Here is a 144,179-nt window from a genome sequence, read left to right on the forward strand (position 1 = left end):
ACCATGGTTTCCATAGCTGTGACGAACATCAAATCTTCTTCTCATGGGAGTAGATACTTGGGTCCTACTGGAGTAATGTTAAGAATTGAGTACTCAATTTTTTTTAATGGAAATGAGTCGAGTGATTCCCCATTCCCCATTCCCCATTCTTTGCTGCTTCACTTGTGAATTCAGTCTACTCCTTCAGAAGAAATGAAGCTTTGAAATGGAAACAATAGAAACACACTGTACCAATCTGATTATTGAAGATAACATATAAACTAAAACAATATACTAAATTAAGGTATAAATATAATTTTATAAATGTTACCTATCGAACAAATAACATCGTTGACGGTTGACAGCATCAAGAGTAAGTGGTCATAAATGACGGAAAGTTTGTCAAACTTCAATTTTCATGACATCATCAGATCTAATCCTAAAACAACTGAATTTCCTTCGAAAATTACCTTTTCGTTACTTTTCGTGAATAGGGGATGCACTGGCTGAGTTTGGGTAGTGATACACTCTGAATATATATTTTACTACTCAATCAAGTCAAACTGTAAATAAATAAAAAAGTAGTATCTTTTTATCTTTTTTTTTACGTTGGCAACCCGTGTACATTCCGTTATATTTTCTTTTTGATAATATTTGTCAAATATTAATGTTGCCCATCCATTTTTGTGTGCATATGGTTCATCTCCATACAAACAAATATAGGAAACGTCCAATTATCATGAGTGAACGATCGATATAAAATGTTAACTAATTATTTAATGTGAGTTTCTCGGATGAGTATAATTTTGATTCACATAAATATGAAATGTGGTATGAACTAACAAGATAACCCCTCTCCCAGCTTGTTGATTTTTAAATCAACCCTATTGATACATCACTTTTTTTTTAATTTCAACTTGCCTGAATCATCTTCTCCAGATGTGTCATCACCTTCGAAAATGAAAGAAAAATAACCCGCTTTTCGTTACAACGACGTCCAATACATCCAACTCATTCACGAATATATTGAAATAGATATGTGAAGTTTTTTCCATGAAGTTTCAGAAGGGCAACATCCTTTGTTTTGTTTTTCTAGACTTTTTTCTAGAGATCTCGTTTTTTTTCAAAATCTAGATTTTCTGCCAAGTCCAACTGAAATCTCAAGAGAGGAATGAAGATTTCGGGTAAATAAAAAATAAACTATGAATTTTTACGCATTCATAATTTTCGTTTCGTGGTTTGAATATTAAAAAAATTACACATAGAATGTTTTCGATTCGAAAAGTAAAGAAAAACAAAATAGTAAATAAAATATTCTTCTCTAATACTGATCACTCCGATATACGTACGAGAAAGTGATTGTTTGAGATAGATTATTTTTCGAATTGTATTTAAAAAAAACATATTTTTGAACGTTTCCATTGATATTTGTTATTATTTGAGGAAATTCTATAATTCTGGTGATGATATAATTGTTATCTACTTAAATTTTGACTGATTATTTCATGTTGTATTATTATCTTGCTTTTTAAGAAATATAAAACTTCAATATGGTTGATAATGACAGGAAACAAACAAATGATTCGTGTATTTCATGTCGTTCTGTGTTGGTGTTGTTTCGAAAATATGATTGTTGTAATGTTTTTTATTTTTTTTTAATAATCTAATATGTCTAATGGTTTTTGAAATAGTAATATTAACATGGAGAAACAACTTTTCGAGCCCTAAAGAAGAACTTAATCAAAATCGAAATATTGGCAAGAAAAAAATTGTTTTTTTAAGAAAAAATTGATTGTTACCCAACATTTCTTTAAAAAAATTATTGGATCACTAAACTAATCAACCAATAATTTTAAAAGAATGAAAACATCAACAGAAGGAGTGTATTTCCGAGTGATTCCTAATTTTTTTTCTGCATCTCTCAGAAATACTCGAGGTACTGTGGCATTCACGGAAACTGCAGGTATAAAGTCAGCTACTTGTTTCATCAGGATGACCTCAAACTGTATAGAAGAGATGTAGATAATGGGGATCACCTAAGCGAGAATGAAAAAAAAGCAAATCTATCAATCAACTATTTATAGATCTGTTCTTATCATAAACTTAACTTTCTTAACTATCAATTGAGATCAAGTTCCATAACTTTGGTTAATTGATATTGGAACAATAAAAAAACTAAAAACAATAACAAAAAAAGTAACACCATTGCCAACCGATGTTGGCAACCCATGTTGGTAATCGTGATCAGCATGTGGGCAATGGTAATCAACACATATCGCACAAATAATTGTGTTCAGAGTCCCATCCAGTACAGTCGGCATGAGCCCAAAGCCCACAAAGAAGTGCACCGGTACCATTGTCTCGTTCGAATTAACCATATATAAGACAGAAGTTATTTGCATCTTCTGCATCGTCGTTATCGTCATCCTGGCATAATTCGTCCGTTTTCACGTCTGACATCAAAGTATCATTGGAGTCCTGCAGAATTTTCTACTTAACCTTCTCACGACTGACCTTCTGTGGCATGCTCTACTCTCCTACTCCTTTTCTTTTGTTTTTCACAGCTTTTATCATTCTTTTTTTCTCAACTAGGGCATCTTTGCTTGATATTGATGTTGAATTTGTTGCGAGCTGTTTTTTTCTTGCTTGTCTTGCTGAATACTTGACAGATTCTTAGACGTTGATAGCATTTCTAATTGGGACAAAGATGCAGTCGCTGCTTCAGAAGTAGTGGGACAAAATGTGGACGTACTTAGAGTAGGAATATTTCGTTCTGGATCAATTGTAGTTATTAGAGATGATACAAAATCAACAGCACCAGCAGAAGTCGATTTTGAAATATAATCAGCAAAATCTTGAACAACAATAGGCTCTAATCGAAGGACTGCAACTGCCATGAAGTCTTCGTCTGAAAAAACATTAGGATTTGCAGGTAACAAATCCATCAAATCAAACTCGGCCAGCCAATCTTGTGTTTCAGCATAAGAGCTTCAATGTATTCGGATGTCGCTCTTTTTATATGGTTTGGGGTGCACCCGTAGAATATTTTATCCATTTTCTTGATTATATGCGCCAGGTCTTTCTCCATCTCAAGAGTGAAGACGGAGACGAGGTGTCTTAATTCTATTTTTTTGTACATCTTGTCCAGACTGATAAATGGAATGTTCATGATCTTCGCGGATTTACTTATTAAATAATTCTGTCCATCAATGAACTTTATAGCCTTTTCCTGATGTTGGTTTTTTCAAGCTGAAGTAGTTAATCAGAACTTTACAAAATCCACAATTCCACCACACAAGCGGAGGGTTCAATTGCAACAACAGCCATAGAAAAAGCAAATCTACTGGCTGAAAAATTTGCTTCCCACTTCATAGTAGATTTTCTGGGAAAGACACCACCTACTATTCCCACACTAGAATCCGCAATGCTGGAAATTACTTTTCAACAGCGTCTAGTCAGGCGAATTTTGAAACAGCTCAATATCAACAAGGCACCTGGTCCTGATGAAGTGCCCGTCATCGTACTTAAAAAGTGCGCAAATGAACTCCAGTATTTTGCAAACTTTTCAGCCTGTCTTACAAGGAAGGGGTTTTTCCTTCTTCTTGGAAGATTGCTCGCATTTAGTCTATTCCCAAAAAGGGCAAATAACTATAGACCAGTCGCTTTGCTATCAGTGATATCAAAAATCATGGACAAAGTCGTAAACCACCATATCCTCAAATATTTGGAAGGATTCAACATCTTAAGCGATCATCAATATGGCTTTCTATCGTATGTTACCCATATTTGCAATAACGCAATCGAGAAACATGCGTTTGATATTTTTCAGACCTTTGACCGTGCGTAGCATGAGGGTTTACTGGTCAAACTTCGATGCTAAGGCTTGTCGGATCATTTTTGTATATGGCTCTTCAGTATCCTGAAAGAACGTTCCCTGCTACAGTTCAATGCTACAGAAACCCTGGCATCGGTTTTCAACATGAAGATGAATGTCTCCGAACCGGATATAATAATGGCAGGTCAGACAAATCATCTTTCTGCTTCGATAAGTTTTTTGGGAGTTAAAATGGACACTCATATTGCTTGGCACAACCATGTCACTGGAATTGCAAAGGCTGCTTCTCAAAAGCTTGAAATACTGTTCTGAACCAGAAAACTGTACACACCTCAGCAACTTTTGATGCTTCATAAAGCTCAGACCATGTATGGAGCTCCTCCCCCAAATATACCCTGAAGCTGCTGGATTCCATCCAGAAAAGAGCCATCCGCCTGATTGGAGACGCGAACAACACTTGCAACCTTGATAGTTGAAGATTTATCTCTTTCTTATAGACACTTTCACGGGAAGTGTTCAAGTGACTTGGCACCTTTTATTCCACCAAGAGCGGAACATATCAGATACACGCGACAGACCGTAGCTGAGGTTCAACTCAGTACACCTCGAACTTCACTGCTTAAGACCTCTTTCATTTAGAGTAAACTTCCTAAGAAAGTTTTTCCAAATGGATTTAATCTCCAGCGATTCAAATCCAATATAAATCACTACTTTCGCACATGCATCGCTTTAAGAGCTCCTTTAAGATGTTCCTGTAGTGCTTGTGTTTTGTCCTCGAAAATGTGTTTTCAAACCATTTCTCGAAAATATTAGCTTCCATGTTCTTATGATAGTCAACATTGCAGTCATCAAGTTTCTCAAGTTTTTTCCACATAATTTTAAAGAATTCGGAACCCATCCTTTACTTCCTCCGCAATGCACAATGATTAGATTATTTGTTTGCAGGCATGTTAGGCATACATATTTTCGAACCATCAGTCCACCCTTTCGTTATTGTGTCCTGAGTGTCATACCGAATTTTTTCCAAATTTGGCGTTGTTCTTGTCTATATTTAGTTATTTGTTCTAAGTATTTGTTACGCAATTCCACTATTCTTCTGCTTTCTGCTTCTGCTCTCCATGATTGTTTATTATTTTAAATAATAGTTTCTTTGTCCAATTCTGAAGAGTTTTGTCATATCAGCTCACGTTATGGCCGGAAGTATTCAATTTCTTCCTTATGATTTCAGTTGTAGAAATCTCATTGCTTTTGTAACAGTCGTATATTGTTTTTTCAATGATTTTATTAGATGAACATCTGAAGGTTTTGGTAATCCTGTATAACATCGCGTCTTGCGTTTATAAGATTTGTTTTTGACTATTTTACGTACAGTTGAGAAAGGAATTTCGGTTAAATCTGATGTTGCTTGTAATAGTTAGTTTCCCTCGAAACCAAACTTGAGATATATATTCTTATATACATTGAAAAATACTCTTTGTGCTTCAATATTAAAATGCATCTGAATCTTATTTACTAGTATCTCTTTTTTGCATTATTCACCATAGATTGGAATCACTACACTGGAAAAAGTCAGCGTTGTTATCACACTCGTTATAACTATTAGTACTTGTTCAAGGACGCCACATTTCAAACAGATAAAAAAAAATTAAGTGATTATAACTGCACCAATATTTTCAACACTCAAATCGCGATCAGCTCCTGAACTGAACATTGACGACACGACGGCGATAACCATCCCCGATTTCTATTCGTCACCGTAACATGACTTCAAATTTAATTTTATGAATCTTCAGCCAATCATAAAACTTGGTTAGTAAAAATTATCCAATTCGAACCACCAATTCTTCAGTCCGCGTGGACTATTTTGCAGCTATTTCATTTTTATGTATTGATTTTATTGGCCTTTCAGAGTGCCGCTAACTTTAAGTGTACACAATATCGTTTACTTCGAGTATACTCTCGAGCGCGTCGCGCGAACTGAGCCAGACACCGGTGGCGCACGGAATTGACTTACCTAACGCTAGCGTGTAGGTATATAATAGCATCTCTTAGTCACGTTCGGTTTTTGTTATTTTGAGGTGATCATCAATGCTAACTGACTCCCATTGCCTACATCTTCCCTACCTCTGGAAGAAAAAATCACCATCAGTCCTTAACGATTTTTGAAGAGTACACACAAGGATATAGAATTCTGGATGTATAAATGAGCAATGGTTTATCTCACAAGAGGACGACGTTGGGATTACGGAGTGGACGTACAGCTCATACATCCTGCATCATCTGGATGTCGAAGAGACGTATACTTACTTTGGAGTAGAACAACGCCTCCCACAAGAGGTAACATCTCTCCACGATCTTCCTCTACTCCTTTGGAGTAGTGAAGTGGACTATGGAAGATCTCTATCAGCTCGACATAAAAACGCGAAAAATGATGCGTCTGCATAGAAATTTGAATCCCAAATCGTCCATTCCACGGTTATGCTGCTCTTGATAACAGGAAGGCCGTGAACTCTTGATTATATGGATTGTGACAGTCTTGTATAGAGCGAGACCATGCAGCATCTAATTCATTCTCCACATTTAGAACCAAAACAGAAATAAGCGACTGCGACTGCAGACTTCTCGGTCTGTCCCAACCGACAACTCCACTTGTGCTCGATTAGGCACAAGCTAATACCATACTAGCGTGGCATTAGTCGGGAAATTAGTTGTTTTTCGGCAGGCATTCACCTGAACCTAATATGTAGGTAGTTGGGAAAGATGAATGTTTCCAAATTTCATGTCTCAATACTAATTCTCTTATACGTATGTATCTCTCCTCGATACAGTCTTCAGACACGTTTTGATCTCAATTCCGTAAAAAAGATCATCTGATAAAATTAAAGTTTTTATTTATTTACAGTTCAATCGAGTTGAAATTACTACCCGGCCTATGTTTGGTCAAAGAATTCATATAAATTATAACCAATAAGTTTTTTCAGTTGAAAGCATCACTATCCGATACATGTCTAGTCGAAGTATTTACTTATGACAATCTATTATTTTTTCAGGTGTGAAGAGTCTGGCTGTTGCAAGACACAAAACGTGTGTTTTCCATTGGAGATACAAACGATAACAATAAAATATTACGACCATACGAATAGAGATGATACGGTGAAATTTAAAAATGTTACAAATCACACGAACTGTTCCTGTCAAATACCAAAACGTTAACCGACACGTCCGAGCGATGAATGTACCCGAATCAGTATTATTTTGCTTTTTCAAAGGGGAGATTGGCCATAAGACAGAAGAGTGTTCCTGTAAGAACACACCGTGCCGTGTGTCTTATGTGAAACGGTTTCCTGCGCTGAAATAAATGAATTGAAAGTGATATGTGAATGAAAAAGTAAATGGATATTTCAGAATAACTGTAAGGAATCTGCCTATGACAGTAAATATAAATAACTTTGTAGTTATTATGTATGGTAATAATCAGTAAAAACGCGAGAATACTTGAAATTTTATTCCTAGCTGTTTTCTCAGCTTATACCCTTTTTTAATGAGCCTTATTGGACATATTACCAACAAGGGTTCCTAAAATACCCAGAATTTGTTATGTTGGGTCCCAATTTTGGTTTTTGGGCTTGCTTGTCCCCTTCAAGTGGACTGTATACTATTAAATAATGCGACGTAGGTAATTAAGTAACACACTTTATTCTGTCACACCTAGTTTACAGATTTCACAGAATGTCGAATAGGACATTCTGTGAAATCTGGCTGGATATTCTCCCCAGTTAACTAACACTTCGTACTTAAACTAGACCCCCCCATGCCCCCTCCCGGGTTGTGTGCCCAGGTCGCAAGCTCCCTCCTTACGGAATCATTTCCGCAGGTTTGGACCTGGCGACCCTTTCCTTCCACCCCCGTTTCTTAAGGAAACGGTCCTCAAGGCACTTCAGCAAGATTGAAATCTAACCTCTTTTAGGTTGGAAACCAGCCTTTAGGTGCTTTTATTTCCCTATCTAACTTCGTGTTTTAATTATTATTTGGCTCTTGTTTGTCGCGGTATTCCTAACTGAATTTTTGCATGGGGGCCCCCAAAACTAACGGCGGCCAGATTTATGGTAGACGGGCGTTTCTCAGTGAAGCTGAGAGAATGTGAGCTGAAAAGTGAAATCGCGGTTTTGCTGAAAGAGAATATATGGTTAGTACACTCTGGAATATTATACTTGCCGGAGCCGCCTGACGGCGACTCGTGGGGGCGGTCTCTGGGTTTGTTTCGTCGGCCTTGGATGTTTGTCCCTTTCTCGGAACCTGGGGTCTTAAACTAGACCTTTCTTACGTTATATTAAAACCATACTGTGGAACGAAGGTAATCTTTCAGCGAGAGGTAAAGAAAACAGGAAACAGGACCCACCAGTCATAGACAATTACACAGTAGCCTAACAGTATTTAGGAAACTCAATTCAAATTTTATTTATATTCCCAATATGATATTAATATGACCAGTACTAAATGTCATATTGATAATTGTTACAGATTATATATTTTTAATTTGTTAATTTCTGATTGATGTTTGACATGTGTCCTTCAGTATAATTTTTGTTACTATTAGTTAGCTGGGAATGAGATATGTTAACAAAAAAAATTGTTGATTGTCAGAAAAAGTTAAAAGACGTCAAAAAAGCGAGATTTTTTTGAAAAATACTCAGATACAAAAATGTCGTATAGGGTCTTCCAACAGAGACTTTCGAACTTTGACAATTGATAACGGCAATCATGTTGAAGCTACAACGGTCAAATTAGTTGTCATTTATCCAGTCTATTTTGCTACATCACAATGGGCGGATATAGCATTCAACAACACGTGCAAATAATAAATTTGTTTTATCAAAATGAGTGTTCTATTCGGGCAACGTACCGCGCGCTTCACCCATTTTACGGTCGCCATAATCATCCTATCGAGAGGAATATTCGCAATGTGGTGGATGAATTTGAATCCGCTGATTGAGTAAACGATCGGCCAACACCCATACGTCGGCGAAACGCGATAGTTGCCGAAAACATCGCCGCTGTCTATGATTCAACTGACCCAGGAACTGAATTTGATGTGTGTTCGAATGGGTTCTGAAGCAGTTGGCAACTGACCTTAATTTTCATCGAGAAATCATCCTCAGCGACGAAGCCCATTTCTAGTCGAATTTGGGACGATACCAATCCACATGAGATCCAAGAGCGTCTAATGCATCCTGAAAAAGTCACTGTTTGGTATCGATTCTGGGCTAGCGGCCCATATTTCTTTGAAAATGTCGTTGGCCAGGCTATCACTGTCACCAGTGAGCACTATAAGTTGATGCTTACCAAATTCTTTAGGTCTAAATTTGATGATCTGGACACCAACGACATGTAGTTTCAACAGGACGGCGCTACGTGCTACAAGGCTCATGCCACATTGGTGGCATGATCATCTCACGAGGAGATGTGAACTGGCCACCGAGATCGAGCGATTGACTCCGTTAGACCTTTTCTTGCGGAGTTTTTTTGAGTCGTATGTGTATGCAAATAAGCCACAAACCACAGCGGTCCTTTAAACCAATGTCATAGGTCAAATTCAGCCTGAATTATGCGCCAGTCATGGAAAATTTGACGATTTGGATGCGCTTCATCCAGAGAATCTGTGGTGGACATTTGACCAATGTTATATTCCACACATAATAAGTCAATAGGTCTTTCTAATGAATAAAACATTTCGATGATGTATAACGCATTTTGTTTTACAAAATATACACAGTTCACAATTGAGTACAAAGAAGGAAACATGTCTGAATATCTAAGAAAATCTTGGAGAAAAAATGTTAGCAAGACTAATAATCAATAAGATTGATCTGATATTTGGTAGACATATTTAGTTTTGATGACAATACAGTTTAATACATTTTGAATCATTGGAAATCCAATCTAATGAAAGGTCCCATTTTCATTGTTCATGTGTATAGTTCAAGTAAACGATATAGTGCAACCTACCTTCCAACAGCTCCCTTTTATTAATATAGTTAGGGAGCTAACTAAATTCATTATTCAATAATAATTTCTGATCATATACGAATCACAGTATATATAATGAGTATTTCGTTTATATAGGTGAGTGGGAATGTAGGGATTCAAATAACAGGGTGATAATTGAAAATACTTCTGAATACTACTTACCTCACATATATATATATATATATATATATATATATATATATATATATATATATATATATTTTATATATATATATATATATATATATATATCGGTCTTACCTTTTAACGTGTGATTCCTAACATATAAATCGAAAGTTAAACATCAATGGATTTTTTTGGTTTAACAAAAGTCATACCTCTCAAGGGCATACACTTTTTCAAAGGTTTTTGTCTGTAAAACTTCAAGTAATTGGTTTTTGGTATAGTAATCTTCAAACTACAAATTGTTATCCATTAAAAAACTTTGTATTTTATCTTTCCTCGAATTTCTATTCGGTACTTTAATGAGCTGTCGCGAATGATAGGAAGTGTTGTCAAGAACTATTACACTATTCGCATTTATATTTGTGATCAATGTGTTTTCAAACCATTCCTCGAAAATATTAGCTTCCGTGTTCTTATGTCCACCCTTACGTAACTGTGTCCTGAGTGTCATACCGAGTTTCGTCCAAATTTGGCGTTGTTCTTGTCTATATTTAGTTATTTGTTCTAAGTATTTGTTACGCAATTCCACTATTCTTTATTTTATTGTTTGTTTATTATTTTAAATCTAAATCCTAGTTTATCCAATTCTGAAGAGTTGTCACAGCAGCTCACGATATGGCCGGAAGTATTCAATTTCTTCCTTATGATTTCAGTTGTAGGAATCTCACTGGTTTTGTAACAGACGTATATTGTTTTTTTCAATGATTTTATTAGATGAACATCTAAAGGTTTCGGTACTCCTGTATCACATCGCGTCTTGCGTTCATAAGGTTTGTTTTTGACTATTTTACAATTGAGAAAGGAATTTCGGTCAAATCGGATGTTTAAATCTGTCTGTTCCTTGTAATAGTTTGTTTTCCTCGAAACCAAACTTGAGATTTAGATTTCTATATACATTGAAACATACTCTCTACTCTCTGTTTCAATATTCAAATGCATCCGAATATTATTCACTGGTATCTCTTTTTTGCATTGTTCACCATCGTTATGGGAATCACTACACTGGAAAAAGCTTGCGTTGTTATCACACTCGTTATTACTATAAGTACTTGTCCAAGGACGCCACATTTTAAACAGATAACAAACATTCTAGGTAATTATATCACAATTATTATAAGACTATATGTAACATACTAAAATAAATATTTTTATATAACTATGGTGCATACTAAAATAAATATTTTTTATATAACTATATGGTGCATAGATTGAAGTGTTTCAGAACAATCTATATAAGAATTAGGTACCGTAAAGGTATTCAAATAATTAAGTCTCAAATTTTACGATAATAAGCTTGAAATGTTGTCAAACTCAAAGCAATAAATGTACGCAGATATTAACAAAAACAGATGAATTCCTAAACGAAATGGGATAATTGATGATCCCCGTTTATAAACTTGAATTTAGGAAAGTACCAAATAGTTTGTGTGGGTTATCAAGCAAGAACAAATATATGATTTAATCTATTAAAAAAATCTGTTTTTCCGTTCACCTTAACGATCCTTTATTTTCGAACTTGACAACATGGAAATCCCTAATTGAATGTGTATCTTCTTCGATATCAAGTGATTTGTCTCTAAAATTGGTTATAAACTAATATTTCCGTGTGCAGATTATCGAAAGAAGCAACGTTCAAAAAATATTTATGCTCAGCGACTAATTTTCATTTTGGAAGTTATAAATGATTTCGACGTAACTGGTTGAAGTGTCTGACCTTCAGAAAATATTTAATGTATTCAATTCGGAGTGATAACTTATTCCTTAGGTCAGGTCATGTAAATGGAATGGCTTCCCAAAGAAAAAAATAAGGAAATGGATCTCTTATAAAAACACGTTTTCGGGGTGACAGACCTGAAATTCCATTTTTTTCAACATTTTTTAAAATTTGTTGCATCACATATTAAATGAAAAGGGGGCTTGGATCAAACTTTTGTAATTTGTTTTATGTAGTAGTGATCTATTAAACCTCTCGCTAACACCGTTTAGTTGAGGGTTATAGAGTAGGTATACTTAATTCCATCTCAATTCCAAATGAACTACAAAAGTTCTTGAATTCATTTGACGTATATTCCCCTCCATTATCTGTACGTAATCGTGATATTCTGCTCTGGAATTGTACTTCCACTTCAGCTTCATATGGTTGAAAGCATGAAAATACTTTTGTTCTTCAACAAATAAACAACAACAAAATGGGTATGATCATCAATAAAAGTTGTGAAGTATTTAAAGCCTTCTATGGTTTCTGGCTTTAAAGGTCCACATACATCAGAGTGGATCAGTTCTATGGGTCTACTTGATTTTGGTTTATCAATAGTTGAATAAGGTAAACGAGACAATTTTCCTTGTACACAAGGTTCACATAATTGAAAATCTTGTTTCTTAAAACTTGGGATTCCTTCCACAATTTTTTTGTCTGATATCTGTTTCAAAAGGTGTTTCTGTGCATGTCTATATCTTCTATGACATAATAATAAATGTGACATGTTGGCAATGTCTACAGTGCTTGCTAAAACAGGATTCCTAGGTGTGAACGGCAAGTCGATTTCAAATAATTTGCCATAGCGGTGAGCTTTTAAACACAATTTGTTATTTTTTGATATAACAGCTTTACCTTGACTGAAGGTTACTGTGAAACATTTTCCTTCAAGTTTTGATACACTCATTAGGTTAAATTTCAAGTTTGGTACATATAACACGTTGTTAACATTAATAACTGAATTGTTAAAGATTGTTTTAATAGTTTGTAGCAGTAATTGTGTGTTTCCACTTGATTAGTGGTTCCTCAAGAGTTAGCGAATTGGTGAGTGTGTCTTTCATCCCTTTGTTCATATTCGTACTGGTTCTTTGTAGCCTTTGATTTACTACGACATTCATCCCGTTTGTGACCAATGTTTCCACAGTTATAACATTTGTGAGGAAAGTTTTGCTTCTGGGTTCCAAAAGCTAAAGATTGATTGTGGTATATTTGCACAACATTCTTCCTGTTATCATTCTCATCCAGTAAACGTGCCTTGACAAAGTGCAGCAACTACTGCTTCAAATGATTTGGGTAAGCTCAACAATAAATGTCAAAAACAATCAGTATTCTCCACTTGTGCACCTGAATCTTTGAGTTCCCTGATGATTTTATCAAAGCTCAATAAAATCATCCGATTCTTTGTACTTCATTGTTAGTAATTTTTGCGGATAAATAATTGACTGGATATAGTTTTTCTCTCAAAAATAGACTTCAATGAATCAAATATTCCCTTTGCAATGGACTCATCTTTAATGTATTCCAGTTGTCCATCAGCAATGTGGTTGATGATGATTGCTTTGCCTTTCTTTTCTTCCTTATTCATGGATTGTATAACCGCAGCATCTTTTCCTAGGGTCAAAGTACTTAGTTCTACTTCAATGTACTTGTTAAGATCATGTTGATCCAAAATCGCCTCCAATCTGAATATCCAGCTTCCAAAGTTTGTACCATTGAACAAACAAACGCGAAATTTTTCTTCCTCCATTTTGAAAAAAACAGTGACAACTTTCAGCTAATCAATCTCTTAATATGTTCAAAATATACTTTCCAGAGATTTGGTTACGTATTCTGGGCCCATAACCTGTTATTTGCTGGTAATGAAATGGAGTCTAGTATTAATTATTCAATAATACCTTTTAACATTCGTAATAATCGTAACACAGTAATAGCGGCGTCTTCGTTATAGAGTTACCTTATATATTATATTATATTATATTATATTATATTATATCATATTATATTATATTATATTATATTATAATTATATTATATTATATTATATTATATTATATTATATTATATTATATTATATTATATTATATTATATTATATTATATTATATTATATTATATTATATTATATTATATTATATTATATTATATTATATTATATTATATTATATTATATTATATTATATTATATATATTATATATGACGAATGTTAAAAGGTAGGTATTATTAAATAATCAATACTAGACTCCATTTCATTAAGAGCAAATAACAACTTCTTCCCCCAATTTGTGTGTGTGTCCTATTCTGAATTTTCCACATATGGAAATTTTCCCTATCCGCTGTTTTGTCACTTTGGGAACTTCAAGTGATACTCATTTGAAAAACTGAGGTTCAGACTCTGATTGTCTGAGAAACTGATAGGGGATTTGAAGCCAAAAAAAATAATATTAATACCATACCAGAAATGATTCTGCAACGTTACATGGCTGACGGACTGCGAATAGTCATGATATTCCCTAGGGGGCTCAGGGAGTTAGTAACATTGCCTACCCAGGACACGAGGCTAATGACCATTGTAGTCGATGCCGATGACACCAAGAAAAAAAAAACATACCGGAAGAAATAAACAATGAATATGAAAAATAAAAAAGTATTAAATCTAATTTGTTAATGAAACAAATTATTATTGTCACTTCAAAAGAGAATGAATAAATGTGATGTGTTAGAATATAACAAATTTAATAAAAATTAGCACGCACCGGTAGCGGAATATATAAACCTACTTTTTTTCTGTCACAGTGACATCAGCTCATAATTATAATAATGACCTTACATAAAATTCACTTGAACAAATGTAGTTTCACAATTATCGATTTAAATTTTTAAAAAGGTATAAATCTACCTGAAGAGAACACAACAGAAAAATGCTCCTTTCTTCGTCACAAGCAGAGGCGGCGTAAGGTGTGAGCGGTGTGGGCCACCGCCCACTGCGTCGCGGTGCCAAGGGCTTCGCGCCTCAAAGCCGAAAATATTTTTTTTAAAAGTATGGAAAATCCAAAAGTACACGGCATGATTTTTTTTATAAATAGTACATTAGAAAATTCTCAGCCGAACGAAATTCCACTCTTCGGCGCACGAATGCATATGAAAATATATATATTATATTTATTATAAAATGAAATAACAGAAATATTATCAACTTTGTAAATTCTGATCATTTGTTTTTTTTTATTTCGCAACATTACTTGGCGCTAAGCCGCTATCGCGGGGAATCCCTGGTGCGGGGAATCCCCGGTCAGAGACCTCGAGACTTCCCCTTTATAGAAAGCCAATCAAAGTATCACATGCAGACACAGTCCGCTTCTTATTTCTATATTATAATTTCTAAAAGTATATGATGTGAGAACGAATAACCAATAGTATTACATAGATCAAAACGATAATACATTTTTAATAAGTATACCTATGTTTATTTTACTTATCAAGAATAAGGTAAGAAGTATTTATTATACTTACACTTATATTTTTTACAGTTTTCTTTATAAAATATCACATGATATGAAATTACTTTTATTATTTGTTTCATTTGAATGTGTTAGGAATCATACGTTAAAGGTAAGACCTCGTTAGTCCTTAGCTCGCACAAGTTTCGACTTCTGAGTGTTGTTGTTCGTAGAGGTGCGATAGCTGGTTAACGGAAAAAACAACACAACATATTTGTTTGTTGCGCTAGAATTCATCGTCTTTTTTTATTACATGTATTATATTATATAAAACATATATTACGTTAGTGAAATATAAAAGTAGGTAATATACAAAGTAATATCATTAATATTCACCCAATTTTCATCCAAACGAATTAGTCCACTTCTTATAAGTTAATTAAACTTCAGGAAAGAAACAAATACCTACAAATGTTATTATTATTATTTCTGTTCCTTCAATTAAAGTGAGTAAATAATCGCAGGGTTAGTGACTTTGACTGTGGTTTCAATACGGCGACCTAAACATGATGTTTTTTATTACTTTTGAGTCGTTTTTTTATTTTTTATTTTTTTGTTTAATGTTCCAAAAAAGTACATACCTAAGTAAACATTTCGGTAAGAGTTTCCTAATGAATAAAAAATTGTTCAATTTCAAGTTTTTTTCATTTTATAAACCCTTGTTATTGCTCCATCAGAGGGCCTCTCGAAATGTATATGGCCCACATTGAATTTAGATCTTGCCTCGCCACTGGTCACAAGTAGTATCATTCGGTTTGTGAGACCCAATAAATTAATTTTCTCGACGATTGTTTAATTTTTGAGATAACTCCTAAGATAATAATTTGAAGCGTATAAGGTCCCTAAAGAGAAAATTATAATTTACCTTTTTTTTAATATATTTAATATATTGTCAACCAACATATTTATTCGATTAGGAATAATGTCATATATAATATATTAATACTATTTCATAATTAAAATGAATATAATGAGCTGTCCTTAATAGTTATGCATATACCATCGCGAATTTTTTTGTAGACCTACAGAAAAAAGAATTCTACAACCCCTAACATTCTACAAAAACATTGTTCATTACTGTCAAAAATTAATTCTTATTTTCATTCATTGATGTTTAATTGATATGAACGTACTCCTATTAGACTTTTCAGACCACAGCGAACCCCTAAGAAACTGGCTATTGATAGGCATTTTATTGAAGAATGATAAAAATAATAATAGAAACAGCAATGGATACTGTAACGAATTAAAGAATTACCTGTCTTAAACAAATTTATTTTTAACAATATTTCACTATCGCAACTAATTTATATTCAACACTTAGCAACTAACGCTCAATTTATCTTCACTGTTCAAATGCTTCGTCTTTCTCTTGGTCTTCCTTGATCCTATCGTCCTCCCAGTTGTCGTCTACAGCTGTAGTTCTACAAATAGCTGTTTCCTTCTCTTCTGTTCTTCGGTAATGTGAGCAGCCATCGGGACATGGTCTCCGTGACAGGGCATCTGCGGTTGTTACGGGGGCTTGCTAAACCCCCCGGAACCCTGTCCATCTTCCTCCATAGTTTGAACTTTGCTCTGGCCCTTGCAGGATTGTTTTACAGCCTTAAACTCCAGAGCTCTTGCCAGTGCGTCCACGAGATGTTTGGGACGAGCTGGGGTCAAGGCCTGCCTTGTTTCTTGGTCGCGAAGTCCGTCCAAGAATGGCTGAACTGCTAACCGCTCCATTACATTTTCCGGTGTAGCAGGATATGCCAGACAAACCAATCGAGCTATATCGGCTTCAAACTCCTGTAGGGATTCTCCTGATTTCTGGCAGCGGTTCTTCAGCTGTGAATGTTAAACATGCTTTACAAGTTGGTCATAGTCTTCCTGTTCCTGGGACGTGAGGGTTTGATGAATATTCGTTGCTTCTCCACGCAACGCCAGTGTTAATGCTACCGTCTTTTCTCCTGAATTCCATCCATTCGCTCTGGCTGCAGCTTCGAATTGTCGGCGGTAATTTTCCCAGGGAGTTTCTCCGTCGAACTGGGGCGGCTTCATGGAAAGCTTTCCTGGTCCAGAACTGCTTTTGACATCTTTCAGTTCCGGAATTGAGTTTTCGGTAAGAGATTCTGTGGTGTGGGCAGAATTAACGATTTGGTTTTGCAACGTGTTAATTGTTTCCTTCATCTTGCTGATTTTTGCCTCAAATCCGCCTTTGATTTCATCGCCTAACTTTTTTTTCATCTTTTTCATTTCTGCTCCGATTTCATCTTTAATCTCCCTTTTGATTTTCTCCACTTCCGTGTTCATTTCCTTTCTGATTTTGTCTCTGTCTAGATGGTACCCATTCTTTCTTCGAGTAGACTCGCCACACCACAAAGTTCTTTCTTCAAGCCTTCTGCATTTCGTTGAAGTTCATCTTTCAGCGATTTGGTATTCTCATCGAGTTTGCTCATTGTTGAACTCAACTCACCTCCAGAAACTTTAAATAAATATGTTTCGGGATCTTCTCCTGATTCAATCAAGTTATCCCACAGTACCTTCTGGAGTACTGATTTCTTTCCAGAACAGTCTAGCTCCCTCTCCTCCAATTCTTGCTTCAATTCGGCAACTTTCAAGTTCACTAGGCGCACTTTCCTTGAACACATTTTGTGTTTTACTGTCTATTTTCCACAAAGAAAAATATGTCCACTCAACTTAATCGAGTCCGAAAAACTTATTTTTTTTATCAAAATTTAAACGGACGACTATTCGTTGATTTTCTGGAAAATGCATTTTCCGATGTGTTGGAAGAACTACCTTTGGATGTAAGACACAGCATGATTTTTCAGTTAGATGGTTCACCAGTTCACAATAGTGGCATAACAAGGGTTTGGTTGAATAGGAATCTACCTATGAAATGGATAGGACCCAATAGCCCTCTCGTAGTATGGCCACCACGATCCCCAGATGTAACTCCACTGGATTTTTATTTATGGAGAAACTTAAAAAATAAAGTTTATAAGGATAGGCCAACAAATAAGGAAGATCTCCGTGCAAGAATTCTACAAGCGTGTAGAGAAATCACACCTAGAGAACTGAGAAGAGTTGGAGGAAATAATAGAAGGCGCATAGAAAAATGTGTTCGATTCGAGGGAAATTTCATAGAAGACACGAAAATATAAAATTGTCAATAGTTGAATCATTTGAAATTGATTGTTTTGTTTTTTAATTGAAAATGTGATTTTGAAAGTAGTACTTCGAAAAAATGTTGAACTACATAACATTTTTCGCCACAAAATATCCTTGTTTTTTTTAAATAATGAAAAAATGAGAATATGAACTAACATTAACCATTCTGAAACCTCACTGATTACATGTTTCCGTTCCTCTTACAAAATTACCATTTTCTCTCTTATTGAGAAGGAATAACTTTCCTGTCAACAAAATAAAAAATAAATTATTTATGTGAAAACAAAAGTCGAATTTCTCTTAAACAATTTTGTTCATGTTTTGATGTCAAAACCAAAAATAAATCTACTTCAATTATTACGGAAGATACGGGGGTGTTTCCATGAGAAGTGAAACAAATTCGTATTTTTTCAGGACTGAAATTTTTTCAGGACTGAATTTTTTTCAGGAAAAAAGTGTAATCGTAGTAAGGTGGTAGTCCTGATCACGAATGTGAAGGAATTTTGATCCTATTTTGCCCCCTAATATGTTTTACCATAAAAATGGGGTGTTCTCGCGAGTGGCGGATAGTGTATATCACTTTGGCCAACCCCATTCAGGTGGTTGTTGCATTTTGAGCATTTCCATCAGTCCTGAGAGTTTCATCGTTCCAACTCGAATATTACGGTAGATAAGGGGGTGTTTCCATAAGAAGTGAGACAAATTCGGATTTTTCAAGACTGAAATTTTTTCAGGAAAAAAGTGTCATCGCAGTAAGTTGATGGTCCTGATCACGAATTTGAAGGAACTTTGAACCTATTCTACCTACGGAAGATACGGGGGTGTTTCCATGAGAAGTGAGACACACTGTATATATATAGAGAGAGAGAGAGAAAAATCCACCACGTTCGGTTTAATAGTTTCATCGCACTATTTGCGAGTACTGAATATATCATACACTGTGGCTCGGAATATTGACCTTCTTCTTTGCGCATAAATCCAATTTTCAAATAGATGAAATGTGTTTTTATGATTCGCTAGTTTTCGCAAAATTATTGTATGAAATTGAGTTTTTATCTGAGGTAGACGGCAATAGAACTCGACGTAGTTTCTACATTTTGTAAACTGGTGGACAAATATTGATTTTTGAGATATTTTCCGCGTAAAGAGCTCGTTTATAACCACTGATTCATTTTTAAAACGATTTCCAATTAAAATCACGAGATAACCCCCTTCAATCAAGCTCGTCGCGCGTACCATGCTTTTTAGTCGCCGCCATTGCGTAAACTTTATTGTGGCGCTGCGACTGCGCCAGACTGCCCACGAAAAGCACACTTACACAGGCGACCCTAAATACTTCTTACTGGCAACCGAAGAGTCAATAGAATGTATAATAAACTGGACATCTGTTTATAACTCAAATAATTTGTATAATAAATGAATCGCTAAACGAAATAAATTAATATGAGTCAACATCAGACCGCACCAGACGCCATCTATGGAATCTAGCGATGTGCCAAGTACGGTCTGACTCGAATCAGAGTCGATTCCTACTTTATAATTCGCCTACTCGAATACCAATTTATTTTTATTCGAATAGGCCGGACTCGATTCCGGTACTCGAGTCAGGAAGAATCGATTCGTACTCGCTAACTTGATTATATTTATGCTAGTCAAACTGACTCGAGTCTCGTATCCGAATTTGGTTAACTCGTTCGTACAAACGTTGCCAACCGTACCTATACTATTTAAATCGTATTTATACGACTTTTTTGGCTTTGGTAAGATGTACAGTTGTCAGCACGTCAAGCTATACAAACCTGTCAAATTTCTGTAATCGATTTTGAACTTTATAGCGAAATAGTAAGGTTGGTTTCCATTTGGGAAAGTTTGATAGTTTATGGTAACTTGATGGGCTGCCCACCGTACGATGGTATATTCCTAATCGTACGTAAATGTACGATATTTTCAAATATTAGAAAAAAATGAGGAAAACAAATATCCGATTAATTTTATTTGTCGATATAAAAAATCAATAACAATCTACAGCTGTTTTTTTTTATTCATAATGCACTCATCCAATCATTTTCAAACTTAAACATGCTTTAAACTTTTTTTCGTATTTTTAAGAACGCATCGAATTATTTTTAAAACTCCATAGCTTATCGATGATACCGGGGTTCCCCACAGAATTTAACTCTTACTAAGAGGTTATGTTACGTCATTATAATACAAACGATATTAGATCGCTCTAGGATCATGTATCGATTTTCAGCAATCACAACTAGATACCAAAGACAAATTTAAAACGAAACTAATGATGAAAATGGCATATGATGCGGACTTTACCGGGCACACTGTATATTTCCTATAATGACTTCATTCCGTACTCCAAAATTCAATCTAATATCTTCTCAATATTTATTCAATCATTCTATGGAAAACGAACTCATCAATATGAGTAACTTTATAATTATGTATTCTCTTCAAAAACTTTTTTCTTCTGAACTTTCCAAATCTCAACCAAAGAAAACTTTTATTCATACCCTATCATCGATTACCGAGCTACTTCAAAAGTCGTTTATGAATCTCGAGTAATTGAATTCATAAAATACAAAAAAACAGTTTCCGTGTCAAAGTTATGTTGTGGGTTTAAACAGTTACTTATTTGGATTAGAGATAATCCATAGTTTACGCTGTCAATTGTTGACTCTTTGGGGAGTCCACTTTGTGCATCCTCCTCGCTGCTCATTTCACCTCGTTCAAACTAAGCAAACCACTTCTCAACGGTTGATTTTCCTGGTGCAAAGTCAGAATAACGTTTATCAAGCCAAGCCTTGGTTTCGCAATAGCTTTTTTTTTCGACAAAAAGCAATGCTTTAACACACGAAATTACTTTTTATCCATTTTTTTCAAACTAACAGAAGTTGCTTCATTTAAAATGTTGTATTTCGCAAACTCATAGTCCGACAGCTGTGACATTTGTTCACGTGTCTTTTGAAGGTTAGGGTTAACTGAAAATTATATGTATTTAATACTAGTAGCGCCATCTGTGTGTTAGCTTACGAACTTTTCAGTCTGTCTGATAATTTTTATTAAAAATAAATTACAAAAATGTGTACATCATGCTTAGAAGTCACTTTCAGATACAAACTGAAAAAAAAAAAGTGTGTATTCCCAATTGATTCGAAATTGAGCTTTCTAAAACATTTCACTGTATCTTGAGAATTGAACTGAGTATTCTCGGATGGGTATCGAAATCGCTCATTTCATCCATTGCGTCGATACGGGTAGCATTTCATTATTTCACTTTAATGCTTTTTCGAAGGAAACCTCCAATCGCCTTTCTATAGAAGGACAATTTTGGTCTTCATATATCAATTATAGACACATTAAACCGACAAACTGTTCAAAGCGGAAATTTGAAATGTTTTTCAATTTCCTGCTTTTGGGAATATGTTCTTTGTCTTGCGCCGATGATGGATATGGATGACCCTTTATATCATATAGAATCCAATTTCGATTCCATATTTCAGAACCACGCGTGTCACTCCAAACGCTTTTCACTTTGATTGATGGATAAATTCTTGTTCATTCCTGGTTGACAGTGTTTTTACCTGTCATATAATATTTTTCCGTAGAAGTATTGTCATCTAGGAAAGAATCCATATACATATAACTTATTGTTAGAAATTGGTTGGATTTATCTTCTAACTAGCCGACTTTTGAATCGTGGTTGTGTTTAAAAAAATATCAGTTTGAATGTATTTGTATCTATTTATTCAAAAAGAAGGAGATTCGACGGAAAAACACTCTAGATAATGAGTGATATATAATGAATGAAATGAGAGTAAAATATTTTCTTCATTAACAAATGACAGCAGGAAATTGCGGTAGTAATTTTGTCACTTCAACAAATTGTTTATTAACAAATAGTTGGTAACTTTTTTTGCCAATCTGAAAAAAAGTTAATTTGTTCCCAATTGTTAAAAATGTTTTTTTAATTTACATACTTTAAATAAATAATAAAAAAATATTTCTTCTAAAATTCATTCAGTGTTTGAAGCTATTCCACCCTATAAAACCCGAATTTATGCGTCGATGTGACAATGGATGAAACATGGCTCCATCATTTCACACCAGGATCAAAACGATTATCATCTGAGTGGACTGCACGTGGTGAACCGACTCGTAAGGTTATGGTATCAGCATTTTGAGATGCGTATGGTATAGTTATTTATCGACTATCTTGAAAAGGGAAAACCATCAACAGCAACTATGGCGGAATAACGGCCCCATTTGAATAAAGAGAAAGTGCTGTTTCATCAAGACAATGCAACGTGTCACAAATCCGCATCTACCGGTCTAAAAAATAATTGAGCGGCAATGAAAAGGTAATCAAAGAAACTGAGACCTATTTTGAGGCTGAAGACAAATCGTATTATAAGAATGGTATCGAAAAGTCGTTGTATCGTTCTCGAAGGCAACTATATCGAATAATGAAATCAAATTTCATAAAAAACATTCCTGTGTTAGCCAAACCTTTCTTTTTCCTATCTTCCTTTCAGATTTTCTTGTATAAATATGGAGAAGTAGAACTGATACATAATGTACCAGATTATTATGTATGAGCTTTGTATGAGTAATTGTTTGTGCAATGTTTCAATCCCATGAAGACTGTAGTCTCACATTATAAACGAATTCTCACGAAGGCCAGCAAATAATCCACAAATTAACTGTCAACAACAACTGACAACGTAAACTTTCAACAACAACTGACTGTGGATTATGTCTAACGCGAATAAATAAGTGTTTCATACCCACAACACGGAAACTGTGTTTTGAAATTCTTTTGAATTTATTTACTGTAAAGACTTTACAGTAAACACATGTCCGAAGAAGCCATTGTATGGCGAAACACGTGTTGCGTTTTTGTAAAACGGTTTAGTGAAAATCTCACAATAAAGTGTTTTTGAATACGTAAGCTTTGGAACATTTAAAAATATCAAAAAATTAAAATTGTTAGCATGTGTTAAAAGCAAAAAAATATACGTTTTTGAGACAGTAAAAACATAAAATTTGAACAACACTTTCTTTTTCTTCGAAATATTTCATTTTTTCGTATTCAAACAATTTTACACGCATTCATACCGCCAAAATTATCAACTTCACACTTGCAGAGACCAACGTTTTCTAGCTCCTCCTCTCCGCTGATAGATACGTTATATGAGATATTTGTGATTCCAGTACCAGTACCAACCATAAGATTAAAAAAAGGAGTTTATCGAACCCATTCGCAATGCAGCAAAATCGTTCGAAAATTTGGGAGTATCAAAATGTTATTTGAGTTGCTTTAAGAATGAAAACAACCACATTCAAACATTTCACTATATTACTGGAGTTTTTTCCCAACACCAAACCGTATTTTAAACCTCGACACCTTCAAGAGGAAGATCTTCCTCTTGAAGATGATCACTTGGTTTGGTGTTGGGAAAAAAACTTCAGTAATAATCATAACTACAGCAAAGGTTCCAAACAGTGCATCACAATTTCACTATAGTTACTCGACCCTATTTGATGATAAAAAAAACATCAAGGGTAAATTTATAAACTCCTTGTGAAATCTTCATCGTTTAGGTTTGATTTGTCAACTCGGTATATTTCTGAAAACACTAATGACGAGAATCGATATCACTATATCACTATCAAGTCTCTAAAAGGTCGTCAGTGGTCGATCCCTTTCAACAATCACGACTTCAAATAACCCGATAGTCGAGAGCCGATTACAGTTACTCCGACCTAGTATTTTTCTCATCCTGTTTCGCCAGAAAAATATCCCACCACGAATAATAACGAAGAGAATGAATACGAGTCATTATTATCCAAGTTTTTTAGATGATCTGTTCGTTTCGCTTCAATAATTTCCATATTTCCTCCTGGAAAATTCGCCATTCTCCATTTGGATTTTGGAGGAGTAACATACTCCCTGGAAAAATTTGTACCGGAGAAACAAAAAATGTCAGAGGGGCAATTGTGACGGCATAAAACCTGAAAATATTCCTTGATTTTGTCAAAATGACTTTTTTCATAGGCGAAAGATAATGATTTTTGAAACAAGAAGAGTATTTTTGTAGATACAAGCTATAGTTATTTGCATATAGTGTTCTGTGTAAACATTGTTGATAACTCCCAGAGCCACCTAGGGAGCATCATGGATATTATTCACAGTCCCGTCAGCCAAATGATGTAGCAAAATCAATCTATCTTCAACTGAAAAACTTTTCTTAGAAAAAAAATCTTGCCAAGTCGATTTTTGGATCGTGGATTCTTAGAGCTCAGTAAATTAATATGTCAAACTAGTTCTTTATAGTGATTTCATTGCTCAGTAATCAACTAGATACGTGCTTTGAGGCTTGCGCAGGTAAAAAAATGAAAAAACAGTTTCTGATTAACTTATCTTGAAATAACAAAATATATTTTTTCAAATGATCGCTTAACTTATGGTGATTTTGACAAGCGTTTCAAACCCAGAGCGACCAGACATAACCTATTTCCACATAGATGAAACCTCAAGTTCTCAGTAGCAGCTCGATCATGTTCTTTGAATACTTGCGTGTTTGTGTTACTTAACTTAAATTCATATGGCTGATTTTTATATATGTTTTGTAGAATAGTATTCTAAAATAGAATCATATAAGTGAAGTGTCATACTTTCCAGGGACCGGAACTTTTGTCAGACCCTTTAAAGCTCCACAAAATATAAATGAACTTCAACTCATTTTTACATGTCTGATTTTTGAATATGTTATTGAGGTAACTATCACAAAGTTATATTTCATTAGTCAGACAAATTGTAGTGACCAAAATCCCATAAACACAAAAATTATTCAGCCGAGAGAATGAGCGCGAAAGCACTCATGCTGACACCGGAAATAATCAAAGATACATTAATTTAACAAAAGTTTACGAGCACTTGTGACCATCTTTGTGTAGGAGTTTGTCAGGATTTCATGCATTGATGCATGTACGGTCCTCAGAAATCTGCAAGTTTTTCATAACTATTTTTTTCTTTGAACACCGTTTGACTTCGAATTTGAATAACTTCTTCCAAACGCTAACACCATTCGTAGTTATCCTATAAGCACTTTGAAAAACTCGGCAACACTAATTAATTACTATCTCCTCTACAATGCAATACTCCTTTGTGGTGAATTATTGATAGTAATAGAAAAATTACTTCCAATTTCTACATGTTGATTATAAAAACCGCATAAAATTTGAACATAGACTGGAAAGCATCGAGTATTTCTATTTTTGACAACTGACAGGCCCTTCGTGCAAAAATTGGAACTGAGAAAAGTAAAGGTCCATTTTTCTATCAGTTACCACCAGAAGTACGTTATTCGGCATGTCTAGAAATTTTAGCATTTTCAGTTTTGTACAATTGAAAAATTAAAATTTTGTTTGTAATTTTAAGCAATTATCACAGCCTGTGTGTATATATATATATATATATATATATATATATATATATATATATATATACTATATACTGTAATTTCTATGATAATAATACTCAATATCCAGGAAGGCTGAACTTGGTTAGAAGGTTTAGCTTTAGCCTCATTGGCCAAGATCATATGTTTAGAACACAGAAGAAGATAGGAGGTTATGTAATTTATTTATCTTTTTGTATTGAGGTTATGAGCTATTCTTGAGAAATTTTCATCTTTTATGTTGTATGTAACGACTAAACATGGAATTTGGTGACTTGAAAGACGATAAAGTTATACAAGAAAAACTAACTAGTTTTCATGAGAGTGTAGAAAAAATTGGAGACCTCATTAATACACTTTTGAACGCTGATATTTATGACAAACTTTCTCTTAAAGAAAAAGTTGATTATGATTTGTTTTTAGCATACAGTCTGAACACATTGTATTGGTTATACCTCCGGACAAAAAATGAAGATCCATCTAAAAGTGATGTGAAAAACCAATTGGGTAGAATAAAAGAATATATGAAAAAAGCCAAACAGGTAAACTTTCTTTCATTCACTAAAAAAAAGGAAAGTTGTGTAATAAAGTCTTTGTTTAAGGCCCATGAACGACAAACCATCAGACCAAAACTGGATCAAGAAGCAGCTGGCAGATTCATTAAACATGGAATTAACTTTAAAAATGATCAACAGGTTTCAAACAAAATAATAAAATTCAGTGATTGAATAAAGCCTATTTTTATTTTCGGCACAGACAGGAAATATTAATAACACTTGGATATGAGTATTTACTGTACAAGTTCGTTAGTTGTAAACTACAAGTCGTAACAAATGTAGGTAAACTTGCAACTTAAACTCGTATAGAAAAATGTCCAAAAAAAAAATAATGATGAATATGAGCAATTTTGTATTGAGTAGATCCAGAAGTAAACAAGCAAGCTGTTCTGAAATATCAATTGATTGGCATTGAATTATGATTGGCTATGAGGTATAGTTTCAAAAATCAGCTTCTCGGCAGTGACAAATTTTATGATTTCGTGTTTTTGTATTTGTAATGAAATTAGTTTGTTGTTAATACTGACTTGTTACATAAACTAAATTAATAATTGAATATGACAATAACTTTGACATTCGTGGTTTATAATATCGTGATATACTTTTAAACTCAGTTTGTAGAATATTCATATATCTTGAGTCAACGGTGAAACTATACAAAAATGTCTGTTACTGTTGATTGATGATAAGGTATCAGATGTAGATTAAATCTGTAAAATTCTCAAATATATACTTATCTTTGCAGTGTCATTTTTATCCATTTTTGTACTGTGGGGTTCAAACTAATCTTACTTTGAGAGCTTCATGGTTTTTTATTTTAATGTCGTTATAAGTCTCTGAAGCCATCAATGAACGGGGACAAACTTTATTAGCAATTTAAAACCAGCTCATATCAGTTAACAGTTTTGTACTTTCAAGTTGTGAGTTATTTTCGTGTTATCCTTATTACGACAATAACCATAATTTACTATTCATACAGGGTATTGAACATACATATTACATGTTTCCTTTTAAAATAAAACTAATGACAATAAAATAACAATCATGAAAACAAAACACAAATTTTGATATCAACAATTTAATCATTATCTGAATCTAAATTAGTAAGTCTTTTGAATGGGTAGGTTTTCTAAGGTGTATCTTCTCTTTTGATCTCAATAGTACACGTTCACTTCCAAATGATTGTTCACACTCATTGCAATTGGCTTCGGATGTGTTATTATCAAAATTATTATGGATATTTGATAACTGCAGAGGGTTTGAATCACAAGGAAAAAAATTACCAGTGTCAAGTACAGTAAAACTGCATACCATGTCTGTACTCAGTACTACATGGTATAGTACTTTTGTTACTGTATTTTCAAATTATGTTCTATCCAACTTGATTTTTTTCAAATGAAATCCTGATTCTATAAATACTTTGAGTACTTATGAAATGAAAGCACTGGTACAAAGATATCAAACAACATTGAAATACTGATAGTGGGACTCAAAATGTGTACTTTAAAATACTTTCAAGTTTTGTAGATATAACTATTTAAAAATGTAGATATGAAAGTGAGTAAACCGAGAAGCACTTTAATTATTGTCAAATTCAAACCATACTTTCTCAACTTCTTTGGAACTTTGTGCAGAATTTTCTTCACCTAAGATATATCTTGTTATGATAAAGGTGTCCCAACGTTCCAAGACTCCCTACAAAGTTGGCGTAATTATTTTTCAGAATCTGAATGTGATAAAAAAGAGTAGTTGGTACTGTATTACTTTCAGAATTCACAACAGCTGTGCTGTTATTCAGTTTATTTGACAGTTGTAAACACTACAGAACATGAGAATGCTTTCAGAGAATTAATGAGAGACAAAATCGATAAACAAAGAATATAAGGTATTGAGATCTAATGACCAATGGACTTTAGAATATCAATTATTGGGAATTATAAGATTTAACCAGTATAACACTGAACTTATTACTTGAAGATAGCCATTTTTCATACCTACTGACTGTTGAAAAAGTAATAATTCTGTCCCACTATCAAGAGATTGATGAATGTATTTTAATTATCTAGTTCAAATTATACCCAATCAAAATTATTAATGAAAAATAACTAGTTTTTGAATAGAACTAGATATTCATTTCCTAAAAATTGTGCTACTTCAATCATGTCTCCTATCGTTCTAAAAGTTGTCCTAAAATATTCTCATAACAATGTATATGAGTTAGTAAGCTGTATTTTCTTCAAAGTTTCTTTAAATGGAATTCAATGAGTGAGCTCATAATTATATTTATTTATCTTCATTGATAATACTGGATGATTTCGTAAATGAACAGATTTTTATTTGAAACATCCTTCCATTTGGTCCTTTTCTACAATTCCATGGTTCATATGGTCCTGGTTCTAGTTCTTGTTTATCTGAAAATAAAACTACACTCATAACGATTCAGCAATAAACAATGGCTCAAATTTTGTTCAAGTTGTTAAAAACAATATCTGTCTACATTCTAAAACCATAAAATATTATTCTTATGCTTTCAACCAGTATAAATCAAGTGGTCGACAAATAATTGGGCCATTTTTCTTTAGGGAAAATTTATCATCCGTCGGTTATCTCAACCTCTTAAATAATGAGGTTAGTGAAGTTTTAGATAATATGCCTTTAAATATTAAATACGACTTATGGTGTCAGCTTGATGGTGCACCAATACATCACACGGTTGCTGTAAAACAGTCCCTCCAACAAATGTTCAGAGGCAAAGTTATTGGGCGTAACTGGGAACATTATTGGCCACCTAGATCACCCGACTTGACGCCTTTAGACTTTTTCTTGTGGGGTTACCTGAAACAAAAAGTGTACCGAAATAGACCATTTACTGGCATACAACATCTGGAAAATACCATTCGCGAGTGCTGTGCAAATATAAATCCCCGATTTATTAAAAATGCTGTTACAGATGTCAGTAGAAGGACCATAATTTGTATTGAACGTGGAGGACGAGATACTGAAATGTAGGCTATAAGTGTTTGACAACCTCATTTAGATCAATAAGTAATTTTTTGTACCCATTCGTATTTTCCATAATATTATTGTTGTTTAAAATTTATAATAATAATAATAATAGTTCTATCGAAATTATTTGTATTTTTTATTTAGTTGCCTCTGATTTTTCGAAATCAAAGGTTTGTTTAAGAAAATAGCCAAGTGATTGAAACTTTGCACCAGTCATGTTAAAATTTTCATAGCAAATTTTTAATTTCTCTCTAAAAATGTCCGTATAAGTAAAACTGTATCAGAAAAGTTAAACTCCATGATGAGTTTGTTATGTATACATGAATTGATGACAATTAACCGAACGTGTTTTTTAAAATAAAGGGGATATCTGTCTAAAATAAACAAAACGTTAACTTTATCCTAGTTGCATAAAATTTGGCATATGGATATAACATTGCCGTAGACACAACTTTTTCAAGTAACTTTTTGTTAAGTTCGATCTAGAACTGCACTTTTTCAAATTTTTTTCAAAAAAAAAGTTGAATTTGACAAACACTGAACGTCAGTGAGTCGCAGTAAGCCGCATCATTTTAAGTTAAATTCAAAGCACAAACAAGTGCCGAAGTTAAACTTCATTGAAACTTTTCGAAAAAAAAGTTTCCCATATAGTGCGCACTTTAATGGTGACACTGTATGTCATAATATACGTCATAAATTAATTTTCAAAGGAAATGCTTATCAAGTTTGTAGGAAGAAAAGTCAATTGTATTACATGGGGTAAAGTGCCTTTTTTTCCCTTTGGATCTTTACTGTCCTCAGCTTCGTATTGAGCACTACACCTGCGGGAGGAAAAGTGATACTTTCCTCCTTATTACAACACACCTGAATATGTAATTTCCATACTTCTGATGCCTGTTTTTGTCAAATTTGATATATCTACCGCCAGTCAAAGTAGAATCTGAAGACGATATTGGTATGAAAATTTGCCAACTGGGCCTACCATTCATCAACTTCACTTTCGAAAGTTCTTTGCATCTCTCTCGACGTCCATAATTTTTGAAAATTTTACGCAAGTGACAAGATAGACTATGCAAAGTACTGAGGTTCACTTGACATAACTTTAAGACCATAAGGTTTATTATTTTCCTTTCAGGTAGTAATTTATAATGATCGCTTACATGTCTTTGATGATAAACAGAAAACAATGTCGACTGATGATTATTTGGTTATACTTATACTAGAATAATCCTTGTAAATGAACGCCAGATCTTTTTGGCATAACACATGAGGTGTATTGCTCATATAAGACAGAATCCACAATCCACTATTCAGTTTAAGAATATTACTTGAAATCATGTTTTGACTGTTTTGAGTCCGTATTACAAACAAGAAATAATATCCATTTACGAAAGAAATTAATCAAACAGTGTAATCATTATTTTGACATGACAGAGAATATAGCGTCCAGATTTAAAATGTTTGTTATCAGCATTGATTGCAGTTATCACTTATCCACAGTATTTCTGTAAATACTGTGACTTATCACTCGAAGACTACTAACAATCGAAACGTTATGAAGTAACTTGGCTTGAAATCTTTTAATTTTCATTTCATTCGAAATGTTAAATTTTTTGCTCAATATAATAATTGTTATTTTCAGCTATTCATTTTAATTTTCATTCATTATTTCAGAGATTTCAACTCATATCATATTAGACCAGGGGTCACCAAACTACGGCCCGCGGGCCAAATCCAACGATTATGGACATACAGGATTGCTTACTTACGCCGAATAGATGTGACGTAACACTGGTGACACTTTTAGTAGTTGCCATAAGACTGTGTGTTATTTTAACATTTTTTGAGGATTATTTTCGGACAGTATTACATTGTTTTTGTTTATTGTGATTAAATTTTTATTTATCTATACCAATTAGGTTTCTGAAACAATAAGACTTTGTTATTTTCTTTCCTTTTGAGGTTTGTTTTTTGCCATTGTGGAACTTTTTTTTGTTTTTTGAACATTTTTAAATTAAATTAAGGTATAAAAATTGGAATAATTCACATTTTTGTAAATAATAGTAATAATTGTCTAACCATTAAATAACCTTGTAATTTTTAGTTAAAATGCCTAGTCGTATTTGTGCAGTGTCAACTTGCAAAATCAATCAGTTGACTTTAAAGAAAAGTGGTGTTACTGATGTAATATTTCACTCTTTTCCTATCGCTAAGGATATGGTTTCCACAACTTTGCAAAAAGAATGGATTCGTCGCTGCAAAAGAGGGGATAAATTCACTCTCAAAAATGGATTTTCTCAAATTAGAAGCCGTGGTCCAAATGAAATTGAAATTAACGCAGACACGGTTTTAGAGCAGGCAGTAGGATCAAATTGCAGTAGTGCATTTTCATCTAGTAGTTCTGATATTTCTACTAACATTCCTTCAACTTCAAATACAAATATTCCAGAAATAACGGAGGACTCTTTAGAATATATTGCTGGATACTTTGCTAAAAAGCATAAAAATGATCTACCTGGTTTGGGCGATTATACTTATGAAATAAAAGCAGAAGATCATAATTATAATATACCTTCTTGGGTCCTGCAACTTTCATTGGGAGGTCTTATTAAACCCACAGATAATTGGTTAGAAAAAATTAAAAATTGGAACAAGCTTTTCGAAAAACATCATTTGAATGGATTTAAAAAAGGGCCAGGAGTTGTAAAAACTCTTTCAAAAAGAATTGCAAATATTATTTTTGAATTTTGCAAACTGAGAACAATTATCAGAATGAAATATAATAACTTAAAGGCCGACGAAAATAGTTTTGCAAACTGAGAACAATTATCAGAATGAAATATAATAACTTCTGATGATAGAAAAAAAAATCGAAATTTAAATAAAGTAATACATTAGTCCTTTAGATTTATTTTTCTACATTCATGCAAAAAAGTTATATCAAATATATTTAGTGGATAAAGTAGTTCCTTTTTGCTCTAATGTGGTATTATAATATATTAACATATTAATTTATTGATATAATAATATATAATATATTAAATTCTCATTTTCTTAATAAAAAATAAAAACCGTATCATGTATTTTCAGTCAGATAAATAAAAAAAGTTGTTACACCTATAAACAATTTATTACTTATATATTTTTGATTATCAAGCGTTTATTATAAAAGATGGAACAAAAAGTTATGAAAAATTTTTTTAGATAATACCTACCTACTATTATCTAAAACAAAGTTCATTACAAAATTTTTGGAGGAGTTAAAGTTTTCACGAAAATAATAAAGAAACTGATGAACCCTCTTACTTTTCAAAGGGCAAAATAGCTCGCCCTATCATCCACAAAAGAAAAATTTTCACTTAGTGTTAATCCATTTATATTAAGTATTTAATCGTATAAAAAATAATATTCTAATAAGGGATTTACATGAAATTTGTTTATTTTAATTTAAAAGTGCAGTACCGAATCAATCCAGAGTCACCACTGTTACGTCACGAGATCACGTGACGTGTCTAACAAAACCGCAAAAGTAAGCAATCCTGTATGTCCAAATCCGGCACGCCAGTGTCATCAATCCGGCCCGCGACAGCCAATGATTTACTGTAATCAATCTGGCCCGCGACAGCCAATGATTACCTAATTGTTGTTACTATTGCTGTGATAAGTTGAAGAAGAAAACACAGAATGATAATTACTCGGTTTTATTTACTTGCAAGGTAAAACTTAACGACAGAAATGATGACAAAGAAAACTTAAGTATCTAAGTTTAAGCATATTAATAACTAACAAATAATTGAAATGAATCACAGTAAAACAAAAACACTAATGAGATTTATGTAATTGTGATTTTCCACCGACAATATTTTGTAGTTGTGGATCAATTTTACTTGTGTCAATTATCAAAAGAGATTTAAGATGCTCATCGGTTAATTGAGATCTGTAAACATTCTTTGTGTACTTCATCTTGGAAAACGTTTTCTCACACAAGTAAGTATTGTACCAAAAACAGAAAACAACCCACGAGCAAATTTATGCAAATTATCAAATTGTTCCAGTGGAAGACTCTTATAAAATTGTAACAAAGATGAATTTTGATATTTGTTCTTAAGCATATCACTGCACCGTAAATCAATAATTTCCATTTGGACTTCCGGAGCCAGGGTTTCAATGTCAGAATCAAAAGGATTTTGAAAAAGCTTAATGTCATTCGCAATGACATCAAAATCTGAAAAACGAGTATCAAAATTTATCTTCAAAGCACTCAAAGTTTCGATTGCAAAATTGACGGAAAATTCAGTCTCTGTAGTGTGTGGCTGAATATTTCACATGTTTCAAAATGTGTGAAACATTTTTTACGTAATTGCGATTGGAATAGTATTATTTTCTGCCTGAAGGATTTGATATTGATGTATAAATCAGGGAAAAGCTGATTTTCTCCTTGCAATCTCAAATTCAGTTCGTTCATATGATTTGTCAAATCGATAAAGAAGGCTAACATCCACGTCCATTCACTATTTTCTAAATCGGCAAAAGGGCGCTGCTTCTCATTTAAAAAAATTTCGATCACTGCTCGAAGTTCAAAAAAGCGCTTAAGGACTTTTCCGCAACTAAGCCAGCGTACGGCAGTATGATATATGGTAAATCATTTTCTCCAATCTGTTGAATAAGCTCGCAGAATTGTCGGTGATTCAGCCCAGTGGATCTGATGAAGTTAACAACTGATATGACTGGTTTTAGAACTTCAGACATATCCAAACATTTTCCGCACAAGGACTGTTGATGAATGATACGATGTAAGACTAATGGTTTTGAACCACCATCATTTTCTACAGCCTTTGACACAAGTGCAACCACTTCTTTATTTTTACCATACATATTTTTGCCTCCATCAGTTGTTATAGATTTCAAATTTCTCCATCGAAGGTTCTTTTTATTAATGGCATTTTCAAGTCCCTTAAAAATATCTGCCCCAGTTGTCGTGCCGTGAATACTATCAATATCAAGAAGTTCTTCATACACTTCATAGCTTTTATCTACTCCGCGAATAAAAATCAACACCTGAGCAGTATCTGACATATCCGTTGACTCATCCAATGCTAGAGAAAACCACTCATGATGTCAATTTTTGTCAGACAGTTGAGATGATATATTTTCTGCTATGTCTTGCACCCTCCGAGCAACGGTGTTTGCTGACAAACTGGCACTTTTAAATGAATTTACCTTTTCGGGGCATATTTCTTCGGCTACTGCAATCAAGCATTCTTTTATCATTTCTCCATTGGTGAATGGTTTGCCACGTTTTCCGATTCAAGAGCCACACGAAAGCTGGCGCGAGTTGCAGACTCTTGTTCAGTATTCGCTTTGGTAAACAAAGATTGCTGCGATTTGAGTCCGCATTTCAAAGCTTCAAATTTTTCCTTCCGCAAACTTCCTGTATACTTGGAGTAACTTTGAAGATGTTTCGATTCATAGTGTCGTTTAATGTTATAGTCTTTGAGAACAGCTATGGTTTCATTACAAATTAAACACAGCGCCTTATTACTGGACTCAATCACAAAATACTGAAAGTTCCATTTTTCTTGGAACGTTCTGCATTCACTGTTGATTTTTCGCTTCTTTTCCATACTAAAATATTAACACATAAAAACAATTAGTCAAATCAAAATACTTTTATTGACGGGTGTTACTTTATTTCACAATAGACAGTTTCGCTTCCTTCGCCTTTCCTACGCAGACTAACTCGCAGTTGCGTCGCTAGCCTTTTTATATGCAATTATTACTGCCATCTCGAGGTGATCGGAATACACAAGCTAGAACCAGAATTTTCTCGAACCAACGCGCTAATTCCAAATATTTAATTACGCCTAATGCCACCTAGCGGGTAGCTGAAAAAGATAGTACATAGTACCACTACTCGCCACTAAATGTCGTTAAGTGTCACAATACACAATAATAATTGAAATGCAAAAAAGCGTAAGTTTGCTTAGGTCACGCACTATGCGACTATCCTAGTCTAGAAATATAGTTAGGGGGCAGAAATTGGCCCATGGAACAAACTGAAAAAATCATTATGGTCCGAAGGCTTCAAAGTTTGGAGACCCCTGTATTAGACAATGGAAGTTCGAACTAATGAAATTTACCATGAAACATTGTCAACCACCTTCGAACATATCATTGCTACAGTTTCGTCCTACATTTTCAAAAGAATCAGTTCATTGTATTCGTTTCAAAATGTCCTAATAGAACGAAACCATACGAAACTGCAGTAACGATAGTTACCTACAAATACAAGTGGTATAAAAACATAAAAGTTTTATTTGTCATTTTTCACTTAATGACGATTATGACAGATTACGTTTCACCAAATTGAGGTTTTCAGTTTATGACTTCAATGCTTTAGAATCACAATGATGTTTTTTTCTGTGTCGTACGATTGTGACGGTGTAAATTATGATAAGCCCAGTCCCTCCTAAATACGCCACTGGATGTTAATAAGTCAACGTAAATTGTCGGAGTAGTCGCTACATGTAGAACTGCTTTAATTTATTTGACATTCCAGAGTAACTCCTAGACTGTGACTTGACGTTTTGCGGTTATTGTTTTATTATGGTTTTATAGTTTTATCTGTCTGTTTTATATAGACTATTTATTTGCGATGAAAAAAAAGATGTTTATCAGATATCCATTATATTCAAATCTTATCAAATAAGCTGGTGAAATGTCAATTAAAGGTGATTCATTCAACTGCTAATGGTCGTATTCACTGTTTTATAAATTCATTGCATTTCATTAGGGAATTGAATAAAAATGTCTGGGGGTCCGAACAGAAAAAAGACCACCCGTTCACAGGGTTGGGAAGAAGCTGGCTCTGAATTTTACCAGGAAAGTTATCCTGTCGACGCCGAGATTGAAGTTTTACAGAGAGATCCCAGAAAACTAGCAACTCTTCTCCCTAGCAAACAAACAAGAGCTGGTAATACCTTTTTTCAAAAATAACTTGCTTGATGATAGTTCGATACAACCACTATCTTAAATAGAAAGGGTTATATTTTTAAGAGTGACTAATTTTTGGGAAAGAAAGTTTTTGGCTTTCTACTACTCCATCTTGATACAAAAAAATGTGGGAATCTTCCATGATCTATACATCCATGAATAGAGTTACTTATTTTAAAATTGATTACTTCAGTCCTTTCTTTGGAATGTTCCCACATTTTTTTGTATCAAGATGGAGTAGTAGAAAGTCAAAAACTTTGTTTCCCAAAAAACCACCATCTATTTTTTACCTTAGCCGCTGCTACTATTCGCATTCGAACCAATGACTTCCGAACTAATAATAGAACTGTAAGGAGGCACACTGGTTCAAGATCTCGAAGAGAATCCACAGTACATCGCAGAACATCTGTAGCAGGTGATGTGCAAGTATCAATGTTGCCAGACTTGTCTGAGATGAGGACTAACGAAGAAACATCTTGGGAGGAAATAATGCAAATCAAAGCCATGCCCATACCTATGTCTCAAAAAAAGGAAATGAAGATAAGAATTCTTGTGAGTACCTTTAAAACTTCATGAAAGACAAATAGAATGTTATAATCATTCAAAATTTGAAAACTCCCCTTCAATTGTTATATGATATATTCAATAGATAGTTTGTACACTCAAATTTCAAACTATGACTATCACAACAGTGTTGATCTGTCTAACTTCAATCTTACAATTGAACTATGACTGAAATAGTTTCAATCCACCTTTCAAGAATATTGACATTATCAACATAAACATAGTCACTGCTGTGAGATTTGTGTATAGTTACCAAATATTGATGTAAAATATAAATTAGATAATAGAATCTCTGCAAAGAAATGTCACAGTGTAATTTTATTGAAAGTTTGTGGTTTCCATAAATAATTTTTATAAACGAATAAGCAATAATTTATTGACAAATTTCTTGATGTCCAACTCTGAGTTAAAATCGAATGTCACCATTTATAGGGATATCAGCAGAGTGTGAAACAGCTTCGGGGTTATTTTTGGAACTAAATAACATGAAGTTGAATTTTTTTCAATAATTTAGTAAACATTGGTTTGTAATGGTATTTAAAAATATGTCAAGATCCTCATTGATGAGTCTACATATATTATCTACTTACTGAGTAGGAAAACTATATTATATTTGTGTGTGATCAGCATACAGATGCACTTTGCAGTGGACCAAATACTTTACAACACTAGAAGAGTATATGGAAAACAGCAAAGGTGCAAGAATGGATCCCTGAAGTATTCCAGATCTTAGTAACCTTTATTCAGAACTAATATCATCAGTATACATATTTTGTAGTAGTAAGGCATTATTTCTGAAACCTGTATATTTCAACATATTCATCACCAGATCAATATCAATTCTATTGAATGTCCTGCTAAATTTAAGCATAATACAATGCTTTTTTAATTATGCAAACAGTTCAAGACAGAAAAATTGTATTTTTAAAATGTATTTCATGGAATAAGATTAAGTTGATCTATTCAACGAAAGTCATTTTTTGTGGAGGAAAAAATCAGTTTTTTATCGACTTTTTTTTGGGTAATTGTTACCTTCCACAATCTGAAAAAATATAAAAATTATAATGGAGAACTTTATACAAGTGTAGAAGGGCAAACTTTTTAGTTTACCCCGATAAGTTACTGCGTAAAAATCAAAGTATTTTTCACAAAGAAAAATCTTCTATTTATCAGTAACTTGTCGTATTTCACAATTTTGCCTATCAAAAAAATTATTAAGAAATTATACTTATCTTTTACGTTTCGGAGGCCAAAATCTGCCTCCGTCTTCAGAAATGTCTGGAGAGAATTGTATCTCGAATAGCTCCTTAGAAATAGACCGTACTTGGCTACCCATCTTGAAGAAAACTTTGGATAGTGGCGAAATGGCAACAAACTGATATCGGAGAGTACCTTGTATTACATCGAATATTTCAGTTGTCAATCAACAACATTGACATAATTTCATATTTCAAAACTTCTTTGACATCTGTCGAAGAAGTAAAGAAATAAGCTCTCAAAAAAAAAGGAATAACTGTGTATATATTCGAATTTTTATCCATTTCTGAAGACGGAGGCAGATTTTGGCCTCCGAAACGTAAAAGATAAGTATAATTTCTTAATAATTTTTTTGATAGGCAAAATTGTGAAATACGACAAGTTACTGATAAATAGAAGATTTTTCTTTCTGAAAAATACTTTGATTTTTTTACGCAGTAACTTATCGGGGTAAACTAAAAAGTTTGCCCTTCTACACTTGTATAAAGTTCTCCATTATAATTTTTATATTTTTTCAGATTGTGGAAGGTAACAATTACCCAAAAAAAGGTCGATAAAAAAAAGTTGATCTAGTTTTAATACTAAATTGTAAAATGTCAATCAAAAAGATCCATTTTATTTTGACTGGTTATGTGAGAATTGTGCTCTTCTTTTGCTCAAAGTGCAGAGAATTTTTAAACAAATATATAAATATATAATATAATATATAATTCCTCAGAAGCATTCATTTTTCAACTCTCCTTTTGTGTCCAGTTACTTCTTTATATTTTCTTAAATCCAATATGAGTACTTTTTCCAATCACCATAAATGCAATGCAAAACTCCAAATATTAGGTTTACATATGTAATCGAAAGCAAGGAAAAGTTATTAAATGTCAAATCAGAAAGTTCATTCAAGACTCATGCGACATGCCAGTACACTCGTCCGAGTGGATTATTGGGCCGGTATAATGTGAAAAATTCTCGTCCGAATCCGGCCATAGCCGAGCAAACTCGAACTGTGCTTAACTTTGTAGGATTGAGTGGTGTTCACGCCTCAGTAATCAACGAGTGAAAACAATTAATAGCAAATGGTAGCAACCTGTAGGTGAAGTTTTGAGAGGAGTAACTCCCATATATAAACGACTTTCAATTCACTTTCGAACCCAAACCTGTTTTTCCTGTTAATCTGTCTTTCCAACTCATGTTTAAAATATTTGCAATATCCCTCACGATTTCTTGTATGTTTGCCATATATAATTATAATAATTTTTCACAAACAACTGATCTAGACCGATTACTTTCCTATAGTATTACTAATGTGTGTATAAACTCTCCTTAGTTCATTGGACTCAGACACCAACTCGAACAAGTTTACTAGCCATGCATTAATGAGCCTTAAAGTTACTAATGTGATTTCATAATCAAAGTAACCTATCACAATATAAAATTACTGTAAATAAGAATTTTAATAAAAGGCATTTTAATAATGGAACTTCTGAATATCATGACACATACAGATATATTTCAATCCTGGTATTACTATGAGATGTTTATGTCTGATAAGATAAACATTTTCAAGGAACTGATGATATTTCACAACTACTTTGTTTCAATTTTCCTATGTGTTCACTGATATCTTGTCTTGGAGTATCAGCAAATTATTCACTTTGCTTGATTCCTGAAAGGAAATATTCATGTTGAATCGACAGATAATGGTTGTATACTTCCAAAACATGGAGAAGTAGAAAGCCAAAACCTTTCTTTCTCAAAAATTATTCTCCCTCAAAAGTAAACCCCCTTTCAATTTAAATGAAAATAAGCTAGTTGGAATGACTCAAATGTTTCTTGAAGCAAAAGGATAGTTTTAATGAAAAGCAAAAACCTGCTTTTTCAAAATTAAAAATGAGCTACTTGCTCAAAGAATTATTCATTGGAGAATTGATATATAAAATAAAGTCTTTGTTTCCGATTTAGGCAGTTTCGAGGGCAGTTAACACAGTAATAACCCAACTCTGTTGAATATATTACCTTAAAATGTTCAATGCTATCAAAATAAAAAAGAAACAATTTTAAATAAGATACCAGAGCATTTGTGGTATCATTGATATTCAAGGTTTGAATCTTCTACCGATCCCTTGGATAATTTTTTTGTAAGGAAAGATGCCCGTGCCTTTTAATGAGATACATTTATTCATTTAGAAAATTGATTGTCTTGCAAACAATCCACTATTACTTCTGAAAAATGATTATCGATTAATATTAGTATATTTTCCCTGAGATTATATTTATACATCTGAGGCTAGTTAATATCAAATTCACTCTACTGATTAGAGCAGGTTGTCGAGTTTTTTTCCCTTGGTGTCAACAGCATCAAGAACTGTTGGTTGTGTTTATGACTCCGCGAGCTACCTAGGGAAGCATCACGGCCAAATCTATATTCTGGCAATCATAAAAGTAAGCAGAATCAGTCGTCCTTCAACTAGATAAATTCTCTTTAAATAAATATCTTGTTGAAGTTGGATTCGAACTGAGAACCCCACAGTAGATAAACGAACACTTAACCACTGCAACTATTCACCACTGTAGTCTATTGTATTGATACTGTTCAATGTTTTATCAATATTTCAGGGGCATCCCTACTATCTAATAGTTACTAAAACTTGTGTCCTGGAATTTGATATGGCGACTCTCATCTTGTTCACCAATCTTTTCAGAATTCCAAGGTACAGTTGAAAAGTTTTGTTTATGTTTTCAACATTAATTGATGCTCCTGGTTCAAAAAGTGGGGGTATTCAAAATAGTTTTCAATAATTTGAAAATAAGATGTGGAGCTTTAGCTAGTGTCTGAGGCATCTTCTGCAACTAAGAAGATAGAAATCACATCACATCCAGTGGATGGGAGAAAATTAGTGTTTAGTTTTGAAAAGATGATATGCAACGACAGTAAGGACTCTATATTGAGTTGGTTGAAACATTTTTCCAAGGTGATCCTTCATATGAGCGCACGCAAATCTTGCCTCTAGGAGATGATAATATTTCAATGCATATTGGTCGGATACCGCCATCTTTCTTCTTAAGAGCACAAAGACGAACAGCATATAGAACTGTACTGTACTGTATTTGTGGATGTACGTGTCCTGATAACATGAGATTGCATGAACTTCTCAGAGAAGTGAGAAGTTTATCTTTACATATTCAGCATATTCTGTACTTTAGCTGGTCTGAGAAAATCCAAACCACCAGCTGAACTTGTAAAGAAAGATTTTACTGCTCGGGCTACATCATATTCAGTGAATTGTAGTGGTTCAACATCTAATGATTTACTATGAAATTATGATTCATTGGATAAGGCAGCTGGATGTTACGATTTTATTTTTGCTTTTTATAAATGATCTTCCAAAATTTTGTTCAAAAGCTTCCATAACTGTTATTTTTGCGGACGACACTAACATCTTGGTGTCTGCGGGAACTATGTCCGAAGTAATTGTCAAAGCTAATGAAGTAACTGATCAAATTTCTGAGTGGTGTTCTATAAATGGCCTGCTGCTAAATCTCAAATGCTCAGCCTTGTTAATAAAAATACAACAATTGATAAAAGCTATTTGGTTAGATTGAATAATGAACTTTATACAAAGTTAATTATACTATATTCTTAGGTGTTGATATTGATAATAAACTTACCTGGAAGTTCCATGTTGATAGGTTCCTCAAATATCAATGTCTTCAAAAGGCGACTCAAGTAAACATAGTAAAGTAAACAGTCTCTCTTGATGTTCTCAAGCTTTTATACCACAGTTTAATTCAGTCAGTGATTTCCTATGGTCTTGAACAATAGGGCTTATCAGCTAAAGCTGATGAAGTTTTTGTTATTCAGAAAAAGGTAATCAGAATTCTGGCTGGTGCATCTTCAAGTAAACACTGCAGGCCGTTATTCATTCGTTATAGTTTATTAACAATGCCTAGTTTGTATATCTACCAAACTCTGATATATATAAAAAACAATATTTCAATTATTCCTAGAAATGAGCAAATCCATGAACATTTCACCAGAAATAACTCCATCAACCTTATAGTAGATTGACAGTATCAAAGAATCACCCCATGTGCTGTGGGGTTAAGCTATATAATAAGCTTAGTGAGGATATTAAATCCTCAAATATCAATGTCTTCAAAAGGCGACTCAAGATTTTTCTATCGCAAAAAGCATACTACTCTGTGGATGAGTTTCTCCTTGAATCCTAAACTTATAAACTTTTTTTGTATGTATGTTTTGTATTGACTTTTTTAAGTTTATTTGACCTGTTGAATCAGTCAGTATTTTATGACAATGTTATGTTTTTTTGTTCAATGTGATTATGAAGGAAAACTGATTCAATAAACGTTTGATTGATTGTAGTTCTAATACATGGCATGAATACAACCGATTCACGTGTGTCACCAATTTCACAACAATCTCTATTGACTGGAGATGTATAAGTTCTTTTATGAAGAAGGGTTACTCATTTGAGTTTACCCAGAAATGGCACTGAAAATGAAACATTTTAGTTTTTTCAAGTTTGTTGGATGTCTTAGTGTTACTAAGTTTGTGTGTCTAGTTTTTCTTTCGATTACTAAGACGAAAATATTAAAATAAATATAACTTAAATATTAGGAAAAATACATTGTGACATTTCAATTTCATTTATATACTATTGATATTTATATACATATTACTGATTAATATTTATTTTAGCTCCATATCATCAATTCTTATTTTTGAAAATTATTTTCATTTTCAACTTATTACAAAGTTTTGGTTCTAATATACATATTATGTTTCATGATTCATTTATTTTTTTCTTAGATATCAAATCTGTTAACATATATTAGAGAATCATAATCCAAACCTGCCATATTCAGCAATAAACTAACTAAATTGTAAAATTTTAATTTCTTACAGAATGAGCCGAACCTTCGACTTCAAGGATATGAACAATTCAAGTGGAAACGTCGGAAAATATGGGGCCAATTTGAATCTCGTATGAGAGAATTCTTCCAAAAAACAGGTCTGTGGAAGGGTTCTATGAAGCACATAGAGGGAAATTTTGGCACAGGTGTTGTGGCGTTTTTTTTGTTTTTAAAATGGCTCTTTATTTTAAATTTGTCAATTTTTATTTTCATTTTTTTGTTTATAACTCTACCTACCATTTTGCTTGATTATGACAAATGCAAAAACAATCCAAATACAAGTTATTGTTGTTCAGATGATCATCTCAATGAAACTGTGTCTGAAAACAACATATTGGTCGATTTAGTTCAAGGTACTGGTTTTTTAGAATGTACAATATTATTTTATGGGTTTTACGGCAACGAAACTGTTACATATATGTCTGGTCAAACTCCTATGTACTATAATATTCCTCTTGCTTATATTTTTATTATTCCAATATGTTTTATGATTTCTATGATTGCTATTATAAGGTCTGCTGCAAAAGGGTTTAAGGAACGCCTTATTGAAGGAGAAGGTCAGTTTTATCACTACTGTAATTTAATATTTGGCGGATGGGATTACTGTATAGATAATGAAAAATCCGCTAAGATGAAGCACAAAGCTATATATAGCGAAATAAAGGCGAGTCTAGAAACTGAAAAGATGAAAGAAGAGAAGCTAAGTCGTACTACACAGGAATGGTACAAAATCTACTTTTGCAGAATAGTGGTGAATAGTGTAGTTGTTGCAGTTTTAGCTGGTTGTGGATGTCTTGTTTATATACTTTTTGAAGAATCGACCGCACAACTGAACAATCAGACTGATCTTTCCAAATTTGAGCAACTCTTCTTTCAGTTTTTGCCCTCATTGTCTATTGTCAGTTTAAATATGGTAATACCAGTTTTATTTAAATTCCTGATTAGTTTTGAGAAGTATACCCCTCCAGCTGAAATTAAGTATTCTCTTATAAGAACTGTTTTTATTCGTCTTGCATCTCTAGTGGTACTTTATGCTTCTCTCTGGAGAGAAGTTGGGTGCAAAAATTGTAAAGTGTGTTGGGAAAGTTTTGTTGGTCAACAGATTTACAAATTGCTGTTAACTGACTTTGCTGTTCATGTTTTTCTAACACTAATAGTAAATTTTATACGATCTCTGCTTGCAAAGCATATAGAAAATAAAATGGTGAAATTTTTTTGTGAACAAACCTTTGACTTGCCAAGACATGCTTTAGACATTGTCTACACCCAGACTCTTTGTTGGTTTGGAATATTTTTTGCTCCATTGTTGTCTTTATTGGCAGCAATGATTTTTTTCATCCTATTTTATATTAAAAAATTTGCATGTGTTGTCAACTGTAAACCAAACAATGTAATTTATCGTGCATCAAAAACCAATTCCATGTTTATGTTTGTTCTATTGGTCTCTTGCATTTTTGTTATATTTCCTTTAGCTTATGTTTCTTTCAAACTGGAACCATCTAGGAATTGTGGCCCCTTCCGGGACCAAACCTTCGTATGGGATTTAGTAGGAAATCTTTTTTCATATACACCAATGTGGATTCAAAGCATATTTTATTTCTTCAGCACCGCCGGTTTTGGCTTTCTTTGCTTTATAGTGATTGTATTAATTCTATTTTACTATAGAGTAGTAAATTCAGCGAATCGGCATCTTGTAGAAGTTTTAAAAAATCAGCTTGTTCTTGAAGGTCATGATAAGCAATTTTTGCTTGATCGGTTAAGCTTGTTTATAAAACAAGAGAGTCAAAAGAGAACGAGGTCTGAGCAAAATAGAGAGGGTGATATAAACACTTGAAAGCTTTGTGTATAATAAAATAACTTGTGAGTTAATATAGACTTAAGAAAATATTCCTTCATATCTCGATAGTGTTTAGATTGATTTTTTGAAATGTGAACATTGCTTCACATCAAACAAAATAACTTTGTGTCAAATATCCAATTTTCAGCTGCAAAGTGGTGTATTTTTTTAAACATAATTTAAATTTACCAAAAGTATCTAGAAAGCAATCTTCTGTGATTTTGATTTTTTGTTGTGATAGTTTAAACCCCCATTATCTCCTGTTTTAATCAACATCTATTTATTACTTAATCTTTAATAATTTTAGATATTATGAAATGCAATATATAATGATTAATTTGATTCATTTTAATGAATGATTGTGAGCAGTTGTACTATTAACATTTTTACAACTTTTAAAACTTTTTACAACATAATATTCACTATAAATTGATTCATATGACTAATAATTTCTGTATGAATTAAAATAATTGTTGATAATTTTAATTTGGCGCCTCTTCAAACAACATGACAGATAATTCTTTATTGGTAACATAATAACGATAATAATTTTTCACTGGTGCTAATATAATACAAGTGTTAACACATGTCAAAAATGGAAAAAATAATAAGATACATGTATAAATAACATTAGGTATTACAATTCATGAATGTGAAATCAGAAGGTTTCCTGACTAAAGTATTTTCAAAGATATACCGAATTGTAAACAAAACAGGATGCAAATCCTCTCTTAAGTAAAAACTACAAGTACACACCGAACAGACTAGTCATTAAAATACGTATTTTATTATTTAGTTTCATTAGTATTTCAGAACAGTGGATATAACATTTTTTTATAGGTTGTTCGTTGTAGCAAAAAAAGAGAAATAATATATGTGCACTAGAAAACTTGTAGTTATTTTTAAATTATAGTACAATAAATTATTGAATATTGGTGAAAATATTGAAACAATATAAAGAAATGAAAATTTGAGAACATAATGTTTAAAAATTTCTTTCACTACAATCGATATCAATATCTGAATCCTAATCACTGTCAGTGAAATCAGTTATTGTTGGATCTATTATGGTAGCAAAATGATCACGTGAAATTATTTTTGTACCTTTTCTTTTGTGATATTTTCACTATCTGCTTGTATAAAGATAATTACTGTACTTGTCAAGTTTTAATATTTTCAGAGCATAGTCTTGAATCAAGTTTGTGCGAAAGAAATTCGATTGCAAAACAAATATTGAAATTTCAACTCTCAGTTTTTAAACTTGAAACCCCAGGAACTCTTGACAATTATTGATTATAGTGAGAATTATTATCCATAACTATGTGAGTTCAGTGATGAATTTTTATTTTTTTGAAGCTAATAAGCAATTTTAATTCCATCCACAAGTAATTAATTTCCCTTATTAAAACACTTTGAATCATTGGTTCAACTTGTTTTCAAAGTGTTATGAGTTCCAAATCATTTTTCTTACACATATATTTCAATTATAATGACTAACATCTAATAGCAATCAAATATTCAGAATGCATAATCTGCCTGCATCTTGATTATACGAGAGTTTTCAATATATTGATTGCTGTTGGCTGTATTTGATATTGCATTCATCTTGCACTAAATGTTTATTTGAAGATTTTAATGAAGCATTGGAAAATGTCAGTGCTAGTAACTGTAATTGTAGATAATTAAAAACGCATTTACCATCATCACTGTACTTCAAGCCTAATGAGATCCTGATAGTTTAAGTCCAAGTTTGTCTTTTCATACTAAAGAGGGGTGCAGTATATGGAGTGTGTCGATGAGAGACTGCAATAAATCAGTCATATATTTATTTACTTTTTACTCCTACAAACACAATATTGAATTGTAATTAAAAGTAAGAGAGATAAAACTACAATAACAAAATAAGCTTAAGAACTACTAACTAAAATAAAACAAAACAGTAAATATAAAAGGAAACAAAAAAGAAATCAAATAAATTATCACAATTTTTAAAATGTATACAAGTACCTATAAATTAAGTTACCCAATACCTAGAATATATGATAGAATTTGAGTCATCAACTGTTTGTTAAGTGTGTTAAGAGTTTCTGTCAGAATGGTCATAGTCACATTCAGATTATAGTGAAGAAACAGGTTGGTCATTTATGAATATGTATATATTTATCTCAGGAGCCCTGAGATACACCATAAATAGAAGATCTGGAATTTGGTGAGCTGTTTTTGATCTTCACAGATTGAAATCAGTTCGTTGAATATGATTGGATCATTTATATACATTCCTTGTAAAAATTATATGAGCACGAGTGCACTTGTTTTCAAACCAGCAGATTCTCTCAATTTATTGATAGTGTGTGTGTGTCGAAATACGCCAAGTTGAATGCCAAACTATACCTGCATGACATATTCAATGTTTTTCTTAAATTTGATTGAATGAATATTGAAAATATTTCCAAAGAATAGTAAGATTACAAGTGGTCAAAAATATGAAGTTTTCAATGTATAGTTTTTTAGCAATGTAAATGGCAAGAACTATTTTGAAAATGTTAGGAAGCACACTCTCACAAATGATACGTTTATAAGTTAACTGTCAGTTTAGTTGGTAAGTGGATTTAGAGATTTTGTTTTTTGTGTGGAAGTTCTGATATTGTTAATTACAAGTAAGCATGAGTACTCTTTTCTCCACACTCATATAGATATGCTGCAGATTCTGGTCAAATGATATCCATACTAGTGAACGGGTTATACAGAGTGTCAGTTTATAAAAATATGCCAAAAGGTCAATGCCAAATTAAAATTGTTAACAAAAAATGTAATTCTTTTATCAACAGAAAAAAGTATTCAATTCACTACAGACTAGTAATAAAAAGTTAGACATCCAATGAGATAATATGAACTCTGTTCCATTTTTTGTTTTATTCAGCTGATACATCAATTAAATTCATTGTTGATGAAATTCCACCTTGTGGTTGAGGGGGATTCTGTTGTACTATGAAAGTATGTTGCCAGATGTAACAATTTGAATTCTGCAAGAATCCGCTTGATGCCAGCGCTAAATGAAAAGTATCAAGAAACTTTTTAAAATAAATTATATATTTGCCCAGACAGATGATCAACTGTATTTCATATATAAATGAGGTAAATAGACTATTACTTTTTTCATAAAAATTTTATTTTATACTTTTATTTTACATAAAAAAATATCAATGAGATTTACGATGTAACTGATGAAATTTCTTTTTTCCATTTTCAATTTTTAACTAAAAACTTTCAACCTCAGCAATGTTTCAATCATATCTGAATATTTAACTTTCATTTTGGATTTAATACATGACATACATAATATTTTTTATAGAGAAGAAAAGAGAATTGAAACTTTCGATGTTTTGTAATTAACGTTATGTTAGTTACAAATAAAAGTGGTAAAAAACATAGAAAGTTTCAATTCTCTTTTCTTCATTATGATCTCATACCACGTAGTAACGGCTACATCCATTAATTTTTTATAGAAGTATTTTCATTATAGTCCATATGTTTACACTTTTTCACAAAAAAAAAATCAACCCCCTACAGTGAAACTCATTCTATTCAAGGTACTTTTTGATAAGTGTGAAAAGCTCTTGTACTTAGATTATTAATTGGGAATGTATTATTACTTGTTTTCGTATTTTATATATGTTGTAATGAAATGTAATTTGTCCATAAATGGACCATCTAGGTCCAGGAACGACAATATTATTATGTATCTCAAAACTTTCAAAACGTAAACAGCATTGAATAATTATATAATATTTGTAATAAATAAGTTTTCACAGCCTGCCAAATAAAATTCATATGATCTGTTGTAATTTCATATATAAGTAGTCTCCGATAGTTACATGTAATATTTTAGAATTTATTAGAATTATTCAGAGTATTTTTGAGTAGTATTCCTTTCTTCAAATATTAGGGTAATATTTGTATGAGTGATTCCCTAACATAGATTAAATTGTATAATTTTTGTAACTTTGATAAAACATTTATTATCTAGTCATTATCATTATTTTATACAAAAAGTATATCAATAAAATAAGTTGAGATATACAGAGTTTTCATTTTATTTAAATATACAGAGCACATTGAGCTAAAATTTATGATCCAAGTCATTCATCCTCAATAGGAGCATGCAACTGAAAGAATAAGCTGCATTAGGTTTATCAAGGTTTGTTTCAATAAATACTCTTACCACTTCAGCAATATCCATCCAATCCATTGCTTTGATAAATAAATCATTTTTACTTGGCTTTTTGTCCCAATTCCAATAAGTTATATCAGAGAACTTATTTGTAATGTAGAATTTCCTTTCATCTTTTTCAGTTTCAGGTCTGACAGTTTCCTGTAATACAACTCCTACGTATCCCTTGGGTACATCTTTTTTTTTGCCTTCTAAAGTACATCCTCTAAAGGAAGCCTTCAATGCTAAAAAGTAAAAAAACATGAATGGAAGAAATAACCTCTCAAAGACATTTTTACTGTTTTCCGTATCTTCCTTGAGGTTCTCATCGAAAAATTTGCTTACATTTGCATCACAATCCGCAAAAACTTTGCAGGGAATATGTTGAATTTTGCTGTTGTTTTTACTGTAATTACTTTTCCCGCTCTGAATGTGAATGGTCGCCATGGCCACAATACAAAAAAAAATTGTTCTCTCACTACTACCACAAAAGAGTGAACAATACAGAAAGGACACACCAAATGGCGGGAAGTTTTGAGTGTTTTATTCGCTAAGAAAAGGACGTCATGATGATAAATGATAAATAAATTTGCAATATATGTAATGACATTAGGTGAGATGCGAAATACAAACTGTACATGCGCTACACATGCTGATTATAATTTACAATTATTATGAGTTGTAACTGTCAATTTACAGTTGTAAGTTTGAATTGTGGAAGAATAATCCTTTATATTTTTTTAATCCTACTACGTTTTCGTAATTAAAGACGGTAAAATGTGTAGTTTTTCAACTACTCAAAAGTTTTTCTCTTGTCAAATGTCAGTGTTTCCAACCACGAAATGACTGAAATTGAAATATGTACAACTATTTTTAGGTGGATAAGGTCAATAGATGATTCCAGTAGCATCAGGCCGTTTGTGAAAAAAAGTTTAGTACAGTTTTGTTTTCAGTTTCGTCATGTGTTGAAATGATAGTAGTCAATTTTCATATAAAGTTCGATAAAGAAAACTTCAGTAATTTGGCTTGTGTAGAGTGGCTACCATGTGTCAAAATTAGAAGATTCGTGGATTATTTCATTTTCTGAAAAGATGTCGGCATATAGATGTAGAATATATGAACAGAAAAATAAATTATTGAAGATTCTGAAAAACAAAATATTCTATCGGTCTATTTAAATAAAGGAATAATCTAGAAATTTGGGAAAAAATAAATTTCAAAAATTCAACGACGCTATATGTAGAGAAAACAAATGGTGTCCTGAAATGGAAATAGAGAGATGAATGAGTTGAATAATACCGAGAACATCGTATACAAAACAATATTCTGCAATTTATCAATCTGTTCAATTACATAACAGTGTTATCAATTAATTCCATGAATATTCATGTCTGTATGTTAAAAAAGCGGTGTTGTCATAAATTAGATAATTGTTACAATGGCTCAGTGGAAATTGGATTTACCATTTATTAGGGACTTATACATTGGTGTGAACAAGTGTTACACCTGCAAACTCAATAGATTGAATTTGTGTGTCTCATAACAATAATCAATGTTTTCCCAGATTTTCATGTTCGAATTATGAAACTTATATTATCTGCATTTGCGTGTTCGTCAGTTCGAATTTGTTCCATAGCTCTGTCAGCTGAGGCAGTCGAAAAATAAGAAGAGGAACCTTCAACTTAAGGATTTCGGGGTTATGTATTTATGTTTCAATGTACCTATTTTAAAATCAGTGTTGGGCACGTGTTGTTGAAATTTTAAAACTTTATATTTCAACTTTATCGTACGATTGAACCTACGAATACTTAACACAATGGATAGATTTGGTGAGTGTTGTTACTTTATATATAGTTTTCGGATTTTAATATTTGATAAGTAAACAAATTATTTATTTTCGGCCCCATTAATTTTTTTTTTGGTTTTAGGAGGTCGCGGTGGCGGTGGCAGAGGTGGTTTTGGAGGTAGAGGCGGCGGTCGGGGAGGCAGTCGAGGTGGATTTGGTGGAGACAGAGGTGGATTTGGTGGCGACAGAGGCGGTCGCGGTGGCCGAGGGGGATTCGGCGGCGGACGAGGTGGAGGTGGACGTGGCGGCGGCGGACGTGGAGGTGGTCGTGGGGGTGGACGCGGAGGTGCCAGAGGTGGGCGCCCGAGCGGAGGAGGGTTTAAGGGTGGAAAAACTGTAGTTATTGAACCACATAGACACGAAGGAGTTTTTATAGCGAGAGGGAAGGAAGATGCCCTTGTTACCCTTAATTTGGTTCCTGGATCTGAAGTTTATGGAGAGAAGAGGATTTCTGTTGAGGTAACTATCACAATATGAAAAGAATTGAAATTTCCTAATATTTGATGTTTTTTTGGCTCTTGCCAATTTTCAATTAGAATAACTTATTTTGATCTCCTGATCTTGAATCCGAAGTTGTAACTTTGCATTTTGGTCTAGTTTTGGAGATAAGACCACTCAAAAAGCGGGAAATCAATCTTCTTTTCACGATCGCATGCTGTGATACACTTTCATTTTGCTCCATACAAAACATTCGATTTCCTCAAAATTATATCTTTGTCGGCAAACAGAAACCTGTTTTAAACTCGAATGTTTATGAAACTTAAAATATATAAAGGAGATGAAGTAGACTGTCACCTGCTAAAGATGCCATTTTCGTTGGGAAACGTACATCGAGAGGAGTATCTATTATATATCTGGTGTTTGGGAAAAGTGCAGGTTTTGGATTTACTTCCCAAATTTCTATGTTCAGAAGTAAAATTATAGAATACAATAATTGGGATTATTAGTGACCACCCCGATCACCCAACCATTGAACTTGCTCTGTTATTTGAAGCAGAAAGTTTATGAAAGTCGGACTATTAGTGATATTCAGCATTCTCCAAATGCAGGTATAGAGTCCTGTGCAATTTCAAATCCCAATGTACAAGAATTGCCGTTGTAGACATTGATAACATTGAAATGTTGTCAGTGATTTTTTTTTAAACAATGTATTTTGTGAATGATAGGTTTTGTCTTTTGATATTCAATCAGGCACCAAATTTCATTTTCAGTCATATTATTACTAGAAATTCATAACACGTTTTATTCAATTTGAAGATTTTTTCAAGTTTTGAGATGTAGTTATTGAATGAAAAGTCAACCTTTTGTTGTTTTTTTTTAAAAAATGGTGAAAAAGCACGACTTAGCAAAACTTCTGTTTAATTTTTATACTGTAATTCCAATTATCTTCTGAATGAGGTTCCAAATAATGAAAATTGAAATCAAAACTATGAAAAATGTGAAATAAAACTTTCTATTTTTTTACCACTTTTATTTGTAACTCATGTTACTGCATTTTCGTCCTATAAGTACATTTTCAAACTAATACAATATATTAGTTTGAAAATGTTTTTATAGGACAAAACTGCAGTTACGTGAGTTACAAATAAAAGTGGTAAAAAAACAGAAAGTTTTATTTCACATTTTTCATAACGATCTCCTACCACATAGTAACGGCTACATCCATCAATTTATTGAAATCAAAACTAATCTGCATGACATTGCTGACGAAGAAGTAGATATAAGTTGAATATTTGATTTTTTTCGAAAGTACTTTATTTGTCAAAAATTGTCCCAGATTGAAGATATTTCATCAGTCATTAAATTGTAATAGAATCATAGCAATAAATATGGTTTGATTTTTTTGTTAAACAGTGACTGTTATACAATATTAACTTTTTTTTCTACTTTCCAGAATGATGGTAATAAAACAGAGTACAGAGTGTGGAATCCTTTCCGAAGCAAACTAGCTGCAGCTATCTTGGGCGGAGTGGACCAAATATACATGCCTCCTGGTAGCAGAGTCTTATATTTAGGAGCAGCATCAGGAACAACAGTTTCACATGTTTCGGATGTAGTTGGTCCAGAAGGTTTAGTTTATGCAGTAGAATTCTCACACAGGTCTGGGAGAGATTTGATAAACGTTGCCAAAAAACGTACAAATATCATTCCTATAATTGAAGATGCCAGGCATCCTCATAAGTACAGAATGTTGGTTGGTATGGTAGATACAATTTTCGCTGATGTTGCTCAGCCTGATCAGGCTAGAATCGTTGCTTTGAATGCCCAGTATTTCCTTAAAAATGGAGGGCATTTTGTGATTTCCATAAAAGCATCCTGTATCGATTCTACCGCCCAACCCGAGGCTGTCTTTGCATCAGAGGTTAAGAAACTGCAGGCAGATAAGTTAAAGCCTCAGGAGCAGATTACTTTAGAGCCATATGAGAGAGATCATGCGGTTGTTGTAGGAGTTTTCAGACCACCTGCGAAAAATTAAATGTTTGGTTTTTAAGATTAATATTTTTTAAGAAAGGACTTTTTCTTATGTATTTTTTAAATAAGATTTGTTAGTATAATAATAAAATATTTTTTATTCAATACACAAATTATTTCTGAACTGTAAAAGTTTGAGTGTACTTGATATGATTTTACGAATGAAGTTGAGAGATGGTTTCAGATATTTTTTTTTTAAATAAACAAAATTAAATAAGCTCAGATCAGACTGCTCTGAATTCTTGGCAATAATTGAAAATTGATCAGATTAGAAAAAAAATATAAATGAATAAATACAAATGCTATATGTGATGGAACTGTCTGATACTTGAAAATCCATTATAACATAATCAGTACAAAAAAATAATATGTGGGGTACCGCAATGATAAATACTTGGATCTGTTTTGTTTCTTATATATTTCAATTCTTTGGCTACAGAAATTTATGTGGTAAGTTACAAATGTTTGCTGATGACACCACTTTAATTTACAATGGAAATGGTGTACAAGAAATCAAAATTAATATTTCAAAAGACTTTGATCAAATATCTTTTTGGCTTCAATGTCATAAAATCACACTGAATTTTCAAAAATCTTCATTTATATTCATATCAAAAAAGTTTATATCAATTGATTCAAAAGATCCAATTAAATTTAATAATGAAAATATTAAATACTCTCCTAGTTCTAAATTTCTTGGTCTTATTATAGATGAAAATGTATCATGGAGAAAACACATTGAAACAGTAAAAAAATAGCTCCCATAATTGAAATTTTATTCAAAATAAGAAATGTTATACCCATAAAATACCTTAAATTGCTTTATTTTTCATAAGTATATTCCAAAATATCTTATATCAGTATGGGGTATGGCAACAAGTTCCTTATTGAAACCAGTTTAAAAACTTCAGCACAAAATTATAAGGTATATATACAAGTTGAACTACAAAGAGCCTACAGTAAACTTGTATAAACCAAAAAAACTATTAGATTTGTCATTCTTAAATAAATTCAAATTATGTACCTTCATTCATTTGGCCAAAAATAAGCTGAAACATTCAAATTTGACTTTCAAAATCAATGGTGACCAACAGAACCATTTAACAAGATATTCAGGGAATCTGAAATTAGTGAAAATGAAAAAATATTGGGCAAAATTCGATTTATTATTAAGGTATCAAATTTTACAATGAGCTACGAAATGCTTTGAAAAAATTAAACAAAAATTCCAGATTAATTAAAAAAAATATTGTTTGTATAGATATATTATCTGATGAGTACATTTATGTTAATGTTGATAATAATGTAATATTTATATTTTCTTCAAGTTTCATTTCTGATTTATCTTTTTTTTGTGTGCTCTGTTCGTACTTAGTTATGATTTAGTAATTTTTTTGAATTATTTTTTTCCCTGCTATATACATTGTGTTTCTTGGGAAAATAAATTGTTATTATTATTATTAATGAGTTATGGATTTTCATCAAGTATAAAGCAATTTTATCACATATTTATTGTGAGATTTTCACCTAACAGTTTACAAACCACGACACATATTTCATCTGCGATTTAAATACAAGCACTATATCATTAATTCCTTGGACAACAAATTATAGTTTCTATGTTCACCACTTTCCCTTCGAGTCAATCATAATTTATTGATGACTAAGCTCAAAGCATAAGGAATAGAAGCTTACATAAAATATTTTACATTGGTTAGAGAGCTACTTTTGTTCAGTAGTTCAGTGCATCAGGAGTTTAATCAACATTATATATAATTGATCATTATTCACTTCAAAATGTCTTTTTAAACTTTTGTCTAATTTCTACTACGATTTTCATTCGTTACGACTGGTTTCGGTTTATTAAACCATTTTCAAGAGTTTATTCAATATGAATTTCTACATAATGAATAGGTCATCAATCGAACAAGCAAAATGTCTCTGATAATGAGGCACTGCAGTGTGGTCTAGAAGTTGGGTAACGTTAATTCATTACATTCAAATCCAATGAAATCTTAGATAATTGATTTTACAAAGATCGGTAATGTAACTAATTTTTCACATGAGAGCCATAGAAAATATGTTGCAGTAACTGATGAAAGCAAAGATCTACAGTTTTTTGGTCCTGAAAATGTCCTTCAACTGTAATGGAGGTAGATGTATGTAACCCTCGAAAATTTATTAACTTAATGTTTATCAACCATTTTGACTACATCAAGTATGCACGTATGGTAAGTCAATATTATAAAAGAATAATTTCAAATGAAGTATTCTTTGAATTACTTTTTTTGTGGAGGATACAATGTTTCTTACTGCTTTTCTGGGTTTTTCACCTTTCAAAATAAAATTAAAAAAAAACAAATCAATAGAAAATATGTTGAAGTGTAATAAAGGGTAAACTGAAAAGTTACTGCAAGTAACTAACTGGACTTTTCAGTGTTTTATTTCATGATATAAACCACTGATGAGTCCAACACCGGCAGTAACTAATTTTTGCCCATACATTATTATTAATTTCAGAACTGTGATCTAATTTTGCGTTCATAACATCTTTCAAGTTTTAAATTATGGTGAATAAATTCTACTGCTACATCAAAAAACCGCAATAACAAATTTCTTAATTGAAACTTTGTTGATGTACCATTTCGTTACTGTTAGTGCAAAAGGTCGTATGTAAAAATTGTCCATTTTCATTTTATTTGTGCTAGAGGTGACATTTTGCAGTTTGCAACTGCTACAAAAATATTGTATGTCATCAGCTGATCTATTATAAGTTATGGTTGAATGTAAAAAAGTCGTATGTTGTGCAGCGGATTTTTTTTACTGTAAAAAGTCGTATGTAGAATATAACAACCTTGATGGACAACAAAGAGGTTAGGTTACTCACACGTGTTGTACGGAAGTTTAAGGACCTCCAAGACCTGACAACTTGCCTTGAAGAAGATTATCATTTTTTTATGATAATCTCCGTCACAGCAATTGCTCAGAAACATTATTACCCAATGAATCTGATCATTTTGAAGATTTATGATTTAATAGTTTCAAATCATTTTTAACTTCCTCATCAGAAACATGAAAGTTGAAATCTGAAACAACTCCAACTCTCACATTTCTGATACGTAGCTAAAAATACGTCGAAATGTATTTCAATATTTATTAAATCAATTGTATAATTTTTCACTTTCTTTGTACAAAATTTATGATAAAAGTTGTTTATAAATTTTTGAAGTCTACTATATTTTTTTAATCAGTTTATTTGGACGTTTAAATATGGTTTTAAATTCTCCTTGGTTTGATAATTATCTTACAAATCAAGCGCGGAAAGATATGTGCCTAAATGCAAAAGGTTGTATGGTAAATTTAGGCTCAAACATTAATTGCAAATTCGAATAGGATGGCGACCGTTGAATATGATTTTGATTGTCAAGTTGGCGGGAATTCTGTCAAAATGTTTAAGAAAACCAATTTCTAAATTGTCGACGTTTCGAAACTGCATTGTTTCATCTTCAGGACTATTTAGGGCGGCTTTCCGAGTTGAAGGGTGAAGTGAATAATTTCGACATAAAATATAAATACGTAGACATGTTCCTGAAAGATGTTGACACAGACACGTGTCTGTGACACAGACACGTAGCTTTGTTGAAATGAAGCTGATGTATATAAATGAGCTGCAGCTTTGTCGATTGCTTGGGTTAATACTTTCTCGAAAATATTTGTTTCATTGGGGACTTATATACAGTACTACAGAAATTTAAATATGACCTGTAGAGGCGTTCAACTAACTGATAGCTTTGTTCATCTTTTGATACTCAAAGATTGAGTTCTCTGTCGATCCCACAAACGGCGTCTTTGTAAGGGGAAATGTTTCCGCTCTCATTTACTCAGGCTTGTTCTTTGAGGATAGTTGAGTTGAACAATGCATTTCTAATTCAGAATAGCACCACAGTTTCTTTTGTGTCAGTAGAATTGTTACATGGTAGATTTTTGTTTTCAGAGAGTGCTTTGTTTTAAGAATAAAAATATTAATTTTTTTTATGTGCATTAACACCACTTTAATGACAACCTACCTTTTCTCCTTATAAATACATATAGTTTTGTTGTATTTGGGTTGTCTTAGGAAAATGGTTGGGTCACTATAAGAGTATTCTGTGGTCAAGTGTCGGCATGACGTTTTACATAAGATGATGTATTTTTGTTAATTATTTTATTAATTAATAATATTTATTCAGTTGGATCATCTATAGATGACATTGAGTATGTATGTACAAAAATTAAAATACAAACTCCTTGTACTTAGAGGCACAATATACAATTTACATAGATAATATAATACAATATATAATAGTCAACACCTAAAATAATCTGCTATTTATGCAACAGCATCCTTATTAAAATCGGCCTAAAATGTTGGACAGACACATACTATATAAAAGTCAAAGCCAAAAATAATCTGTTATTTATGTAACAGTATCGTTATTAAAATCTTCCTAAAATGTTACAGATCTACATGATAATAAGTTATCATCCATATATACTTTGAGAGAATAATAGGATTAATCCAGGAGCAACTCTGATTTGATAATTATACTGTTTTGGAGCCACATTCTTTATTGTCCTTGGAAGTTTATTGTACAATTTGATGGCCATAAGCCTTGGACATGATTCCGATACAACTAATCTGTGTGTTGGCACTTCCAACTGTTGGGAATTTTTAGTATTATAATTCTTATTACCATTAAAAGTAGGAAAACTGGTTGTGTGCGATTTTACACAAGCTCATAAACCAACTGTATCTCACTCATTAAAATTGTGATTATACTTCAGAAGGGTGTAGGTTTTATCATCTCCTGATGATGCTAACTTGTTTTGCGAAACGTGCATCGAAATACAGTTATTTGTTATTGTGAGACAAAAGAGTTTTCAGTAGATTGATTTTACACCAAAGGTTCCGAATACTACTTATCATCCAACATGTATTTTTTTATTGTAGCTTGGACACTCAAGTCACCTCCTAACCTCAGTTCTTCTTTTGTTGAAAACGAACCTGATTTTCTGCTCTAATGTGGTTGCTGTTATTTGTGTTAATATTTTCAATATTTATGATCTGATTTCAAATTCCTCTTCTTCATATTTTCCATAACTTTAGGATCTTTATCGAAGGTTTTCTCTATATCTATAAAGGGCTATTTCACTCTGTTGTAGTGATTTGAAGATTACTTGTTTTGCTGTAAGATGATGGTCTTGTTTACTCTGTTTTCTAAATCTGTTTTGTGACTTTTCTCCATTACTGGTCTGATTTTCTTATCCGATATTTGATCATATATTTTCTTTGCAACACTTAACAATGTTTTTTTTCCTGATTGATTCGGCTGCTACTTGATGAAGATCCATAGTAATTTCATAAACTAAACCTTACGATTTGATCTCCACAAACTTTATTTGAGAAATATATCACATGTTGTGTGACAGTAGCTTCTTCAACAGTAATTTGAAATCACTGTTGAAGAAGCTACACGTTAGCGAAACATTTCTCAAATGTTATACCTCTATAATGGCAGTCATGCATATCATTTTTTATATATTGGTATGGAATGTTTGGAGAACACGCTGAATAGGAAAGTTATTGTCGTATACATCAATCTTCATATCATGTAAGTAGTTGTTTCAAAAGTATTTTTTCTTTTGTATAATTCAATGTTTAATGAAAGTAGTTGTTTCGAGAGGGCTGTGCCTGAAAGTTTCTTCTTTGCATGATCTACGTATCTTGGAATAAAGTTAATTTTTTGAAATCATTCGCATTCTTCCTTTCCACATTTGTTTGTATAAAGATGTGGAAGTACCAAAAATTGATCTCTCCTAAAAATATACCCCTTTCAATTATAGATTATTGTTACAGTACATACGTGTAATTTGTTGAATATTTTGTGTAAAAATAGGCATTGTCGTAAATAAAAAAAATTACCAGAATTTTTTTCAATTCTAATTGAATATTATTTTTGTGTAAAAAAAAAGATTCTTATAGCAGTGGGCTCTGCGTTTGAGACTGAAATTTGCACACTTGGAATTTAAAGAGTAAAAAAAATCTGTCACTACCCTGACAGAGTATTAAAAAGTGACACATTGAGGTAATGTATGAATAGGAATTCAATAGGAAATAAAATGCCTCTCCAATGAGTTCAGTTTTTATTATAAATGATCAATAGCTTAACTAACATAAAGTGCCCATCCCCAGTGAAAGAATTGTATTTTTATGGAAAAGCAAACATTGCTCTTTACAGCTTAATCAACTATTCTAGGCTGTCCTAACAATTATGCTTCATAGTATAGTATACTACATTACTTTATCATAAATTTAGTGAAATGCATTCCATACTTCTTCTAAAAGTTAAAACAAGTATCTATAGTACAAACCAAGTTAATAAAATGACCGAAGATTCATTGAAGTTGTTTCAAAAATATAATTCGTGGGGCAACTTAAATGAAATGTAGCTTTAGAAGAAGTAGGCCAGTCAACGAGGTGAAGATGGAGTTTTTATCTAAGTACACTCATGATGAACAGATCTGACATTATGTTAAAGTGGTCTACTACATTTACATTCAACAGGAAAAAGCCATAGAGAATTTTCAATGTGTTTTCTAATAAAGCAGAGCAGAGTAGGTTTTCAATAAATTTAAAAAATATCCTGTCCGAAAGAAATTTGAAAATTTTCAAAATAAATATATTGGGTAAAGAAATGAAACAGCATGAAAAACGGCTGGACATTTGAAGAATGAATAGTGACTGGAAGATCATGTCTTAGCCAGAAGTATATGAAAATATTAGATTTTTTGTTTTACATCAAATTTTGAAAGTAGTTGTGAATGTGTTAAGGATTTACAAAGCTGTAACATTTTTCAGGTGAAATAAAATGTTCATATGTAACCGATCTCATTACTTTTCAATACACTTTAAAATAACTGGTAAATATAATTCATGTTCTTTTCAGACATCAATTTTTCGTGTTACAAATATTCAGACAAAATTGTACTTATTCATATATCGAACTGAATGAGTTAACAAAAGAAGTGTTTTCAAAAAAAGATACATGGAACTCCGCACAACTGTTTCAATAGTAATTCACGAGGACAGGGTATTCTTTCGAATGCACTACCATTTTCTCTATATATTTTGAGCGTTTTCATCAACAATAACTGTCAACCCATTAATCTGCTAAGCATACTTTAATATGTGTGAAGAATAATTTTTACTCGCCTGACAAATGCAAATGCAGTAAAAATTGTTAAAAATATTACATCTCTATATAATTTTAACATTCAGTCTTACACACAACTTTCATACAATATATACAAATTCAATTTGAAAAATTATCCAAGCGCCGACGCACCCACTGAAAGTCCAGTATTTGTGCTCGGGGTTTCGCACTATAAAAAAATCACATAAAAAGTTATAAACACGGCGACTAGACTGTCGGATGGTTATAAGTTTGAACATGATTGGCTGGAAGTAACCAATCAACTTAGAGTATCGCTTTGAAGAAAAATAGACATAAAATAATTGAAGGTTAGGGATGGCAGTAGACTCAGAAAACAAAGGATGTTATTTATTCGTTCAAGTTTTCCGGTCAACCATGACCAGATATAGTCATGCTACTTCCATTATTTCCATATTTGAAACTCTAAATTGATTAAAAAAGGAGGGAAAACGTTCGTATGAAAACCTGCCAAAAATACACAAAACTCAAATTAATGAATAAACACAATTCAGCAATGAATAAACACAATTCAGCAAAAAAAAGACACACTTCACACAATATTGCATTTTTGTTTGAAATCCTGACTGGAAAAAAAGTTAAGTAAATTGATAAAAATAAAATCGTAACACTAACTGAAACGCGACAAAAACCAATCGACTAAATATAATAAATATTTATGATTCCATATAAAATAATACATTCTCTTTATTTCTATCTCATTTGTTAGCATAACACTAGTAAAGTACCACTTGATAATGTCAATGTTCCACAATTAGAAAAAAGTCATCGGGAAAAATCTGAAAACAAAATCAGGAGATCTACTTAATATACAACTTGTCTAGGATTTCTTTCGCTCTTCAATTCCGCATATCACAAGCAAAGAGTCTGGGTTAATCTTAAAAACTAAATTTGTAGAGCGATATTCGATAGTTACGGTGAGAAACAGAAGCCATTTTGGTGTTTTCTGATTTTTTCATCTGGTACACTCTGAACACTGAGGAACTGAGTTTGGAAACCGCTACACATTGCTAGCATTTTTCTATGTTGGCTCGCTGGGTATCTCCGGCTCTTTGACAAGCAGTCACAGCTTCAGTTCGTTCGCTATCTTGCTAGCAATATTCTTGAATCCAATACTAGTACCTGTGAAAAACAAATTTTCAGATTAGTAATGTTTTCTCTTCAAAAACACTAACTAAAAAATACCAAAAATATGATATATATTGCTTCAATGTTAATTAGTGATAGGTGTATCGATTTGCCGTTAATCGATATTCATTTGATAAATATTGTATATAATACAGTTTATTTTTACTTGATCATTACTCTCAATAAATATTTTGCATAACATGTGTACCTTGTCTTCAATTATAATTCTTCAAATAATTATCGTCATTAGTTTTAGATATACAACTGTTGAACCGAATATCCACATTATCCAATGGTCAGATATTACTTTATTGAACAAAACCAGATAAAGTGGCACAGGTGGATATTATTGATCAATTCTCAATAAATCCCTCAACGTCTAATAAGTTATCGAGGGTGTAAATGCACACTCTTTAATTTATATAATTTTTATTCTCACAAAATCTACACTCATACCTCCAAAATATTTGGACAGAAATTCTGGAAAATGTGTAAGAGGTTACGATAATTTTTTCATTTGGTCAGATACCTCAACTATTTTTATAATTCACCAATCTGATTTTGGTTGAATTTTTACAAGTAAAAAGTCATAAAGTTAGTAAAAGCAGGCCAGTTACTTTCTTGTTCAGGTCCATTTTACTTTCAGGAATAGATTGGGTGAATTTGGATTCAATAATCAAAGAATAAGTACCACAATGTTTTTTTTTAATATCATTTCATTTAACAACTTTTTGGACTCCCCTTGTAAAATGAAATATTTTTCACGGCTGGTTTTTTGTATACTCAATCTTTATTTCTTTTACCGGCGATAGGCATCCAAAAACGTTTACAAAAACAATTTCCTCTAATTTTGGATACCAATATTTGAAAAGTGGTTCATATCGATTTAGCGTGTTCAAATGATTGTCGAGTTCTTCTTTGCAATTATATCTGGCAATAAAATTTTAGTGTTTCATATAGCAAGAATAGTCGCTTTTCGTGATGAGAGTTTGCCAAATCATCAAATCGCGGATGGACTTCAGTTACCCGAATAGTGCATTTGTACCAGGAAATTAACAGCGTTGACTGGGGACGTGGAACTGGGGTAACTACTGCAAGAGATGATCCGTATCTAGAAAGATATGTACGTCAGAATTGAACCATAACAGGCTCAGCTGTCCAAACTCATTTAAGAATAAAGTTTGGTCGATTAATTTCTAGTACCACAATACCGCGGAGACTTGCTAGAGCCAATTTGCAATCCAGGAGGCCAGGAGACACATAGCCGCTCGTCTACAGTGTCTGGCTTTTGGCTCAGGGCGAAATGTTCTTTTTTCGGCCGAAACACAGAGTTTGGAGAAGGCCAGGGTGACAACAAAGATTATTATTTGCCAGTGAAGTCTTTCCATACCAAAGAGGATCAGTAATGTTTTGGGGAGGCATAATGCACCGTCATCATACTCAGGAGAAAAATATGTTTGAAACATTAGTGAACCCCTTATTCATCCTCTCCGAAATGAAATTGGAGCCATCGATGTCAATGCTAGGCCCCATCGCACGACAAGAATTCAAAATGTACTGAGAATATTGAAAGATTACTGTGGCCAGCAAGTTTGCCAAACATGAATCCCATCGAGCACATGTGGGATTTTGTTAGACGAGCAATCTCAAACAGAATTAATTCTTCTAGAATTCAGATTCTGGTAATCATTTTATTATGCTATATTTTTCGTTTGTTTTTTCTTGTTCAGTTAAAATTAAATTCAGCCAACCAAATAGAATGTACTTCATGATACACTTTTTGACTTATAAAAATAGTGTCGTGTTTAGACGAACATAAGGGAGTGCAAAAATGTTGGCGTATTTTCAGCTGATTCCACTATTGCTTTCTTCGAAACGGTTAAATTGGACAAAAGTTTCCTATTTTGGGGAACTAGAATAATCTCTTTTCAGATCGAGAATATCAGTGGTTGTTTTTGAAATATTTGCCAATTACTAGGATAGTCAAGTTTATTTCGTTTTTTAGCTCTACCGCCTCCCTTTCGACTGATATTGTTATGTTTTCAGAAATGGAAAAACGGAAAAATATAACAGTAAAATTGAAGAACTACTAGACCCTGCAAACAAACGCACACAGATAGATACCTGCATGCACTATCGAACCAACAACCTAATCAAAAGAGAGGAGCCATAAAGGTATAAACCATATTGCATAATATTGTAAAGATAATATCAAGCTATCCGCATAATCTGCGAGAATATAATATAACAGTGTTACCAGACTCACCATTTAGTCCCCGTATCAGGTAAAGTGGAGGTGGTAAGTGGAGGGGGTTGAGGAGGAGTGGCTTGTACACAGTCCCACAAAAGTGGGACTGCTCGCGAGCTGTCATCATTCGAACTACTTCCTCATAGCCTATTTAGAGGAAGAACTGGAACGGATAGAATTGGGAAACTCTCGGGGAAACATAACAGTAAAACGTTTTTTAAACCCACCAAGATACAACAAAGCCTCAGGTCGGCTGAAGACAAAAGACACCCACTATCAGCAGCAGGGGTTTATTGGATACCGTAGGAAGGTGGGAAGGTATAAATCGGAACCAACAAAAAAATCCATGGCAACAGGTTGAAGGAGCATGAAAGAAATTGCAGAAGAGCCAAACGGACAAGTCGGATGTGGCAAAATACGCACTCAGTGAAAGAAACCACAGAATTCTGTTTGAAAACACGGAACTCATTGTCCCCGACCAGGGATTCCATAGCCAACTGGTATGTGAGGAAATATAAATCCTCAAACACACCCATAATTTCAACAAAAAATCTCACAATAAAGTGTTTTTTGAATATGTTAGTTATGGATTTTCATCAAGTATCCATCATATAGAAAAGAAGAAGCTGTGAACCTCAATTGAATATGAAATCCCATTTCAAGAATGGCAAACAGCAAGACGGCTGGAAGAGAAAGGTCAACAGATGTTGACATTTTTTCTGATTCTGCTGCTTAATATCAAGTCATTGGAGATATCAACTCAAGCTGTATAAACATCTGAAGAAGCTAACCAGTCGCGCCAACGAAACGTCAGGAAGAAATTCCAAAAATCCACGGCCTACACAAACCTGAAAAATAGTGACACTAAATGCAGGTCCGTATTTGAAAAAAGTTGATGATGAAAAATCTAATGAACGAAACGTCGCATTGTAAATTGGTCTTATATCAGATCTTAGAAGAGCAGAGTTTTTATTTTGGACACCTTTCATTAATAATAATTATATCAAACTACAAACAATAACAGTGAAACCATCAGTAGAATTTGTAGATTATAGTATCAGAATCGAGCCAACTGTAAATACATTTTAGATGCCCTCACATATACAATGTGAGAAAAAAATCTTTATTATTATTTTTCAATTTGGTCAAACAATACAGTTATGAAAGAAACTTCTACAGAGTGTATGTTAATTCTTTCAACTTAAAAAAAACTTAGATACGTAATATTTTCACTGTAATTAATATAAATTTGGGAAACTTACCAGAAATTCTCTTGAAACGTACACCATTCAGCGATAATCGAGGTAATTTACAAACTTCAATCTCCCACTGGACCAGACTATCAGTATTTGGATCACCGTGGACACACAGTAAAAGAAATCTTTCCCGTTGTTCATAGTCGCAATTGTTGGCATCTAAAACTTTTCTAATCTCGGCCATTATTTCTGCAGGATCTCTACTTGATGTAGTTTTCATTGACCAGGTGAACCTCAATGATCGGGGCTTCACATGATCCTCATTTGGGGCTCCCTGAACTCTAAAAATGATACAAAGATGAAAATATTTTGAAGGATTATATTCTCTTCAACAATTTTCAGACCAAAATAAAGCACTACTAAGGATCTCGCATAGTTTATAGGTCTATGAGATACAGTTGTAGGTTTGGACTTCCATTATCTAAAAAGGTGTTAGCAACTTGAAATCTATGGAAAAAATTGTTAGAAAGCTAATTTGGAAAAAAATGACATGAAATTAAAACGAATTAAAAAATGGGTTGAACAATAGGTGAAATGTCAAATATATGCAAACAATAAAAATGAAAGAAATGAAAAATTAAAATTGAAGATGAATGATGAAAACTTGCAAAAATTCAACACTAAGAAAACAATTTCGAATAAGCTAATTCACATAGTTATGAACATTGACACACTACATTGTTACTTAGCTGGGTTATTTTATTTTTTCATCATTAATCTTTATTTTTTAATTTGATTTTTCACCTCATTCATTTTGTTTGCATATAATTGATATTTCACCAACTGTTTAACCCATTTATAAATTATATATAATTTCAGGTCACAATAATTTGTTTTCCTTACAAATTAGCCTACAAATAATTTAAATTTTCTATAACATTCTTTTCAATTCTATTTTTCTTCAATGAATTTCAAATCTGTTAACACAATTTCGAAACTCCGTACTAATAATATTCACCAAGAAGCATTATCAACCACATTCAAAAATCCTTTTTTAAGTAACTCGATTTATAAGAAGTATTATGTCCACTAGTATTTTTATATCATTTTGCACACCTTTACTCTCGTGCAATATTGGATTATATGGTGAATGAGGTTATGAAAAAGATGTATACATGCTACAAATAATATAGCTTTGAATATTACTCAGCATGAACAGAAGCAAGTAAAACAATTCCTTCACTCAAAAAGCGAAAGTTTGAAAACTTTTATATTTATTCTATACTTATTCCAACTCATTTTGGAATTATGAGAAAGAATAAATTGGCTTTACTGAAACCTAAAACTTACCCTACTGCAGGTAAAGGAGAGTTGCCATGTTTTACTTGCTGGCCAGGTTCTAACGCCCTGAAAATTATGGAAATTATTAGTAATGAGGTGCTGTCAGTATAAGTAGTCATGAATGTGTGAATGGTGTTACAGTTAAGATATGATAAAACTCCTGTTCTTCAATACCTGAAAAACTGATACAGATCATCAAGAAATATTTTCTCCAAATAAACAGATTTTTTAAAAGCTTTCTGTACTTTCACTCATTGAAAAACAGAATGTAACAAAGAAAAACAACAAAAATTAAAATAACCCGATGAAAATGAGTTCAATCTAAGTGAAAAGTCTACTTTGTTTTTATGAAGTACGTAATGAAGCAAATCATGGACGTTTTGGCATCCTCTCTTGGCCGACACCAAATTTTTCCATACCTCTCAGAATATTGATAACTTTCTACCAATTGGAAAATTTTTCCAAAATTGTTTAGACGGGTAATATGGGGAATATATTAGCTTGTTTCAAAAGTTTTATCTTTTTTAAAGTCATGTGTTTTTGTAGCTTTATATCTCAAAGAAAATTCAGTCGATAGAGAATTTGTATTCTATACATTGATGCTGTCAATTTTTTTCAAATTTGAATTTTTTGCCTCTTTCCAGGTTTCAACATGTTCATACTTCCTTGTTTTTAATTATGATATGTACCTTGCTACTTGTATGTTCATCATGTGAAGCGTATTTTATACTATTTTATTTTATCTTATGTGATCTATATCACTATTTGGATGAATGTATACATGTCTTATTGTTTGAATGAAATAAATATTTCTATTTATATTACTATATGATGTCGTTAAGCAATTTTCAGAAAATTTTTCTTCACGAAGGTTTAGGTCACCGAAATCAAAAGCAATAATTTCATTAACATACTGAAATATACAGAGTACTCAAACATTTTTTGAGAATCTTGGATCCGCTTTGATTTTTTAACCAGTAAGTGAAAATAAAAATAAAACAATACTCACAAAACTCTATTTTGTTGACCGGTATGGTTGGATTCAAGATGGCGAGTATCGCTAGAAAAGGAGAGATAAATATTATATTATAATAAAAATCACACACGGCAACATCTTGAATCCAAAATGAAGGTGGTAATGGAAATCATAAGAGTAAACTATTTCAATTTCATGAGATAATGTCCATTAACTTTTTTGTGAATAAAATGAAATAGTTTCCTCCAAGTTTTTGATATGATATTAAATCAAATAGAGCTTGGCAAGTAGGGTGAGGTTACATACAAACGCAAGTGGTCCAGTGAAAACTAAACGCCGCCAATATATCATAAATGCCATAAAAGCCAACCCTTAAATCTAAAATGGGATCATGGGTCAAGCGATACTCATTTGATATAGGAATGTGGGCTTTCAATGCTGGCGTCAATGTTCTCATTGGTTGCCGGGTTTTGTCGTGGTTTTCTTTGATTGTAATCTCCAAACATTTCAATTGCAACTGCGGCAGTCGTCTTCAGTGGAGTGGTCGAAGTACTCTTCTTGACACGTCAAGAGTAATTCGATCACGCCACGTTGAAGACCACGGCAAAACCCGAAAGTCAATTAAAACAATACTCATTTGAACTAATGCAGCAATTTGATGCAGTAGTTTCCAGAAAAAACGCTATTACGAAATCTGGCAATGAACGAATATGAAGTTTTTCACTTTTAATATTCATTTCAGGTAAAACCCATAAAACTATTAGGGAAGAACTGTACCCATACATCAAAGAACAGAACACATACAGATATAGCAGCATTAATTACTCAGGTAAACTTTCAGTAAATATTCAAAATTACTTTTTCTAATTCAACATAATAACATCTTTCATAAGAAATAATAATTTAGGCAAAATCTTATTTAATGCAAAACCTAGACGTGACAGAATGAAGAAATCTGGCATATATAGAATAGAATGTAACGAATGCTCTGCAGTAAATACAGGCCAGACCGGCAGAAATTTCGAAGTAAGACTCCGTGAACACGTCGGTGTAGACAAAAAATCTTCTATGTACGAACATCTACAAGAAACAAATCACAAAATAAGTAAGGAAAACCTCAAAATCTTACATACATGTAGTAAAGGAAGAAAAATGAATTTGTTGGAAGCCATGGAAATCAATAAATCAATTAAAAACTCAAAATATAGAACCCTTAACGAACAAACAGATTTGTGTAGGTCTCCACTTTTGAATTTATAAAGATGACAACGCAATTAATCACAGTTTGAAGTTTATGTAGTTGGTATTAATGAATGTAAGTATATATCGTATTACCTATTCTCGGATATATATACCTCGATATGTCTCTTAGGTCAGTAGTATTAGAATACTTGAGAATGGTGTAAAAACCGAAACCTTGGTCGTAATAGTATCAATATATTAAAAGTGGAAATTAGACAAAGTATTTTATTTCAATATCTATATCATTTAATTTAATATTTATGTTTTAACACTTATGTATGCAGACTATACTAAATAGGCCATCCTGGCTTATTTAGACAATACTAAATAGGCCTATTTAGTATTATCTACTCTGGAATTTGATACTGGTAATGAAAAACTTAATGCAGTTTTTGTCAATCTTCCTTTTAAAGTATTTAGAATTCCATTTATCTACATTCAGTAACTCACAGATTTTGACGGTGACTATTTCTAGTTAGCATTTTGCTCAAAATGGTTTATTAAATGGAAAAAACGGTATTGATAATTGAACTTCAATATAAAAATGGTAGGTACGCTAATATCACACTACATTTATTGATGATCAAAATACGTTCATGCATCTTGGCCGATAATTATTATCATAAGAGTAGACAAATTTAGAGACAGGACAGGTGGCAAATCAAAGAAGAAACCCCCTAAATGAAATAATGGAAAACAAAGCTGTGGAAGTTGCGCTTTTGAGTCCCTTCAGTATCGATCTTACTTCAAGTACCAGGCAATTTTCTACAGTTTCTGATAAAGTCATAGAATTCTGAAATACCATAAATTCCACCACTATAAAATTCACCTCATACGCAAATTGAATGAGGATCACTTCGATAGACATTTATAACTTTGCGAGTTAACCGAGTCAATTTCACATTAACAGACAATCTTGAACATAATGACCACTGCAATGGAAATACATTGACTTTTCAACAAGATGGAGCACTTCCTCATTCACCCTGGCTGATGCGAGTATTCACTTGGAAACTTTCCTGGTAGGTGAATCGGTCGAAGAGGATCGAGTGGCCCGCTAGATAACCAGATTTGAATCCACTAGATTTTTGGTAGGCTCACTGGAAGACAGTAATCTATAAAACTTAACCAGCATCTGTTGATAACTTATGTAAACGGATTATGGATAACTGCCGCAACATTACACCTGAAATGCTTCAAAATTTGAATAAAACCTTCATAATTGCATGGAAGTAAGAGGTCAACATTTTGAACACATTGAATTGAAATTTGAGTAAATAAGATTTGGGCAAATTTTCAATATAGGTAAAAAACTCCAATGATCTTCATGTTAAATTGTTATAGATTTCAAAACGTCTTTTTTCAATATCTATGATATCCATCAAATTCCAAAAAGGGCAAAGTACTGGAAAAAGAATTTGATGACCTTCCAATGAGCTACCAAGGCGGTGAAAGTGACAAGATTGACAACAGACGCAAAAAGTTTCCCCCTCGAAATTAAAATCAACGGGTCAGAGCGAATTTCATCCCAAATCATACTTCAACGAATTAGACTTGTTTCATTTTCACTGGCCCACCCTCTATACACTTCCTAAAACTATAACAAAAACCACCCTTTACTGTTTATCATATATTTTTTTTTCAAGAAAATTATATAGATTAATTTACAATTAACAAAAATTATAACTTTTTTAACATAATACTTTGGTCAGTTAATGTGTTCACTTAATGTGCAACAACACTAATATATTTTGTTCAAAAACAATTGTCAATATACTTTTTCAGATATGTAGAAAAAATGTCTCACGAAAATATACAAGAAAAATATATATACAGGAACAATAAAAAATCAAATACATATAAACAAATTTCCTAAACACCCCGAATAGCTTCTTTTTCAACAGAGGTGTGAGATTTTTATAAGGCAAACTGATAAAACAACCACAATAGCTTATATGATTCGGTTTATCAGTCTTTTATAAACGATTGTCTATAAAAAATTGCATTTAAAGTCCATTCGTTACTCCACTACAATGGATATGTCATATTTAACAAAAATAGTCACATATGTGTTTTAAAAAAGTTTCATACACATTTTATTTTCAACTTTTCAAGAGGAAACCACAAATGTCAAGCCAAACAATCAAATGTATTATAATCAAAGGTGCACAGAGGGTGCATCTAATTAACTGGACCTTAACTGGTGTTGTACTTTACCTGGTGAAAAGGTTTGTACATAATTTGTTATTTCTCAAGAAAATAAATTAACATTACAATAGGTACTAATGAAATAGTAAATTCAAGATGAGAAAACTTGTTGAAAAATAATTCGTCGATTCTAATCAATTTTGCATAAAATTGAAGGAATTAACAGAGTCATTTTGGGCTACTGCCTAAAATTTGTGAAGGATCGGTATTGGCATTACTGACCGAAACAAGTCTAACCCTCAAATAATAGATTGGAAAAAACAAAGTAAGAGTTATGAGCTATCAAAGATATATTTAAATGAATTTGAATCAAATTTTTTCAATTATTTAAAAATAGTTATTCCTATTTATTGGAATGAAGCTGAAGATTCCCATATGTGGAATCCATCAAAAAAACAATTTTTATATTTTATTAGTGAAATCAATAGTAAGATTATAACTGAATGTGCAAATCAACTAAAATGATATAATTCAAGTGACGAATTATGCAGGAAAAACATACCTGTCATTTGATTTTGTCATTTGTGGAAACGTGTCAGACTTGACAGCTGGGCATCAGCAAACTCACTATTTTGGAAAAATGACTACTTTCAAATAAAAAATATTAATACTAAAAATTACCACAATTTTCCACTGATTTACAGTCAATGTGACTTTAAAATGCAAATCAACAAGGTGTTGAAATTTTTAGCACTGTTTTGAATATTAAAATACAATTCTAAAAAGAAGAAAAAAATTAATTAGGCAACATAAATATTATTTATATGTATTGGTCTGGATTTCTACAATAGACTTGTTTTTGTATAAAAAGTCATATTACTGTTTTTGTCAATAAAACACTTAATCTATAGATACTCTTTGATAGCAAATGTTTTTCTGCAAAACGATTCTGGTAGGTGGGAAAATATTCCTTTTTCAGATAAATTCTGCAAATATTTTTTGTATTGCGTTTTAATCTAAATAAAAAATTTTTATATAAACGACTTTTTACAAAATATATCATATTTGCATGTATCAAAAAGAAGCATATATATATAGAAATATGAAATTTGATTAACTGCCAATTAACTAAAGACTTCTTTAAAAACTTTCTGAACCAAATTAGTTGTAAATTTCTAGGTTAAAATAGCGGACACTTTGAAAAGCTGGTTTTGAGTTGAACTAAAAGTTCAAATACTCTGATATAATGAATGAATTTCTAAATGAAAAAAAATTATATATAACTACATTTTCAAAAATAGTGATTTCGACCCTCTGAATTAAACTAACTAATACAATGAATCCAGAGCATCACTTTTTCAAGCACTTCTTCCATATCCATCCAGTAACTTATCTTAGAGTTTTTCCTCCATACTGTGGATGTTCCATATGGCATTTGGATTGGTTCCAGAGGGTTCTTCTAGGGCTCTCCTGAGTGCGGTGGTACGTCCCACGAAATCCCTCTCATGTCCTGAACCAGAAACAACCATTCATCGTTTATTCTTTCGTTGTTTTGGAAATATTTTTTTTGCTTTTTTTTGAAAAGATTGCAGATTTTCAAGGGACGAACCACGCGCACACACAAAACCCCAAAATAGAGGAAACAGTCATTACAAAGCGTTACATCAAAAAATACAACACAAGTTCAATGCAATAAGTCTCAAAATAATGTTTTGCAGTTTGAAAGGTTAAAATGGGTGGATTTCATTGAATAAAGCTCTTCAAGAGAAAAATCATATACAGTTATTAAATACAAGTCTGAAAATATATTTCATATACTATAAAAGATAATATTTCTTATATACAGGATGTACCAGAGAATTTTGTTAGCAAGTGATATTTGTATTATTTGAAAGTAAAAAAAAAATGAATAATGGCAGCATGAAAAATATATTTTCTGAGAACAACCTTAAACCGATAGCAACCATTGTAGCTTAAAAAAATATTTTCAAACGACCAGGTCCGGATTACTCATTGGGTCAACTTAGACCATGGCCTAGAGTGAAAACTGGCAGGAGTGCAGATTACCAGGAAATCAATGGTAAAGCAAACACAATATACAAAATCTAAGTCAATTTCAAATCTAGAATACACTGAGTGTCATCTGTCATATAGATATAATTATTTTATCAATTCTCATTAAAAGTACTCTTAGTGTTAGTATTTATTAGTACCCGGCTTGTTGCTTGTTAAAACAATAGTTGGCACAAACTTGGCAACTTCTACTTTTCACTCTGAAATGAATTTATGGAACACATTCTATTGAATCTTCACAAGTTCAACTTATCAGCTTTATACACGCTCACCTCTGTTTTTTCAATTTGAGGTTATTTTTCTTTTTGAAAATGATCAAACAATAAGAAAGAGCAAACCTGTAGCATTGAGCATCGAAAATAATCTAGAACTTTAGACCTTGATAGTATGATTCAGTCATTTGCCTGGGCCAAGGCCAGAAAGAAGAAGTTATAAATCTGTATATCTGTAAATATTTATGAATGTAGCCAATTTTAATCAAATAGGTCTATTATTGATGAACAGGAGGGACTTGAAGGTTATCCTAGCAAGGAAAGGGTATTACTCGCTTGAAGAGTTTTTTGAGGATCGTCTAGAGTTTTGAGGAGTGTGTTTTTTATTGCCTCATTCATCGTTTTTTTTATATTATTATATACATTCCCAACTAACTGCTATATTTTAACTTTTATTTATCATATGATAATTTCACAAAAAAACTGTTTTCAATTAACAATCTCACTCTATGTGAAGTTATTTTAGTTGTATAAATCTTAGATTTTAAGCCCTAATTTGTTTATCTACAAGATTGTTCAATCTTTCAGATAATAAATGTATATCTCTCTCTCATTCTTTTTTATAAAAGTATTTGATATATAATTTTTATTACAAGTATATGATAATTTAACTGCCTACTTTGCTGTTCAATCGCTGTTTATTGTGTGACTATTATTAACGAATTCTTTATTTTTGTTAGAGGATAGTTGAAAATAACGTTCAACTCTCTCCCGACCCGCCACTGTAATGGTACTTTCAAAGATTGGCCTGTCAAGATGTGATAAATCCGGACCTGCAAATTACACCCCAATAATATTATTCTACTTGAGTATCATTGTCTGTGTAAATTCCTTGATATCTGGAAGGACTAGGAAGTGGGCGACCTCTATTATTACCGTAAGAAAGCATAGTCACGAACATACAAATGTTTCATTTATGTAGTTTGATATTTCTTTAATCAGCCTCTTCATAATGTCTAATAAACAAACGCATAGCTTCCCAGAAGAGCAAAAAATAGGAAAGTCAAACCAAGAAAAGGTAACCGTGAACAAATGTATGTATTTTTATATTAACACTTCAAATAAAATGGCAAGATGATTTTTCATATTGGAATTTGTACAGAATATAGTTTGCTATAAAAAAAATCTCTCAAAATTCCTGCTATGAAAATATTTTTGATGGATATTAAACAAAAACATTTTTTTGATGCACTGAACATCTCTGCTGATTTCTATGTTTTCAAGTCCACAATTTTTGAATATATTCATGAAAGTACTGAATTGTTGCTGGTTTTCATGATTTTTGCTTTTTATATTTTTGATAATTTACACTTCAAGTTGGCTTGTTAAAATTAGGTTTCTGCGCATTAATTTGGCGCATCGACATTCAACTCTGTTAATTCACAAGATTAGATGACACAACACATCTACTTTCGGACAAGTCGTGAATCTGAGGTTAATACGTTTCATTTGTTGAATTTTGGTTCTAATATACTTTTTTGTTCTAGAAAGGCATTTTTCTGAAGTTTAAACTGAATTTTATGATTTCTTTCTTTTTTTCAACTTTTATGAATGTTAATGAAATATTAAAAGAAAATATAATATATAATATAATAATTTTCAATAAAAATTCGAACACATTTACTAAAGTTTGTAAAGTATTCCTTATTCTGTGCCCTTCAAAATATTAAAATTTCCAGTATGAAACTGAAAGAGAGTTGTAACGTATTGAAGTTGGTTTACTGGAAGTTAAGATAATGATGATTGTTTTAGGGTTGTCCTCAGAACGATATCTTTCTTTGTTTCATTTTTTTATCGTAACTTTTATAATAACGTAGATATTGCTCAATAACAATATTCTGGAACACCTTCTATATATTTAGAGGCACTTCTGATATAGACTCAAAGCTTGAAAACTTTTTTTGGTTTCTTTTATATAACTGACAAAAATAGTTTAGATATATTTATATTGCTAAAAAATTGTATTATATACTATAAGAAGACTGATAGTAGTAATAAATTGGCTAAATTTGAAGCGAATTACAAAATGTTTAATGTTTTCAAGTTCATTATCCATGGTCAGCAGGTTTTTATACCTGACGTTTCGTCTGCTACTGCGGTAGACATTATCAAGGATGATGCGGCAACGGGCAATGGTGCGTTTGTACTCATAATGGGACTAGGTGACCGACAGTCGACGGCTCTTGTACCTGATTGGTCCGACCCTTTTTCAATTATAGGGAGAATCTTTGTGTTAAGAGATACCGGTATCCATGTCTTTTTGATGTTTAAGCACTCTTCCTTTCGGTTGAAATTATTCTTATGTTTATGTATTTTTATGTACTTTCTGAATAGTCTCGGCTAGTACCCTCTGGTTTTATCAAGAACACACGTGCTTTCGAGGCAATGCCATGGCTGCCCTCTGAGAGGGCGTGTTTTCTGTAAACTGCATGCCCCAGTCTGACACTTTTACGCCTTTTCAATAGTACATCCAGAAAAGCGATTCTCCCTTCCTATTCTGTCGTCATTGTGAATTGGATTTTTGTGTTACAAAAATTCAAATATCTCAGAAATTTTACCAATTCCTCTTCCCCGTGACTCCAAACCACGAAGTTATCATCAACATTTCGTAGCCGGCAGGAGGGTCGGGTCGGCGAATGTTCTAGAGCTCATTGTTCGAATTGTTCCAAACAGAAGTTGGCAACTCTACTTGGAGTAGACTTCCCACTGCAACTCCTTGTTTTTGCTCATACAATTTTCCATGCCACTAGAAGTATGTTGATGTCAAGCAATGTTCAAATAAGGCGGTGAAATCTGAAGGAAAGAACCCGTAGATGAGTTGCAAGGTTCCACTAACCAGAGCCATTTTGAATAGAGCTACGACATGCAAACTCATCAACACGTCATTGGAATTGTTTGAAATCGCGAATCTTTTCAATAAACTGAACTGAGTCTCCGTTGAAAGAGTATTTTTCCACCCGGTAGTGACTATAGCAGACCCGATGAGTACCTCAGGGGTATCCTGAATGCCGCTAGATAGGAACCAGGAAAAGAAGCGTCAAAACTCGCGATGATAAAAGAAGTTGCCGCTATGGCCCAACAGATGGGTCGGCAGTTGCAGAACACAGAGGGTAGCCATGACATTACTTTCTAACATGTGTAAGTTATTGATAAAACAAGAGGGTACTATCTGAGAAAGGGTCGGACCATTCAGGTACTAGAGCAGTCGACCGTCGGTCACCTAGTCCACCAACGCATCATTGACCATTGTCGCATCGTCCTTGATAATGCCTATCGCAGTAGCAGACGAAACGTCAGGTATAAAATCCTGTAGACCACGGCTAATAACTAATAAACCCGGATACATCCGACTAGTTGAGGTCGGCCGTGAAAACTTACACTTAGAAGTGAATTGTTCATAAATTTAAATTAAGAGGACATATTTCTCACGAATTTTGAAATTGGATCATTCAATCATCTCTCTCGAAATATGTTGTGTCTCAATTTGTCAAAAGTTATGAATACCCAGTATACTCAAATCAGCAAATAATGGATATCAAAATTGGTATATGTGTACATTTAAATGAAATTATCAGGAGTGAACATAGACATTTAAAAGAGAGCGCTGAATTTTCATATACGATTCTGAAAGTAGATTAAGAGTAAACCCTAACTGATTGTTACCCAGTATGTGATTACCAAATCAAACATTTCTGATAATTTTCATGAAAAAAAGTAAGACTTGATAAGAAATCAAGTTTTTCAATTTTATAAATCACTTGAAGATGCTAGCTAATATAACATTTTCTCTTTGATAAAGTCAACATGAATAAATAATTGGCATAGCTTCTATGTCTTGTTTGAGAATGTGTTGTATCTTCTGGAATCTTCCAATTGGAATGAAACTCTTTATTTACTTCAAAAGTATGCATTCTAATGGGATTTTCAAATTCCTTCATCTCAGAAACATGTCACAGAAATATATTATTCTCTAGTAGCGGGTTGAAATCATTGAAGAGAAAATATTGCCTTTGAAAACACACATAAGATCGACTAAACTTTTTCTAATACCAAATAATTATTGTAACACATTGTAATGACAAACAAAATTAAGAGGTTAAACAGAAAAGAGACTTGTGAAAATAGGAGTTTGTTAATATAAATACAACAAAGGAGGCTACAATTATGTTTCTTAAAAATGTATTTTTGAATTGTTAAAAAATTGAGGTAAATTGAATTGAAATACACTAAAAATTGAAGAACAAATTGATACAGTTATCTTAAAAAATTATATTATTTAATGTAGAGCATACTCAAGTGACCAAACTTTGTAAAAACAAAATCCAAAAATTAGTTAAACAAAAAGCAGTATCAAGCGGGATGAAGCAAAGGAAGGAAATATGTTACAGGTTCAATATATGAATAGTGTAAAAGATGTTCATTAAAATGAATATCCATTCGATTATGGCCGGTGGATTAATATTAGTAGTTAGTTGGAATACAGTTACTTAAAAAAAATCATGTTATTCGTTTGATATACGAAATACAAGTAAAATACATAACCAGAATGCTGATACTGAAAATTCCTCTAAATAAATAAAACTATGTGAAACAGATTTGGTTAAAAGATTTTTAGTTATTGATTTGAAGGTTGTTATTGGCTACTTACTTATACTACATATTCTATTTTCTAAATGAATCACTAAGAAAATTGGAAGAGGAAACAATACTACAGTAAAAGTAGTAGTTGAACCAGTATATCATAGAAAACAAAAATACTCTATAACTAAATGGCCCGAGTACAAAGTCTATTGATCTAATGTACATTAGATGAAGGATATCAATCAATGCTTTCAAATTTTTAAATGAAATCCGTCACAACTAAAACCTGAAACCCACTCACGGAATTCAACAAGAGAGGTTGTGTTAGGAAGCACAGTAATTTTTGTATCGAGCGATGAAATTTTGATATGTAACCCATGCTGAAAAGTCCATCTAATTGTGTTCCAACAACCATTTGTTTTTCAATGGCATGGGGAGTTCAAGTGATATAAAAGGTTTCTTGACTGGAATTTTTCAAAAATAAAAAAATGTATGATGGAAACCATACAGTTTCATAATGTCTACCAAATACCCAATGTCCCCAAGAAAAACTAAGTGAGTAGTCCTCCTCTGATATCATTTTATCGACACCCGATTGGCATTTTAGGATCATCTGAAAAATGCCAAATAAATACTTTTATACCGAAATTATGAAGAATCTGTTATTTGTCTTCTAAACTGAATTATACAACATCTATTAGTGAAATTATTTCCACAGAAAGAAAGGGGGTTTGCCACCAGAAAATGATGTCGCTTCAACTTCAAATTGGATCAACACTTTCTAGACAATCCACATAAATCTCAATAGTCAGAAGAACATAAGAGACCAAAAACTATTTTGGACAAAACAAGGAACAAAACGAAGAAACTTTAATAAATGAAAAGACCAGCCTAACAGAAAATCTTGTACTTTTGCATTTCAATATTCAAGGAATATCAAACAAAGCTAGAGTCATTGAAATAATATTTGACCTAAATGACTTTCACATTTGCTGAATTTCAGAGCATTGACTCAAAACACAAGAATTCAGGTATTTGAACTATAAGGTTTTAAGTCAATTAGTAATTCAAGTTGCAATAAATATCATAAAGGTCGCACTTGTATATAGATCAGAGAAAAGTATCTTTCACTTGCAAAATCCATAGAATCCAATAAGAATAGCGAACAGACTTTGAAAGCTCCATTGCTTGTCTAAAATTATTGAAGTTCAAACTATTTCTTGTATGCTTATATAGAACACCTGAAAGTGATGTATTTCTTGATAAACTGTATGAGCTGATGTGTGATATCTATTCAAGTAATAAATACTACATTGTGAGTGGAGATATGGATTTCAATGCTTATAGGTACAACAAGTAGTAGAGATTTAATAAACATATTCGAAGAATTTTGAATGAAAATTTACATTTTAGAAGCCACACGAATCATATTTAAAAGCTCCACATGCACTGATTTGATCTTCTCGAATATCTGGTGTCAGTATATATATGAGAAAGGTAATCACATATCAGATCATACATTTCAATTGTGTCAATATGAACTTCACATGAGTAATTTGGCAAGAAATGGGACCTATATGAAAAGAGATATATCAGACTTTTATTTAATAACCTTCAGAAATCTGATGAGTACTGAACAATGGCGAGGAGTTTTCAGCTCATCTGAAGTAAATGTCATGTTCGAGGAATTTCCAGTACACTTTCATATAACTACAACAATTTAGCATTTAAAGTAAAAAAATTCGAAATGAGTATAAAAACTAATAAAAATTGGTATAACAATGATATAAAGGAGTTACATAAAATGGTGAGTGAAATGGAAATTATTGTAAAAACAACAACTAATCAAATCATTAGAAAACAATACAGAAACCTGAAAACTATCTCTCCAGGAAAAGATGAGGCAAGTGAAATATATATACAAGACTGGAAAATTCATCTAATATAACAAAAGAGAGCGGGAAAATATTCAATGAAAAAAGGGACTTATCAAATATAAACACAGTAAATCAGTTATGGTGACTAAAGAAACGATAATTGATAAAAATAAAATATGTAACATTTTGAGCGACTTTTCTGTCAATAATGTACGATATTCTAAGCCAGACCAATGCAGATTAACAATGTCACCATACAGGAACATGCCCTATTTCTTAATCCAAGAACACCATGTGAGATTAATGGATAATTAGTAAGACCACTAGCAAACCATCACTGTGTATTGATGAAATCAATGGCAAAGTATTATACTTAGTAAACAAATCAATCGGTGTATCATTAGCTCATATAATCAATTACTCATTTGCATCAGGACAAAATATATTAACAACTTGAAGACCTCTAAATCAATTCCAATATATGAACATAAAGGATCAAAAGAAGATATAAATAACTATAAAATCATCTGCTCACAAAATCAACTTACAAAAATCATAGATATTGGCATTTAACATTAGTTTAACACATTTCATTGGATCTTAACATTTTCAAGGTACCTTCCAACATGGCTTTCAACAAAATAACAACTTCTGCCATTGCACACATGTTTATGAACATATTAACTCAAAGAATGCTTAGATCACTCTCTTCTTTGATTTAAGTAAAACATTTGACACAGTAAACCACTGTCTCATTTTTGAAAAACTTTACCATATAACTTTCAGAGGAACATCACTAAATTGGAGAATAACACATCTTAAAGATCGCAAACAAATAGTCATGTTGGAAAATGCGAAATCCGAATGAAAAATTGTCAATGTCGGGGTACCTCAAGGATCAATACTAGGTCCAGTACTGTTGTTCACTATCTTTGTCAATGACATTTATTTATCATGCACACAAGCAAAAAATATTATGTATGCAGATGACACAACAATGATAATATCTGACAGAAACAACCTGCCAACAATCTTGCACAACAATTTTATGAGTGGTTTACTACTAATGGGTGTCAATATAGAAAAAATTTCATATATTTCATTTCGAAAAATACTACTCATTAATTCTCTTTAATAAAAGTATAGAACAGGTCACCACAACTAAATTCTTAGGTGTCACTTTCGATCACAAAATGAGCTAGGAAAGTCATATCAAAATATTAAATGATGAACTGAGTGAAAATTGCTTTGTACTGAGGGAATTGAAGGATACTTTATCTAGGGACATATTAATGTTGGTCTACTACTATGGTTTGGTACAGTCGAATATGTCATATGGCTTGATATTCTGGGAGGCTCAAGTCATATTGACCAAATATTCATCACAAAAATAATTCGTCAGATGCATCAAAAGTGTCAACCAAAGATCGCCATGCAGCCAAATATTTGTTGAATTATTTATTCCAACAGTGCCGCCATTTTAAATATCTCTAACTACTTCACAGGAGTTACTTAAAAACAGTTCTCATCATAATTACAAAGAGCCAGGAACAGAAAACTTACACTAACCAATCTCAAGGCTAACCATTGGCCAAAATGTCCTTATGCATAAAGGCATCCTATGTTATAAACACATGAAAACATAGTAGTTGGCCAAAAAAATGTTGAAGACACAAAATGTTTCAAATCTCTTTTATATCAATTTTTCATAAGAGCATTTCATTTTGTGGAAGAGTTTCTGCAGTTGAAAAATCTTTACATTTTCGTTTTAAACGAACATAAATTTCAATATATAACTATTTTAAATGTGTTGTTGAATTTAAATTCAAATGTTTAATACCTATTACTCATTTAGATCTGTATATATGACTAGTCTGATAAAGTAGGTACATCAGTGTATTATGACTTGTAACATATTTTGTACTGCTTTGACAGATGAATAAATATGTTTCTTCTATTCCATTCTCTTTCTATATTTGGTGCCAAATCTGCTCTACAGAGTGGATGCAACACTTTCATTCAATGGTAATGTTTTTCTATTTAAAGCAGAGGTGAAATATCTAAAATTTATTCTTGATAAAAAATCTTTCTTGACTCACTGTCGGACCAATGATTACGTAAGGAGCAATTTCCTGGTCACCAAAACCTTTACAGTAAACGGTTCTGGCTCGCTGGTAGAGGCTTGCATGACTATCTTTGGTGCTATCAGCTACACAGGGTCAGCTCACCTCCTCTACATAGCTTTCTGGGAAGAGACGCTAGTTGGAAATCATACAGAATCATGCGTATTGCAAATTGCATACTGAGCATAGCAGACTACTGGCCGACACTAAATGTCACAGCATTCTGGCAATGACCTCCAACTCAGTGCTTCCAACTGTCAACTTCAACTAGCCTTATAAAGTCCTGGACCAGATTAGATGCGAATGGATTCTCCTTCAGGTTCTGATCCCGGTGTATACAGTCAGACCCAGAAAATACATATCAACTTGCCTGGGGGCTTATGCGAACATCCAAGCAGAAATCTATGCCACTGATTTGTGTGTGGAGAGACTGGCAATAACCAAGCCAACACATTAATCAATAAAAATATTTTTGAACAGTCAAGTGGCTTTGGAAGCACTCAGACGTCACCAAGCAACGTTCAAGTTGGTAGTGAACTACCAAAAAAAGTCTCTTCAATAGGAAGACTCAACAAATTATCTTTGGTCTGGATTTATGGCCACACTGGCCTGATAGGTAATGAAGCTGCTTATTTACGAGAGAGGGCGTTTCAAGCAGTTTTATCACAGCAGAAACTGTCACTGGCATCGTTTTAGGCTTTGCCAAACCAGCCCTGAATGCCTGGACTCTAAAAAGAGTTTCAGACTCCGGGCAAAGTCAACCAGGAGAGGCTCATTCCAAGGCATTTATACATTCTTCAATGTATGTCCCCAAACAACCCAGAAAAGTCGAAACTTGTGCGAGGTAATTATTAACGAGGTCTTACTTTTTTAATAGTGATAGTGATTCCTAGCACAAGTTGGATAATACGCAGTGAAAATCGATCGTCGACTGAATGATTAAAAGAACCGCTCACACTAACTGATCCCGCTGACGTCCAAGACTTGGACTGCCAGAAGACACTGCATATCATCTATGATTGGAAGATGATGTAACAGCGAAATACTCTGTGCTTGCCTCGAGTTTGAATAGGTGTGAGTCATAATAAAACCTCGCGGATTGCAGTGGAGGGTCCAATAGACTCACTCACATTGCAGTAATTTTTAAATAGTAAATTGAATGATTTAAGTTGATTCACCTATGAAGTTATCAGAAGAAATGTAGAAAACTTTCATCAAAGATTGTATCTTCAAAAATAAAGTTATTTTACTCTCGAGCCAACTTCATATAATTGTCTGTATCTGTTTGATAAGAGATTCTCCTTATTTTTGGGTTTTAAATTTTGTGATGACAGAACTTTTTACAAAGAATTACATTTTTTCAACATATCAAAAATAAAAATAACTCCGAAATTTATAACTATTTGAATCTTATTTTGGGTCTCAATCTTGAGTGGACTATTTATTGTCGAGTTTCAAGAAATATCCAATATTTTTACTATTGAAACTGCAGTAACTTTTTGTTATAAAAAATGGGTTTCCCAACAAAAGGCCCTAGTGATTTATTTTAATGGCTGATAATACAAGTTTCAGACCATCCCATTTCAGAACAACTTTTACACTATTCACCTAAAAATAATCTTTCACTAAAATCACTCACCTTTTTGTAAATCCTTTGAGGCTGAATTTGGCAAAAAATGATGGTCTAGTGTGCGGTGAATCTCCTGGGGAGCCCTGCGCATATGTGGCCCTAGGTCTCGTCTGACCAGAGTGGAAGGTACTTCTTGACGACGTGTTTCTGGGAAAGCCTGCTGTCTTGTGGCTGCCGGCGAGGCGGTCGTGCGACTGCGATGGAAGAAGTCGAGTTAGAGTACGAATAAATGGATTGCATGTACAGGCAATTGACAAGAAAATAACGAAATGTGCAAATTTTTTGAATTTACAAACGTTTGATGAAAAAATAATTCATTTATGTCAATAAAAAAGTTAACTGCACATGGATATGAACATTTCTAATGTAGGAAAGCAGAATAGGATGAATGTGAAGTATGATCACCGATTTTTATTCATTTTAATCGGTTAACACGTTTGCTGCCACAATAATTGTAAAACCCAAACCACGTTTTTTTGTCGCTCTGTGCTGCATGGCACAAATACTGTGCCCCGAAGATATAAGGGCTGGTCAAGTCTATGTCCTTGAATGTGATCTTCAGTGAGTAATTTGCGTCATTCAGTCTTCATTCGTTCTTCGTAAAGCTCGCTAAAATTGGTTACGGTGAAGGTCTAGACTCTAGAGAAAATACAAAAAATGTCAGATGAAGAGGATGATCCATGTGCTGCAGATGACTTGTCTGAAGAATATTTTCCAGAAAGCAGTGTTGAGAGTGGAAGTGAGTGTGAATCGTCTTCAAGAAAGAGATTGAAATGCAAATTAAGGTTTTACAAAAATGATACAAAGTACCGAGTGGATATACAAGTACTGCAGATCCTTCTCATGTTGCCGGTAAGTTCTGTAATAATTATAAGAAACAATTGTACATTAGTTTCTTTCAATCAGGCGAATCTGATGAGTCTATTGGTGATGTGGATTCAGTACAACTTGATCCCGTTTATCAAACTATAAAGGAAGTAATACTTCAGTATACTGCCAAAAACGACTCTCCTCGATAGAAAGACTTAACAGATTGTCTCCGGTCTGGATTCCTGACCACAAACTACTTACCCTATAGACGTTTCACGCAAATGATCAAGATCACAGTCGTTTTTGTAGTTTGTTGTGCCCACCTGTAGGGGTCTCTGCCACAAACTACTTAAAGTGGTTTGTGGTCTCTGCAGAGATTATAGGTTATGTCGTTTTTGACATTTTTCCTTTGGAAGGAATTTGATACGTATTATTTTTATAAGTGTTCTCCGATCAGTTAGTTTGAATCTCATATAAACATATCTATCCAGTGTTATTACTAAAAGAGTTTGTCATAAACATTTCGAGGCTAAATACCATTCATCGATGTCGAGTAGACTTCAACTAATGGCTGTGCCTACATTATATTTGAGAGGTGAGAGAAACACTCCCATTCAATTCTTGAATGTCCAAATAATAAAACAATTCAGGTCAAATTATTCTTCTCATCATCAACAGTCAGTTCTGACATCTCAATCCTCAAATTAGCGTGACTTCTGAGATGCGTAAACATTTCAATTTGTATATTTCATTGCCACAATTATTTTGAACCTTCATCTAAGCAGTTTTTAATAAGTTTGCCTACTATTTTATTTTCAGATGAAATAGATCTATTCGATTCAGATGAGCCGTCAACTTCTTCAGCCATGATCAAAGAAGTCCTCCCAGTCTGAAGAATTGGTCATTTGTCATAAAAAATGTGAAAAATATTTGGCAGGTTCTGAAGTCTAATGGTTTTGATTATTTGTTAACAAGACGGCTGAACCAGGATCCGCTTGAAAATATGTTTGGTCAATTAAGAAGCTTTGGAGCCTTATACACCAATCCTTCAGCTTCCCAATTCACAAGCATTCATAAAACTGTGCAAAAGCACAGTTTTATGAATGTATGAATGTATTAAAAATACAGTCCTTTCATTTTACAGAAATTCATTCAATTGTGGAGATGACAAATGTGAAAACTTGTTTAATTCTTTGAAGGGACTGTTTTGTGAACGTAATGCTGACTGTAATATTACTGAAGCTATACAATATGCAGATATAACACTATCAGAATATAGCACTCTATCTGGAAAGTTTAATGAGTTGTCCACTAGTTATGTAGCTGGCTTCATTATATGTTCAAATTGCAAAAACACAATGTTTTCAACCAATTATGAATCTGATGCAAATAGACTCATCTCTATCAGAGAATATGGTGGTGACTGGGCTAGAAGGCTTTGTTACCCAACACCTTCATTTGTTTAATGTTTTTATGATATTTATAAAATTATACACTTTTGTTTTGATAGACAACCACATTCAAGAATATGAATATTATTTCTATCTTGGTATTGGAATCAACCATAGCAATGACTTTATTTTGATTTCAGTAGCAAATCAGAATATTTATATGTAACACTTTCAAAGTGTTACATATAAGCTAATAAACTATGAGATTGGATCCTTTGGTGAACAGTTGAAACTTTTCCTAGATATCAATTACCCTAACACCAAACATATTTTTTGTATTCGATGCATGTTTCGCTAACAAGGTTAGCATCTTCATCTATCAATTGATACTGTATCAATTTTCTTCACCTGAAGATGCCAACCTTGTTAGCGAAACGTGCGTCGAGTGCAGAAAATATCAGTTTGGTGTTAGGGTAATTGATCTCTAGGAAAAGTTTCAATGGTTGCGTTTAAGTTTCCCGCTTATTTGTTTAGTTCCGATTCTAAGTTACAGAGGGAGCTGAAAATCGTTGCCAGCTGACAGCATTGTCGTCAACTACGCATGCTCATAATTTTACAAATTATTGCTGCGACCTCTACAGCTGGGAACAACGAACTACAAAAGCATCTTCGACCAATACCATTGCCGTGAAGCGTCTATAGAGTAAGTGGTTTGTGTTCCTGACCATACTGGCCTGGAAGGCAATGAGGCTGCTGACCCCCTTGTAAAGGAGGGTGCTGCAAGTAGCTTCATCGGACCAGAACTTGTCATTGGCATCGCTTTAGGCTTTGCCAAACAAATATTGAACACCTGGATGGCAAGAAGATTTATGGACTTCTGGCAGAATCTTCCAGAATTGGCTCACTCCAAGGCGTTTATTCGCCCTTCAAAGATTGACACCAAACAGTTGTTGGACTACAGTAGGGATGAACTACGATGTCTAACAAGACTCCTTACAGGTTACTGTCATTTGAATCATCATATGCAGAGACTCGGACTGTCGGAAGACAGTGTATGTCGCCTCTGTTTGGAAAATGATGAAACAGCAGAGCACATACTTTGTGCCTGCCGCACTGGGGACCAGGTCAAGTTTTTAGAGTTCGGTAGAGCCGTACTCCTACCATCTGGGTTCATTTGGTAGAGTGAGAATAGGTGTGACCGAACTTAACCCCTGGCGGGTTGCGGTGGAGGGTTGAATAGACCCACCCACTTTGAACCTAACCTAACCTAATACTTCAGTATGTGAGTTGTGACAATACAAACAGTTCAGATGAAGAGCCCCATCTGAAACTAGTAGATTCTGTTGACTGAAAACCCATAAACAATACATCACAACTGTATAGATTCAATTTTGTGGAAACTGAATTTGGAATCAAAGAAGACACAGGGGAAAACTGTGTCTTCTTGATTAAATATGTTCATATTTCATAAATACTCATTAATTAGAGATACTATAAAACACATTTCGTAACTTCTTTTTAGATACACAGGCAATGTTATCATCTACTACTATAAAAGTTTTGTTGGCAAAATATTCATTACAGGGACAAAATACTATACTAATGATGCTAAACATAAAAACCTACTACCTGAGGAGGAAGGTGTAGAAAAACATACATTTTCCAAAATCACGTAATATACAAATGAATCAGTTAAAACTTGACGACTATTTCCAAAAAATTTATTCAGATTCTTAATTAATTAAAAATTTTAAAATTTTTCATAAGGTATACTTGCCGTTTTGATATTTTAGGTTGTTTCAAAAGTATTGTCCGTTTCAATATTATGTTTTTATAGCTCCATATCACAATAAATATTTATTTTTCTGTGTTATGGTATACCGGGTGTCAACAAATCTATTAGACAAGTCATAACTTCTAGACTATTAGGTGTATCAAAACGAGATTTAGTACAGATAAATGGTATGTGGAGAGGAGAGTTTTCACATATTTTTCACTTTCCGGTCACTTTCGGTTTCAGCGGAAATGGCTCCGGTTCTGAATTTTTAAATGGAACACCCTGTATATTGTAACATTTTTGGATTTCTGAGACAATTCTGGATCAGAAACTGACATTTCCGGAAGTTTTTCAGCCTACTTGATTTTTTCAGAGTCACTTTTAAAATTGCATCTAGGTGGCCATGATCGGACGTAAACTAATCTATGGACCTCAGGTGATATCAGAAAATTGCAATAGCGGAGTTTTAGTGACTAGTGTGTTGAATATGAATGAGACAAGTTTACAAAATAACATTTTCGTGTCTAACTATTATTTTTCAAATGGCGACCATTTTTTGACAAGCACTTTCCGAAAAAAGGATTTTTTGACAAATCTAACGATACTAATTTATTTGCGATTGGATTACAAATAAGAACATAAATTAAATATTACTGAGGAAAATACTCGATACAAATTCATTTACTTTTGTCAAGGGTGCCATGGATAGGAATGATGCATAATATTTTGCGGTTATTTCCATCAAGTCCACTTTGGAGAACAAAACGCTCACCTAGGTTATGACAGTGACATAAGCTTTATGAGCAGAAAGTAGAAGTTTCTCTTGATTTTCGTTAATTTTAGTTTAATTTTTCGTCGAAATAATGTATACTCAAAGTGAAAAAGAGGATATGTTGTTATTGTTTGGAGAATGCCACAGAAATTCAAGGAAAGCTGCTGAGTTGTATGCTCAGAGATATCCCAATCGGCAACACCCATCTCATCAGTATTTTCCCTATGTTGAGAGTCGTTTTAGGCAAGAGGGAAATCGAGACGCAGAACAGAGGTTTGTCATAAATGAGGAGACTGAGATTAACGTTCTTGCTATGGTAGAAGTTGACAAAACGGTTTCTTTAAGAGAAATTAGTAGAGAAATGCAGATAAGTCACGAATCAGCAAGAAAAATACTGAAAAAGCACGGATATCGAGCATTTAAATATCAGTTACATCAACATTTGTATGCTGACGACGGCAATAGAAGAGTAGTATTTTGTGATTGGTTGCTTCAAAATCATAGAGCAATTTTAAAAGTGACTCTGAAAAAATCAAGTAGGCTGAAAAACTTCCGGCAATGTCAGTTTCTGATCCAGAATTGTCTCAGAAATCCAAAAATGTTACAATATACAGGGTGTTCCATTTAAAAATTCAGAACCGGAGCCATTTCCGCTGAAACCGGAAGTGACCCGAAAGTGAAAAATATGTGAAAACATTCCTCTCCACATACCATTCAACTATACCAAATCTCATTTCAATTCTCCTAATAGTCTAGAAATTATGACTTGTCTAATAGATTCGTTGACACCCGGTATACTGATTCATAGAGAAATGTGTACTCTGGTAGAACCTTTGACAATCAGGACCAGGCAAAAACGACCTTCGTCGACTTCATCGAATCCCGATCACACAATTTTCATGCAGAATTGATGGACTTGTGTTACGTTGTTAAAAGTGTACTGATTCAAATGGCGCTTATTTTGATTAAATTGAATAAATATTCACTGAGATAGAAGAGTTTAAAGTGGACTCATAAAATCGAAAACACTTTTGAAACAACCTACACTTTTTTGGAGCAGGATATACAAGAAATGGCAGTAATAACGGTAATGAATTGACATTTCCCTGAAATTGAAATACTTTTTTTGAAAAAATGAAATATATAGAAGAACATTTTTTTACCTACATATTCTAGATAGCCAATCGATTCAAAATATTATTTGAAATAAAAAAAGTATGTTCTCCAAATCTTCACTCAGAAACCTACCTAGAACGTAACGGATCAGTAGTAGTTTCAGGGCCGCTACTACTGACCGATGCGGATTTGACGTGACCTTTTCCAGGCCTTAAAGTGTCTCCGGCACCAATCGCCTCAGGACTGCACATGCGGTTAGCAAAAGAAGACAATTTTACTTTCGTTACAGGGGATCGAACGTTACTCTAACTTCTACACATCAATTTTTAAACCAATCATAATAAATGTTAGTGTGACATACAGGAGTTTACACTTGAATTGGATTTCAACTCTTGATATTTACATTGTTGATGATTCAGACATAGAAAATTTTATTGTTGTGTTAATTTGTGGCTCATTTGATAATTTATAGAATTTGAATCATCAATTATTGACTGTATGGATCTATAGTGTTTACGAAACCTTTTGAGCTTCATCAAATCGAACACTTCTGTATCTAGTTATAGCAATACCATCCAGAATAATTTATATAATATCTTAATTATCACAAGTATCTAATTGTGTTTTAGTAAAACACTTATGAGGTTAATTTTCCTTTTTCTCAAAAAATATTTATTTATTCATCAATTTCTATTTTGTCCTCTTCAAAGTAGTCCCCCTCAGATATAATGCACTTATGCCAGCTTTTTTCAAAGCAGTTTTGATATGCACTTTATGCACTCTGCGATTCGGTTTTTATCACTGTCATGGTTGCAAAACACCGTCCTTTCTATCTCGGGAACCGGAAAAAGTCATAGTTGACTTTTGTGACTAGTGATTACAGTGGCTGAGGCATGATTAGGGTGTTGTTTTCGGCCAAAATTGACTCTCCTCAATAGGAAGACTTAACAGATTTACCATCCCTTGCACAGGATAGTTCTGCAAGCAGCTTCATCGGACCAGAACTTGTCATTGACATCGCTTTAGGCTTTGCCAAACAACGATTGAGCACCTGGATGGCAAGAAGATTTATGGACTTCTGGTAGAATCTTCCAGGATTGGCATTTATTCACCCTTTGAAGCTTGATACCAAACGGTTGTTGGACTACAGTAGGGATGAACTACAATGTCTAACAGTCCTTGTTTACAGGTCACTATCATTTGAATCATCATATGCAGAGACTCGGATTGTCGGAAGACAGTGTGTGTCGCATCTGTTTGGAAAATGAGGAACCAGCAGAGCACATACTGTGTGCCTACCCCCCGCTGGGGACCGAATCAGGTTTTTAGAGTTCGGCAGAGCCGTATCCTTACCATCTGACGTGAATGACCACTCACCATAAAAACTAATCGGCTTCGTTAAGAAGCTAGGTTTATTAGCTAGGCTGTTAATAGGTGTGAGCCACAATAACCCCTTGCGGTTTGCGGTGGAGCGTAGAATAGTCCCACTCACTTTGAAACTAACCTAACCTAGCTAGCTGAAACTGTGAAAATATGTTCGAGACGAGTGTACCTATTTAAAAAAATCGGTAATTGAATGTAAGTAGCCCGCTAAATTTCAACATTCACCTTTATTTTTTCAACAGTCCAAAGATATTCTGATTTGAAGCCATTACTGATAAGTTCATTGAAGACAAACTTCAAATCATTTTTGTGTTTCATTTCGAACTGATCTTCCTTAGCAACATCAAGTGTAATCTCCTGTAAAACTTTGGTAGATTATTGAAAGATAGTTTGGAAAAAACTGTTAAACATAAAATTAATGAGATACGATTTTTAAAAAAGGGACAACTTTTCAAGATGTATATGTTCTACCTATGATTCTACGGGAATACTTTAGAATATTTGTTACATTAAAAACAGCAGAAACTAATTGCAAAATTGAAAAAAAAACAGGAAACTCAAAATCAATAACATTCTTCAACTTATCGATGAAAAATTAAAAGAAAAATATAAATAGGTACTATGCAAAGAAGGAAAATTCACTGATATTTTTCACCCAAAATATTATTTTTCAATTGAAAAATTTGAATCAGACACCTTTAAAAATTTATTGTGGATACAGCTATGCCACAGAAAGTTTAATTATAACAAAATCTTTTGTAGATTCATGTTTTGAACTTATTTGGTTTTCAACTTCATAAATTCAATAAAAGGATATGGAATTTTTAATGAAAGGAAGAAAGTCAAATTGTTTTGGAAAATGTGACGGTCATCGATAAATGATTCTTTCGGAAAGAGGAAAGGAAAGAGAAAATCATCTAAAACAAGTGTTCCCCTGTTGATTATTTATTGTAAATTTTTATATACTCCATTCTATTATTGACTTAAAAGTCTTCCCAATCACAATGTAGGAGAGGAAAAAACTTACATTAGATTCAAAAAGGGTATGTAGTTTTAACCATCTTTTATAGAATTTCTTTCAACTCACCCTGGTACATCCGCAGGTAAGTTAGTTTTCTCCGTGCTGTCGGATTTTCCGTCGTAACTGATGGTTGACCGTCGACCAACTGTTGTTCCTAAAGATAATGCAGTGTTCTTAGATGCAGTTCGAGCTTTAGTTGGAGCTTGTATACCTGATATGACAAAAAACAAAAAAATGGACAATAGACACTAGATGAACGACAAAAGGAAGGAATTAGGAAGAATTGGGGTAAACACATCGCAACAAGTAGGTTCACAATTCTTAAGTTGTATAGACAAAAGCATTCATTATATTACAATATAATGTTATGAAAACAATCTTTCAAATTCGTAAATACCCCAATTATTGATTATTCTGAAGAGTAATTCATACTTTAATTCTATTATTAATGTTTTTAATAAATCTTAAAATCCTTGTATCAATATTATTACCACAATAGATCATTTTGACAAACCATTTGAATTTCACTTATAGTTTTCAAGTTTATTTATATTCCATGATTGTGTGGAATCAAATTTAAATTTTCTTGAAAAAAAATCAGTCTGTTTCTGAGAACAAAAACAATACATATTTGAGAATTCAAAATTATAAACTCTCGTAAACATATCTCAGTATTTATATATTGACTATAATCAAAGCCATAAAGATATTTTCGAAAAGATAGTTTATATCATGAAGTGTAAAAGTTTTAACAAATATAACTGGTTTGAATTATTTTTCCAGTAGTTTTCTGAATTTGAATGATGTATGAATATTACATATACCTTGACTGAGGCATAAATTGTAGAAAATGAATTCAGGCATACAACAGAGGTTTGTGTTGTAATCAACTTACTGTTATCTGCTGCGGGTTTGGGTTGAGCACTGGCAGGTCTAGCATTAAGTCTGGCACTATTTTCCTTAATAGTAGCACTATCAACCGTATTTTGTCTTTTAAATCCTGACTGGTGATTATTACTTTGTGAAACAGGTACTTGAGGTTGGGGCCCCGTCCTTAGAGTTTCTCCTGAAGAAAATTTGAAGATTTCTCAGATAAAATGTGACAAAAAATACAGTCTGACCTGTTTAACCATACTGTTTGACAAGCGACAGGTGAAAATTAGTGTATATGAAAAACAAAGAAAAACAACATAAAAAGCCTATATACAAGGCAGATTTTTTACACCACTGGAGTCTTGTTCCATGGTTATTTGAAACCTTTATGCACAAGGAAACATCTACCTACCTATGGTGCCACCTGGAAGGAAAAGAGAAGGAAGCCAATCAGTTACACAAACTTCACTGTCAAACAACAATAAACTCACCTCCGCTAGACGCTCTTCTATTAGGTTTCGTGTGGGTGGCAGAAATTGAACGATGCACTCCTCGATGTTGAGGACTCTGTACAGCTGGTTGAGGAGTAGCTTGCTGTTGGCCTGTCATATTTCTAAGCGATAAGCTACTTCCGCTTCGACTTCCATCACTTTCCGGCTGAAAGTATCGACAGATAAAGTAGTTGCCCCAAGTTGTGGTTTTGTGATATATCAAATAAAATAAGTGAAAGAGAAGACAACCTCATATTCATTATATGCAAAATAGCAGACAAAAATCCCATACACATTAGATGTCAAAAAAGCAATTGGAACTTTCAATTTCAAATTCATAAATATAATATAGTGAACCGGCGGTGATCCAGTCCCTGTTTGATCCGGCGCCCATTGTATCCGACACGCACTGTTGATTGTACATACATCGTTAACTTGTACTATTTTTCTCGACGTACAACTTGTCGGATTGAAAGTTACTCTTATTCAAAAAATACCTAACTATAAAGGGTCTTAGGCAGTACTCTTTAATCCAACAAATTCGATAATCCAACATCGCCCTACAAAACCTTTGTCGGATTACCACAGGTCTACTGTACACGTTTGAACTCTCTTCTGATCATAAGAAAACTCAATATATTTGTTTCCAGAACACAAACTCGAATATTTGTTGTGGATTAATGTTTCATTAAAGAAAAAAAGAAAATTTCATGTGACAGGTTTTCAACTCCATTTATTTTGTATATTTTGTTATGCCCACTACCAGTAGTTGTGAATTTGGATACAAGTTCCCTCAAATATATTTTCTACAGATAGGACGATTCGGAAAACGTTCATTGAACATCGTTTTGGTCTCGTGAAAGTTACGCGTCGCACCGTAAATAAAAATCGCGTCAATTTTTTTCTTCCGATGGACGAGAATTGACCATTTCAGAGATTGTTGACGTGGTACCTTTCTTCTAGTAAAACCGAAAACTAAATGAGAATATTCTAACTGAAAAATGATTTTCATTGTGGTACTGACATTTCTTTGTTGTTTTTATGAACAAAAAAAAATAACTTAAGAAACCTTATTGGGTTGTTGGAATTGCCATATGGTAGATAAAAAGGAATATTTCGAGAAATATCGATATTAATGTGTTTGTCTTCAGGAAATTATTAAATGTTCCGCCATTTTGTAGTAGGTGAAGATATTGACTTTATATTATAGAGTTGTTAAGTATTCGTCAGGAGCTTCAAAATGATGTGTCACAAGGCCCCCCATTTCCATTTAATGTTTATTCCCAGATGGCGCCCAGTCGCCATCTTGAAAGTTTCATCTGTCAATTACACTTCAAAATAAAGTATTCATGCATTAATTTCATTATCCCAAATTTCAATTTTTTGAGTTGACCCTTTCAAAAAATGAAATGGGGAGACATTAAAGAAATGCACTGTATGTTCCCTGTGAAAGATAAAATAAAAGACAATACTCACATCTGTGCTTTTCCTTCCTAACAGCAAGTACGTAGCGAATGCATCGTCATATTTCTGTGAATCTAAGGAGTTTTCGACATCGTACCTATTGAAACCTAAACAAACTAGAGCTTCTATCCTTTTGGGATCAGTCATGTCCTGTTCGGGTTCCACATAGGGTTTAAGTTCGTCGTTCTCGTACCTGAAATATCCAATCGAAAGCATTTTAATGCGCGAGAATAATACATTCAGACTTACTCTGTTACATTCATGTGTGTTATATTTTTGAGTTTTGTCATGTATGGGAACTACAGCATAATAAGATAAGGTTTGTTTCTCAATATCACAATTTATTCATTCATTCACATACAAGAATAATGTTAATTCACAAAACGTTTTAAGCTCTGAGTGTTTCTTCAGTCTTGGTGTAGCAATAATAGAACGCCGATGCGTCTGAAACTTTATCCAATGTTGCCATTGTGAAGTTTCATCTAAAATCGAAAACAAGTGAATCAGTTTCACCGTATCAAGAAACAAACGTGCTCAGAAACATCGTGACTAAACGAACATCTATGAGTTATTATGGTGTAGTTTTTTCGTATGATATCTACAACACCTCTACGACCATCAAAAGCAGTGAAGTTGTAGAGCCTCGCGGAACAATTAATAACAGTTAAATATTTGGGCATTCTACAAAACCACATCAACATCGAATCTACCAACTATTCCACGAAAACACATATGAAATGTAACACGACTAACCCCACATACCCCTGGTTCATCCATCTATCCTTCATGATGGTCTCTAAACTCGCCCTCTTGGCCGGATTCAGAACCAGAAACTTCTTCAGGAGATTTTCGCAGTCTGTGCTCATATAAAACGGTATCCGGTACTTGCCACGAAGCACTCGTTCCCTGAGTTCTCGTAATGTTGAACCATCGAATGGTAAACTGCCCGAGACGAGTGTGTATAATATAACCCCTAATGACCAGACATCCACCTCAGGTCCATCATATTTTTTGCCCTAAAAAATAAATTATTTTGGAATAAGAAGTCTTGATATTCTGGAGAGTTGCTGAAAGTTATAGAATAAAGAAAATACTTTTGTCTGATTTCTACTAAGTTTATTATTATCTGTTACGACCGGTTTCAGTTGGTTATACCATTCTCAAGTAACAAAACGAAACCGGTTGAAACAAATAATAAACCTAGTAGAAATTAGACAAAATTATTGTCTTTATTCCATATTCAATATGAATTTCTACAAAATGAATAGGTTATCAATCGAACAACTAAAATATATTATTAATATTTGGTAATACCAAGTTAGTATCATCATCAGCTGTAGGTCCCCTATGTATGGGATCGCCCAAATGGCGAATAATACAGTTTGAAACCCTATCATATCTGCAATCTCATTTGAGTGTCGTTAATTCACAAAAATTCATCGAGAAAACCAAAGATCTTTCAGAAAAAAGTGAACTAAGTGATGAAGTAATCGAATAGTACATCCAGCTCAGGACTAGTGTATAGTCTGACGAGTATAGTAAATCGACATCTGAGGAAATGGCGCTAAAATTCCACGAAATATTCATGACACATTTTGACAATTCTTTTTCTATCATTGAATCAAGATCACTGAAAAAAACCCATAATGTCGATTATTGGAGAAATAATGCCTTCGAACAGCAAAAACTAAATGTTCAATTAGCATATGACATGAGTAAAAAATCTCCTAGCGATTTCAATAAATTGCAATACGAGCTGAGTAAAAAAAATACAATGGAATGCTGCTTGAAGCAAAACAAAATTATTACTCGAATCAAATATTCCTCTCCAGCAATAAAAATAACAATCTGGAAAATTATAAACTCTGAAAGAGGCAATGACGTGTTCGATGATCATCTGTTTATGAATGTGATGTGGATCTTTTTAATGAATTCTTTACTTTGCGGAGAGTATTGTTAATAATATTGCGACACCCAAAAATGTTCCAATTACTCTCAACTCCTGTACATCATTTAAATCCTTTTACCTACGCCCCTTCATCGAAGAGGAAATTATCATCATTATTAAGAGTTTGAAAACAAGAAAGACGCAAGATGTATATGGTATCAGCACTTATTTGCTCAAACAATGCGCATCGCTAATCGTTGAACCACTTACCATCATAATAAATAAATTTCTTTCTGATGGTTTTTTTCCATCAGTGTTCAAACCAGCCGAAGTTCTAGCTATATTCAAGAAGGGAGATGAAAAATTACCTGAGAATTACAGACAAATTCACATATTGCCCACCCTATCCAAAGTAATGGAAAAAGCTATTTTAATACAGTTTAGTAACTACACGGAAAGCAAAAATTTCTTACATAATTATCAGTTTGGGTTTAGGAAAGGTAAAAGTGCCATAGACGCTATAAACAAATTAGCTAATAACATTATTGAAGCTTTTGAAAATTAACAATCCTGTTTAACTATCTTCACAGATTTGTCGAAGGCTTTCGATTGTGTCAGTCATGATAAACTGTTGGAGAAATTAGAATGGTATGGCATAAGAGGAATTCCCAATAAAATAATTCAATCATATTTAGCTAACAGAACACAAAGAGTTAACAATAACAATATGATAAGTCAAAAACGTATTATCAAAAGGGGAGTCCCACAAGGATCCATACAGAGGCCTTTCCTGTTCCTAATTTATGCATCTCAAACTAGAATTACTGACAATATTATACGCTGACGACACGTCATTTTCTGTACATATAGATAGAACCCGTGATGTTGATAACATGTCGGCAAATATTTCTGCTTCTGCTCAACAGTGGTTTGACTCTAATGAACTGTATATGAATGAAACAAAAACAGAAATTTGTGTATTTTCAAACTATCGCACTGATGCCATTTCTACATCAGAAAGTATAAAATTTTTGGGAGTTCATCTTGACTCGTCTCTTGCCTGGACCACCCACATCAATAATCTTTGCAACAAACTAGCAAAATCTGTTTATGCCATTAGGTGAATAGCTACAACGGCTGGTCAGAAAGCAGCTCTAATGACATACTACGCCTTGTTCCACTCAGCAATGAGTTATGGGTTGCTGTGCTGGGGTTATGCAAGCTACACCCATCTTCAAAGAGTATTTGTCTTGCAAAAAGCTGCTGTACGTAGCATTGTTAAAGCTGAATATAATGAACACTGTAAGCCTTTGTTTGAGACTACAGGAATCATGACTCTATTCTCACAAATTATCGTTGACAATGTTCTGCATGTCAAAGAAAATTATCACACACTCACACCACACTCGGATATTCACTCCTACAAAACACGCAATGGAAATATTATTGTGCCCCTCTTAAGAAGATTGGATAAAAGCAAATCAATTGGCATCACTTGCTTCAATTTACTTCCTGAAAAAATCAAACATCTGCCACTCAGACTTTTCAGAAATACAGTGAAAAACTCACTAAAATGAGCCTGTATACTCTGAGTGAGTTCAATGTTACTCTTAAGGATTCGCTTGGTGATACCTAGTGCATCTTTTCCACTTTTTATTCCTGTTTCTTTATACTTTAAGAATTTTTAAAATGCATTTTATACTCTACATTTAATTTTATTGTTTCATTTACAGCTTTTTTATGTAACGGTGCAATGTAATAGGTGACTTGTCCAAATTCTTTGTATTTTTTATGGGCGCAATAAAGTTCTATTCTATTCCATTAATTGTTGTAAAACTCTGAAAAACGTGCCTAGCCTTTAACGTTTCATGGCTTTAATGCATAAAGGGATAAATATCAATATAATTTCATATTTTATTCCATAGAAACATCAGATGGGAATTAAATATGGAGCTGTACTCATAAATCATGAAACTATCAATTTTTATGCTCTGCTGTAAAGTGGTCAATTTTCACATTAAGGAACATTTTTTGTAATATTTTCATTTGTGGGCCTGTTTTTATTTTTCATAAACTGCGTTTTTCTTCACCTTTCTTTCCAAATAAAAATCAATATTTCGAAATTTGGAAATGATACTTACTTGAAATAACTCTGGTGCTGCATATGGCGGACTACCACAAAATGTATCTAATTTGTTTCCCGGGGTAAATTCGTTGGAGAAGCCAAAATCTGCTATTTTAATGTTCATTTCACTATCCAACAGTAAGTTTTCAGCCTTTAAATCTCTGAAAAAGAAGGATTAACTGAATACATGCAAGCTAGACAAGGTTACACTAATAATATATACATTGAATTATTGTCCAACACTTGTGTCTCTAGTGCTACCTTTTTTGATAATTTTTATTTTTCTCTAAATATCCATACCTATGAAAATCTCTTGGGCAGTAAAATGTTATTATATCTGATTAGTCTATACAATATTTAAAATATATAACATCCCACAAACTGAAAAATTAACAAAGCCACAGCAATAGAGAATGCTGAAGTGTAATGAAGTTCACCATGAAAAGTTACTGCGTAATAATTACCACTGAAGAGTCCAATTAGTCACTGACTTGTATTTATAAATTTTGCTAACAAATTGAAAAAAAAGATCAATTGAATTTATTGGAGTCTCTGGAGACACCCTACATTTTGTTTTATGAGAGAGAAGACATTGGCAGATCAAGATCTTCAGATGATGTGGTGCTGCAGGTTTTTTTGGGTTTTCCTGCAGGTGAAAAAGCAAATGCGCCACTGGAATCAATGAAATCGCCCCGGAGCGCCAAGTAATTTTTATCGTTGTTTTTTTATTTCACAAATATTATGAAAATTGTTAACAATTGTAACATATTGAACATTATTTATATATTGTCTTGTAATTGAAAAAGTAAATTTTTATACTTAGCTTTCTTTAGTGGTCAAAAGAATTAAAGCTATTCACAACTCAAGGAGAAAGTTCTAAGCTTTCTTTAGTGGTCAAAAGAATTAAAGCTATTTACAATTCAAGGAGAAAGTTCTAAAAGTGAATTATGGTTTTTGATAACGGAAAAATATTGTTTTCCGAAAGCTAAGTATGAAAATAAAATTTTTTTCTTTTTTTTTTAATTTGTAGCAAAATGTATAATATAAATAAGACAAGTTGGACTTGGATTCTTGGACTCTTCAGTGATTTATATTACGCAGTAACTTTTTGGGATGAACTTTTCAGTTGGCCCTTGAGTAATGAGCAAATAAATAACCTCAATCATACAAGTATTGCTGTTACATGCCAACTTTTAAATGTTTGTTTTCGTTATTTGTTTGCACTTTATTGTTGTTCTGAAGTTAACCTACCTTGTTATAATTTTACTGAGGGAATTTCAGTCTCTCATCGGAATGAATATGAGATAATATTAGAAAGTCGAAAAAAATAATTACTTGATGATTCCTTGAAATGAAATTCAATCCCAAAGTACCTATCAAATGTTTTGATAAGTATTTAAACCAAAATCCACAAATATACACAAACACTGTTCCAAATGTAACTTTTGAAAAATATAAACCTGCATACATTATTTTATTTACTTATTAGCTCTATTAATATTCAAATTACTTTGGATATACTATGGTAACAAACCTGTGAATAATCCTTTTTTGGTGGCAGTACTGTACCGCAGAGACAATTTGCCTAAACTTCGCCCTTGCTTCTTTTTCTTTCATCCTACCGTGCAGGACAAGATAGTCAAATACCTCGCCGCCCGAGGCATATTCCATAACCAGGTACAACGTTTTTTCCGTTTCAATTACTTGAAATAATTTTACTATGTTGGGATGGTCTAACATTTTCATTATTCTTACCTGAAAATACATACAAAAAATTATTCAATATTGAGTGTGAAACAGTTCAATACATAGTTTGAAAGGTATGATTCACAAATGTATAAAATAAAAACTTTAAATAAACAGATGGAACATAAATAATTATGATTTGCCGTTTTTCAGAGTTTTTTAATATATGCATTGGTAATCCTTTGACCTATAGAGACCTAGATGACGAAATTCTTCTTTAGGAAGATGTGGTTCACAAATATTGACAACACCCCTTCAACAAGGGTTTTCATTATAGTAGGGTGTAAAAACGTACCTCTTGATGAAAACCCTTGTTGACTGTGCCACTAGGAATTATGAGCCATATCTTCGTGAAAAAAACTTTGTTACCATGACCATGCAGTATAGGCTGATAGATTTGCAGTGCAAAGAATAAAACGTGCCCTACCTCCTAGAAGAAATACTCCTCCTTCGAGTACGATGGAGTCACTTGTGGTAGGCACGGTGTACTTGCTTTATATACAAAAAGTCACGGTACACTGTAAATCTGTTCAAACTTTAGAATATAAAGGAATCATACGTTAAAAGGAAAGACCTCGTTAATCCTTAGCTCGCACAAGTTTCGACTTCTAGGGGTTGTCGTTCGTAGGGGTGCGACAGCTGGTTAACGGAAAAACAGATTTGTTTTAAATAGATTTATAAGCCAACTGATCAACTACTCGAAAAAAAAAAGCCGCTGTCGTGCGCAGGCGTTTGCAGGATTATCTGTTCCTGTGCTTTAGTTTACATTGATACGTACTACCAAATGCAGCATCAATACTAGGATACAAAAACACCAGCAAAGCAGCCTGCTTATGCAACCAGAATTCTTAGCAGAGAAACCAAGTTATAGAATACGATGGAGCTGTCGTCCTGTCAATACCACACATGACTCCACCAGAAAGCCATTGAAATCTATAAGAATCCCAACAATGCAATATTCAAAAAGGCTAGAAATGGACTAGAGACTAAATTAAAACTCCAGAACGTAAACCAATTAGAACAACCTAGCATAAGTGCGGATAAATCAGGAAGTGATCATTCCCATGGACTGATCATTCTCACCACTCCCTTCTAGTATAAATCTGAGTGAGCACAAAGCTCTCCAGTCAGTTTTTCGAGATACTAGCTTTGTATTGTAGTAATAAACGCATATATCACTGAAGATATCTACCGCAGTAGCAGATGAAATGTTTGGTACCACAAGCACTGGCCTAGATGATTTTGTTCTCTCTAATCCTGACTCAGGCCGTGAAAGCCATGTTCTTATATTATCTATATTTATGGGAAAAAAAGTTTTGCCTTTCTACTTCCCTATCTTTATACAAAAAAAAAATGTGAGAATCTTAGCAAAGAAAGGAAGAAAGCAATTAATTTCAAAATGAACTCTTCAGAAAGATGTGTAGATCATGCAAAGAAGTAACTTTCACGACACAAAGTGGAACAAAAAAAACCTCTCGAAGATTCCCACATTCTTAATATAAAGATGAAAAAGTAGAAAGCCAAAATTTTTCTCCTAAACGTATACCCCTTTCAATCCATATTTAGTTTGGCAGTGATAAATTATATATTATTACATATATATAAAAACCTGATTTTGATTTGCTAAGCCTATGCAATTTTCTAAAGCCAGGCTGCATTGATATAATTGAACTTTTTTTATTTTGTACTGCAATTCTTATCGTTACTATAAAAAGCCGATTTTTTCAAAAACTTCTGGCCATTCAATTGTCAAATGAATTCAAATTCAGGCTTGCAATTCTATGCCAGCGATTTACAAATGTAATTATGTTATTGGTGTTATCAACTCCTTTCCCATAATTTTTATTGATATCGTTCTTCATAACTTTAAATTCAACAGCTTGTTGAATTTACCCTGAATGCATATTTATTCACATTCGGTTGTGACTTCATTGAAAACATAAAACATGAGATGATCTTTTTCATATTTTTTTCAATTTGTAGTTGTAACTATTTTAAAAGTGAAAAAAAACGAGCTACACCAGACTCTTACTTGGAATTAAATTATTCATTCAATTAACTGAACTTTTCCTTCATGCATATTTCTGGGTATTCTCATGTGGGAAAATGATTTTAATGAACAGGTATGAAACTTTTCAATCAATACATTCCACCTAACATTTTAATTGAATTCTACAATGAAAACCTAACTGGTGGAAATATAGTGGCATTATTCTTCCCAACATGTCAGACAATATAAAATGTACCGTAGTATATTTTGTTTCAGCACAATTGAACTGAATTATGTTTTTAAGGCATGAACGGTTATTGAAAATAGTTCTTAACTTTATTTGGGAAAATATTTGTCATTTTAAATGCAATAAAAATTCAAAAATACAGGAATAATTCCAATAGAAGAGAAAAGGTAATGAACATTAATAAAATTTGGCTATCTGTCCTTAATTGTACACAAACACGGTAAGGTTATTCAGTTAATAGAAACGAAGCCACGCCCACAATATGAGCACGTCGACTGTTATTGCATCGCCTTTCATAATGCCTACCGCAGAAGTAGACAAAACGCCAGACATAAAAACCTGCAAACCACGGCCAAAAACACGGAAAATAGCTTTGACACAGATATGTTGAAAGTTTGGAGAGTAAGTGTTGGGTAACATGCAGCACTGTACTGAACTTCAGTTATAAAAAGACTTGCTGCAGGTATGGTGAGCCACTAATAAATTGAATCTGAATATCGAAAAATGCAAATTAATGAGCTTCACCTAGAAAAAAAATATAAATTTTCATACACAGTATCAGAAGTTACTTTAGAGCCCCATAACTCAATCAGAGACAAATGTGGTATTCGACAGTAAATTGAGTTTGACAGATCATATTTCACTAAGATATATAAGGCATTGGGTCTAATGACTTCAGAATAACGAAGGAGCTATTCAGCTTGTATTTTTAATTACAAATTGGCGAATATTATGGTGGATTGCCTCGAGCAAGCGAAGTTAATATGTTATAGGATACATCTTTCTTTTGGTTTCGTATCATTTCTCATTCGAAATCTATAGTTAATATATTTTGTACTTTTTGTTTATAAGTTATAGTTTATAAGTTTTTCTTAATGTATTGTCCAATAAACTGGTAACTGTTGGATAATAAAGCTGCTCATAGACTGAATTTGGCTGTAACCATTAGTACTTATACAATCAGTAAAACTGACTCTGCAATGTTGTGAGGCTTACTTAGTTTCCATAAAATTATAAATACGGTGCCAACCCGGTCTGTCATACCGTTGTCGACTACTTTATGAAAGATCAAAACTGAAGAATGTTTGGGATATTTTGACAAGGCAGTGTCAAATGTTCAGCAACCATTCATTTATAAAATTATGTATGGCTAGTTCATATTATTATTACCTATACAGTTAAAAATTTGTATGAAAATTATAGGGGCATTAGTTTGCTTTCCAGGGTATCAAAAGTTTTTGAGTTGAATATCAAAAATCAATTAATTTCTTTTTTTTTCTATGAATAACATTCTCTCATCAAAACAACATGGATTCACAAGGAATAAGAGTACAGAAACAGCTCTATGTGATTTCAGTGAACACATTATAAATGCTCTTGATTGCTCTTGATGAACTACTGCTACAGAAATTGAAACGATATGGCGTGAGAGGGACTGCCCACAAGTTAATTAAATCATATCTGCATGGCAGAATTCAACGAGTGATTGTTGACGACACTGTGAGTAAACCACGGAAAATAGAGCAAGGTGTCCCTCAAGGATCTATACTTGGACCACTTATCTTCATCATTTTTGCGAATGACTTGTTTCACTATTTTCAACAACTTTCATCAGTACACGTGATAACATATGCGGATGATACAAATTTCCTTTTGACAGAAAAAGACTTGGCAACTCTATCAGATATTACTGGAAAGGTATACCAGCAAATTATAACATGGGCAAGTAAAAATCACCTGAAAATCAATATAACTAAAACTGTGCTGATGAAATTTACTATGGTTACGAATGAGTCCGAGATTTTCAGTATATATGAGGATGATGATTTTCATGTAGAATCCTCTAAAGAAACTAAATTATTAGGCATCACAGTTGTTTACAGACTCACCTGGACACCACATATCGACTCACTTTGTGAAAAACTACGTAAAAATTGTTATGCGTTAAGATTCTTCCCTAACTACTGTAATGCTGAAATCTTGCTGAGTCTGTACTATGCCACTATTCATTGTCATTTGCGATACGGGATTTTGAATTGGGGTACGGGATCGTCCGTGGAAAGGATTTTTATATTACAAAAGTCGGCAGTCCGAATAATTGCTAAACTGGGATGGAGAGAGTCATGCAGGAGCTCTTTCAAAAACCTGAAACTTCTTACGGTTGTTGGGGTATATATTTATGAATTATGTATTTTTGTTTATAATAACAAATCAAGTTTTTTATCGAACAAGCAAACTCATGATTATCCAACTCGCTCTGGAAATTTGCTAGTACCTCGATCACATCGAACAACCCTCTACTAGAAAAGCCATCTTTATCTCGGACCGAAAATTTTCAACAAATTAGACGTAAATATAAAGGCAGCCCCTAATAAAAATATTTTTAAATCTAGATTGAAAACTTTTTTAATTGAAAAAAATTGCTACTCCTTGGATGAATTTTATCGATGATTTTATTCCTCTCCATGTTATTTTGTGTTTCTTTTTCATTTGGCAAATCATTTGTAAATGTAAATAGTTTTTTCTTTTTTTAAGCTGACGTTTTCCTTGTCATTGTATATTGGAAGATGTTTTTTAATCTTTTTTCCATTGTACCTTTCAACAAGTGAAATATTTGATAATAAAAAAATAAATAAACCCTACTAATACTCACTTCTCTAAATAGTTTCTGTAGCGAACCAGGTGTTAGTTGAGTCTTGTCTATTATTTTGATGGCAACTTCCTTACCAGTGGGTACGTGCTTGGCCAGCTTGACCTTTGCAAAGTTTCCTTTGCCGATGGTCTTAAGTAATTTGTATTTACCAATTGTCGGTTCCTCTCCCAGCCTCGGCCTGTTCCGTGTAGATGCCGAACCGCTCCGCGTCGATTCCACTGCGCTGTCATTTGTCTGAAAAAAAAATCGAGGTTAGATTTTTCAAAACGTTTCTTATAAAGTCAGAATTGTTGCGGAAAAAGTAATAGACATATCAAAACCACAGTACCCAATGTGAACGTAAGTACTTCCATACGCTCCAGGTAAAATTCCAAGTATTGTTCATTTATATTTCCAGCAATATATGATTATGTGTACATATATTTATCAATTTGGATCTGCGATGTTTTCCTGTACAAGAATCGTACCCAGGTTGTAATTATTTGTTCTCGAACAGCGATAAGTGTGTAGATATGACTAATGTGTAGATAAAGCAGGCACACAAAAAACATCTCCAAAGGTCAACGAAATATCGAACTCGTTAAAAATCAAGCTAGTTTTGAATTAGGTGAGGGATATCGGACAACAGAAAGTAATAATTTATTTACGTCTTCGATGAACACTTATAGATATTGGTTGATATTATTGTGGATTTGTCTCATATCTTTTCATATTTTTTGTTCATTGATGGAAAAGTATAAAACCGAAAATCTTTTTTCTGAAAAATTGATCTCTGCTTTTTCGTAGTGAGTTAACAAACTTTATTAAAGAAAATATGTCAAGACATGTTTCGCTTACACAGTAACTTTTTCGTATTGAATTAAGGTACTTTCGTGTTAGCGAAGCATGTGATATATTTCTTTAAATATAGATTGTGGAGTTCAAATCGTAAGGTGTAGTTTATGAAAAAAGTAAAGCACTTTAGTTTTTTGAATATGCTTAACACAGAAAGAACAGCGATGGATGCATTATTTCCGGACCTATGTCCTATGTCCAAATCCGGGGCTGAGTTTTTATCTGGATATTTAGTAATTATCTATAATTTTATCAATTTGAACGCGACGAATTTATTGTTCCTAATAGCTAAACAAATTTGTTGGTTGAACCAGTTAGTTATGGATTATATATTCTTGTATTTTTAAAACTTTTGAAAGTTTTACACGATTAACTCGAGAGAAGTTGGTAATCGTGGCTGCCACGCAATGGCAGAAAGTGAACAAAGCAACGACAATTGTGTTTATCTTATCAAACACCATTCTACTCAGTAGAGTTAATGGGGTCTCATCACTAAAACATATACATTTTTATCGGATGTACATTTTTTTTACATTCGACAGGATGTTATCCTTCCAAGAAACTACTTAGTTATATAGTTGTTGGTTCACAGATGGATCAAAAACAACTTCCGGTTCTGGTGCAGGTATTTTCAGTCGCAGACCCAGGACAGAGATATCAATCTGCCTAGGAACCTATGTGGCTGTATTTCAAGCAAAAATTTACGCTATTGAATTGTGTGCGGAGAGATTAGAAGAATCCAACCTCATACACGAGTCAATAAAAAGAATCTCGGACAGTCAAGCGGCGTTGGAAGATCTTGGCTCCTACCGAGCAACGTTTAAATTGGTAGCAAGTTGCCAAAAACGACTCTCTTCGATAGGAAGACTTGGCATCGCTTCAGGCTTTGCCAAACAAATATTGAACACCTGGATGGTAAGAAAATTTACGGACATCTGGCAGAATCTTTCAGGATTGGCCCACTCTAAGGCGTTTATTCACCCTTGGAAGCTTGATACCAAACAGTTGTTGGACTACAGTAGGGATGAACTACGATGTTTAACAGGCCTTCTCACATGTCACTGTCATTTGAATCATCATATGCAGAGACTCGGACTGTCGGAAGACAGTGTGTGTCGCAAAATTTGTGCCTGTCCCGCTGGGGATCGAATCAGGTTTTTACCATCTGACCTGAAAGACTACTAACCATACAAACTAATCGGCTTCGTTAAGAAGCTGGGTTTATTTGGTTGAGTGTGAATAGGTGTGAACCACAATAAACCCTTGCGGGTTGCGGTGGATGGTCGAACAGACCCACTCACTTTGGACCTAACCCAACTTAGTTATATTTATGATAATAACGTAGACCTTGGTAATTTTAATATTAGACAGAGAAGGATTTTAAGATAAAACGATAACCAGCAAAAAATATGCGTTGACCTTCAGGTCAAATCAACTGCCTCTGATTCTCCTGCACACTTTCACAAACAGCGGCGATGTTTTCGGTAGATCTTGCGTTTCTTCGACGTACGGGTGTTGGTCGATCGTTTACTGAACCGGTGTTCTCAAATTCATCCACCACATTGCAAATAGTCCTCTCGGTAGGACGATTATGGCGACCGCAAAATGGGCGAAGCGCGCGGTACGTTGCTCGAATAGAACACCAATTTTGATAATTATATTATTTGCACGTGTTGTTGAATTCATATCCGTTCATGTTGATTTGGCAAAACATACTGAATAAATGACAACTGCTTCAACAGATGTAGCTTCAACAAGATGGCCGTTATCAATTGTCAAAGTTCGGAAGTCCCTGTTGAAAGACCCTGTATAATGGAAGTGTCGTAAAAACTCGACATGCTCTGGGTATCTCAATGTTTCATTTCCGTACCTAGTTGAACATGTAACACCGTCTTCCTGAATTGAATATAGCCCAGAGAGGTTCATCGTCTATTCATATCTTTAAACAAAATATAAAATGACTCTGATTGGTGTGAACCTTTTCTTCATCTTCTTTACGTACACTTATCAAGAGTTGGAAAGGATTATTTTTTCAATCAAAAGTTCGAAGGGTGTACCCATCTCTGAAACAATTACAGAACGTGTGCTGACACCTTTATCTGAAAGACCACTCCTTATACCTATAAGTGCTTGCAGGCAAACTTACAACATGCCAAGGCCACTTCATACGTCCTTGGAAAAAACTTCAAGGATGAATTAATCGACCTTGCCTTTCTACAGGAACCATGGACAATAAATATAGGCCGAGTAACCGGACTGAGCAATATTCCTGGGTTTCACCCCAGGGCACGCCGGGAGACTCGGATACTGTACCTCCTCTTTCTGTTAGACGACTTATCGACTATAACAAAAGTAACAAACTACAAATAGTAATGGGATGTGACGCCAATTCACACCATACAGCGTGGGGCAGCACGAATATAAACCGTAGGGGTGAGTTACTCTTTGATTATATACTAGAGGAAGGGCAACGTCTAAATTTGTAGCAAACTGCCAAAAACGACTCTCCTCGATAGGAAGACTTAACAAATTATTTCTGGTCTGGGTTCCTGGCTACATTGACTTGGAAGGCAATGAAGTTGCTAACTCTCTTGCAAAGGAGGGTGCTGCAAGAGGCTTCATTAGACCAGAACCCGTCATTGGCATCGCTTTGGGCTTTGCCAAACAAATACTGAACACCTGGATTGCAAGAATATTTATGGACTTCTGGCAGAATCTTTCAGGATTGGCTTACTCCAAGGCGTTTATTCGCCCTTCGAAGCTTGATTCCAAACAGTTGTTGGACTACAGTAGGGATGAACTACAATGTCTAACAGGCCTTCTTACAGCTCACTGTCATTTGAATCATCACATGCAGAGACTTGGCCTATCGGAAGACAGTGTGTGTCGTCTCTGTCTGGAAAATGATGAAACAGCAAAGCATATACTTTGTGCCTGCCCCGCTGGGAACCGAATCAGGTTCTTTGAGTTCGGCAGATCCGTTCTCCCATCTGACCTGAAAGACCACTCACCATACAAACTAATCGGCTTCATTAAGAAGCTAGGTTTATTTGGCCGAGTGTGAATAGGTGTGAGCCACAATAAACCCTTATGGGTTGCGGTGGAGGGTCGAATAGACCCACTCACTTTAGACCTACCTACCCTATACCTGCGGAGTGAAAGATCAATGGCTCCGAGAATCGAATGCACTGAATAGACTGAAACTGAAAATATGTGACTCATGAATTTGATCGACCTCTGCTGTTATTTGTCAAGTCAAATATAATGAGGTTAGAAAGACGAGACGGCGGACCATATTCATCTTACCACGAACCATCACATCTTCATCAGAAATATCGCTTTACTTCTAAAGACAGATAGATGTTTCCTCAATGAAGAAGTATTGAAGAAATCCTGACATTGAGATAACGAGAAGAGTATAGAGGGTATGTTGAGAAATTTGTTCTTTCCCGACAGTTCTAATGACTAGATATCTAGGATTTGATGGCGATACTTGTCTTGGAAAGGATTCTTCTCAGTGATTAATTCTTGAGTGCACTACCAGAAAGGCGTCTGGGGTAGCACGTGTGAACTCTTTAACATAAACATCATTACCTCCAGTGGCAGAAATATGAAATAAAAGGAGAATCCCTTGTGGAGCCGAAGTCCAAGGGTGCTGCAACTGTTTTTCGTATTATCAATCACTAACAGTCAAGGGTTGATTTGGTACAGTATATCATTTTCATGTTTTCTGACTAATATCAATTCAAATGCCACATGAAGTATTTTCTTTCTTATGAAGCTATTTCAATCAAGACAATGATTTCAGGTTAACAGCTAACTCCAAAATTAAAACGAACTCTGAATAATTCAATAATGAATGATATTCCAGACTGACAAAAGCGTAAAATTCCAAAAACATTATCTATAGATAAAACGCTACCCTAGCATTTACTCTCTAATAAATATGGAAAGATGAGTTGCGCTAACAGTTCGAAAGTATGCATAAAATCAATATGTTGACAAATTTCTTCTAACGAATCTGAAATATTTAGAAGTGATGAAAAGGAGTTGTTTGCGTGTTTATGAGATTGAATATTTTCAGTGCGTTAGTTTTTGAACACTGGCCTTTACACATTATTATATGAAGAACAAACATTATTATCTATGAACCAACTAATCTAGTTGAAATTCATGTTCAAAATAAATAAAACTCCTAAACAAATGGAATGAAATCAGTTTTTCGTTAGTTACTCAAAAACTATCAAAAATTAGGAAACAACCATAAATGATTCTGAAAGAGGAGAAAATTTACAATAGAAAAGTCCCAACTCCCGGAACCCCGCCTCCATTATATAGTGTCACACATAAAGTTCGCGACGTAGGGAAGTTTTTTTTATTAATAGATATAATGAAAATTTTACTTCGCAGTTAGTTTGCGCTTGCTTGAAAAATGGGTAAAAAACCATCCTCATTCCTTTTCTTATGTACTACTCTAAACCTGTCAAATTTGACTCTCCTACTGCCACTTCGACTTTTTTCCAATTTTATTAAGTTTTCGAAATTTTCGCTCTATCGATTCGAACGAAACATTCAAATATCACAATTTTGATGAATACGAGACCTCAATGTCATATCTTGCCTAGAAAATACCCGTATTGGCCTGTTATCAGAAAAAGAAATGAATGCACCTCCATAAATTCGTCTTTGTTGTTGCAAAGTTCATCTAGTTTTTCTATTTCATTGTTAAACTTATTCGTACATCGTTGTACGTACCACCACTCTAGAAACAGCGAGGATAATGCTACTAACTTCGACGCAATTCCGGCAAAATTTCTACTGCATTCGAGTACGATATATAAACGCTAGCCACGATCATATCGACACAGTCAAGTGGAAGTTACAGTGCGGTACGCGAAGTTTTCTAGCAAGGCGATATAGATTCGAATAATAGTTGAAGTTTTAGTTGAAGTGTTTGTTTTATTTAAAGTGAAATAAAGTAAGTTTGATTATTCAGTGTAGTCAATTATAGGTGAACCAACAGAGAAAAACGTAACATTATATTTGATAAAAAATATGTCTTATCAAGTTATGACATAATCTAAACTAATATAAAAAGCAACGATTTGTTTGTAATAGAGAAACTCAAACACAATCTAACAGATTTTGAAAATTCTGCCATTTACGCGCGTAAGCGTACGCGCTGGAAGACTGGCTAATATTGCTACACTAACTGAAAAGAATATAAGTTGATAGGATAAGTACTAGAATATATGTGGAAAGGAATAAAGACGGAGAAGGTCGTCTATGAACCGCTCACTAAAAGGGCTAAGTTGAAAGAATCGGTGTACATTTTTCTGCATATGTCTGCGTTGCATATTATTAACGTTTTCTACTGATTCCAACGACTTTATGATGGTTATATACTGATAAATGAGTATTTTTCCTTGAGAAAAGTGTATTGGTTTTTACGCAATAACTTATCGGTTAGAAGTGTGCCCTTCCACCCCTGTCTAAATAGGAAAACCACAAGAATTACTTTTTGTATCTATATCATAGTTTACAGGTAACTATGACGCTCACTTTAATTTCTTGTTCAAAAAATGAATGAGAATTGAGATATTTCATATTCATATTAAAAATGAAAGTTGTTTAAAAAAAATGGAATTAATGAATGACCTGTTTGATTTTTCAAGTAATTCATATGCTAACAGAACGTGAGATCATATCAAGCTCAGTCACAGATATAATGAAACAAAAGGATTTCATTATCGCGTCCTTGCGATAAGACCCATTGTTATCTATTTTTAACAGATCAGTAATCCGTTCAACTCATAGCACAAACAAAAAACTTACTTTACGTCCACGATCCCTAGACACTCTAGACTGCCGTTTCACGGTAGTATTCTTTTCATGTGCATCGGAAACAGTTCTGTTTAGACTGGCTCCAGTCTTGGGCTTGTGTTCTTTGGAAGAATTCTCCATACTTTTTCTCTCCTTCACGTCTCTGTTGAAATGTTGGTGTTCCTCTCTTTCGGCTTCGATCAAGCCCCTTGCAGGCAAATCCTCCACTTCGCTGGAATGCTTTATAGGATCCAAGATGTGTTCTTGGGACTTGAGATGGTTGTCAGACTTGTCCAAGGGTTTAACATCCGGCGACTTTTTGACGATCAGCTCTAGAGGGTTCACAGGGGACAGCTTGGCCTTACCAGCGGGCTTGGGAGTATATTTTTTCAACATTTCCTCGAACTTTTTGAGGTTCTCTTCGTGTTTTTCCTTCTTGTGCAATTTGGTTATAATGGTCTCGACGTTTTCCAAATGAGACCAGGTATTTTCAGTAATATTGTTGCTACTGGGACCATTGAGGATGTTGCTCAAAGCAACGGGTTTTGCAGACAAGCAAGCAGGTATACCAGTGGGGCTGTTTGGGGGCGTATTAGAACCGGTAGGGGTGACACTATAAATATTTACGTTCTTTCTAGTCCACTTTGGAGTTTTTGGGGCACTATTAGGGGTCGTCACGAGAACAGGCTTGTGGGTGCCTTCTGGTACCAGCTTGTAACCCACTAAGGCATTCTCTTGCTTGTTCAAATCATTAGTGGCGTTGGATTTCCAATTAGTTGTAAGTTTCATCTTCTCAGTAGTGAGTTGCCTAGGAAGAGATCCATCTTTTTCACCTTTGGACACTTTACGATATAGTTCCATCGTGTCGCGGCACTGAGCACTCAGCGGGTATTTTTTGTCGTCAGGAATGTCGTGAGAAAACGCGTCTTTATACCTTTCAGAGTACTTGCCAGCGTTTGTAATTTGGTTTCTTCGGTCCCTCAGAATTCTGACACCGATGTCGTATCGATCGGCAGTCCAACCATTATTATCTCTTGGGGAACCGCTTCTATCTTCGTTGGGAGGATCGTCGCACATCCTTCAGTTCTGTTTGAACAAAGAACGGTTTTATATTGAAAGAGTGTGATCTGAAGCAATCCAGCGCAGCAGGACCCAAGCAGGAAAGCGTGACAGACACATACACACAACATATAACGAGGACACCACATTATTTTGAGCAGGCACTTTTTCAACACTTATTTACCTGTTGATAAGCTAGGAGGGATCATTGCAACGAACATATCGGTAAAACAAAACATTTTCAATTATGACCGGTTGTCTTTCCTTGAATTATACACAGTTTAGGATTGCGTAATTACATCCTTTTTGCGGCTGGGAAAAAAGCGACGGTTCTAACGCGACACTAATGTCAATTAAAAAATGCACCCGATCTCACTTGTTATCGCACGACTTGCGCACAGCGATCGACAGAAAATCTGATAGGCGATAATATTTTTTTAGGTAATCGAAGCGATTTGAGCTCGCCGACTGCTGTTATTTTATTTAATGAAAAAGATAAATACGAACTTGTACAAGGTCAAAGCTAGATTGTTATATGATATATTGTGTGTGTGTGCGCGCTTGTCGTTCTTGATATCGTTATGTAGGAAGCTATTTTCGCAGGTAACCATCCATATGACGTTTACAGTTGGAGTTATGAAGGTATCAGCCTCATTTTTTTAATATTGGGTCATGGCAGATTAATCAATTCGCTACGCCTCCTTTCGGAAAAGTGACTCATTTTCCATGCGAGAATTATATGTAGAGTTAATTCAATACTGGAGATTAATTTGAATAATATTCCACATGTCCACAGCATGTTTCAAACGATTAACGCTACTGTCCGTTGAGGTCGTACAAGGTGGAATATGTTTGTGACAATCGGAAGAAGATTCCGTCATATCCTTCCGCAAATTACTTGGTGACGACGTATTTCCGAACGTCAATCTATAATGACCATATTGGTCTTCTTTTTTACACACACATTTTTTTATGACTATGGAAAAAAAAGTCAATTATGTGACCGTTTCATGTTGAATTAGTAGCCAAATTGACGCATAACTCACATCTTTGAACTAATCACAGTTGATTGGGTTCATAACTCACTACCTCAAGGCCAATCACGGATGAGCAAATTCATAACTTAACAGTTATGTTTGTATTATTTTCATTCGTAAAGTGAGTCTTCAGAATTTACCTACCTCAAAATTGTTCTTAAACGTCAAACTTAGTCACTGAACAGATAATGCTTGAATATTACTGGAGTTTTTTCCCAGCACCAAATCGTTATTTTAAAACTTTTTTATCTTCCTCTTGAAGATGATCACTTGGTGATCGAAACACGTGTCGAGGTGTAAAAATAACGATTTGGTGCTGGGAAAAAACTCCAGTAATATTCATTACTACACCAAAGGTTCCAAACAGAACATCACAAGTAGATAATGCTTGTTTTAAATAGTTTTATGGATTCGGAATGTGAAAACGAGTATACCTAAGCAATTCTGAAACTGCAGACCGAATGAACTAAGAAAAGAATATGAATCCTTATATACAATTTTCATGGACTGGCGAAAGAACAAGAATGAGAATTCGTTCGGAAAATGTATTTCTACCATATTTTTTCGAAATAGCTGAAAAAATAATCATCCTCTCTTTGGACACAACATTCTGTGTTAAGAAGTACAGTTCTCATCCACCATGACGTTGATATAGAAAGAAAGACGGGAAATCTCACCTCAGATGAAATAAAATCATTTATAAACGAAGCACCTGACGAATTACACCTTGCGCTAAACGTAAGAAACTGATTTTTGTCACTAGATAATAAAATAAGAGTATTCAAAAACTCAAACAGTTTTATATCAGTACAGTTTGTGGGATGGTCGACGTGGAGTAGACGCTAGGTCTCGAGAGAGGCATGTCAGCGTCCTAGGTTCAAATTAAAAGGCTAGTAGCTTTATTTTTTGAACCACTCAATTTTCAAACTATTCGACAATGAATAAAATAACAGAAATAGAAAATATTTTTCAATGTTTATTTTAGTTTGCATTGATCATGGGAATAATGGGAGCTTGTCGTACAAATGAACTGGACTCGATGCAAATAGGGAACTTGAAAGATCTTCGATAGGCTATATTAGTCACTATACCGAACATCAAAACAAAAATAGTTCGATAACCAAGCATTCTTATCAAATTTGTATTAAATATATCGAGCTTTTTCGAGTAATGAATTGAAATATTAATTTTTTCTGAATCATCAGAAAGGTAAATGCACCAATCAAAGATCGCAACATTTTTTAAAGTTTCGAAGAATCATCTGCCACCCTGCTAGTGGATGCAGGTAGCGACATCACTGCTTTAAAGAGGCATGGAGGGTGGAAGTCATCATCTGTAGCGAAAGGATATACATATAGATGATTCAATGAAAAATAAAAATTTCATAAACTGCACCTCACGATTTGATCTCCACAAACTTCTGTAATTTAGCGAAATGCGCGTCCAAAGAAAGTGTGTTCTCGTGTGCAGAAAAAGTATTTTCATCATATTCCTTGTCATCAAATAGTATAAAACAAAGGCGCTTGCTGCTGTCTGCCCCTAGGTATGCTTAGAACTTTAAAACTACGCAACGGATTTTGATGCGTGTTTTTAATAGATACAGTGATTCAAGAGGAAGGTTTATATGTATATAATATGCATAATATAGTAGAGAAACCCCGATAATTTTGAAGGTTTATAATGTGATGTCGTAAATGAACACTTTTTTTTGCGCTCACATTACAAAGGCTGGGTGAACCCTACGAGATAGATTTTACATTCAAGTGCCTCGAGTGGCCATAGAGAGTCTCAAAGCGTTGGAACATCGTGTATATATATATATAGTCACTACTCATATTTTGACCCTTAGCAGCATTTGAGCATTTCTGGTAATAACCTTCTTCCAAATGTTTTGTTATTTGGGCGAGATTTGTGTTATAATTTTTAGCTTCGACGTGGATTATCGAGTTCCGTGGATACCATGTGCCATCGCGGAATTTGTTTTTGTGTACTGATTGTCTGACATGAAAATAACCTGTGTGTGTGAAGTGAACGTACTACGTATGAGGGCCTCCTTTATTCACGCCGGTATCCAGGCCGGGTGGTTCGGATAACCACGTAAAGGGGGAATGCATGTGTAAAAAACAGCTAACGTTTTTGAATTAACAAAAAATGAGTGACGAAACTGAGGGGTGGCAGCATTGCCTTGAGCAAGACCGCTGCGCCCCCACGAAAACTCCTGTCAACTGTTGACAGCAGGAAACTCGCCAAATGCAACCGAGAGGGAAGCAACGGCCATACAAAGAGAGAAAGAGAGAGAGATATGGATTATTTATCAAGGCAGGAATACATCAATCAACTTCAACTTTTGTTGATAAAGAACCATTCTTTGTCAATGTGAAACGCTATGAATGGTCGCTGTAGAAGATGTTTTGTCAGAAAAAATAATAATTCAAGATCGTCATTTGACATTTTGGTAAAAGTTTCACTAGCTCATATAGAATACGAATATGAATATTCATTCGTGAAAAAGTCTGTTTACGTTGGATACTATATCAGACAAAATCTCAAAAGTATGCTCGTGTCGGTTAGTGCAAACAAATGATTAGGAAACACAATTGAGGTGCTGTAAAATACGTGGATAGGATTGTAACATGTGATGCATCATGGATTTGTGCGGCCAAGGTGTTATACAAGATAAACTAAATCCAACACCCAACCCAAAGAACTTTGAAACAAATGCTTGTTTTGTGTAGCAAAAGAAGTGCAGAACGTGAGTCAATACTTTAAAAATGAAGATATTTTGGGGCTCTCTAGCAAACAGGTAGAAGGGTGCTGAAATGCAATCGAAACGGTTGATGAAGATGGGTTTATTCCTCTGTAAAGAGGACTCCTCCTAGTACTTGGAAATGGATGAATGATTAAGGCTCGGACATGATGTGATTAAACTACGATAGAACTTTTACACAAAATCAACTTTCACGACAGACATCGGTTTAAAAGTTTTATATCGGGTATCCTAACAGTTTATACTTGCTCGATATATTCGTTATCCTTATAAATATGAAAAAGTTAACATTCATAGTTCCAGATGAACAATGTATAGTATTTGTCCGTAATAGCAAATGAAAATAAATGGAACAACCATTTCATTTTTCAGTCATTGCAACGGTTCCCATCGTTTCCTACTCAGCACAACATTTTTTTCAAGTCACAATACGCCGGTGCCAACTTATTTTTTTTCCGATTGATTCGGCCGTTACTTGATGAAGATCCATAGTAATTTCACAAACTACACCTAAACGATTTGATCTCCACAAACTTTATTGAAAAAATATATCACAACATGTTTCGCTAAACATTAGCTTTTTCAAGTGATTAACTTTCCAAGTGAATCACTTGCGAAACATGTTGTGATATATTTTTTCAATAAAGTTTGTGGAGATCAAATCGTTTAGGTGTAGTTTCGCAAGTGATTCACTTGAAAAGTTAATCACTTGAAAAAGCTAATGTTTAGCGAAACATGTTGTGATATATTTTTTCAATTAAGTTTGTGGAGATTAAATCGTTTAGGTGTAGTTTGTGAAATTATTTTTTTTATGCAGCCTTTGAATTAAATAACTATAACTGAGTTTTTTCCTCAAATATGTAAGTTCTGAGTGTTGAAACGATGCACAGAATATCTAAGTTGTGTGTGATTTTCTGATTATGTCATTTGATTTTCACAAAAAATGCTTCGAATGCTACTTTCATTTTCGAAAACTTCTGCAAATAAGCATCATCTTTTGATGACAATCGGAATATTGAAACTCATTCCTGATTCATTTACTACCACCAAGTGTTAAATATATCTGCTTCATTATTTAAAAAGCAAATGATGTTTGGAAGAAAATATTTTCTGAAATTGTTTCGCGTTCTAGAAATTTTGATTTAGCAATAAAAACATCAAAATAATGTATACGCGTTGCACTCTTCAAGCTTTTCTTCAGTTTCATTTATTAAAAAAAAAACCTTCAACTATTAAATGAAAAAACCTTAAATGAAAATTTGATAGAACACAATTCTCAGAAACTCTGCTTTAATAATCATATACATTATAAACGATAACAAAAAAGTGAATTTCACAAAATGTTTTGAGAAAGTTCGTTACTTGTTTCATGTGTGATACTCCGTATGACAAATACCTTCCACAAACAATCCATTTTTATCTCCCATTCTTATCTGACCTTAATATGATATCAAAGTTATCTTCACAGGTAAATGTGGAAAAATCAGTTCAAACATATTCACCGCGTATCTACTAACAATCCATAAATAAAAGGTACTAAATACAAACTCATATGCAAAGTTCAAAAATAGTAACAAACGTTTCTGTTGAAACAGATTTATCAAGTTAGTGGTAAATGTGAAATGAATATCAATAAATTAAATCAATAACACTGGCGAATTGAGAGAGCAAATAAAGTCATCGTTTCATCGAAATTACTTCTCAGGGTGTGATATTTGAACAATGACAATAACGCGTGCAAACCTATTCTTGGTAAAGTTTCTAATCCGTATCACTTTGGAGCCAATCTCAACTTCTGCCCTTTTTGTATTACTTTCCATAGGTGCGTTCGTTTGATACATATATGATTGATCGATTAGCTCACTTTGCTGGGCATGCGTTCGATAATTCAGATCATTTTTCTTAGTTTACATCTGTTCTGTGTTCGGTATTCACGAGAGTGTGTGTATAGAAATGTGATAAGCTAACTAACTCCAAGATCAACGTTAGAACCAGACAAATTTTTAAGTCGTCATTTGTCATATTAGAATATATTGGTTGAGTTTCAGTTTTTTTGTGAAATCATTATCTTTTGACAAAACTTTTGGCTCTTGCTCATCATCACATACTATTTTCAAACACTTTTACCATCAACGCTGGTGTTCCTCAGGGATCCATATTGTCTCCAACCCTCTCTTGATTATATATCGACGATTTATTGAAAAAAAAAAAACAAGAATTCAATGTATTGCTTTCCTGAAGACAGCATACTGGTCTCGTCATTCCATTTAGATTCCAGGATGCGGATGCTCATCTTCACCAGCAGCAGGAGGTGGCATGAGGATCTCGAAGTGATTTCGAATTGGGGTGAAACTAACTAGGTTCAATTCAATATCCCAAAAACCCAGGCATCGGTTTCCTCCAAAAAGATAAATGCCTCCGAACTGGATATAATAATGACAGAACAAACAATTACACTTTCCGTATCGATAAGATTGTTGAGGGATAAAATGAACACCAATATGTCTTGACACAACCATGTCGCTAGAATTGGAAAGACTGCTTCTTAAAAGCTTGGAACACTGTTCCGAGCCAGAAAACTGTACACACCTCAGCAACTTTTGATGTTTCATAAAGCTCAGATCGGACCTTATTTGGAGTAGTCTTGTTTTAGGTATGGAGCTCCGCACGTAAGCATACCCTGAAGCTGCTGGATTCCATTCAGAAAAGAGCCATCTGCATGATTGGAGACGCGAACATCGAAGAAAGGTTGGAGATTTTTCTCTGTTCTATAAATACTTTAACGGAAGTGTTCCAGTTACTTTATACATTTGATTTCACCAAGAGCGGTACATATAAAAAATATAAAAAATACGCGACGGACTGTGGCTGCTCATCGTTTTGAGATTCAACTCAGTACACCTCGAACTCCACTGTTTAAGAACTCGTTCATTTGGAGAACTGCGTTTATGTAGAATACGTAGAGAACGTACGTAAGAACGTTTTTCCAAATGGACTTAATCTCCAGCGATTCAAATCCAATGTGAATCGCTACTTTCACACAAGCACCGCTCTTAGAGCGCTTTAAGAATTCTCCTGTAATGCTTGTGATTTGTCCTTAAAAATTACTCTTCTGTTGTAGAAAAAAACTTTGTGATGACAAACAAATACAAACATAATTTAAGAATTTAAAACCAATTTTATTTCAAAGTTGTAAAAGCCTTTTTTTAAAACCCAGTGTTTTGCTTATTATATGAAATTTCATTAAAAATAGAGAAAAAAACACGCGGTAACTCCAAACCAGGTTGACATAAAAAATAAAGCTTTTTTTATATTTCTGAGTCTATATAAAATGTGAACATGTGTGAAATTCAATCAAAATCTGAGACGGTAAAGTTAAATTTTTTAATCAAATGTGTTGATGAAAACATTACCATTTAAGGTCACACTCATTTGTTTTTCTTTAAATAAATTAGCACTGTTGTAGTTTCAAATTTCATGCCAATTCATTTTCATTTTATGATATTCCATTGAGTTGTTTTCTTTTTGATTTCAAATATTTTAATACTATTTTAGACAATGGAAGTCCGATCTTGTATAGTCTATACGAAGTCAATCCGAACCGCTAAATAAAAGATTAATGTACCAGATCTATTAAATTTATTAGTTGATACCATATAAAACTATCCACATGAAAATATGATCAGACCTTATAATTATACCACTCCACCCATGCCAAACAAAGAAACTGCCGACGTTCGGAAACTATTTAGTTTTTATGCCATTCGAATTGACTTCGTATATACTATAACTGTATGAATGAAGGTGATCATCAATTTGAGCATTTATTTTAAGTAATAAGTATGCCGCTAAACATAATTTGGATATGTAAATGTATATTTTTTCAAAACTGTGACTTCTATGTAGAGAACTTAAGCAATTCAAAAAAACATTTTACCCTTCTTACAACTCCATCAACATATTTTATGGTGATTCTTAGCCTCACCTGGATATGAAATTGTCCGAATCAGAAATACCGTAAAAAGTATCGTCCCCTTTATTGTAGTTTGATGAGCCTCTACATTTTCCTAAACTATTGACGCAATTGTTGAAACCGACCTGTTTTTTTGTCGTTTGGACACCTTGCATTAGAAAACAGTCAAGCGAACCTCATAACTTCATTTTACAGAAAAGTACGGAATATCAAACAGAGATTTACGAAGAAATCGTCTTATCAGTAATTTATGAATAATATCTTATTTGGTATATCACGCAATGTCAATAGTCAAAAAGCTATGATATTTGACGTCATTCACTTAATAACCTGTATTCCTGAATGTATTGAGTCGATTACGCCTAAAAACGTTTAACGACTTTACTCATTAGCTTCTTTGTTTTTCGTTGAAGAATATCAGAATAAAAGAATATATTGAATCGAATATAGGTATTGAGATACGATTTTTTTGACAATTTGAAAAATTAAAAACGATAAATCTATTGAGAATCTGCTCCGAAAAGTTACCGTGTAAATCACTTGAAAATATTGAAATGTATACAGTTAGCATTCTTTAGATGGTTATCGTTACGGAAAGTAATCCCTTTCTTTCCAATACCCAAAAATTTACGTAGTAAAACACCTCAGACGAAAACAGGTATATTTTCTTCAACAATCCATTTTTTTCAAAAAGATTCATGTCTGCGAACCGGATATAATAATGTCAGGATAGACAATTCCGCTTTCTGTTTCGATGAGTTTGTTGGGAGTTAAAATGGACACCAATATGTCTTGGAACAATCATGTCGCTGGAATTGCAAATGTTGCTTCTCAAAACCTGGAAACACCGTTCCGAACCAGAAAACTGTACACACCTCAGCAACATTTGATTCCACAAAGAGCGCTGTTAATCATCCTGAGAGCTAAGTATATAAACTTCATTTTTTCCATAGATTAGTAAAAAAATTTGTGAATACTAGCTGCTGACTATTTGGACTCTTCCGAGGTTCATATTACGCGGTAACTTTTTGGAGTGAACTTTTCAGTTTTTTATTACACTTTAACAGATTCTCCATGATTCAAATTTTTTAATTTTTCAGATTGTGCAAGGTTTGGAACTCAAAAACAGCAAGAAACATTGGCTCCACCACAAAAAATGTTTTTCAAAGAATATTTTGAATGTATATTCAGTAAAATCGTCAAAATCTTTTTAGAGTTTTTGTTAAGGCGGATTTAGACAATGCGATAAAACGTAACGACTAGTTGGTGGTTGGATGTACTGTTGGATGTACTGTTCACACGGTTGGGTTAATTGAATTTGATCGATGAGTCTGATTAATGATTAACTTGATAATGTACATTTTTGTATTTCAGTGTATTTTACGCAATGGAGGAGTTGCTAATGTTGTCTTATGTACGTTATTTGTTCGGCTAGAAGTGTGAAAAGAAAAAGGAAACCTAGAAATAACTAATTACACTATTTTATTAGACCTACACCACAAAAACTGATTACACAAAGTATAGACAACAATAGAATTTCAGAACCAATAGAAAACAGGTAGATTAAACGTGGACTCCAGGACACAACTGGCGTCTAGATCGGAACGATAATGTCGGAGTGACTGTGTACAAGCAACGACTTGTCACTACGATTTCCAAAAATTGATGAGAATTTGCACTAACCATCAACCTGACCCACATTTTGACAAGTCGTAATCATTTCCTGTTTACACACTACAACTTGCCTGCAAGGTTTTGTCGTGCAGACAAGTCGTTATGTTTTGTTTTAACGTGTAGACCCGCCTTTATAAAGTAAAATTAAAATCTTTAGCTAATGAAAACAACTATTTAATTGTCAGATATCTTGCACGATTCTTGAGACTACCATTTGTAGAAAATTTTTGACAATTGGAAAATATGCAATTTTTTTAATTAATTTATTTTCCTAACGACTGAACCAATTCGAAATTTATTTATGCTCAGTCGACGCAATTTTTGTCAGGAAATCCATACTTTAGGATTAATTGTCAAAAAATAGACTGCATAAAATTTCGGGAGGTTTTTGAACAAACAGATCCAAACTAAATACGAAATAAATCTCCAGTGATGATGTCACAATCAGTAAGAAAAATTTTCCACTCGAACCATCGTTCATCGGCAGATAAATCAATGATGTATCATCGAAATTAATTTTGTGATTAAAATTACACGCAAACGTTATCAAGGTCGCAACTATATCCAGCTGGAAATAAATTGCAATTTTACGCCAGATAGATATGCGACCATACATACAGCAGGATGGGTAAGTTTGCTTGATTGATTTAATCTAATTTATCATGTGTCGTGAAAGGGTGTTGGCGGTAAAAGTTCGTAATTGTCGTTCGAAAGGGTGGGGTGTTCGACATCATCGATAATGAACCAATGAAGTACCAAGGTTGATTTACTTAGAGAGCGAACGATACCTTCATGGATCGTTAGTGACGTTAATTAGTTCAAGATATGTGGTAGAAAGTGAAAGGTTATTCGTTACCGAGAAAATATACCTGAAATGGACGTTTTCACATTGTAAAACAGAAACAAAAACAATGTACAGTTGACAGAAAACTTTGCAATAATACATGAAATTTAAATGATATTTCATGTTCATTCATAATCTGTTTTAGTATAGTGAAGTAGAAACAGATCACGTGAACAAAGCGCCCAAGTGTTGCAAAACTTTTGAACAGACTTCGACTTTATACAGACTTTGTCGAGTATAAAGAAAATGAAATTTCGAATTGGCTTTCGAAAAATTCACTTTTCCTAACATTCCCTCTACAGAAAACAACTACTTCCTTTGCTAATTCCGCCGCAGATATTGGATTATATCCGACATATATTTGTGGAGAGAAAATTCTCTTAGATGCTTTTCGTTCGTCCTTCTCAAAAGCCTGAATATTCGAGATTTTCTGAATCCATTCAATTCCCGACAGTTAAGCCTGAAATATGAAGGAAATATACCTACAATACCAGTTGATGCCTATTTTTTTATTTCCTTAGTTAGAAGAACCTAAACACTTCAATTTTTATTATTTCTGGATCATTCCGTAATCAGCTTCTTATCAACAACGATATCTTTGGGTCCATATGATGATGAATATATCTGACATTAGACAGAAAGTCTGAGAAACAATTATTATTAGATAGAGCAACTAAAGATTTCAGGAGACGAGGAAGAAAAAGCTATTTTACCATTTACTCGCCAAGTAATAAATGAAAGAGTATTGATATAAACGTTTCCTTACATTAACAGCTGTCAATCTCAAAATGTTTCGGATAGAAACAATTGTTGTCAACTAATCATCACTTTTGACAATTCGAAATGTCTTTCTTAAATTTCGTTACTTTGATTTTATGAATTTTATGATTTTTTGTTTTGTTTTCTCTGTAATCGCTTTCTGTACTTCTTTATATTCATCATCTTGTATAATACTTTTTCCAACTTCTTTGTTTTTTGTTGATTTTTAATATTTTCAAAGAAAATTGTTACAATATTGATTTGTGAAAGTTCAAATGCCTCGAGTCACATATGGTTCCAAACAGGTTTCCTTTGGTACAAACACTAGTTTTTTCGAATGGAAAAAGTGACCAAGAAAGGATACTCATGTGTTTCTGATGATGTTCGTAATGAAAATGACGCCGTAATTATAAATCTTCAATCCAATTTCATACGATCTTCGAAAATAACCAAAATTTAATTATCGATGATACTCTATTGATTATTCGAATGCCACATAGACATAGAATTAGTCGAAAAACCAGACTTATCCATTATTTTCCCAACCTAGTTCGTTGAAAGCAAAATTATCTTTATAGACCTATCCGTCGATACCAAGTATAGCCGAAATGTTGAGATAGGAATTTTTCTCTTCACTGTTGAACAATTTCAAAATATTATTAGAGTTCGTGAGTTAGATTTTGACATCACGAAATCACCATTTGAAGAGAGTATTGAAATAATTATCGATTTTCATTTAGTTGTATGGAGTATCAATGTGCCAAGCAACGAAAATCGAAGCTGACTTTCTGTTGGCGTTATGAATGCTGATTTTTATATAACTGATGAAAGTGAAAATTGCCTTGGATGCTATTGATCATCATAAACTGAGTATGAATATTACTGGAGTTCTTTTTCCCAACACCAAACCTTTTTTTCAATACCTCGACACGTGTTTCGATCACCAAGTGATCATCTTCAAGAGGAAGATCAAACTAATCATACTACAAAGCTAATTAATATTAATGATTAATGATAATGATTAGGGTTAGTTAGCAAGTTAACAACAGGTATCTGGATGCCTATGAGAGTGTAGAAATAAGTAAACATAATATTATGAATAACGATGGTGGACCTAATAGTAGGTATACTATATAGCTTGTTAAAATAATATTTCATTTATTAAATTTACCTGACTATTACATGAGGTCACATTGTAAAATAATTTAAGACCAGTGGATAAGGCAATATTGTGAAATTAAATTAGGACACTCAAGACGCAGATACATAGATATGTAGATACATAGATATGGTATAAATAAGGATAGCTTTGTTATTATCATTAGTTTGATCTTCCTCTTGAAGATGATCACCTTGGTGATCGAAACACGTGTCGAGGTGTTAAAATAATTGTTTGGTGTTGAGAAAAAACTCTAGTAATATTCATTACTATACCAAAGGTTCCAAATAGTGCATCACAAGTATAAACTGAGTATAACAATTCAAAAATACATGAGCATGTACAGCTTCTAATTTCAATTGATCAATTTCAAATTACCTATCCGTTTATTTCTTGAACTAAATTGAGTATTGGACATGAAACATAAATTCATTACTATCGTAACTTCATCAATTTACCAAATTAAAAAAAAATCGAAAAATCAATTAACCCATTTATTCGCTTATTTCCCTAGCGGACATTACATAAAAAAGCAAATTAAAACAAAGTACTAATACTCAAACTTCAAACGATACAATCTTCTCTGTATGCACGCAATCGACAGTTTTATCAACCCAATCTTCGACTTCTTGGCAGTCGAGAACAAAAAAAACTTTATTGACATTGACGGGCTTGAAACGTAAGAAAGATTTCACCTTGCGCCAAAAATTCTTCTCCAAATCTTCTTCCGTAAGAGAAAACCAGCAAAATGGCGATCGATACATCCGCTCCGAAGATACGTCAAGCAACTCTATGAGTTTCTCTTGAATATTCGTATCACTAGCGGGGTTTTTATTTTTATCAGGGCGTATAATCTAATTTCTTCTTTGGTCACAGCAGGTCGAAAACAGAAGAGTTTCTCGAACAGGACACGTTTTATAGAAGCACCTGCCGCGCGTCTTGGTTTCAGGTGAAAGCAACACAAAGGCGAACAGTAAGGAACTTTTTCCAACACCATTTTCTCGATGTCATCAATGGTGAATTTTTCGAAACATTTGAGAAATTTTTCAAAACTTTTAGAGCAATCTGTACTAAAACCACTCACTCCAAGGTTTTTGAGACCGGTTTCTTCTGGATCAGCAGGAAAGCCATCTTCAACGAAATCTTCAGAATAAATAGACACGTCTTTGATATTATCAGTTTTGCCTTTTCCGTCTTCAACGTGAGCTTCGTTTGTGACAGATCTGGTGATTTTCTCATCCACATCAATTTTGGCCAACTCAAGATTCTTCAACGAAGAATCGAAGATAACAATTTCTTCATTTTCTCCAGATTGCGACGAAACTGAATGGAATTTCACCACACTAGGATTATCACTTTCTTGAGGTTTTTCGAATATATTAGACAACAACTCCATATTGAGAACTAAACCAAAAAGTACCACCAAGAACCAAAGTTTGCACTCAACAGACAATAATCTCCAAACTACAGGCTCAAGAAGGGGAGTCGTGTAATTTTGATTGGTTCTATTCGAATCGACTGCTGTTGTTTATGAAACAATTAAAATTTATTACCTGACGTGCAGACACATCAATCGGGATATAAACATAACCCTTCCGATAAGAATGGAATGTATAATTGATATGATGCAAACTGTGCAATTTTCATTAGAGATTGTAATTCATCAGTGAGGGACAATAATGAAAATAATTTGCGTACTTATTTTTTTTATCAACAAATACTGACCAATATTGCCACGAATGTGTTAATAATCAGTTCACCAGTCGAACCGTGTGTCACGAATAGTTGAAGGAAATTATTCTTCTTCAAACAGCTTTCAATTTCATCCAACAGGTTTTTTTTAAAGCATTTAGAAAAAAAGAGAATGTCTATAGAATACACAATTTCTCAATGAGAAATATTAGTTTCGGCAATTCCTCCAGCATCCACTAGCAGTTTAATGAAAAACCTCAGCCTTAATCTTTCATTATGTAGGCTTCCACCGTAGCCCACAAAAAAATATGGAAAGTAAGGAAGCGAAAAAGAGAGATGAATACTCAGAATTTATAGTTCTTTCATACGAACCAAATTACATCAACGGATAAAAAGTATGTTGGTCAAACTAAGCATACATACACGTTACACAAATTCGATTGAATATAGATAAGAAATCAAGTGTTGCTCAACAACATGCTTGAAAATGCTTTATACATGACAATAAGTTTCTAGATGCCTTCGAAAGTTTAGAAATAAAAAAATATGGAATGAGATCTATGAGCGGTGATAAGATCCCATTCCTAATAGCTTAAAGTGAATACCAATAGGACAAAAACAACATACTGGGAATGAATTTATTAACCCTCATTATGCAAGGTAGAGAGTCGTGTAGATACATATAGAAACATCCACGTAGCTTTTACGAGTACGAGTAGTTTTACTAACCTCCTAACTTGGTAAGCGAAACACGCGTCGTCCTATAACTCTAATTCCCACCCTGGCAAAAATAATCGAGAAATTGGTGCAGGAAAGGTTGCTAAGGTTTTTATGCCGAAACAACATACTAAGCGAGGATCAATTCGGATTTCAAAAACGCAAGAATACGAATGATGCCATATTGGCGCTAATGACCAAAGTCTACAAATGAATTAATGAAGGGCAATCAACCGCGGCAGTATTTTGCGACCTAACCAAGGCCTTTGATTGCGTAAATCACCAAATTCTGTTAGACAAACTTGATTATTATGGTTTCAGAGGAATTAGCCTGCAGTGGTTTAGATCTTACCTGGAGAATCGTAGCCAGTTGGTAAAAACTGACCACTATTCACGTATTGGAGCTACTAGATGTGGTGTACCTCAGGGTTCGGTACTGGGAACTATTTTATTTTTGTTATATGTCAACGATATCTCCCATTTGAATATATCTGGGAGGTTCACGTTATTTGCAGATGATACCACTATACTTTGGCACAGTAATGAGGAAACATCTTTACACAATGTCATACAACGTGATTTCGAAACAATAAGAACGTGGTTTGACAATAATCTCCTTGTACTCAACATCTCCAAAACTAACTTGTTAACCTTCAAATGTGAATTGGACACAATAATTCTTGATTCAACTAATATTGACAATTCCCCCTGCACAAAATTCTTGGGTCTTCATATTGACAGTAACCTGAGATTCGATGAACATGTTAAAAAACTGTCTAAAAAACTATCCTCTGGGTGCTATGCCATTGGAGTCATCAATAATGAGGTAGGATTTGCAGCAGCAAAATCTGCCTACCATGCATTAATTGAATCACATATAGATTATGCAATTGCTTTTTGGGGTGCATGCAATAAAAATTTATTACAGATGATCCAAGTGATACAAAAAAGAGCCATTAGAGCCCTCTTCAAGATTAAGAGTCGCAAATTGTGCAAAGAATACTTTAAAAATCACCAAATCCTCACAGTGATCTCTATTTTTATATTGGAAACATCTTGTTTGATTCATAAGCACCGTATTCTATGTAAAGGAGAGTCATCGTCTTACAATACTCGATCTTCCCAAAACTCGACTCTTATGTTGCCTATACCCAAAAGTCGCCTCGTAAAGGACTCTATTATATATAACGGCTTGAAAATATACAACTACCTTCCAGCAAGAATTAGGGAAATCAAGAATTATAATAGATTCAGAGGTAGTGTGAAGGTTTTACTCTTTGATCATCCCTTCTATAGCTTGGATGAATTTTTTATAGCCAAATTATCCATATCTGTCATTGCTGAGGCTCAATTATGTGAATATGTATGTATGGATGGGTGCATATATATATATATATATATATATATATATATATATATATATATATATATATATATATATACCATTATTTACTCTAATTTGATCAGATCATGTGTTTATTTGTGTTTATACATCTGTAAGTGTTATTTTAACTATATTTTAACATACATCCATGTACGACAACTGACTTTGTCAACAAGAATTGTATTCTTTCGACAATAAAGCATATTCTGATTCTGATTCTGGTATTTCAGAAAAAAAAACGTTGATGATTGATAACAGAAGGGCGTAATGCAACGTATTTATTAAAATAGTCAATGTTTTTCCAACAATGAAAAAATAAAGGCCTATTTTCGTTTTTGTATTTGGAATTTGAACAATCAATGATTTATCCATTAATTTAATGTCTTCTATTAATAAATGGCACAGCTCTTTCATCATCAAATATTTTTCATCTGGCGCCTCATTTATAAACCTCTAGACTTGTTCAAACGTAAGATTTTTTAATTTTTTGGACCTATAACTTTAATTTTTTCGCTTCAAGAATGCTATTACCTTGAAATATTTGCATGTATTAACACCATTTTTATCGAGCGACTTTATCATTGAAAACTTGCTCCACAAAGTTGACGAGTTCCATATGTTTGATTTCTCTTCTAGATAGGCTAAGACGGTTTCGCTGAAATTTCCTTCGACATTTTCAAGTCTGTAGCAGCCGATTTTCTTGGTAACAATTAAATTGCAGCTCTTTTTGCAGCCTCTTCAATATCGTCAGGAACACACAATTCCTCACTATTGTTCTTCATTATTCAAGACATTAAACACCAGCAAGAACTTTAAATGTGACTTTAAATAAAACGCGTGAGCTGTTAACATTACTGTTTGTTGGTAACCAACTGAGTTAACTGACAAGAGATGTCAAAATGTGTTTTTATAGAAATATTAGGTTTGTTCTAGCAGCGCTTTCAAACGATACGGAATCGTACGAGGCATGCGCATACGAATATAGGCGTTCTAGCAAAGCAAATCCAGGATTCGAACTAATAGTCGCATGTTCTAGCGAAGACAAAATCCAGTTTGCAAACCGTATGAGAACTGTCGAAGTAGTCCAGAGGAATTCGTAAGGATTTTCAGTTTGTGACATGCGCAAATATTCGGAGTGATCGAGTGATCCGATATCACGTTTGTTATGATTTTGGAATGTGGATTTGTTGGTTATGTTATGTACCAGAGAAACGAGAAACCAAAATAAAAATATTTAGTGGCCTGATATTTGATTTAAAAAATCTTGTTTTTTATAGAACGGCAATCCTCAAAACTGCCAATTTTTTCATATTTGCGTTTGGAAATTCAGGTGAGTAAAATGATTTTCTGTTTTTGAATGAAAATCAAACAAGCATTTGGTAATTTTCAACTAAGCATCAACTATTTAACTCCATTATTGCAGGTAGGATTAGTCGAAATGTCATCAGGGTCATCAAGCTCTGAATCAAATTGGGGAAATAATTCAGAATCATCCAATGATGAGGAACTTGTCGAAATGCTGTTTCATCACCATGAGAGACCGAAAAATGAAGGCTACCTCGAGGTCACTGTACCACTGTACAATAACCAGGAATTTGTTGAGCACTTTCGAGTTGGCAGACAAGTTGCACAGGATATTGCACATCAATATGAAAACAGTGAATTTTTCAAATCTCAAACAGGGGGCAATGGCAAATTATCTGCCTTTGATCAAACCTTGATTTTTTTGTGGTTTGCTGGCCATGCAACATCATCCTTCAGAGATGTAGGAGACCGGTTCGATGTAACAGTCAGCTGTGTATTTTATGTCCTCAGAAGGTTGATCAACTTCCTGAGTGGAATATCCTCAAACATCATCAAATGGCCATCAGACTTGGAGAAAGCTGATATTGAAAGGCATTTCAGAGAAAAAGGATTTCCCGGAGTCATTGGTGCTATTGATGGATCTCATATAAAAATAGACAAACCTACTATTGATCCAGACTCATATTTGAATAGGAAACATTTTCACTCCATTCAGGTGAGTTTGAAAATTGAGATTTATAACTGATTGCAAATGTCCTTTTATTTGTTTTTATTATTTATCTTTCTTACTCGGTTATTTTACTTCTTGTTTTTTTACAGATACAAGCTGTGTGCGATCATGAATTGGTGATAAGAGATATTTTTATTGGGTATCCAGGCTCTGTCCATGATAGCAGAGTTTTCAAGAATTCACCTTTGTGTGCAGAATTGGTGAATAGGTGTCATGATTTTTATTTACTTGGAGATAGTGGCTATCCTTGTATGAGGAACTTATTAACCCCATTCAAGGATAGAGGAAACCTTACAGCCATAGAAACGAATTTCAACCTGAAGTTATCAACAAATCGGTATGTCATCGAACACTGCTTCGGCTTATTGAAACAGAAGTGGAGACAACTGTATCATGTCAAGTTGAGAAAAATAGATGATATAGTGCAGTTCATTCGTGCCTGTTGTGTGCTGCACAATTTATCCATTAGGGATCAATTTCCCATTGACGAACTTGAACCAAATGTGGAAAACGTCCTTTTACCCCCCATCAACGAGGAAGAGGATGAAGATAATCACATCAATAGAGATGCTGTAGACCACAGAAATTTTGTAGCTCGACAAGTTTTAAGATAGGAATAAAATTGTAATATTTCTGTTTGTTTGTTCATTTCATTGTTTGGCATAGGTTGAATAAACATCTATTCAAATAAAATAAGAATGATTTTTAAAAGTATAAAAATATAATTTGCTCAAGGGTGGGTACTTTACGACCTGATTAAGAGTTCATTAAAATAATCGGTGCTGAGAATGACACCACATCCTGTCGTTTGCTAGAGTGACAGTACAGCCCCAGCACCGATTATTTTAATGGGTTGTTAATCAGTTCGTAAAGTACCCGTCCTAACACATGTAAATTTCTTCATGAAATGTTTCAATGTATTCTTTTATTTAAATTTGAATATTCATTGAATAATATGAAACACGGTGGATAGTTTATTTTCTATTTATAAAAAACAAAACATTACGTACAAAAAACATAAAACTTTATATATAGACTAATAACATGTGTCCTTGACTAATAACTTCTTTCTATATAATATCACATTACACAAACTTTATGTATGACATAAAATATCAAATCAACATATGAATTCTTATTTTTGCTCCTTCGTCCGAGCAAATAATTTCTTGTTTATAATAATTTAACATTGAATAATATGAAACACAGTGGATAGTTTATTTGCTATTTATAAAAAACAAAGTATTAGGTACTATATAATGAACAAAATAAACAAACATGAAACTTTATATACCTATAAACTAATAACTTCTTTCTAAATAATATCACATAACAGGAACTCTATGTAAGACATAAGATATCAAACTAAATGCCTCATACTAACATATTGAATTCAGAATATGTTATCAACATCTGCATTTTTGCTTTTGCTCATTTGTCGGAGCAAATTATTTCTTGTTTCTAATTATTCAACACTGAATAATATGAAACACAGTGGATATTTGCTATTTATAAAAAACAAAGTATTATAATGAACAAAATAAACAAACATGAAACTTTATATACCTATAAACTAATAACTTCTTTCTATATAATATCACATAACAGGAACTCTATGTATGACGTAAGATATCAAACTAAATGCCTCATACTAACATATTGAATTCAACATCTGAATTCTTGTTTTTGCTCATTTGTCCGAGCAAAATATTTCTTGTTTCTAATAATTCATTTCTCTTCTTTCTTATTTCTAACTTTTCTTTTTCCAATTTTAACATTTCTTCTATTTTTAATTTTTCCAGCTTAATTCTTTCATCTTGGTATTGTTTCCTATCAATCCGTATTTGTTGTAAAATTGAATCTTTTTTATACTTGGGAGTGTGAATCCTTGTCTTTATTTTCTGTGGTGTACAATTTACAGATGTCTTTGGTCGTTTTTCATTGATCGTGGTAAGTCCTTCCCCATCTACCAAGTCTAGTTCCATATTTTTGATTTCATTCTGTGTGTCTGCTAAATTTTCTTTATTTGCTGTTATCTTCCTTGGTGTTATGACACCAGATGAAGATAATAAAATTTCTGGGTTAATACTCCTTTTTTTTTGAAATATGGCATCCATTTCTTCTGCAAATTCAAAATATCTTCTTCCCCTCCCAGTTTTTGAATTGTTTTCAATGTATTTCTTATAGTTTCTCTCTAGTACACGCCATCGATTTTCACAATTTCCTGCTGAATATTTCAGCTTGTATTTATGATAAATGTAATTTGCAATGATTTCCCACATTTTTTTTAAATTACGAATCTCCATACCACCTACTTTGTGCCTGAACATCTTCTAACAGTCTATTAGAATTAGGGAATGATCTTTAGACCAATGGTGGTTCATCTCATCTTTACCTATGTGTTTACCTATGTCATTTACTACTGATACAGGCTGTGAAGGACCTGACTGTAGGTACTGCCCTTGTAGAGAAACACTCCTTGTATTGGATGGGTGTGAGATAAATTCTGATAAATCTAAAAAAACACATATTAGAAGCAAAACCTTACAGAGAATGTACAACTCACCAAGAATGTACAACTCACCGTTGATATCAGTATTGTCCATTTTGGCCAAGCCGATGACTATTCAGCCAATTCAATACGTTTTTATTTTTATCGGTTTTCACCTTCACTTTTTTCGCTGCACAAAATATAAATTTCAAATTTCCAACTAATAAGTCAGTTTATATGACAATTGACATTTATCAACACAAATAAGCGTTCTAGCAGGACATGAATCCCAAACTATTTGCAACCAGTCTCACGACATACATGCGCAGTTGGCCAGTCCATAACACTAGCTTCAAACCATCCGAAATTTCTTGCTAGAACAAACCTATTAAAAATCTATTTTATTGTGAAAACAGGACAGTTGTACAAAAAACTTTGTATGATATTTTGCGTTAAAAGTAAGTTTAATTTTGTTCGTGAAATTGATCAACTCGCTACGCTCCTTTCACAAACATTTTCACTCACAAAATAAACTCTTACTTTCAACACTCATATAATAAATTGCTATTTTCCGTTAAGCAGCCTACAAACGACAACTCTCAAAAGTCGAAACTTTTGAGAGCTAAGGACTAACGAGGTCTGAACTTTCAACATGTGATTCCTAGCACGATAGGAAGTGAAAATCGATCGTCCAGCCTCGCGCGGCTTGAACCACCGTTTCACTAGCGTTCGATTGAGTGAGTATAGCAAAAAACCCACGTCAACCCAACCGGCTGCCGTCCCACCTTATCCGTGGTTATCCGAAGCACCCCGGCCTGGATACCGGCGTGAAAAAAGGGGGCCCTCACCTCACATTTTAGACGAAAACTTTCACATATTGATGAATTTACACAGTGGACAATTACGACAGTATCGGTATGTACGTCCTCGGAACTCCAAAAAGCGGTTATATGTAATATTCAAGACATATATAGCCTCGCTGACTTTTCGAGGATAATGACGAGTTCTAGAAATATGTACTACATTATTTTATGTATCATCAATAGTTTTCTCAACGCACTCATCAACTAAAAAATTACGATATATTTCTTGCTGAGATCTAAAGTGTTATTCGTTAACCACGTGCAATTTGTGCAATCAATAGAAGCACAGCGTAAAGGGGCAAAGTATGCATGCAGTATGAATGGCTACATTCAGTATAAATAATTATCATAGGAAAATGAAAAGAGAAGCATTGAAAGTCATTGTTCTTGCAAAAATACAACTAACAGGATATGAAAGAAACCTTGTTTTATTCCGTATTTCCTTATAATGTGTCTTTTTTACGAAGTTGGCTTCGTTCCAAAACAATTGGCGGCTCACGGTTCTTCATGCGTAATGCAAACAATGTAGATTCCAAAACGCCGTATAACAGAGTAACGAATGATAAAAAAGTTTTTTCCAACGGATATGGGTGAAATAGAGCGTGTCCGTTTATTCAGTGAACGAATTAGATATGAAGCGAAGTATAATAAAAATCTACAGTTCTGACAAACTGTCCGGAAAAAATGTAAAAAAAAATTGTGATAATATTATTACATTCTCTAACATGTTAATGAAAGAGTGCAAATTTTATTCTAATAAAACAGAACGAAGATATTTCATCATAAGGTCAAATGATCAGTGATTTAATATCAATGAAAAATATATAGGATATAAAAAATATTTTTAAACCGTCTCGTCTTTGAATTTTACATTCATGCATCGTTTGATAGAACAGAATCGTTAAAAAATTCAGTGGGTCATAAAATTTCTTTTTGAAAAACGATTGAAATGAGATGCAAAATCTCCTCTATCTACTCCGCATTCATCAAGAGTGAGATTGACAAGTTTTCTCCTGAATTTAACTTCACATTGATAATTTTATTGGTCAAAAGCGGACAATCCTATATATTATTTCTAACAGAAGTCTGTAAGGCATTTTCATGAATTTACATCGAAATATTTTGCTTCTTATTAGCAGTTACACAGTCGCATCAAACGATATTACCACAGATAGGTGAATGGGATTGATTCAAAAAAGACATTAGGTCTAAAATAATAATAATTTCTGATATGAAATTATCAAATATTAGAAAATAACACAGAAGCATTCAAGACACTATCAAGTCTCAGAATTACAAATAAATAACACCATATTATGAAACTATTCAATATTGCTGATTATTTATTGCGTGAGTAACTCCTTTAAGAAAACTACTACTAATTCAAAATTAGATGTCAGCGTCATGGTAGAGAAAAATATAAATCACAGATATATATTTATATACTATGTAACATAATTACGATAAAATATTCAAGTGACTTATTCCTGAGACAATTTAAAAAAAAATCTATATAAACTTGCGTCCGGAAATGCTTTGTTTCGGAGATACAAGGTTTTGAAATTGAATTTTTTTGTTAGTTTTTTTTGAACATAACTTTTGCAAAATATAAGTTATTTGCACGAAATTTACTACCCGGGTTTTTTTGACGTGAGAAATCATAATTTCGTATTAATTTTTATGTAACATCGAAAAGGCGCTGCGTACGCTTTCATTATTCATTTCAAATTGTCCTAACTTTTTTGAGAGTGAACGTTTGGTACTTTTCATGAAAATCCTTCCTCAACAACGTTGGAGGTTATCGTTTTAGAGATATTTACAATTTTCTATATCGATGCATCTTACTTAACTCCTAGTAGTCTAGTTCACATGTACTTTTTTTGTAACATCTTTCAGCCCAGTCCAAAAATTACCACCAAGGTGTCATTCGAATTGTATTTTTGCCTAGAAAGTTTAAGGAAAGGTCCGAAAACGCGCCGATAAAAATTACAAAAGTTATAAACAATTAAGTGAAAAAAAATAATAGGCTTTAGGTAGTTTTTTCTTAATACCTCGGAAAATTTTCAAAATTTTGGAAATTTGAAAAAAGATTTGAATGGATCAATGAATTTGCGCAAAAAAAGTCCCGACTCCCGAAACTGTATCTCGATTATTTATAATTTTTACAGAGCCCTGAAAATAGAGCCAAAAGCGGGTAGAATAAAAAAAAAGTGTTTTCAAAACCTCAAAGAACAATAGAATTTATGACTAAAAAAAAACGGTTCCTTAATTTTAATATTTAGTTGCAAAAAACGATTGTTAATTAACAAACGCATTTCTTAGCAACAAAGAATTTTTTTCAAGAAACCATTTTTTTCTAAAAATCATGATTTTTTTCCATAACATAATGCAAAAAAAATTTCGAATTGCTAATAAACTTATTAGCAATTCGTTATTATTAATAAACAAATAAATTTATTTGTTTAAAATAAATTTATTAACAATAGCTGTAAAAAATAAAAAAAAATATTAATTAGTTTTTAGCCATGAGACATTGAAACAATAAAAAATTTAAAAAAAATTGTAATGTATTTTTTATAAAATTATAATTTTCAATTGTTAATAAAAAAATAGAAAAAATTTTTTTATTTTGGCAACGGTAATCTATTTTTTTGCCTATTAAGGATAACTTCACCAAAGGCAAAAAATGCCTGGTTATTTTTCATCATGTTGGTATGCATGCCGCTGAAGTTACACGTGTTTTAGGAGCTCGGCAATTTTCGTTTGTTGAGACAAATGGATCAAAGGATTCGCAACAAAGTTTGCGTAACAAAATAAATAAACTGTAACAAAGTGTGTGAAATACTCAAAGACCCATGGTGACTCTGCTATGAGTAAAACAAGAGTTTACTACTACTGGTATAAACATCAACATCCAGCACATCAACAACCGATGAAAACGTAGAGAAAGTGAAAGAAATTGTTATGAACGATAGTCGCTGATTATGTTGGCATATCTGATATGTTCTGAATATGAAACAGTGGCACTGTTGAGTTTTGAACAAAAACAGCGGAGTAGTCACTAAATGAAGTCAACGACGATGCAGAATTGCCGAAACATGTTATAACAGATGACTAAAAATGGGAGATGTCGTCGAAACAAGAGCTTAATCGTACCAGTGGAAGCATTCTGGGTCGCCAAAGCTGAAAAATGCTCGAAATATATAGTACAGGATCCCGCTGCAAAATCATTACGTTCATAGTGTAGTTAATCAAACTCAAATTTTTACATACATTTATGAATAGGAAAATACATTTATGACAGGTTGTCAGTCAAAAAGTGTCCGCCAATATTTTTATTTAAAAAAATCAGCTACTAAAATACTTCATGGAGTAAGAGCTGGGTCAATGCCTCTACGAAACCCTTCATCACTTGGATGAATGGAAAATAGTCATGAAATAATTCAAATTCATTCAAGCAAATACATGCATTGAAAGATGTTTCAACCCCAACTTCAATATTCTAAAACAAAAACACTCAGTATTCACAATTCCATCATTTAATATTCCAAGTTCATAGATATCAAAATTAATACGATTACAGGATATGGAAATATAAAACAATCTTCAAATACACAAAGTTGCACGGATGAGTATTAAGCATTTTACCTTAGTAAGGTGACTAGAGGAAAGTTGCAACCTCAGCATATGAATCTTTATAAATATTGGGGTAGATCAAGATCAACAGAAAATATTGAGAAATTCATTCAGTATTCATTGTCACTCTTCAGAAACGGTTCCAGAGCATTTTAAGAATGCAGCACATCTCCTTTTCATCGTTCCTGCTGGGTAGCAGTATAATGTAAGTTTTTTGGTGATTCTTTGTATTTTTTTTGACTATTTTATTACCTACCCTTAGCGTAATTTTTTCGTTTTCATCATAATAAATATTTCATTCAGTTTCAAATGAGTTGAAACAGCGATAAATCCTCTTCAATCTGAAATGTTATTAATATCCATTTGCTGATATGTGCAGTATCGTACTGTTGGGAATGATTTGAAGAGTTTAAAATTATCAGCAAAAAGAAGGCAATCTGTATATTTCAGAGCTGACGGTGAATCATTGATGAAAATTATGAACAGAAATGGACCTAGATGCGATCCTTGTGGTACACCTGACCTAGCTGTAAATTTATCTGAAATTTTTCAGTTATGTTTGACAATGAAAAACCGATTTTGAAGATAATGCTCCGTTTCATTTTTTTTCATTTCATATTTACTCAATTATTATGAAATTTGTTTTCAGATTTCTTATAGTTTATTTGGATTCCCCGATATAGCCAAGTACATACATACATATAGATGGAGCTTCAGTCGTGTGATTCGAAGCACACTCGGTTTTTTATTTAAAAAAATTTGCGGCCACATTTTGACTGGCACCCTGTCGTAAATGTATTCTCCTATTCACAAATGTATGTAAAAATCTGAGTTTGGTTAACTACGCTATGGACGTAGTGATTCTGCAGTGGAAATCTAGAGTAATACGGTCGAACGTGAAGATTACGCTTAGTGTGTTTTTCGCTATTGATAGCAGCAATTCTTGCCACAAGGTGAATCGGTCAATAAGGAGTGATACCTACAAGTTCAAAGCCGTTTGCGTGAAGCAATAAAAAAACACCCGGATTTGTGGACCAACAATTCATGCCTTTTACATCACGATAATGCCTCCATATTCGCCAGAACTGGCTCCATGTGACTTTTTCCTATTTCCAAAAATGGAGAACCTTGAAATTTCGTCGAGTTTGAGAAGTATTATGAGGAATGGAAGAAATGTGGGCATACCTAAGTGCTAAATATCTAATGTCATCAATTCTAATTTAATGTTATTTTTCATTCAAAAAATGAACCTATATGGACACCAATGAGTGTTAGCTGGTGTAACATTTTATACCGTGGAGGGTTCAGTTTTTGTTTCGAATAACGTTCAACCTAGGAGTTGAGATTTATCAAATCTGAACTGAAAATATGAATTCAATCACAGCTTGAGGATTCATGAAACGCATTTCTCATCACGATTGGTCCATATTTTATAATATACATGCACAAATATTGAACGGTGCTCCAACAATAAAATTAACGTATAATATAAAATGGAACCAAACAATATTATAATTTGGTTGTAATGATTCAAAATCATATATTTCCATTCTGATGATTTCGCCGACTATGCAAGTGTTTAAAACAATGGATTCATAACGTTATTCAATAAATAAATTGTTATACGGTATAATTTCAATGAACAGGATAATTTTTTCGCATGATGTAATTATTCATGAAATGGAATTCACGGAAATATTCTCCGATGAGGATACATAATTCATAAGCAGTAGAAAACTGCAGAATGTTTTATTCATTTTTCACATTTACGTTTATACGAAATAATGTGAGCAAATATAGTTTCAAAATGACAATAGTCAGTCAATGAACAAAAAATTAAAGTTTCATTCATATCAATTGGACTAAAAAAAATAAAAATGTCAAAAGTTGATGTATTGAACCCTTGGCAATATGATTATTATTTGTTATACTATAATCTGTAATCACTCAATGAAACATCATTTGAACTTTTTTTTGGTGATAACTTTTTATAAAAAGTAGAAACTTGAACACAAATGACGAACAAAGAGCTCGCCTCATTTTTCTGATGTCACAACACTATGATTAAAAGTGTCTTTTTCAGACTAGTCTAATCGAGATTATTGATAACCCCGTGACATTGAGAACATAGTACGTCTCATTGAAAAATATATTTCATATTATGCCTCATTTATGCAAGCGACTTTTGTCGTTTGTCGCTTTGCGACAAAAATCGCGACGTTTCTGTTCGAATAATTTTTGTCGCGGTCAGCTTTGAATGAAACCTGTTGAAATGGGTTAGTCGATGAGTTCACATCTTACACAAGCGTGTTTCGATGAAAAATGGATTCGCGATTTATATATTTCATTTACAAACATAAATAAAGAAAGATGTCTGATGTAATAATCCTCAAGGGCACATACTATACATTAGCTATAGTTCAAGTAAAAGCTACAGTGCCCCCTACCTTCCAGCAGTTCCCCTTTAATAACACACACAACGGTGGTACTCATCGCTACATTCTGTTGGTAACATGACTTCAAATTTAATTTTATGACTCTTCAGCCAATCATAAAACTCGGTTAGTAAAAATTATCCAATACGAACCGCCAATTCTTCAGTCCACGTGGACTAATTAACTGCGGCATAATTCCTTTGTATTGGTTTTTATGGTCTTTGACTTCGCCGACACCTTTAAGATTACTATATTAGTTACTTCGACTATACATGCAGAGTTGCCAACCGTAACGGAATTTCGCTGCTTTAGCGGAATTTACTCTACGGTAGCGGCGTAGCGGATTTGAACATAAAGTAGCGGGAATTTTCTACAAACAATCAATATTAAAAAAAATATGGAAAAAGAGGCAGTGGACAGGACTCGAAGCTGACAGCTGACATTTGAATAAATGAATCCACAGTCAATACAAGAATATTTTTGGATATTTTCATTCATTTCATGAACCTTATAACCTCCAATATTTTGAAACTGAAAGTCTCGACTGTCTCGAGTATTATAAATTATATGGAACAATTACAATGGAAATGGAAGATAGTTCATCTCGAGCGAAAGAGCTACCGCATTTGTAATTGACGAAAACGGGGCATTTGAAAAAAATACAGGAAGTCTCGAAAACAAACTTTTTCTCAACATTGGTTGTCTGATTCCAACTTGAAAGGATGGATTAGACCCGTCGAGAATGATCGTTCAAGAGCTCAGTGTGACTATATGTACGTGAAACAAATTGATATTTATTTTTACTTTTCAAAATCATTATTTCAAGCTAAGAAATATTTGGTCCAGACGACAGCTTTCAAAAATTATTTGCTGTAAATTTGGAAAATTAGGTACCATCTACTGAGTTGCGCGGATGAAAATTAGCATGATCCTGATTCCTGACATTAGTGATAGTTCAGTTTTGTGGTATCTGAACGGTACACAAACTACAAACTGTAAGTTCTGTGGTATTTAATTTTCGATAGGGCGCGAACTCATTACGTCAGATAGGTATACAAGCGTAGCAGAATATGAAGCAGTGTAGCGGAATTTTGGTTCATGTGTAGCGACTTTATAGTTCATCCAGTTGGCAACACTAAAGAAGTAAGACGGGGCAATGAGCATTCTTCAATTGTATGCGTATGTCGATAGCTTCCTTTGATGAGCTATGTCAAAAAAAAACACGCTAATGCGGTGTTGGTACAATGCTTTGTTGCATTTCAGTTAGAAGAAATGTTAACATATGAACATGGCGTAACTCTAAATCCAATATGACTGACGGCCCAAGATGGAGTACTATTTTTTTATTCAACCCCATGAGATGGGTATTAAATGAAAGGGTTTGCTAAAAAGAATACGAAAAATAACATAACATCACTCTAAATACAATATGGTGGATCGCCCAAGATGGCTAATTAGTTTTTTCAAGCTCCCCATGATTTGGGAATCAAATGTAATAGTTTGCTAAAAGGAAAATGGAATATAAAGTGACGTCACTTTAAATACAATAAATGGTGTTCGCCGAAAAGAGGTACATAGTATAGTGTACGAAAACAAGTTTTCGAGAAAGGCACGTTTAAAGTTTCGCAGTGTATTACTACTATGTACACATCTTCAATGGAGTGTAAGGTCTTGGTATCTGTGATGTCATTTCTTCAATCTGTGATGTATTCTCGTTGTAGTGTGGCGGTAGCTTCGCAGTTATTGAATCTGTGCCGCTGATTAAAGTAACCTGTTCTAAAGTAACATTTTCGTTTCTGGATTTTCTATCTCATTCAGTTTCGTAGTATTCGTGAGAATTTCATAGTGAATTAATAATTTTCACGAATGCCATTTTATTGACATGAACGCGAGTGATGATTTTGAAAAGAATCAAGAGGTTTTTTGATAAAGAGTTCGAAGCGGTTAATGGGATATATGATGCGGTATGTAATGAACATGAATCTTTTGCAAGTTCTGGTTCAAATATTACATCAGAAAATTGTGAAATGGAGTATACCGAGTTCGAGGAGAGTAGAAATTGAAGAATCTGTCTCACCTGTACCTGTACCTGTTTTCAGCGAATGGTTCTGAACATACGATTACCAAATGAAGGTGTAAACATTTTTTTTCGCGTTTGATGAAGTTTACGTGAAAAAAAATACTTCCAAGTGTCCGAAACCAACATTGAGTCAAAACCAATTTTTTGAAATACTATGTACCTACCTTTTTTCGGCGAATACCACATATAGTAGATTATACTTGTATGCACTCCCATGATGGATATCAAATGAGAGGGTTCCAGGTAAAAAAGATCAAAGTGGCGAAAACAAGACGCAAGCCAAATCAATTTTGGAGAACGTCAACTCGACGAAGGTTAGAAATAGTATAATGACCAAAAATACAAAAAAATTAACTAACAATAAAAATCATTTTCAAATACAAGCTCCTATTCACATCCACTAAAAAAAAATTAATTTCGAGTTAAATCAAAACATAACACAATTTATTATAAAAGCTTGGCGTGAGATTTACCCGTGTAGAAACAAGAATACAATATGTTACTTATGTCATGTAATGAATTGATGAGTTTATTTTCTTCTGTCAAGTGCTTGTGATTAAAATACCTCACTTGAAATTTTTTTGTACTATTAATTCACTACGATATAACAAAAAAATACGGAAATAATTTTCACGGTCGCTTTTCTCGTAATAAATCTCCGCAACAATCCTCGTGTCACACGGCATGAGCGTGATTAAATTTTATAGATCTACGTAAAAATAATAGAGAAAACTTTTCGCCGAATGGCAAAATGTCACACGCGGAGACGCAATCGTTATAAACAAGGTACTAATTCTGATGGTGATAAAAATGAGAGCTTAGATTAGATGAGATTTATTATGTTTATTATAAATTCGGTAATACCAAAATTGACGTGAATAAAACGAAGCCTTTTCTTGACTCTCCGTAAAACATTCTAACATCCTCTGACTTCTATTAATAAACGATATGATAGTTTACAATGTGACAACACTTACAAAGGTGTTAAATACCAAAAATAGATACTGACCAGTTGTTCAATACTAATGAATCACGGAAACTTAATATCCATTCTTGTGGTTCATAGCAATAAGAAAGGAAGCCTGTTGATCATGAGTGGTTATTAATTGTATTTAATCCATGCTCATTACAATGTGGTGTTGTTTTAGGTAGAATTACTTCAATTGACGTGGAGATTTGTTTTATAGATACAAAGTTCTCGAAAATATATGTCGAGTAACGTGAAAATTTTGTTACTCTTTCTATGATAATGTTTCTTACAAACTAATTCAAGTTAACTATTTGATCATACAAACTACGGATATCAACTTCATGACAGAACTCGTTTATTAAATTTATTAAAAACTCAGAGCTTCGAATATGTTGAGTGTAAAAGACCTTTTAAGTAACCTCGATTTGATTAGGTTCACTTTCTTAATGAAAGCTTTTACGGTATATAACCTATATTGATGTTACATATAAGGATAATCCAGGACCAAGTCAACG

General features: G+C 33.4%; 6 protein-coding genes and 1 long non-coding RNA gene across 8 annotated transcripts in view; 4 read left to right on the forward strand and 3 right to left on the reverse strand.

The window, feature by feature from the left end:
* Positions 1-7,308, forward strand: part of LOC111513374 (uncharacterized) — a 10,872-nt gene extending 3,564 nt beyond the window's left edge. Inside the window, exon 2 of the mRNA XM_074171932.1 lies at positions 6,865-7,308. Within this exon, the coding sequence (XP_074028033.1) occupies positions 6,865-7,027 (163 nt within the window). The 3' untranslated portion in view covers positions 7,028-7,308. The remainder of the gene's footprint in view (positions 1-6,864) is intronic.
* Positions 7,309-26,086: 18,778 nt separating this feature from the next.
* On the forward strand, positions 26,087-27,207 carry LOC141481022 (nuclear nucleic acid-binding protein C1D-like). Its single transcript, XM_074171933.1, has 2 exons — positions 26,087-26,450; positions 26,511-27,207. The coding sequence occupies exons 1-2, from the start codon at positions 26,169-26,171 to the stop codon at positions 26,634-26,636; spliced, it is 408 nt and encodes a 135-aa protein (XP_074028034.1). The 5' UTR covers positions 26,087-26,168; the 3' UTR covers positions 26,637-27,207.
* Positions 27,208-28,731: 1,524 nt separating this feature from the next.
* On the reverse strand, positions 28,732-31,008 carry LOC111515784 (uncharacterized). Its single transcript, XR_012464701.1, has 2 exons — positions 29,360-31,008; positions 28,732-29,300 (listed from the first exon to the last, which is right to left on the reverse strand). It is a non-coding gene; the product is annotated as an uncharacterized lncRNA (long non-coding RNA).
* Positions 31,009-36,050: 5,042 nt separating this feature from the next.
* On the forward strand, positions 36,051-49,131 carry LOC111515783 (transmembrane channel-like protein 7). Its single transcript, XM_023171986.2, has 4 exons — positions 36,051-36,202; positions 36,265-36,444; positions 36,760-37,016; positions 43,207-49,131. Exons 2-4 carry the CDS (start codon positions 36,279-36,281, stop codon positions 45,046-45,048), a joined length of 2,265 nt encoding a protein of 754 aa, XP_023027754.2. The 5' UTR covers positions 36,051-36,202; positions 36,265-36,278; the 3' UTR covers positions 45,049-49,131.
* Positions 49,055-49,708, reverse strand: LOC111517711 (ribonuclease H2 subunit C). 2 transcript variants are annotated; one of them, XM_023173949.2, is made up of 3 exons: positions 49,561-49,708; positions 49,274-49,506; positions 49,055-49,217 (listed from the first exon to the last, which is right to left on the reverse strand). In XM_023173949.2, exons 1-3 carry the CDS (start codon positions 49,706-49,708, stop codon positions 49,191-49,193), a joined length of 408 nt encoding a protein of 135 aa, XP_023029717.1. In that variant the 3' UTR covers positions 49,055-49,190. The 2 variants fall into 2 exon arrangements, with proteins under 2 accessions (XP_023029717.1, XP_074028376.1); XM_074172275.1 differs by having other exon boundaries at positions 49,128-49,230.
* Positions 49,709-50,933: 1,225 nt separating this feature from the next.
* On the forward strand, positions 50,934-53,684 carry Fib (rRNA 2'-O-methyltransferase fibrillarin). The gene is made up of 3 exons (XM_023173948.2): positions 50,934-51,090; positions 51,190-51,566; positions 53,002-53,684. Exons 1-3 carry the CDS (start codon positions 51,078-51,080, stop codon positions 53,581-53,583), a joined length of 972 nt encoding a protein of 323 aa, XP_023029716.1. The 5' UTR covers positions 50,934-51,077; the 3' UTR covers positions 53,584-53,684.
* Positions 53,685-59,747: 6,063 nt separating this feature from the next.
* On the reverse strand, positions 59,748-113,597 carry LOC111517709 (serine/threonine-protein kinase MARK2). The gene is given in 17 exon segments (XM_074172262.1): positions 59,748-61,972; positions 65,489-65,763; positions 66,773-66,829; positions 83,695-83,845; positions 83,848-83,879; positions 89,684-89,794; positions 92,022-92,166; positions 92,851-93,021; positions 93,241-93,252; positions 93,320-93,485; positions 94,796-94,976; positions 95,546-95,799; positions 98,813-98,957; positions 100,331-100,551; positions 105,433-105,666; positions 112,102-113,175; positions 113,333-113,597. Coding segments are annotated over 16 exon segments (3,279 nt in total). The 5' UTR covers positions 113,167-113,175; positions 113,333-113,597; the 3' UTR covers positions 59,748-61,913.
* Positions 113,598-144,179: the final 30,582 nt, after the last annotated feature.

Source organism: Leptinotarsa decemlineata, unplaced genomic scaffold (assembly GCF_025532065.1).
Source record: "Leptinotarsa decemlineata unplaced genomic scaffold, Ldec_3_MD MMD2_tig00000035_RagTag_RagTag, whole genome shotgun sequence".
Classification (NCBI taxonomy): Eukaryota; Metazoa; Arthropoda; class Insecta; order Coleoptera; family Chrysomelidae; genus Leptinotarsa; species Leptinotarsa decemlineata.

Coding starts and splice junctions, on each gene's coding strand:
- LOC141481022 (XM_074171933.1), top strand. CDS start 26,169: ATGGAATTTGGTGACTTGAAAGACGATAAAGTTATACAAGAAAAACTA. Junction 26,451..26,510: donor ATATGAAAAAAGCCAAACAG/GTAAACTTTCTT, acceptor TCTTTGTTTAAG/GCCCATGAACGACAAACCAT.
- LOC111515783 (XM_023171986.2), top strand. CDS start 36,279: ATGTCTGGGGGTCCGAACAGAAAAAAGACCACCCGTTCACAGGGTTGG. Junction 36,445..36,759: donor TAGCAAACAAACAAGAGCTG/GTAATACCTTTT, acceptor TTTTTACCTTAG/CCGCTGCTACTATTCGCATT. Junction 37,017..43,206: donor AAATGAAGATAAGAATTCTT/GTGAGTACCTTT, acceptor AATTTCTTACAG/AATGAGCCGAACCTTCGACT.
- LOC111517711 (XM_074172275.1), bottom strand. CDS start 49,708: ATGGCGACCATTCACATTCAGAGCGGGAAAAGTAATTACAGTAAAAAC. Junction 49,507..49,560: donor CAAGGAAGATACGGAAAACA/GTAAAAATGTCT, acceptor TTTACTTTTTAG/CATTGAAGGCTTCCTTTAGA. Junction 49,231..49,273: donor GGATGGATATTGCTGAAGTG/GTAAGAGTATTT, acceptor AACCTAATGCAG/CTTATTCTTTCAGTTGCATG.
- Fib (XM_023173948.2), top strand. Junction 51,567..53,001: donor AGAAGAGGATTTCTGTTGAG/GTAACTATCACA, acceptor TCTACTTTCCAG/AATGATGGTAATAAAACAGA.